This window comes from Lygodium microphyllum, chromosome 6 (genome assembly GCF_053477565.2).
Source record: "Lygodium microphyllum isolate KBCC chromosome 6, Lygodium_microphyllum_v1.1.10, whole genome shotgun sequence".
In the NCBI taxonomy this organism is placed as follows: Eukaryota; Viridiplantae; Streptophyta; class Polypodiopsida; order Schizaeales; family Lygodiaceae; genus Lygodium; species Lygodium microphyllum.
Window position 1 is genome coordinate 38,800,047 of NC_141140.1, and position 144,179 is coordinate 38,944,225.

The 144,179-nt window shown below is 41.7% G+C and overlaps 1 protein-coding gene and 2 pseudogenes across 4 annotated transcripts; all 3 read left to right on the forward strand.

Annotated features, from left to right (window-relative positions):
- Positions 1-16,442: 16,442 nt before the first annotated feature.
- CLPP6 (CLP protease proteolytic subunit 6) lies at positions 16,443-104,811 on the forward strand. Of its 4 annotated transcripts, none has more exons than XR_015691083.1 (8): positions 16,447-16,828; positions 17,201-17,402; positions 17,548-17,613; positions 54,444-54,584; positions 83,802-83,855; positions 83,994-84,086; positions 102,874-103,021; positions 104,480-104,811. XR_015691083.1 is itself a non-coding variant. In XM_087679427.1 (7 exons), exons 1-7 carry the CDS (start codon positions 16,617-16,619, stop codon positions 102,919-102,921), a joined length of 816 nt encoding a protein of 271 aa, XP_087535553.1. In that variant the 5' UTR covers positions 16,447-16,616; the 3' UTR covers positions 102,922-103,322. The 4 variants fall into 4 exon arrangements, 2 of the variants coding, with proteins under 2 accessions (XP_087535554.1, XP_087535553.1); XR_015691084.1 differs by lacking the exon at positions 104,480-104,811 and adding an exon at positions 103,405-104,450; XM_087679427.1 differs by lacking the exon at positions 104,480-104,811 and having other exon boundaries at positions 102,874-103,322.
- Positions 104,812-127,199: 22,388 nt separating this feature from the next.
- Positions 127,200-127,517, forward strand: LOC148034481 (transcription initiation factor TFIID subunit 10 pseudogene; annotated as a pseudogene).
- A 9,529-nt stretch (positions 127,518-137,046) lies between these two features.
- LOC148034482 (transcription initiation factor TFIID subunit 10 pseudogene) lies at positions 137,047-137,364 on the forward strand (annotated as a pseudogene).
- Positions 137,365-144,179: the final 6,815 nt, after the last annotated feature.

The window sequence follows — 144,179 nt, forward strand, 5'->3', positions numbered from 1 at the left end:
TGAAATAGTGTAAGCACGTAAAAGATCTAAAATAGTACTGTTAGTAGCTTCTGTTTGACCGTTTATTTCAGGATGAAATGCAAATGAAAAATCAATCTTTGTTCCTAAGTTAGCAAACAAAGTAATCCAAAAATTATTACAGAATCTAGAATCACGATCAAAAATAATAACTTTTGGTAAACCATGATTAGTGAAAACAGTTTCCAAAAATAATTGAGCAGCTTAAGATACAGTTAAAGTTTTCTTGCATGGAATGAAATATGCTTATTTGCTAAACCTATCTACAACAGTCCAAATCATATCATGGTTAGCTTTAGGGTTAGGTAAACCAGTAATAAAATCCATTGAAATTTGTTCCCATGGTCGTGATGGAATAGATAATGGCATTAGTAAACCATATTGTTTACCATGGTGTCTTTTCACTCGTTGACAAACTAAACATTCAGATACAAAGTTAGATACATCAGTGTCCATATGTGGCCAATAAAAATCTTCAGTCAATGTACGTAAAGTAGATATAATACCTCTATGACCTTGATATGGAGGACAATGAATCTCATGCAAAACAAATGATCTAAATGGAACTGTCACACATAATCTTTTTTCATAAAACATGAATCCATTATTGTAAGACAGTGAATCAATAGGAATCCAATTATTTGCAACTAATTTATTCCAATCAGCATGAAAAGTAATATCCTGATGATTAGTATCTTTCATAGGGATAAGGAAATCAAATGCTATCACAGAAATATTATGAATTGTCGGTCTTCTACTCAAAGCGTCGGCTACAACATTCTCTTTTCATGGTTGATATTGGATAAGGAGATGAAAACTTTGAATGAAAGCTGCCCATTTAATATGTCTGTCAGATATTTGGGATTGACTAAGGAGATGTCTAATGCTTTGTTGGTCAGTTTTAATCATAAATCCAGAACCCATTAAATAATGTTTCCATTGTCGTAAGGCTTGTACTACAGCTAGCAATTCTTTATCGTAGGTAGAATATTTAAGTTCAGATGGTTTCAATTTACAGCTACAGTAGGCTATGGGATGATTATCTTGCATAAGGACGGCTCCTATTCCAGATCCACTAGCATCAGTAACTACTAAAAAGAATGGTCTATTAAAATCAGGTAGTTGTAATACAGGAGCGTGTGTTAATGCATGTTTCAATAAATTAAAAGATTTTTGTTGATTGTTAGACCAGTGATACACAATACCCTTCTTTAAAAGTTTAGTCAAAGGTAATGCAAGTAATGAAAAATTTCACACAAACTTTCTGTAAAAGCTAGCAAGACCTAGAAATGAGCGTAACTCATGCACATTTTTGGATATGGGCCAAGTTAAAATTGCTTCTATCTTTTTAGGGTCAATCTTAATACCTTCTGATGAAACAATATGTCCTAGATATTCAATTTCTATTTGAAAGAATTCACTCTTTTTTGGATTAGCATACAATTGATTATCTTTTAACAACTTGAAAACTAAAGGCAGATGTTCATAATGCTCATTCTCATTTTTACTGAATACCAATATATCATAAAAGAATACTATAACACAATGCTGATATTTCAGAAATATGCGATTCATCATGCGACTAAATGTAGCTGGTGCATTAGTTAGACCGAAAGGCATCACTAGAAATTCATAGTGTCCAAATTGTGTTCTAAATGCAGTTTTGAATATATCAGATTTATCCAATCTTACTTGATGATAACCAAATTTAAAATCTATCTTATTGAATACGACAGAACCTTGTAGTTTATCCATAAGATCATCTACCCTAGGAATCGGATATCTATTCTTAACAGTAATTTTATTTAGGGCACGATAATCAATGCACATGCGATAAGTATTATTCTTCTTCTTTACTAATAAAACAAGTACACCAAATGGAGAACTACTAGGTCTAATTAATCCGTTGTTAAGCAATTCTTCTATTTGATTTTGAATTTCTTTCTATTCAATTTGGTTATACCTATATGGTGCTTTACATGGTGGTTGTGTACCAGGAATTAAATCTATTTTGTGATCTTCAGGTCATGACGGTGGTAGTCCAGGTGATAAATCATCAGCAAAACAATCTTTAAATTGAGCAAGAAATTGTGTATGCCTAGGATGCATTTGTTTTTCTTTAGCTTGAAGTTCATTCACCCAAATTAAATAAGATTTGCTACTTTTATGTAATGCACGTTTAGCCTGAGTATGAGTAAGCAGTGGAAAATTATTAGAAGCGTGCATACCATGCAATGTGATTTGTTTTCCTTGAAAATAAATTTTAATTGAATGCGTAGAATAATCTATGTCAGGATTATAATAATGACGCCAAGGCATTCCTAAGATAATGTCACTAGACTGTAAATGTACAACTAGGAAATTTCTTCGTTCAGTATATTCATCAATTTTAATTTCTAAGTTATGCACTTCTTGTGTTCCATTATATCTTGTGCCTAGGAATGCAGCTTTAATGCGATAATGTGTAGAAACAGTTTGTAAATTCAATTCTTTCACTAATTTTGTAGAAATAAAATCATGTGTGCTACCATCATCATGTAAAATAGTCTTTTCTTTACCATGCACAAAACATTTCATTGCCAACAAAGAATGGGGAGTTGGCATACCTGGTAAAGTATCTGAAGTAGTACCATTGTCGTCGTCATCTTCCAAAAAATCAGGCTTTTCCTCACGTTCTTCTTCTTCCATTGCTCCAAGATAATTGATATGGACAGGTGGCTTTTTCGATTGACAATTGGTTGCTAGATGTCCAGGTTAATGGCATTTGTAACAAACTATGGGTTTGACTTTAGATACATTGTTGGTAATGGCAGGAAGTCTAAAAATATTGGGATTTGGCTGAGGATGGCATAGGGTTTGGATTGGTATTTGATGGCAAAGTAGGTGGTCGTGTCCAAGACTTATGAAATGAAGATGGAAGAAAACGACTTTGATTGAATCTTTGAAAATTTGAATTGAATTGTTTGGAACCATAGTTACCATTAGTTTGAAATTGTTGTGGTCGCTTGTCTCTTCCATGAATCTTGTCTTCAGTGTCATGAGCCAAGGAAATTGCATCTTCAAGGGTTGTTGGCTTGAACATATTGACTTCAGCATAATAATGTCCAAGGAACTTGCGTTTGTGAGTCGCTTCAGATACGTCTTCGAGCAGTCGGAGTTGCAGTGGGCATTCCAAAAACGTTCAATGTATTGGGAAATAGGTTCGCGATCTCTTTACTGTAGAAGATCCCATTGCTTAATGGCTTTTTCATGGAACTGAGGAGGAAGGAAATTCTACAAAAACTTCTTTTAGAAACTCTCCCAGGTAGCGGGACAATCAATGCTCTTGCAGACCACAGTCCAGCGTAAAGATGCTCGATCAACTAAATGGTTAGTGACACATTTAATTTTGTCTTTCTCAGCATATGTTTCTTCATGGAAGTAATCATCAAATTGACTGATAAATGCAAGTACAGTCTTTCCATCTCGAGATCCATTGAAAGTACGAAATTTGAAGTTTCTTTTACTTATCTTTGTTTCTTTGCGGATGGATTGGGCTTCAAGCGTCGCATCGATGGTACGTCGTATAAGATCTTCGGGTTGCGGTCCATCTTTGTCGGTGGTAGATCGTTGCAAATTGGCCAATTGAACTTGCAAAGCTTGTCGGGCTCTTCATTCTTCATCAAGCTGCATCATAATCAAATCCAACTTTTGCTCCATCGTTGGTTTGGGTAAATCACCTTCAGCCATAAGATCGTCCATGTTTTGTTCCGTCATCCTGTATAATCCAAAAGACCTCACACTCTCGAAATCTGATTAGCGGGATGAGCGTAGCTCAAAGGCGGGTATATAATGCTTGTAAATTTTTGTTTGGCTTTTGTAGTCTTTGTCTTTTGTGATTGGGTATTCGTTGTCTTCGTAAAAACTACGTATGACCTTCTGCGTTTGTTGAAACTGGTTCAACAAGTCTATAGGTGTGAACAGAGTCTACCAAAGAGCAATACCGTGATTCTGTGCTTCTGTGTATGAACAGCCTTTATGGGGTGGTTGAAGTAAGTCTGTAGTGACTTCTGTGACTTGCAGAACTTAGTAAACTTGGAAGACTTAGTGGATTAGAGAGCTTAAGGCTTCTGGATCAAGCGTGATTTTCGTGTAAGTGAAGACGTTCTCAACGAATTTGATGGCGATGAAAAGATACTGACGCCGCTGATGACGGAATTTTCGTGGGGCTAAGCTTTCTTAAAGCTTACTATTAAGCTTTTTAAACCTTTGATATAAAGCTTTTAAGCTTTCTAGCTATGGAAGAGGAGTTTTCTTATCTATTGACAGACGACTTGAAGAAGAAGATGTCCAAGTGGTCCTCTGCCTCCTCAGGCCGGTCCTTCGCGATCAGAGGATGTAGACAGGGATTCTTGACCGCCAGGAACACACCGGTATCGATCGTTCACGACGAAATTGACTGTAGATCTCGTTCATTCCAGGAGCTTCGCCTTCGCACAAGATGATAAGCGATTGGAAGCTCTCAATCTTAGCTTCGCTCTGATACCACTAATGCACAGATTGGATGCCGTAAGTGCACGTAGTGAGCGTCAGAAGGTCCCCAAGAACAAAAAAAAAACTCTACTTTTTCCACACAAATCAATGTAGAAAGCTTGCACGACATGAACAAGAGACCAATTGGGTGCAATCTCCCCCCATTCCTTGTGTCAGCGCTCCACAAAGCATGTATTTCATATATTATTCATCTTCAAGCTCAAATAATAGCCCAAATTACAAAATAGTACGCTTTAGCTTTTGAGTTTGCTTTTGTGCCAAATAGAGAATTAAAGCTAATGGGCACCCAAGAAGTCAGGCGTACCTAAATACAATGTCCAAATACAAATATCTAAATCGTGCGCCTATGCGCATACAAAAATAATAGATAGATATCAAGCGCCTTGATAAATAAGTGTGACAAAATATAGGCGCCATGCCTAAGACACGTGCCCATCAAAATATTGACGATAAATTTGAATACACGCTATCCTCCAATGCTTTCCACTACCATCGCTGCTATCTCTACACATCAACTGAAGCATTCACAATCGTTAGTAAAATAATACAATTAAACCGACAAAAATGAATACCTAGCAGTCTTCAGCTACATAAATAAATTGGTTAGAAATCAATCCTAACCTTAATTTATCACGAGTGCGCACTCTAAACTCATATCCACCATAAAACCTCACGGAATCCACCGTGGCACGGAATCCATCGTGGAATATGCCTCCTAGCATCAGTATGTGCAGGATGGTAAAAATAACCATTGGAGTCACAAAATCTAGTTCCACACAATCTATTTCAAATAGATGCGATGCAAAAGCCTTACTATGTCTAGCTATCATCTCCTCAAAGCAATTTCCTCTCTCTAGGCAAGAGAATTTGATTAAACCAATCTTCAACTCTTTTAATGATTCTGTAGTAAATTTGTGCCCAATCTCCTTTAGATCCCTTAAACTCAGTCAGTTAGACATCAAATCATTATATAAAACAATATTGATCTTATTGTGTATCACCAATAGTTACCCTCACATTTGGGCAAAGTGCAGAAAGATCTCTTGAAGAGTTATTTGTTGCTTGCATGCTCCATCTATGATCATAGTCAACAAGCCATGTACCATTTTCATACAAACTTCTAACTATCACATTAATCTCAGAGCCGTGGTGGTCAATAAGTGCAATACTTAAAATCTTAAGGTCTCCAATTTTCATAGTTATTTCTGCCATTGATCAAGCCCAATGATGATGCTAGGAGGCATATTCCATGGTGGATTCCGTGAGACCACGGTGGATTCCGTGAGGTTTTGCAGTGGATTTCGTAAAACTATATTTATTTGTCGGGGCTCATACACAAGGTGGATTCCTTGTATGAGAAGTTGACGGGGATGCTTGTCCTTTTCGGGCGTCATGTTAATTTAATATGCACGTGGGTGATTCCACAAAATACATATTTAAATTAATGGACGTTTATGAGTTTAGAGTGTACTCGTATTAAATTAAGGTTAGGGCAGAGTTCCAACCTATTTATTTATTTTGTAGCTGAAGACTACTAGGTATTCACTTTTGTCGATTTAATTTTATTATTTTCTAACAATTGTGAATGCTTCAGTTGATATGTAGAGCAAGCGGCGGTGGCGTTGGAAAGCACTGGGGGATAGCGTGTATTCAAATTATCTAGAAAAATTTATCATTTTTTATGGGAGCGCGTCTTATTATTAAATGCGTGGCTCTAATATTCATTTAGCTGCGCTTATTTATTGAAGCACTTGACAAATATTTATTATTTTGTATGCTCATGGGCGCATGTTTTAAATATTTCATTATTGAACATTGTATTTGGGCACAGCCCGACTTTTGGGTCACCAAACCGCTTTATTCTTTATTTGGACAAAAGCAAACACAAAAGCTAAAGCATGCTTATTGTAAAATTTGGGCTATTTTTGAGGTTTGAGATGAATAAATTTATAAATACATGCCTTGTGAAGCACTCACACAAGGCATGGGGGGGGATTGTACCCAATTTGACTTTTTGCCTCATGTCGTGCAAGTGCGAAGCTGAGATCAAGGGCTTCCAATTGCTTACCATCTCGTGTGAAGGCGGAGATCGTAGAACGAATGGGCTCTACAGTCAGTCTCATGATGAACTGTCAATACCAGTGTACTCTTGGCGATGAAGAACCCCCTGTTGTGTTGACAGATCGCGAAGGACCACTTCCAGACGGCGAAGGATCACTTCTCAAGCTCCTTTGCAAGTCATTTTATACTCAGAGAAACAGATAAGAAATTATCATTAAGTTATAGCTTACAAGCTTAATAAAGCTTAACAAAAGCTTAAGTTTCGACAATTTGATGACCTGCAATGGCAGCACGTACTAAACGGCGTTGACTGTAGCGAGTACATGCCACCGCCCTCTACGATTGACTAAAGAAAATTAATCTTTTTAAAGCTTAAGGTTATTAACCTTATTAAAGCTTCAAATTTTTCAATCCTAAATCTCCTACATAGCGGCTGTTCTTATTGTCATACTCTCAAACCGGTTTTACAACTCCAACAAGCCCCTATTCGTACTTGCACTCTGATAGAGACAGTTTACAGCAAGCAAAATGACACATGTAATATATTTTCCATTTGGAAGAAGGATTTAATCAATTTTCGTACTTGTAAAAATAAGAAAGATCGCAAAAAGTCTTTTTTTTTTAAAGAAGCAAGCCTTGTAAACCTAACTTTGAGCTATGCTCATCCCGCTAACAAGATTTCGAGTGTGTGAGGCTGTTTGAAGTTTTGCAAGATGTCCGATCAACATATGGAGATTTTATTGCCGAATGTAATTTACCGGAACCAACGATGGAGCAAAAATTGAATCTAATTATGATGCAACTTCAAGAGGAACGAAGAGCATGTCAAACTTTGCAAACTTAACTGGCCACTCTTCAACGATCTACTGTCGAACAAGATGGACTACAACCCGAATATGTTATACGACGTACAATCAATGCGATACTCGAAGCACAATCTATCAGGAAAAAAGCCAAGATAAGTAAAAGAAATTTCAAATTCCGTACTTTTGATGGGCTACGTGACGGAAAGACTGTTCTCGCTTTCATCAACCAGTTTGATGATTATTTCCATGAAAAATAGTATGCCGAAAAAGACAAATTCAAGTGTGTTACTAACCATTTAGTGGACAGAGCATTGCATGGTGGACAGTTTTCCGCAAAATTATTAATTGTCCTACTACTTGGGAGGCTTTTCAAAAGAATTTTTTGTAGATTTTTCTTCCATCTCAATTCCATGTAAAAGCAATCAAACAATGGGATCTTCTGCAACAAAGAGATTGTGAGCCTATTTCACGATATACCGAGTGTTTCTAGAACACCTTATTGCAACTTCGAATGCTTGAAGATGTACCTGAGGCGATCCACAAGCACAAGTTTATGTCTGGTTTGCTTAGTCACTTTTATGCGGAGGTGAACATGTTCAAGCCAACGACTCTCGAGGATACGATTTCTTTGGCCCATGATGGTGAAAACAAAATTCAAGGACGAGAGAAGCGACCACAACAATTCCCAACTAACGGTAACTTCAGTACAAAGCAATTCAATTCTAACTTTTGAAGATTCAATCAAAATCGCTTTGTTCCATCTTCTTTCCATAAATCTTGGACACAACCCCCTGCTTTACCATCAAACACAAATCCAAATCCTAAGTCATCTTTCCAGCCAAATCCCAACATCCCTAAACTTCGATCTATTACCAATAATGTTTCCAAAGCCAAACCCATGGTCTGCTACAAGTGCCACCAACTTGGACATCTAGCGGTGAATTGTCAATCCAAAAAGCCAACTGTTCACATCAACTACTTGGGAGTGATTGAAGATGAAGACCATGAGAAAATACCTGATTTCACAGAAGACAATGACGATATCGGTACTACTTCAAATACTTTACCAAGTATGCCAAATCCTCATTCTTTATTAATGATAAAATGTATTGTGCATAGTAAAGAAAAGATTATTTTACATGATGACGAGAGCACACATGATTTTATTTCTGCAAAATTGGTCAACAAATAGAATTTACATATTGTTTCAACTCATTATCGCATCAAGGATGCGTTCTTAGGTACTAGATACAATGGTACACAAGAAGTTCATGACTTAGAAATTAAAATTGACAATTATGTTGAGCATAGAAATTTCTTGGTTGTGCCTTTACAATCTAGTGATATTATTTTAGGAATGCCTTGGCGTCATAAATATAATCCCATATAGATTATTTCACACATTCAATGAAAATTTATTCTAATGGGAAACAAATCACATTACATGGTACGCACACTTTAGATAAATTTCCATTACTTAGTCACACACAAGCTAAACGTGCATTGAGAAAAGATAGCAAATCATATTTAGTATGGGTGAATGAAATTGAAGCTAAGGAAAATCAAATGCACCCTAAGTACGCACAATTTCTTTCACAATTTAAAGATTGTTTTGTTGTTGACTTACCACCTACACGTCTTGAAGATCATAAAATAGACTTAATTCTAGGTTCTCAACCACCATGTAAAGCACCTTATCAAAATAATCAAATTGAACAGAAAGAAATTCAAACCCAACTTGAAGAATTGTTAACCCGAGGACTCATTAGGCCCAGTAGTTCTCATTTTGGTGCACTTGTTCTATTAGTTAAAAAGAAAAACAACACCTATAGGGTGTGCATTGACTATCGTGCCTTAAATAAGATTACTGTCAAGAATAGATATCCGATCCCTAGGGTAGGTGACCTCATGGATAAACTACAAGGGGCCACAATATTTAGCAAGATAGATCTTAAATCTGGATATCATCAAGTACGACTGGATACACCCGATATTTTCAAAACTTCATTTAGGACTCAATTTGGACATTATGAATTCCTTGTTGTGCCTTTTGGTTTAACTAATGCACCAGCCACATTCAGTCGTATGATGAATCGCATATTTTTTAAGCATCATCATTGTGTAATTGTTTTTTTTGGTGACATATTGGTTTTTAGTAAGAATAAAAACGAGCATTATGAACATTTATCCTTGGTTTTCAAATTGTTAAAAGAGAATCAATTATATGCTAACCTTGAAAAGAGTGAAATTTTCCAAATCCAAATTGAATATTTAGGACATATTGTTTCATCTAACGGTATTAAAGTTGATCCTAAAAAGATCAAAGCAATTTTGAATTGGCCAATACCTAAAAATGTGCATGAACTACGTTCTTTCTTAGGTCTTGCTAGCTTTTACAGAAATTTTGTGAGAAATTTTTCATTGCTTGCATTGCCTTTGATAAAATTATTAAAGAAATGTATTGTGTATCATTGGTCTGATAATCAACAAAAGTTTTTTGATTTACTGAAACATGCCTTAACACATGCCCCTATATTGCAATTGCTAGTGGATCTGGAATAGGAACTGTCCTTATGCAAGATTCACATTCCGTACCCTACTTTAGCTGCAAACTTAAACCATTTGAACTCAAGTATTCTACCTATGATAAGGAATTGCTAGTTGTAGTACGAGCTTTACGTCAATGGAAACACTATTTAATGGGATCTGAATTCATGATCAAAACTGACCAACAAAGTTTCAAACATCTCCTTAGTCAGCCACAAATCTCTAACCGTCATATTAAATGGCCAACCAGCCTAGAAAAGAGAATATTGTTGCTGATGCCTTAAGTAGAAGACCAAGTATCTATAATATCTCTATATATCTTTTGATTCCCTTATCCCTATGAAAGATACCTATGATCAAGACCCCAATTTTCAAGCTGATTGGAATACATTAATTACAAATAACTGGATTCCAATAGATTCATTGTCTTATTTTGATGGATTTATGTTTTATGAGAAAAGGTTGTGTGTAACTATTCCATTTTGATCATTTGTGTTGCACGAAATTCATTGTCCCCCATATCAAGGCCATAGAGGTATTATTTCTACTTTGCGTACATTGGTTGAAGATTTTTACTAGCCACAGATAGAATTTGATGTTTCTAACTTTGTATCTGAGTGTTTAATTTGTCAAAGAGTTAAGTGACATCATGGTAAGCAATATGGTTTATTAATGCCTTTACCAATTCCTGAATGACCATGGGAACATATTTCAATGGATTTTATAACTGGTTTGCCTAACACCTAAGCTAATCATGATATGATTTGGACCATTGTAGATCGATTTAGCAAACAAGCATATTTCATTCCATACAAGAAACATTAACTGCATCTCAAGCTGCTCAATTGTTTTTGAAAATCGTTTTCACTAACCATGGTTTGCCGAAAGTTATTATTTTTGATCATGATTCTAGATTTTGCAATAATGTTTGGACTACTTTGTTTGCTAATTTAGGTACAAAGATTGATTTCTCATGTGCATTTCATCGTGAAACAAATGGGCAAACAGAAGCTACTAACAGTACAATTTTAGACCTTTTGCATGCATATACAATTTCAAAACCACAAATATGGGATACACACTTGCATTTACTTCAATTTACATACAATAATACACCACATATAGCTACACAGAAAGCACCTTTTGAAATCATTTATGGACATAGATTGCCTACACTTGTTACATCATTGTCAAACAAAGTTAAAGCTGCTGATGACACTGCCAATATGCATGCTACAATTTTTGCTCAAGTCAAAGACATGATTGCGAAAGCCCAACAATCATACACAAAACAAGCTAACAAGAAAAGAAAAGCTATGAGTCTCAAAATTGATGATTATGTTTGGTTACGCATTGAAAAGAGAAGATTATAGAGTGTTGAGAACACCCTGTTGTTAAGTTAGCCCCTAGATTTTATGGACCTTTCAAGATCATTCACAAAATCAGTGACAATGCATTTAAATTAGAACTACCCCAACATTGGAAAATCCACAATACTTTCCATATTAGTTTGTTATGACCTTTTAGAGGGCAATTACATGTTCACCATGTCTATGAAAACCCTCCTTTGTTAGAAGAAGAAATTGAAATCCTTGAACCTGAAACTATTCTAGACACTGACTTATGACCACTAGAACTAGATGTAGATATTCTAGATATTTGGTTAAGTTTAAAAATCATCATGTTAAAGAGGCCCAATGGATGCACACCTATGACCTAAGTGCTTACCTTTCACTGCTCACTCCACATTAAGCTAATAGCAATTGAGGTCAATTGCTATCCCACCCCGGGGGTATGATGCCAGGAGGCATATTCCACGGTGGATTCCGTGAGACTACGGTGGATTCCGTGAGTTTTTGCGGTGAATTCCATAAAACTATATTTATTTGCAGGGACTTGTACACAAGGTGGATTCCTTATGCGAGAAGTTGATGGGGATGTGTGTCCTTTTCAAGTGTCATGTTAATTTAATGTGCACGTGGGTGATTCCACAGCGAGTGATTTCGCAAAATACATATTTAAATTAATGGAAGTTTATGAGTTTAGAATGCACTCGTATTAAATTAAGGTTAGGACAGAGTTCCAACCTATTTATTTATTTTGTAACTGAAGACTGCTAGGTATTCACTTTTGTCGATTTAATTTTATTATTTTCTAACAATTGTGAATGCTTCATTTGATGTGTAGAGCAGGTAACGGTGGCGTTGGGAAACATTGGGCGATAGCTAGTATTCAAATTATCTAGAAAAAATTATCATGTTTTATGGACGCACGGCATGGCACTAATATTTATTTAGGTGCGCTTATTTATTGAAGTGCTTGAAAAATAAATATTATTTAGTATGCGCATGGGTGCACGGTTTAAATATTTTATTATTGGACATTGAATTTGGACACAGCCCGACTTTTGGGCTACCCAACCGCTTTATTCTTTATTTGGACAAAAGCAAACACAAAAGCTAATGCATGCTTATTGTAAAATTTGGGCTATTTTTGAGCTTTGAGATGAATAAATTTATAAATACATGCCTTGTGAAGTGCTCACACAAGGCATGGGGGAGATTGTACCCAATTTGTCTTTTTGCCTCATGTCCTGCAAGTCTATATTCTTGCTTTTCGAGCTTAAGTAGAGTTCTTTGTTCTTGGGGACCTCCTGGCACTCGCTACGTACGCATCCAACATCTGATTTGGGCACCAAATGATTATGGGTGTAATGACTTTTAGGAATCAATCCTAAAGTCTTCTCATCAATATAATGCATCTACCTCTCTTCCCTTTGTGTAATGATGTAATTTATTGCTTTTTCAACAATCAAATCAATTTTAACACCATCAAAAAAATCACTTTTTTAGCATCAAGAAATTTCAAAAGAGCACATGCATCATCCTCATAATCTACATGTATACCCTACAAGCCACAGTCTTCTTCCTTTTGCACCATAACATTTGTTGCTTCACCAAAAAATTGTTGTTTCCTCTTTATGATATCAATAATTTTATCATGAAATTATCTTTTTGCAATACCAAGCACTTTCCCAAGAGAACTCAACCTTGCTATCTAAGAAGTGCTCTTCAAGCACATTCTTCAAGTTGATTGCAATATTCGATAGTAGTTTGTATCCTGGTTATTTTCATTTTTTTCTTTCAATCTCACTTTTTCTCTTGAGATGCATCTTCCATCATGTGCTCGAGAGTAGACCTAGTAGAAGCCTTAGAGTGATCCACATTTCCTTGATTCACACTCTTAGAAATGCTTGCAATATCCTCATCCCTTTTTCTTTTCTCTTCCACAAACACATCTAAATTTTACACACTAACCAAATAAGCATACATTGAACTTTACACATTGGCCAAATAAGCTCATGCAAAGAGTTATCACACTAAATGCAAGGATGAATAAATTCCTCTGTGATCAAAGCCTTAGGGATTAGAACCCATCACTTTTCATCAAGCTTCACAATATTAAGCTTCAATTCATGCATCCCTTTGACTAGCTCACCCATAACATCATCCTTTGCAAGAGGTATAGCTATCAGCATAGGTTGTTTCATTGTAGGCCCTATTACCTTACTAAAGGATGTAGGCATAGCGCCAACGTGCAATCTGGCCCTTTGCCTCTTAACAAGAATAGAAAAAACATCTATTACATTCTGCCACTCAGTTTTTAGCCCCAATTTTATCATCTTGTCTTCCAAGTCCTCTTCTAAACTCATTTGCAAGGTACGATTTGCAACTTGCAAAAACAAGTCTATCATTTGAGCTTCTAGAGCCTATTGCTCAAAGTTGTTCAATTGCTCATACTTGCACTCAAACTCATGCAAGAACTATGTGGCTACAAGTCCTTTATTAGGCTTAGTAACCCACTCCATGAAAGTCCTCTGAGTAACCAAGCCTACATTCTCAATACAAAATTCTTACACTTTCTTAAATTTAGCCTAGTTTGCATTGTGAGTCATACAAAAAACTTGCTCCAAGTAATCTTTGCAATCCCAAAACACCCATCTTTTTGAAATATAGCTTTAGATAGGGTGAAACATGATGACCACCATCAAACAATTTTACTTGGCTTTCAACAACTAGCAAAGCTTTTGTAATCATAGATTTTTGCTTCATATGCATTAATAGTCTCACATCATCAGATGGTCCTATAAAGGAACTTAAAGCATCATCCATCCTACAACCCATTTTACAGTCTTCATGTCAAGTCACCAAATATGTCAAGGGAGATTAAGCTAAAGGCCCTAATCATAGGGATTCGAAGAAAAGAGTTACAAAGAATAGGGACAAGAAGGTTTAAGAAGAAAGAAGAGAAAATGTACTTGAGATACCAAAATCACCCCGAATCAAATTGTATTGAAGTCCTTGAAATAGATCTTGGTTAGTAGAGAGAAACCCCTGTATGCATGTATTTTAGACAACAACTCAAGCTTTGTTTATTGGGACAATAGTCCAATTTGAATCAATGGCTCATATAATACTTTGTTTACATCAACGATACTATCAATCAGAAATGATTCCAATTGATAGTGTGTATGAGAAATAGGTAAAACCCTTTGTTTGATTTGAACACTAACTTCAACCCTATTATTTGCTAATTTAAAGCAATAAATCTTCAACCTTATAATGCCCAAAATTCACCTAGAGATTCCTCTTTGCATGTATAAAGCATTTATCCAATGTATACAAGAGGATGATTCTTGTTTTGAGCCTTGTAATATGCAAGAGAAGTATGCTGAAATTTATTATAGTAGTAAACCATGTTTCAACTTTGTTTAGAGTAGGCGATAACCTCTTCAAAACCCTCCTTTCAATCACCTACACTAGTAAGCAAAGGAATCCCCAAATCTATCCACAAATATATTCTTCTTAGGTACATAAAAGACAAACATAAAAAGCTTACATATTTGGAATTAATGTGGACAATAGTAGTGTTGCCCCTATTTTACTCTATTTACAACTATGAACTGCTATTATTCAACCCACAAAAATCCTCCTATACATCAAAGGTATGCCTCACCCTTTTGTCTTAGAAGGTCCCTTGGTGTATCCCTCTTGTCTCCTCCCCTCAATATCCTTCCTTCTCTCCCCCTTCTTCCACACAAAGCAAGTAGCTCTAAATCAACCAATTTGAACTTTCAAACTAGTCCCCATCAAGCCTTTCCAAAGCCACTACAAAGTCTCTCCTTAACTCTTCTAATCTAGGTCACAAAGCAGACTTGGTTTACCTCAAGTTATAACATGACTTAGTACTTAGCCATCTCCATAACAAGCATAACACTTGATTTTTCAAACACAGATTACTTCTTGAAGTAGTTAAATTCCTCATAAAGCCATGTACATTGTATCCTATATGCATATCTCCTATATGCATATCATGAGTTCTCAAAGAAACAGTGCTTCTTATGATTTCAACTCTTGGATGTCTAGTTGTATGGCAATGTACACCAACATTTTTAGCCCAAAGAGCCTCATGTCATGGATGCACATTGAAGTCCAAACTATGTGTCATCCCCCTTGGCATAGAAGTAGTTGGAATCTAGGGAGAAGGCTCGCACATGTAGTGCTCAAGAATAGAAGTGAGTGACATGCACAATGCATCTTGTTAGTGTCTTGTGCAAGATTTGGTTTAGAAGCTACTTGATTTAGTTGGCTCTCAATGTTCTCTAGCTCTCCATTATGGCGATCTTGTAAAAAAGCCATCCATCTCTATGAAGCAAGTGAGATTAGAAAGTAAAAATACCTAGCAAAACCTATGGAGCTATTCTCGTGAGGGTTTTTTTGGAGAGTATTGTGAGTGATTTTGATCGATAACTTGAAACCCCTCTAGGTCACATGGAGTGGTTTTTAGTTTATGGTGAAAATCTCATGCTCATTTAGAACATGGCTTTAGTGTGTTTTCACTAGAAAACTGCATCTTATTTTAGGAAATGTCCCAAACTAAGACCTTAGTTTGACATTATCTGGGTGAAGGTCCCACCTTTTCGTGTATTTTTAAAATATAAAAGTTCTCCAAGCTACCCCTCGTGTGAACAAAAGAGGTTTCCTGGAAACCAAAAACTACTCGAAAAAATAGTTTTCAAGAAACACCCTCACAAGAACAGCTCGTTTGTCTACTAAAGATGTTATTTTGAGCGACTTCTCACAATGCATTCCAAAATTGCATGGCAAATGATCCATTATTACTTGGAAAGGAACACACCCTAGGTTGCTTCACCTTCCCATGAGTTTGTTTTGATTGGTTCTCTATGAAAGAAACAAGAACTACACAAACTTCGCAATCGTTTCATGTAAGGCACATATTCTGTAATAGCTATGGGAAATTGGGCAAAACCTATCACGTGAAGGGACTAATTTTCAGTGGGACGCACCATGACGAATGGCCCCTTGGAAAAAAAAAAGGGTTGCCATTTTATGGCAGATTATTAGTACCATCACAGCACTCTATATAGGTAGAGCTACAAATCCACCAGTCTATCCTTGAGAATTGAACCGGACTTCTTAGGCACAGAGGCCTTAACGGTTGCGGGGAATGACCCTTTGTTATTATTGTGATCCTTTTTAATCCCAAGTTCATCTTTTGGATATCGAGAGAGTTTTCATGGAAATGGACTTTTGAATGAATGTTCGCTGAAGCTTATTTCTTTCTCCTCCCATGGCGTCCTCGTCATTTGCAGTAGCTCCAATGAATAGCGTGTCTGTGTCCTCATCCTCCTCCTCTTGCGCGAGGACAGAGTCTTCATTGCAGTGTGAATTCCGTGGCCAAGCACTGCTCTCCAATGGCGTCTCTCTCAGGATGAATCGCAGCCCGTGCCTGCAATACAACAGGGCAAAGAGCCATGCACAGATGGTTGCTCCTCCTTGCAAGTGAGTATTCCGTTACAAGATATCCATCCAGAAATCTGTCTTTATAGTTGTGCGTAGCCTTAATGTAATGCTTCAAAGGGATCAGGTACCTGTTGCTCTTATCCAATGGCCTCTGTGAAAGTGATGCTTGTGCTGAGTCATCAGTTTCGGGCAATGTGCTCTAATACAGCCTTGCAACGTTCTACAGCAATTTACTTCCTTCAGTACCCAACAATAGTCTTGACGGCAGTCAAGTCATAGATGCTTTGCTCTAAACAATGCATTTCAAGAATTCTGCTTATACAGTCCGATGCCTATTGAAAGCCATAGTTGGTGTTGTTTAGTATACGCAGGGCTATAGCATGTGCTAATCAGATTTTATGGCTCACGCAGCATGGTCATTCGGGCAGCCAAGAAAGCTCCTCCGCCTTTAATGCCTTCGATAGTTACACCAGGAGGTGCCATGGATTTGTCATCAGTGTTGTTCAGAAATCGTATTGTTTTTATTGGGCAACCCATCAATTCTCAAGTAGCGCAGCGGGTCATATCACAGCTTACAACACTTGCTGCTGTTGATGAAAATGAGGATATTCAGGTAAACATGGATTAACTTGATATATGTAAATAGTATATCTAGATAGAACAGCCCAGAATGCTATGGTAATGTGTATCTAGATGTACACATTACCTTACAACAACCAGTGAAGACTGACAACATTGTGTTCTCCTTAAATTGCCAGATGTATATTAACTGTCCTGGTGGTAGTACCTACTCGGTTCTGGCTATATATGATTGCATGTCCTGGGTAATTCTCTACATCTCTTTTGACAAATTATGGTGTGTATGATTGCACGTTCTGGGTATTCTTGTTTGACAAATTATTGTGTGCATATTGATATGTGGAGTAGGTAGGAAAGAATCAAGAAAGGAAATTATAACATGTCTGGGATAAACAAGTAGTAACATGATGTTGAGACAGACTTAAGATTGAACAGTAAAATGCAGTCACAAGTGATGGAGGATGGGGACGGTGACGGGGACGACCAAAATTAGGGGATGTGGGATGGGGGACCGGGACAGCATTTAAAAATTCAAAATATAATTAAAAGATTAACAAATTTTTGCCTTAACTTTGAAATTCAGAATATGCATCATCAAAGAAATGTACAAAGGCGTGAGTTCAACAACTGCAGCGAAGCTTGGAATCGACTTCTTGCAATATGCAAAGAATTATTTCCAAGAATTAGTGGACTAGGCTACAATACTCAAAAGCCACCCAAAGAACATTAACTCTCAAAGTGCCTTGAAACAGTCTCAATAGATAAGGCCCTAGCATTTCGAGGGGCTTGAAACAGTCCCAATAGACAAGGCCACAACACTCGAACAGTTCTGAAATAATCTCAATAGACAAGGCCTTGCCAGCCTCAAAGTGGACCGTCACTATCCCCATCCCCGTCATGAGATTAGGCTGAGTGGTTTTCCCCTCAAACAGTTCTAAAACAGCCTCAATAGACAAAGCCTTGCCAGCCTTGAAAAGGATGATCTGTCTGTCACAAATGCCGTCCCGGATCTGTCACAAACAAGCAGCCTATCACATTTCACATCCCCGTTCTGTCACTTTGTGACAGATGTTAAAGTGATGTCACTTTTGTAAGGGACGCTCCCATCAGGGATCCGTTATGGGGATGGTGTCGCAACATCCCAAGGGTTTGTCCTGCCCGTTACTTGTGACTATGGTAAAATGATTTTGATTGAATAATGCCCCACTTCTCAAATGGAAGGGTAGCCATAATCGGGGTAACTAGACGCTTCCTATTCTCTCTATTGTCATGTCTTTGACATGTATCACATCTCTTGATATAGTCAAATGAATCCTAGAATATGGATAGCCACCAATATCCAGCTCTTAAAGCCTTCTGTGCCGTTAACTGCCCAGTAAAGTGCCCTCCACAAGTGGAGTCATGGCACTCTTTCAATATAAATGGAACCTTGTCAGGCATCACACATAGGCCATAGATATCATCAACACCCTGTCGATATAGTGTTCCTGCGATCAAGGAAAATTTCTATGCAGTTGGCCAGTTTTTGGTGGTGGTTGTATATAGCACACCTTCCACACTTGGCAAATCACTCTTTTGCAGATTCAGCACACTCGTCTCTTAGACACTCTCCGACATTGGTGCTGCCATCATCTTAGCCTAATTTGGTGCCCTCATTGATGCCTTGGGTTGCATGTAGGGACTGAGCAGTCCTCATCATTGTATTCAACATTCATCTTTAATGAGCGTAGTATTTCTTCCTTTATCTTCAGTATTTCTTCCTTCATCTTTCATGTAAGAGTGGTTGGACTAGATGAGAAAAGCTCCCCAATTGAAGATGCTACAGCTCTTGCCACCAAAATTGGAGCTACAAATGTACCCATCATTGGGGCTTGGCGAGTCGGGAAGGCTGACACAAAAACAAAAGTCCTCATCTTGAAGTTTGGAGACCTGGAAAAGAAGAGAGCCTTCCTCTCCAAGAGGATCGCTCTCAAAGGAGAAAAGATCTACCTAGATGAAGACCTCACCCCAGCCCAGTTAGCCCACAGGAGGGAAAATATGCCACGTGTTCTAGAGGCATGGAAAGCAGGTAAATGGGCTGTATACAGAGATGGAAGAGTCATCATTACAGAGAAAAGGACGGCATGACGGTGCACGGCCTATGAGACCCTGAAGTTCACACTGTGGAATTGCAATGGCTCCCTTAAGACAGATGCAGGTTATTTTGAGGATACTTTCAAAGGTATAGACATTGCTATGTATAGTGAGACACATCAATGTAAAGACAGCCGTTTACCTGATGTATATGGATATAGATGGGAAAGTGTATATCGCCCTCAGCCTAGACGGCCTGGAGGGACGAGGGGATCGGGAGGCGTGGCAATTCTATTTAGAGAAGAGCTCCGAGATACAGTCCAAGTGGTACATAGAGATGTAGAGGCAAGATACATGTGGATTAGGCTACGTACAAGCAGAACTTGAGACATGTATATTGCCATATGCTACTTTCCCCCTGCATACTCTAAGTTTGCCCCTAAAGAGACATCCCCGTATGCACCACTATATGAGGACATAATGGGATACATGAGAATTGGGGATGTTCTACTAGCAGGAGACTTTAATGCACGCACATGAAACAACCAATCTGCTTTCTTTGACACTAGTGATGAGATGTTCAGAGATATTGCATTAGATGAAGTGGGATTAGCTAGATCAGCCCAAGATAGAGAGAGAACAGAATATGGAACACACCTACTGGCACTGGGAAGTGCACATGGTTTGGCCATCCTTAACGGGCTACCACAGTGGCCAAGATCTAATGGCTTCACATGTTGGAATAACAAGAAAGGGTCAAGCACAGTGGACTATTTGATTGGATCACCCAACTTGCTACCTGACATAAAAAGTTTTGAAATCTCAGACAGACCAATTGGATTAGTAGCAGACCATGCTATTCTAGCTTTCACAATGTAATATGGGCATATACACGAAGCACAGTCACACATACCAAAATTACCACGCTATGATTTTGTGGAAGCGACCTCACACATATATAGCATTACTGTGCGAGATGCATTGAGGGAGCTAGACACACAGGCCTCTCTGGATGAGTTTACAGGACAGTTGGCCGAGATAATACACACTTCAGCAGCATATGCTTTCCCACACACTACACCGTCAGATAAACCTCCACGAGGTAATGCTCCACAGAATGGCTGGTATGATGATGAGTGCAGAGAGACACGAGCACGTTTTCAGCGAGAGATGGCACTTGGCATATGTATACATAAGCATGCTCGAACACTCTTCAGACGGTTGGTACGCAAAAAGAAGCGGGAATACCTAAGCAGACTAGAAACAGAAATGTATTCCATGTTCTTGGGGCAGGACAGCAAGAGAGCATGGAAAAAGATGCACGAGAACCAGCCACCCCTACAAATTACTAGACCGGATGATTGGCATGGATATGCTTGCACACTCTATGATATTCGTGGCCAAGAGCCTATGCCACTCTCCTCAACCTCAAGACCAGCAAATTGCAGATTTTTCACAGAAAAAAAAGTGAGGAATGCCATATGGAAACTGAAAAATGGAAGAGCCCAAGACCATGAGGGTTTAGTGGCTGAACACTTCACGCATGCCTGTGATATTCTAGCACCAATGCTGGCTCACATCTTTAATAGGGCAGTTTGTGAGGGATTTCCAACCTGTTGGTCAGACCATATTATTGTGCCGCTCTTTAAGAGTGGAGACCCTGCGCTACCTAGTAACTACCGAACTATCATGATTGGACACATGCTGGCCAAGATATATGGCTCTATTGTGGAACAAGCATTGAGTGAATGGGCCGAGATGCATGGCCTGAGGTCAAAAGGCCAAGCTGGCTTCAGGAGGGGATATACAACTCTAGACCATATCTTTACGTTGAGGGCAATCATCGAAGAAGGCAAGGCATTCAAGAAAAAGATCTATTGCTGTTTTGTGGACTTTCGCAAGGCCTTTGACACAGTGCCACGTGCTAGACTCATGAGAAGAATGCAAAACATTGATGTGCCTGTAGAGATACAGTGGAGTATCTATGCCCTGTATGAGACAGTGACAGGCAGAGTACGAACACCTGAGGGCATCTCAAATACAGTCAATAGCACCATTGGGGTGAAACAAGGCTGTCCACTTTCATCGACACTTTTTGGGCTGTATATAGATGAAATTTCAGAATATGTGGATAGGACTGGTGGGGCCGGAGCCAGCCTAGCAAGAGTGCTGATACCATTACTGCTTTATGCCGATGATATTGTACTTATATCTGACTCACCTGAGGGACTAAATAGACACTTGGATGCATTATCAGCTTTTTGCAAAGATAGAGATCTTAAGGTGAACCTTGGGAAAACTATAGTTATGGTATTTAACACTTCAGCTGCTTGGGTGACAAGAGCTGAGCACCAGTTTACTTTTGACGGAGAGCCAGTGGAGATGGTTAGGCAGTATGTTTATTTGGGGGTCACATTGAAAGGACCACAGCTCTCTTGGAGAGAGACATCAGAGGCTCGTCTGGCAAAAGCATATGCAGCCTTAGGTGCATTGGAGAGGCAATGTGCTCACATACAATTTCATGAGCCGCGCACCAAACTGTGGCTTTTTGACACCCTGGTTACACCCACACTCCTGTATGGGGCAGCTATTTGGGTCCGAGTCTCTTTCACACGAGGAGACAGCCTTTGGGGGACCAGGATGGACCAGAGAAGGAATACTATGACGGATGGGAGCATATGGAAAGACCACTGGTCATGATGATCTCATGCATGATACGAGCGAAGAGCTCGACCCCACATGAGATTATCAGAGCTGAGTTGGGAGCATCACCCATGGTGGCTGAGGCCTTGGTCCGGGCAGTGACTTTTATACATAGACTATGGGAGCTCCCCCAAGATAGATACCCACGGCTAGCCCTGGCCTCTTCTAGACAACTAGCAGCAAACGGTGACAGACACTGTTGGTATGCTCAGATGAGTACATGGATGAGTATACATGGGCTGCAGATTGACAGACTACCCCCCTTCGACTATAGCCTGGATTGCCCTACACTTGACCTAAGCCGATCAGAGCTAAACCATGTGATCAGAGCAGACATACTGAAGTTAGATACGGAGAAGACCTGGATCCGACCCCCCTCCCCCCATGGCACGAGGATGGCACACTACCAGACCCACTTCCTTCAGGTATCTGAGGATGGTTTCATCACCCGACCCAATTACATGGACACGTAGCTGCCTCATGGACTACGCACAGTTATTGGTTAGATCCGCATCTCATCCCACCACCTGAGGATTGAGACAGGCAGATGGGAGGGTATAGAGACAGAAGAACGCATATGCCCACTATGCGACAGAGAGCCAGAGACAGAGGAACACTACATCTGCCGATGCACTGTATATTATGACATACGAGGTAGATATCACTGTCTGTTTCGAGAGGGTTTTGGACCCCTGAGATGGATCATGCAGTTTGAGGATCAGAGATGCTTGGGATTTGTCCTCTTGGAGCTCCAGAGGCGTAGAGCAACAATTCTATGAAGTAGGAGGCCCCCACAGCTCGGCTCACATAAACAGAGAGCAGTCACTGACTTTTTCAATGATACACGACAGAGTATGGCAGATACCACTACTACTGCCACACAGCCTACAGGAGTACATCATCATTGGACCTCATCCTCTGTAGGTGTCCCTTTGGATAGAGCAGTGGCACTTAGCCGGTCTAGGCGCCCACGTCCACCCGGACCAAGGCCTAGACATCCACACCACAGGCAAATTAAAGCCATCATTGAGCGCCACAGGAGACAGATGCCGAGACGCCTCAGCCATGCAGAGATACACCTCCCTAGAGAACAGACATATCGTTGATGGAGAGTTTTCCTTTCTCTACTCTCACTTTCAGATCACTCACATGTTTCCCCTTTTATAGGACACTACTTCATTTCTTTTTCAGTCTTATAGGCATGTTTTTCATCTTTTTTCTCATTCCAAATGAGAAACACACCATCATTGTATGTACTGCTTTGGTCTCATAGGCCACATTGGCCTTTTAGAGACGTTAATATACTCTCTCTCTCTCTCTCTCTCTCTCTCTCTCTCTCTCTCTGTGTTCATGTTCCTTCTTCCGTTGCGCATGCACCTTGTGTTTGCTGCAAACGTAGGCATTTTAGGAGGTTTTCTGGCAGAGGCAACACTTCATGGTGCTGAATCATTAGTTATTTGGTGTAGGTGGCAGCTTTTATTCCCCAAGCGGTAGCATTTATTGTTACCGTGTCAGCCTTTGCAATCTATTTTCCTCTTTTGGAGGCAGTGGCACCTCTCTGGCTTGTAGGTGACAGTCTTTTCTTGTGCAGGCAGCACATCTACAACTCCTATAGCTGATTGCTTTCTGACCTCTGCATTGTTTCCATCTAAACGCAATTTTTTTGGGTGATTGCAGATTTGGAAGATGCCTTACCATCAATTTCAAGGCTTTGATGACTCAGATGAGGAGCTTTTGTCTCACCACTCTTCTGTGCAGAAACGTGATCATGGGGAGTTTCGACGAGAGGAGTCTCCTAGAACTCATCCCTCTTCTTATCTTTCATAGCGGGTCCCATTTGAAGTAAAGGCTTCATTTGATGTAAAGATATCTTCTTTGATTCTCTCTATTCAGTTTTCTGTTCTCCCTTCTTTGCCCAAAGAAGACAAACTCGATGGTTTCAACTATTCATTGTGGTCATGCAAGGTGAAGTGCATACTTGACACCTTTGATCTTCGGGAGCTCATTTCTTCACCTATTCCATGGCTCCAAGAGGATCCCATAGATGGGCCCTCCATGGACTGTGCGGCCTTATGGGATCGGCTCAACTTTAGAGTCAAATTCTTTCTCTTCATGAGTTTGCAAGACTCTGTTCTTGTGCATGTTCGTAGGTTGAGGACTGCAACGAAAGCGTGGAGTAAGCTTGTATCTTTGTATCAACACAAGATGTTTGCCCACAAGATTTCTGTTGAGAAGAAGTTGCGGATGCTTAGTTTTGATGACTCTCCTTCTATGAAGGAGCACATTATGAATATGGAGGATATGAGAGATAAGCTTGCCTCTCTTGGATGGAAGATCTCTTCTAAGGATATGGCTATGATCCTCTTGACTCACTTGTCATCTCCTCGGTTTGATGTCTTCTAGACCAGCCTTATCACCTCGAGAACATGCGAGAAACTCTTATGGGAGGAGCTTTCACCACTTGTCTTTGTATATGTCTTTGCCGAGGAGGATACATCTCTTGCTTCTTCTGCATAGGAGAAATCTTGGCTCATGGATAGTGGGGCTTCCTCTCACATGACCTATAGATGGGATTGGCTTTAGGACATTCATTCTAGAGGGGGCATCATTACCATTGGTGACAACTCTACTATTCCTGTTCGAGGAGTGGGGACTATTCCTTTATTGCCTGACTGGCAGTCTTCTTCCGCTAGGGTTCTTTATGTACCAGATTTGGGGTTTAACTTATTGTCTTGACACAGCTAGGTACCTGAGTTGTCTTTACTCATGATGCAATTACCGTGGAGGATACTTCTACAGGTGCAGCTCTTTGGACAGGTACACAGGAGGGTGGGATGTATACTCTCACATCCTCTGCTGCGAGATCTTTTCACAAGCTTGGGTTGCTTTGGCATGCTCGCTATGGTCATTTGAACCTTGATGCGATTCGGCGGACTTCTCGGAAGAAGATGGTGAAGGGACTTCTTGATTCTCCTCTTCTTCACACTTTGTGTCCTAGTTGCTTGCATAGTTGTCAGGTACGAAAGGTAGGTATGATAAAATACAGTGCTAATTGGTACCTTATGGTTTTATAAGGTACGGTATGATATCAGTACGAAAAAAAAAATAACATGATTTAAAAAAAACCATAAATCATTAAATGATAGAATACATGTTTAAAGTAGAAATAGTCATCTCATTACAAAATAAGATGAATACATGAGGGTGACCATTGCGGTCGTATGGGCTGTGCAAAACATGCGATACAATTACAATCTAGTGCATCATAGTGGCATCATGCATGTGGATACAATGATAGTAGATACGAAAAAGAGAGAGACCTATGAATCTATGATGAGGCATCACTATCATCATCATTAGAACTGTTTGAGTGCTCATCAAGAGAGTCAGAAGAAGATTGCTCGGCATCAGATGATGAGACACATTCATACTCATCCTCATTGATGAGGTTACCATCATCATTAAATGACGGCTTCCTAGATGGTGGCTGTGTAGGCAAGGGGGGGATGCCATCATGAGCCATAGGATGTGAGCTACTAGAGCCCCGCCTTACGTATGTTTGCAAGCCACTCTAACCACCCCTCCTTGATGTTGGAGGGCACCAAATGACCATGCCTGATAGATGACAGAGAGACAGATCCACAAAAACGATGAAAGCACGAGTATCATTCTCCTCCCAACCACGCCTAGATAAGTGCTGGCCCTCTACCCGGATTCCTTTGCCAGCCGTCAACTTCCTGAAGTCCTACTATTCCTGGACTCCCTTACTCTCTAGGCTCCCCTTAACCCCGTTCGGGCGCCCAAGAGCCCGGACAGTCATTCTCGTGCATGTTCCCCTAGATTTACCTTAATGTGACATTAAATGTCACTTTTAATGTCACATTCTATATTTATGACCTTAATGTGACATTAAATATCACTTTTAATGTCACATTAATGTCACATTTCCTTCCCCTTAAGAATCGGTTTCGTCCTCGAAAACGATATTTGGAAGGTCTAACTGTAAATCGGGAAACCTTTTCTTTAAAGTACTTACTCGCTCCCATGTTGAGCTTTCTTCTGAACAATCTTTCCACTTAACCAAACATTCTTGATAAATAGTATTCCTTGTTCGCCTATTACGAACATTTAATATTTTTTCTGGTTCATGTGGATTAGATTGGTCATAGAATAACTCCTCAATATCATCATTTAAGATTAGATTATCCAAATCACCCAGCTTCTTCCTTAATTTGCTTACATGAAAAACTGGATGTATTTTACTACCAGCAGGTAGTTGGAGCTTGTAAGCCAATTCTCCCACCCTTTTAAGTATTATGAAAGGACCACAATACCTTGGTGAAAGCTTTGGACAATGTCCCTTTTTCATAGTTTAGGTTTGTTCAGGCACCTTAAGATAGACCAATTCTCCTTCTTTAAAGGAGATGTCTCTTCGGTGAGGATCTGCATATGCTCTAGCTCGATTTTGAGCTTTTTTAATATTTTCTTGAGCAAATTTTAACATACTATTCATATCCTCCAAAAAGTCTTTAGCTGCCTGAACCTTTTCCTTATGCAGTCCTACTGCAAAAGGAGCTTTGGGCTGAAACCCATACATTAACATAAATGGACTATATCCAGTGGAAGAGTGCTTGGCACTGTTATATGCAAACTCTGCTATCGGCAAATACTCTTCCCAATTAGTTTGCCTTTTACTTACATATGCCCTAAGCATATCTTCAAGAATTTGGTTAACTCTTTCAGTTTGCCCATCTATTTGCGGGTGATCCACCGTACTCATGCTAAGTTTAGTATCCAATTTCCTAAATACCGCACGCCAAAAATGGCTATCAAATTTTCTATCCCGATCAGAAACTATATTTGCCGGAAGGCCATACAATCGGTATATGTTCTCTACGAACAATCTAGCCAATTCTGGTGTTTTAACATCAATTGAAGTTGGAATAAACCTAGCCATTTTGGTTAACCTATCCACAATTACCCACACAGAGTCGTGCCCCCTTTGTGTTCTAGGTAAAGCAACAATAAAGTCCATGGAGATACTCTCCCATTTTCCCGAAGGAATTTCTAATGGATGGAGAAGTCCTCCCATTTTTAATTTTTCAGCTTTATTAACCTGGCATTTATTACATTTGACCACATAGTCAAGGACGTCCTTATTCATTCCAGGCTAATAGAACTGCCTTTTAATAAGACTATAAGTCTTATTAACTCTTGGATGTCCCGCACTAGGGGTATCATGACACTCAAAGAGTATCTGGCGCCTTATTTCTATATCTTTCGGGACACATACCCTACCCTTGTAGAGTAAATAATCATTATCAATGGTAAAATTCTTCCACTTGAATCCAGTTTGAGCAACCCCTGATGCTCCATTTCCTTGTTGAACATCCTCAGATATTCCTTCCTCAGTAGAAGCACTTTCATTTGGATCCCCATTTTTTATTGCTTCCCATATGTTGGAATATGCCGGATCAACCTGGCATTTCCCTTTTAAAGATTCAAGCAAGTTGGAAGTGAACTGGGTAAAACTCAATTCATTAATGATGGGCATTCTGCTGAGTGCATCAGCTACTATATTATACTTTCCTTTTCTATATCTGATCTCATAGTCGAACTCTTGGAGGAGTTCGGCCCATCTGGCTTTACGCCCGTGTAAATCTGGTTGATCATTAAGCCACTTAATGCTTTCATGATCCGATAAAATCAAAAGTTTGGCATCATACAAATAGTGCCTCCATTTCTTCATTGCATGTACTATTGCATACAGCTCCCTCTCATAAACAGAATAATTCTGTTTTGCACGATCTAATTTCTTGCTTTCAAAAGCAACTGGTCGACCTTCTTGTAATAAGACCGCGCCTATTGCCTTATCACTGGCATCAGCTTCAACCACAAATGGTTTATTGAGATCCACTATTAATAATACTGGAGCTGTAGCAATAGCTACCTTAAGTTTTTGAAAACTTTCATTTTGATCTGTTCCCCAATTAAAACTTTTCCCTTTCCCTTTAAGTTGGTTTGTCATTGGAACAGCTATTTTAGCATAATCTCGAATGAATCTACGATAAAATCCAGATAAACCTAGGAAGATCTGCAGCTCTTCCAGGTTCCTTGGAGGTGGCCATTCAATAATTGCCCTTACTTTTTCTGGATCCATGTTGATTCCCTCTTTCGAGATTATATGCCCTAGATATTTGACCTCTTGTGCAAAGAATTCACATTTAGTTTTCTTCGCATAAAGGGAATGTGTTCTTAACAGTTGGAATACTAATTGTAAGTGTTCCAAATGTTTTTCTCTTGATTTACTAAAGATTAAGATATCATCCAAGAAGACTACTACAAAATGTCCTAGATAGGGCCGTAAAACACTATTCATCAGCTTCATAAAGGTAGCTGGTGCATTAGTGAGGCCAAAAGGCATCACCAAAAAATCATAATGCCCATATCTAGTACGAAATGCCGTCTTGGAAACATCTTGTGCCTTAATTCTTACTTGGTGATAACCTGATCTTAAATCTATCTTTGTGAAGAATTTTGCCCCTTGTAATTGATCAAAAAGATCTTCCATTCTGGGCATAGGAAATTTATTCTTCGCCGTTATTTTATTAAGTGCTCTATAGTCAACACAAAGTCGCATAGAACCATCTTTTTTCTTTACCAATAAAATTGGTGAAGCCCAAGGTGAATTACTAGGTTGAATAAACCCTTTATCCAGATAATCCTTAATTTGTTTTTCAACTTCTTGATGCTGTGTTTCACTTAACCTATACGGTGGTTTTGAGATTGAGTGTGCATCCTTATTTATGTCAATTGGGTGATTTATATCACCCCTATTTGGTGGAAGGCCACTTGGTAAATCAGAAGAAAACACATCTTTAAAATCATCTAACAAACTATTCAATTTCTTATTAACATTCAACTCACAAACATAAGAAAAATGTTGCTTTATATTACAGAAAGTAAAAGTATTCTGTACAGGAAGAGACCATAGGATATATACCTCACAAACTTCCTTCTTTATCAGCTTCTGAACTTCAGTAGAACACAGCAAAGGATTATCAGATACTTCATGTTCACCTTGAATGACAAAAGTCTTACCATCCCTTTCAAATTCCAGTGTATTATGGTGATAGCTACGTTTTAAGGATGGTTCCAATCCCCATAGCCACTCCCTCCCCAGAGCAATATCAGCTCTTTCCATGTTCATTATTTGGAAATCAAGCTTATCTTTATATCCTTGAATCTCAATTTCCAAATTGGATACCATTGTATCCCATATTTTATTGTCTTGGCCTTGCATCATACGAACAACATATTGATGCTCACTGTTTTGTTGGGGAAGTTTCAATTTTTTGACAAGTGCATAATTTATAAAATTATGTGTGTCATCAATCATGACTCTAACCCGTTTTCCAGCTATCAATCCATGTACTCTAAGTAAATCATGTGGCCCAAAAGTAGGCTGCCACATAGAAGTTGACATACAACACTTACGTTGTACATCCATGTGCAAGACCTCTAAAGATTTATACTTTTCATGGCCCTTTAATTCTAAGGTCTGCACTACATGGATTTGTTTTTCTTTTCCCTTGCCCTTGTCCTTTCCTTTGTCTTCCCCCTTTTTCTTTTGAGGGCAATTCCAAGCAGCATGGTTAGGGGATAGGCAATTAAAACACAATTTTTCTTTTTTGGCCTTATCAAAGTCATCAGGACTTAACTTTGGCCTCATGTATGGTTTCTTTTCAAAAGGTTGTTTTTTACCCTTGAAAAATGGCATTTTCCTTTTAAATTTGCCCACAAATTTTGAGGTTTCCAATTCCTTAGACTTGGGCTCCGTATCAGTGAGACAAGTGAGTGTACCTGGACGCGTACTATCTTCATAAATTAATGCAAATTTAATTGCCTCTTCGAGCGTCTTAGGTAAGCTCCGTTTTACTTCCTTTTTACAGGCTTTATCCAGTCCCCTAATGAATCCTCTTGTTTTTTGGAATTCATCTATTCCTTCCAGTTTGAGGATTATCTCACGATATTCCTCCAGATATGTCAGCAGGGGTCTTCCCTTTTGTCTGACATAATCCCAATCTTCCCAATTTCTTTCCATTTCATTTTCAGGAAGAAATTCTTTCAAAAAGATGGATTCAAATTGAGCCCAAGTTTCAGGTATTTTATTCGCCTCCTTTAAAGTTCGCTACCACTTATATGCTTTGGGCCCCAAAGTTAAACTAGCCTCCAGTGCTTGGAGATGTGGTGGGGTATTTTTTAATTTATGTAAATCTTCCCATTTTTGGAGGAAATTAAAGATTGTGTCTTTATTTCTATCTTTTTCCTCCCCGTAAAATTGAGGTGGTTTCATATCCTTTAAAACGAGATTATCCCTCAATTTATAGTAAGTTTGGGGTTCCCTAGGATCTCGCATAGTTACATCTAAATCTTTCGATGAAGATGGGACATCTGAGATTTCTATCTTATTTTTATCTCTTTCCAACAATAAAGTTAATTGAGATTTTATTTCAGTGAGTGTTTGGGTTAAAAATTCCATTTGAACCCCTTGAGTTTGCACACGAGCAGTAAGATCATCGAATTGCTCTCGCGTGGTAAAAAATTCTTCCCATTGTTCTTCTTGCATGTCTGGTTCATGGGGATCTACCATAGGTTGATCCCCAGAACTAGAACTTTCCATTACCCTTTCTTTCCCTTTTTCTGCCATTAATACACTGGAATTGGAAAGCAAAAATAAGAAATTTGCATACAAGTAAAGTACTTCCCTGATTTTTAATGGCAGATAGTGGCTGTTGATTCGGAAAGAAACTCGAAGAGTAAGAAACAGATTGTATCTTCCCGGATTAAAACAGTGAAGTAATCATGCTGGAAATCCAGTTTCCTGACTTCAATCGTATATGACATTCTTCTGTCCCTCACACAGCAGTCGCAGTCATATTCGTCAACAGCAATCGTGACAGAATCACGTTTTTTCATGACCCACGTCTAGTCTGGTTCCACGCGATCCTGGTCCTTGCGACCCACGCTTCTCTTTTTCTTTTTCTGCCTGTAACGTAGGATGTCACATTAATGTGACGTGGCGCTTCTCCCCTTTTGTTTTCCTTCACGGCCCGTCCCGTCGCGTTTTCACGGCGCCTGGTTCCAGATACTCACACGATGTGACGTGGCGCTTCTTCCTTTCGTTTTTCTTCACGGCCCGTCGCCTGGTGCTCACGCGACTTCACAAAAGACTGACGGCCTGACTAGCGACTGACAACCTGACGGATTTCTGACAGTTTGACGAACGATTAACGATCTGAGACATTGAACCATAGGCTCTGATACCAATGATAGATGACAGAGAGACAGATCCACAAAAACGATGAAAGCACGAGTATCATTCTCCTCCCAACCACGCCTAGATAAGTGCTGGCCCTCTACCCGGATTCCTTTGCCAGCCGTCAACTTCCTGAAGTCCTACTATTCCTGGACTCCCTTACTCTCTAGGCTCCCCTTAACCCCGTTCGGGTGCCCAAGAGCCCGGACGGTCATTCTCGTGCATGTTCCCCTAGATTTACCTTAATGTGACATTAAATGTCACTTTTAATGTCACATTCCATATTTATGACCTTAATGTGACATTAAATATCACTTTTAATGTCACATTAATGTCACAACGCCCCTGTTGCCACCTACTCAATTTCCTCCTCTACAAGCACGCTGGTTGTGAGTGTAACGAATATCTGCTGCTATATTGAGAAATAACAAATGATGTATGCTCCAAGAAGAGATGTCGTGAATCCCATATGCACAGTGAGAAGAGTGGAACAACCCAACTTCTATAAAGCAGTGTACTTGACTATGGAATGAATACAATATCATGATGCTTTGTACTTTCACTTAGTGTCTTGTCAGTGTCAGTTCATTACACAAGATTGTCTTTATGAGTCCAAGCTAATCTATCTTGGAACCTAATTCACTTGTGCAACAGTTGGTCTCTCTTTGCCTATGTCAACATGAGTCTTCTCTTCATCTTTCATTCTCCATAGCTCCTGCCATGCTCTAGATCTGTGTTTTTTAACATGGTATCAGAGCTCAACTGAGCATGACATAGCTCCATACTGTGCTCTCCTAGTCTCTCTTCACCTTTGGTCATCTCTGTTTAGTTCACAACCGGCTCATGACTCCATTTCTAGCTTCACCTTCAGCTTGACATTGTGTCTGCCATAGCCAACTTGCACCCACCTCTGGTTGAGCTCTTGGATCTCCTCAACTAGAGCCTATCTCAACTTGCTCTCTTCAAGAGAGTTGTTCCCCAACTTTAGGTGCTCCTCTTTGTCATGTCAAATGTCAACATTGTGCGCCCCAGCACCCGACATTGCAAAGATTGCAGGTCGTTGCTAGAATCACGACAACAGACTGTCGTACAGTTGAATCTCCTTATGTGTGTTGCTGGATGCCTTGTAACCATAGGGCTTTGGAAGCTTGGGTCATAAGCTTCTTTCTCATCCAACGATTCGCCATATAAGTGTGTCTATGAGCTGCCCCAAGTGGAAAACTAGTCGCCTACCTAATTAACCCTAAATCCACCATAGCCACTTCAACTACAAGCTCATTCTCATCTCACTCCCTCACTGTTTGCAGTACACTAAGGCTATTGCCACTCTAATTGCATTGAATTTGAAAGTTTCAACAAGACTTGGGATAATTTGAAGATTTTTTTGAAGTCTTGAAGACCTCAAGCAGTAGCATCAACACCAAGGCTTCTTTGTTTGCCTCATTCTTCCTCCATTTGGCAAGGCAAATATTGTCACTCTGATCTAAGTGTTTATTCAGTGATTTTACAAGCAAGGAGGGGACTCAAGTTGAAGGAAAAGACAAGCATCAAATAATCACCATCAAGAACGAAGAAGATTCAAGCTTAAAGACCAGACATAGTCTCTCTTGATACTACAGAGTGTGTCTTCACATTACCTTGCACTTGTGTCTCTTGATACATTGAAATACAACTCTTTTGCTGAATAATTGAAGCTTATCAATATGGCAGAGCTTGAGCAAATAGCAAAGTTTAATGGAGAAGGTTTCCTTGCTTGGAAGGAAAAGACCATGTATCACCTCATGAGGAAAGACCTCTGGATCTCTTTGAAAATGATGAAGGTGATGCAAATGACAAGGAAGAAGATTCAAAAAGCGGGATCCTTGCAATAACTTCATCAAAAACCAAAGAATGGAAGAATATGAATAACAAGGCACCGGGCATCATGGGGACTAAGGGATGATGTGCTACATCATATCTCTGGCATTAGAGATGCTAGAACAGCTTGGGAGGAACTTGACAGGATGTTTGGTACCCAAGCAAAGAGAAATTACTCATGTAGTTTTATAAATTGGATATAAAAGATAGTGTTTCCATGACCATACACATTAACAAGTTAAGAGCCTAAAAACCCAGCTTGTAACTCTTAAGAATAATATTGATGAAGATGAAGCAATAGCCGTACTGCTTGCAAGTGTAAATAAGGATCCATATGAGAATCTTGTGTCCACCCTAAGTAATGTTCCAAGTCTCTCACTTAAAGATATCGAGTACTCTCTTCTTGATGAAGAGAACAAATAGAAGAACAAGAATGCAAAAGCTGGTGTTCCATCTAGGAAAAATCTCTTATACACCAAAGGAGTTGCTAGACCCAAAGGAAGATGTTGAGGATTCAACACAGATAACAAAAATCGGATGACATGTCATTATTGTAGTAAGACTGGCCATATATCTAGTGAATGTTTCCACAAGAAAAGAGCACAACAGTTGCAAAATGATCACCACCAAAACCAATTCACGAATGAAGAAGCAGAAGAAGATGCTTCTGCTACTATCAATAACAACTTTGATAGATTATTTTAAAGAAATTATCTTTCCCTTAGTGGATTTGCTTTGTAAAACGAAACCCTTACCAAAGATGTAAAGTTTCAAGCTTTAACTTGACTAGGTTGTCTATGAGCTAGTTTCCCAGGCCATGTTATCATGTAGGGGGGGCAAAGGCCAGCAAGTGTAGGAACTCATCATTTGAGGGGATAGTGTTGAGAAATAACAAATGATGTATGCTCTAGGAAGAGATGTCCTAAATCACATATGCACAGTGAGGAGAGTGGAACAACTTAACTTCTATAAAGCATTGTACTTGACTATGAAATGAATACAATATCATGATGCTTTGTACTTTCACTTAGTGTCTTGTCAGTGTCAGTTCATTACACAAGATTGTCTTTATGAGTCCAAGGTAATTTATCTTGGAACCTAATTTATGAGTCCAAGCTAATTTATCTTCTATAAAGCATTGTACTTGACTATGAAATGAATACAATATCATGATGCTTTGTACTTTCACTTAGTGTCTTGTCAGTGTTAGTTCATTACACAAGATTGTCTTTATGAGTCCAAGCTAATTTATCTTGGAACCTAATTCACTTGTACAACAGTTGGTCTCTCTTTGCCTATGTCAACATGAGTCTTCTCTTCATCTTTCATTCTCTATAGCTCCTGCCATGCTCTAGATCCGTGTTTTTTAACAATAAGCTCTCTATAGAGCTTTGCAAAAATCATCTCCTCCTCGTCCACCTCGTGATGTACACTCGGAAGAGTGTCGTCCGCAAACTTGAATATATCAACATTCATCTACACAATGCACATAAGATTGTAAATGCTAATGTCTAAATTGTAAAGTATAAACTTCAAAGTTCAAAGTTTAAAACAATAAAATTTAAATTTTATGCTTAAGTGTTAAACTTACTTGCTTCGGACTACCCATGCTCATCATAGCTCTCATCATGCGTAAGTTAGTGCAGCAATAGATTAGTTGCTCTAATTGTCGTGTGCTGAGCTGATTACGAATCTTCCTGTGAATGAGAGAATAGGCATTGCTTTCTCTCACATGCACCTGAAGAGTAATCCTAGGCAAGGAACCTCATGGCTAAGGACTGAAGGGTCTCCAATGCGTATCCAAAGTTTTGCCACTAAAATAAAGGCTTCACAAGTGACTCTCTCCTCCAATAAGTGGGAGAAGCAAAAGTCATATGCCCTCAGTGATTTGCATAGCATCCTCGCTTCTCCAGCATTGTATTGTGGTCATCCATAGAGACCACGCGAGTCAAATAAGCAAGCTAGTCTAAATGGAGCTCTCTATCATCCATGACTATCGGCGACTTGCAAGTCGAATGTACCAATGTGGCAAAACCATGGATGGGCTTATACATCCATGCCCATCTCCTCTTTGTTATCTCTAAAACATGTGCATGTTGTGTCCTCGTGATCACTATACAAGCACGTGTCTCCAACAATGTTGCTCTAAAGAAGTGAAGGAGGAGGCCCATGGTGGACCCCTTGCAATCACTCATATGTAACACCCTATAAAAGGGAGTTACGACAATGACAACGACAATAGTGAATGGTAGCAGGCTGGTCACTAAAATGCAGTAGTTTGGAAACTGGAAACTAGTAAACGCAGCAGTGTACCGCCGATCAGAGGCTGGAAATTGTGCATAGTCTACTGTAAACAGTAGGTTGAAACAATGTCTGATGTGGCTGGCGATGACTGGATGATCAGATTGTAGCAGATGATGATGTCGCCAACAGCTGATGTCAGCATGGATGATGGCGCCGGCAGCAGAAGCAAACACAGATGGAGTAGTAGCAGTCTCCAGGGCTGGACAGCGTGGGAGGAGGCTGATGGCTGAAATTTGCACGTGGAGTGAGAAACTTGCACGGACAGAATGAGGCTGAATGGGGGCAGCCTGTCTATTTATAGATGTGGAAGGGCGCCCCAAAAATTAGGGTTTCCATTGAACTCTCTCGAACCGCTCCCCGTTTTAGGGTTTTTACTCTAAAAGAGCATTTTTAGTGTGGTTTGGGGCTGTTTAAGAGGCTAATCAGCAAGTAATGCATATTTTAGCTCAACACAGTATGAGCATTGCACTTGATTAGTGGGACTTGGCTAGCTTAAAGGTACAATTTTGGGCCTTTAAGTGGGAGGTTGTTGGGTATAAAGTCCCATTAATCTCCGTGTGTATAAACTTACGGGTGTGAATACACCCTTCTTTGTACCCCAACATATAAATACACTTTGATTATTTGTGTATCGTAACACTTGTACACTCATCTTGGGATTCTTGCATTCTCACTCTCAGCTCTGCTCCTGCTCCATTCCTGTCTCGCACTCCATTGCACTTTGTCACAATAACTCCTCCCACTTAAGGGTCTTTGTCTTCCCTAAAGCAATCGAGTGTAATAGAATGCACTGAATCGAGGCGGTAATTGAGAAAGAAGAGTATCACCATGTCCATTGAGGTAACTGCCTTCTTTGTGTTTTGGACATGCATTTGGAATAGTTGAAGCTTATTGACATGCTCCCAAATAGAAGAAGACTTGTTAGGACACAAAGTGCTCATTTGAACCTCTAGAGATACCCTCTTCATGATGGTCACCCGATTATATATTTGATCTAGCTCTAGCCATATCTTTCGAGCCACGGTCAAGTGCTCGATGTGAGCACTGATGGCTGGAGTGCAAGAGAGAGAGGAAAGAACAGATGTGGGCATTCAATTTGTCCTAATGTGCTTGTACCTTCATCAACTCGGCTTTCTCATTTGCCAAAAGCTTGGAGACATCACAAGTTGTTGGACGGTCTATATCCTTGGTCACGAGCTTTGCTAAATCATAAGACTCCAAGATGGCAAGCATCATTACGTGCCGGATGTGGTAATTCTCCCCATCATTCTTTTGATTGAAGGAAGAGCAGGTAACATAGGGACCTTACGGTCCATAATAGCCTAAACCTTTGCATCAATTTTGGTCGACATTGTAAATGGAATGACCTGCACCAAAACAAGGGCAGCCCTCTTTGACTTCACACATGGTGCTGGTGCTTGCTAGGGCTTCCTCCGCTTGTTCTCAAAGAGTTTCACCCACCGGAGGTGATGAAAACTCAAAATCTGCAGTGAAAGGCTGAAAACCCGGCCTGTCCTCCTTCACTTATAGCAAAGACTTGCAAAAAACAGCAACTTTGCTCCTTCTTTGTGCTGTACCTATACATTGAGCCTTTGTAGATTGTAAATGCAAACTTTTGTCGCGAAGAATCCTCCCGATCAGATCTGCCCACGATCAATGGTGCCCTCCTAGGCTTCTTTGATACCATGTTAGAGTGTAGCGAATGTAGAAGTGTATGGACAAGATTAAAAGACAATGAGCATGAGAGAAGAGGGAGACAGAAAGAGATACAAAACACAAAAATCTATAGTCAATGAATATCGAAATGAAGAGATTAGATGTACAAGGGCTGTCGATGTATCTCCTCAAGCCGGATTGCTCTCACCAACACTTGGAAGACAGCAAGTGAGATCGCTTACTTGATAAAGTGCCCGTACACTGTGATTGCTGAAAATGCCCACTAATAGGAAAAATGCATAATGCCATTAGAGAGAACTAATTACACCAATTGTATCCTGAGAATGGTAGTCTAGGGGATGACTAATCTCTAACAGAGGTCTCCAATCAAAATCTTAGGTTTCTTTGAGTACCTACCTCTAATACCATGCAAAGAAATACTTCTCTATAGATAACAAACACAATTGTATGGCAAAGCACAAACTAATATCGAGCACTATTAGGATTAGGGTTACTTAAAGGCAGTGAACATTGAAGAATGTAATGAATGAATGGTCAATATATGTACGATGCTGAATGGAGCAAGCACACTATGCAAAGGTGAAATATTGACCCTCGAACTCTTGGTCTCTCAAGGATTGAGGTAGAGAGTGTGTGGCACTTTTAGGGATCCCAAAATGTAGCAAACAGCCTCTGTATATGTTTGGCAGCAACAACACAGCTCAAGTGTAGCCGGATCAGTGAGACAGACAGGTAGACTGGGGCTTGAACAGCAAAACACAGCGCGATTTGATGATGTGGAGCTGGGTGCAGGCAACAGATTGCAAAGTGCAGCTGTTGCTGACATGTGGCAGGTTGTATGGCAGTTTGCAGCAGCAAACACAGGTAGAAACTACCATGTAGCAGCCTGGTGACAGTTGGCAGGTCCCTAACAGCAGCAATAGATGATGGGCAGGCAGTAAATGTAGGCTGAATCAGGTTGCCAACTGACGTGGAGGGCTGGACAGTAAGTGCCAACAAAAAACAATAGTAGACAACAACTTGAACTGAGATATTCTCCATGCGGGGTGTGGATAATAGAGTTTAGGCACAAGGGATATGCAAAAATGAGATTAGGGCTGAGTGATGAGCAGCTTGTTGAGCTAAAAATTTACGACCCATCGATTAACTCTTTTAAAACAGCCCCAAAACAGTAAATTATTAAAAAATTTCATTAAGCAAGGAGCTAGTACAAAGAGAGTTTCTATGGAATGCAAAACCCTATTTTGGGAGGATCCTTCCACATTTATATATTGATAAATTGCCCACCATTCAGCCCCATCCTTGTCTTGCAAGTTTTGGCCATCAGGCCTCTTCCTTTAGTTGTCTAGCCCCAAACAATTGCTGCTACGTGGTCTAATTATTGCTGATGATCAGTTGTCATCATCTTTAGTAGGTCGTTTTTGTGTTTTCGACACTTTTCTTTACCAACCTCTGCTCCAACTGGTGGTGGTTGCACTCGAGATCTGTCTTTGGTGGATGATACACATCGACACCTCCCCTAGCCCGCTCCCATGAGAGCCAATGGCTGTCTTTACCCTTGAGCATTTTACATTCTTTCCTTCATTTACAACATTGATTCATTCACTTTAGAGTTCTCTTTCCACTTTCGCATCCAATACACTAGGAGTTGGATCCTCCATCTTTGCTCCTAGCATTTTCTCTTTCTCCACCCCATATTCTACCTATTGTCCACCCTTGAGTGGCTGAGTTAGCTTGTTTGTTTTTTGATGTGTTGGATCTAACCATCCATTTCCGTTCTCCCCACAGGGCAGTGTTACTTGAAAGATCGCAAACCATATCTATTCTTCCAAAGAAAAAAGTTCAATGTGATTCCATCTGCCTTTGCAAGACTTGGTAGGCCATTGGGCAGCTAATGAGCACTCTTTGTCCGATGCCCTATTCTCTCTGGGGTGACTACTTGGACTTCCTTGATAAGATAACCATTACCTTTGTAGTCTTGGTACGCCACTGGGCAATCGACATGCATCCTTTGCTCGATGTCTTGGCTGCTTTGGGGTGGGATGCCGTGCGGTAAAGGTGGGCTGCAACTTTTCTTATAGTCCTTTTTTGGATCTAGTTTTGGACTCGAGAGGGGGTATTTAGCTAAAAATTCACTATCCATTGATTAGCTCTTTTAAAACAACCTCAAAATAGTAAAATACCAAAAGTTTCATTAAACGGGGAGCAATTTTAGAGAGTTTGTGTCCCACATGCAAAATCCTAATTTGGGAAGATCCTTTCACATCTACAAACGGGGAACAGTTCTAGAGAGTTTGTGTCCCACATGCTAAATCCTAATTTGGAAAGATCCTTCCACATCTACAAATAGACATGTTTCCTACCAGATAGTGACTAGCCCCATCCTTATCTCGCAGGTTTTGGCCAACAGCCTTCTTCCACAAGCTGTCTAGCCCCAAGTGACTGCTGCTATATAGTCTACGTTGTCACCCAACCTTCCATTGTTGCCATTGATGAGTTGTCATAATGTTTAGCAAGTCATTTCTATGTTTTTTGGCACTTTTCTTTATCAACCTTTGCTTCAATTGGTGGTTATTGCACTTGAGATCTATCTTCGATGGATAATTCACATCAATACCTCTCTTATCTTGCTCCGATAAGAGCCATGGACAACTTTGCCCTTAAGCATCTTATACAGGCATTCCTTCATTATAGCATTGATTCATTTACTTCAGAGTTCTCTTTCTTCTTTGCGTTTTGTGTTGTGTTTCCTTAGTGCAAACCCTAGTATATGTTCACGCAACTTGTCTATTTATAGATTGATAGGTCCTCCCAAATTAAGGTTTGGCTTGTGGGACACAAACAGTCTTTAGGATTACGTTTCTTTTTAATAAAAGTATGGTAATTTTGAGTTTTAGTGCAGTTGTTAAGGGCCAACTAAGTTTAGAATGCTTTTTTAGCTCGGGACAATTTAGCCTACCAAATGCTGAAAATTATAGCTAGCATTTGAATCCAATTTTGTGGAACATTCGCCTATACAGTTGTCTTGCATAGTTCCCATGCAATTCCATGTCTTTTGTCTCACCAATAGAGGGATTTCTCACGATGAATTTGTGAGAACGTTAGTTTCTTTGTGCTAAAGTTGCCCAGAAAGTGCATTAGGTTTGAGATCTCAGAGGAGAAGAAACAATCTCAAGTCATAGTGTTGTATAACCTATTTTATTGACACTTGGTTTAAAAACAATAGCATACGCTGCTGTAAACAGAGTTACAAGGTTGCCCAATGGATTCCCTATGCCAAAAGGAGAAGATTGGCTGTTGTTTACACTCGATCCATGTTGTCAGCTCATATTCCATGGTTGAAACTTGCACTTACTATAGCAAAGAAGAGAAGTACAGTCGTCTCTAAACTTTGGCCTCTCAAAATTAGAGAGGAGGAGCCCTAAATAACCAAGATAAGCTTTTTAAATGAGTAATCATCTATTAAAGTCCATTTTAATTAAAAATCTTCGTGAAGTTTAATGAAATCATGAAGTTCATTTCTTTTTGGTGACATATAGCATGAAGGATGAATGTCAGAGGCTATATGGTCAATGTAGGAAGGATGTGGGTTAGACCTTGCTATAAAGAGTACCTATGTAGGCTTGAATCAAAGAGATATTGCAAGATCTATGTATATGATGATGATGGGCAAGACTTGCATATATCTAGGTATGTACTATGGCATTAGTGCAAAATTGTAACATATATGGACCATACATAATTGACATTGGCAGCTAGGAAATGGGCTTTTTACTTGAAGGATAGTGCATCACATGGGTGGGCTTTTGTAAATCAACAAGGACATAAGGTGCTGACATAACAATCCTACATGGCTTGTATTGGCTTGCATGCGATAGATAGACAGTTAGGAAGATGAGGGATATGGTGTAGCAATTCGAATAGTGTGTATGGTAGGGGGAAGAATGTGTTGTGGGTAGGATGTATATTGCTTTATGTGGGTGCAAACCTATACACCAGCATGGATTTGCCACTTGAATCATGTTAGGTTGAATTGGCTTCATGGGCAATGCAGACGCACAGGATCTGATGGTGAGATGGTGGACTTGGCACTAAGTAGCCAATGCTATATGGACGAGGTAGTAAGCGTTTTTTAAGCACTGATCATGATGATGAGTCAGCCATGTGGTACTGGAGCATCGTTGTAGTGAGAGTGGTTAATATGGTGCCAAACTGGGTGGTAGCCCTTATGTATTGGTGAAGAGATTCATGGCAGGCTGTATGCATTGGAGATCATGGGGGAAGTTTCATTCTCAGATTTGATGTTGTGATTCTATAGTTTGGACTTCGATAGAGATGGCAGACTAGTGTGACATGATTAAAGGGCAGCTGGTATGTGGTTTACCGTTTCTCACAATGATTACAAGAAGGTGTGTGGAGATGAAGGGAAGTGATCATGGCGGCTTATGCTAGTTGGGTATGATGAACCCCAAAACTCTTTGACCATGTAATAACTAACAACTAAAAAGCATTTGGTGTTTTAGGATGGAGGTCTTAAGACTTATTTTTGCTTTCGAAAATTTTTTAATCTTTATGCTTTTAAGCCTTAGACTTTTTGAATTTTGGTTTTAAGATTTTGCTTTTGGTGTTTGAGTTAGGCTTTTTGCCTTTAAATTTTGAGAGCCCAAGATGTATCTATATAAGGATGAACCAGTGTGTTGAGCTAAAAAGGTGCATTACAAACTTAAAATCTTCATTAGTTCTTTAAAACAATCCCAAAACACAAAATTACCAAACTTTCTGGGAGAATTACCAAAGTTCTATGTCTTATAAGCCAACACCCAAACTCCAGAGGATTCACATCTATAAATAGAAGGCTGCCCTTCCACTCAGTCCACCTTGTCTTGTAGATTGTTGGCCTTGATCACTGCTGTCTACACCCTTCTTTAGGTGGATACCTCAGTTCATGGTACTGCTAGGCGGCTGCATCAGCCCTCCATCACAGCTGTGTTTGTTTCAATCCATCACCATAGCCAAGTTTGAGCTGTTGCCGGCTAGGTGACTAGTGGGAGGGCTGCTTTTTGTTGTCCTGTACTGCTATACAATTGCCAATGTCATTTGTCAATTGCTGCGTGGTCCATTGTGTTACCAAAGAGAAAAAGCTTTGAATACGTTTCGTTGATGGTTCTCCTTCTATGAAGGAGCATATCAACAAGATGGAGGAGTTGTGGGATATGCTTGCAGCCCTTGGCAGGATGATATCATTCAAGGACATAGTAATGATTCTCATCACTTGTCACTCATCTTCCATCCTGAAAGTTTGATGTCCTCTATACTAGCTTACTTATCTCTAGAGCTTGGGACACCATTCAGTGGGAGAGATTAGCTCTTCTTGTTTTGGAGCACAAAGAGTGACTCGAGGAGATTGGAGCCAATGGATCTGGTTGTACTAAAGATTTTACTACAGGTTCAAGAGGGGAAAACAAGAAGGACAAGAAGAAGACGAAGAACAAGAAGAAGAAGCAAGTTAAGCACTTGGAGGCTTCTTTGGGCTTTGACACAGATTTGGAGGGGAAGCCTAAATGCCCACATTGTGGGAAGGGCACCCATCTCAAAGAAGTGTTGCAAGAAATATCCTCATCTTCTTTTGGAAGCAAAGGATGAAGCTGTATGATTTGAGCCTTTCTCTACCTCTGCCCCAGCTATCACTTTTGAGTTTGTCTTCCTTCACATCCATGAGATGGAGAAGGCTTCTATTTTAGTTGTCTTGTCTTCAAAGAGGCCTTGGCTTATTGACAACGATTCTTTGAAGCATACTATTTATCGAGGAGATTTGCTATAAGATTTCCGTCCATTTAAGGTTATTGTCATTGTTGATGACATTTCTTCGATGCTTATTAGTGGTGTTGGTACTTTAACTCGTGAAAAGATCTGCGAAGTTGTCTTTAGTGGGTATGTAAGATAACTCTATTTCTCCAGCTGACACCTGTTCACAAACATAATGATAATGAACTTCTATATGCTTTGTGCGGGCATGGAACATTGGGTTCCACGCAATGGCCAAAGCACTCTGGCTATCAATGTAGATAAGTGTCGGAGCCGTCTGGTGCAAATGAAGATATGCAAGTAACTTGCAGAGCCAAACACACTCCACTGTGACTATGAATGCTGCTCTGTACGTAGCTTCACAAGTGGAGGTAGCAACTGTAGTTTGTTTCTTGTTGAAATAGGAAACAAGAGATGTACCCAAGAAGAAGCAGTTGCCACAATGAGAGACACGAGAATTCAAACATCTAGTGCAATCACTGTCAGAATATCCATGCAAAGAGAGTGAAGAATCAACCTTGTAGAAAAGGACAAGTTCCTGGGTGCCTTTAAGATGTCGAAAGATACGCTTCATGGCCTACCAATGAAGTATTGAAGCGATATGCATATATCTACTCAACTGGGACACAACAAACTCAAGATCGGGCCTCGTATGGCATAGATAAATCAATCATCCAATAGCTTGCTGATATAAAGTCATATCAAAGGATCTGCTACCATCATCAAAAGTGAATTTGAAACGAGGCTCCAAGGGAGTAGACATGGGCTTACAATTCTCAAATTGAAAATGTTGAAGAAGCTGTCCAATATACTTGGATTGTGTCATAATGATGCCCCCCTTAATGGTGGCAAATTGGATACCCAAATAATAGTGAAGTAGACCAAGACATGTCATGGCAAATGTTTGCTGTAAATCAGCCTTAAATATCGCAATTTGACCAGCATTGGTCCTAGTGACAAGCATGTCATCAACATAGCACAAGAATAATAAATTCAGATCCCTAATGTCGAATGTTAAGGATAGCCTCGGTGGGGCTATTTTGTAATGTAAGATGCAATAGATGAGAATGTATGCGGGTGTACTACTCTTGTGGAGCTTGCTTTCAACCATACAAAGCCTTCTTGAGACGATAGACTTTGTGCTTAGGGCCTCTAACTGCAAATCTTGGAGGCTGAGAGTGAGTAAGGGCGAGGCCAGACACCTTCTTCTTGTTCTCTGATGCCATGTGCTTATGACATTCAGTGATGTTGTGCCTTGTCTTCGGGCAATAATTACACCTCTTAGCTTTGTTGATTGGACCCTTGGAAGGATTGGAAGAGGATTGGGGACCTGCATGGAAAATTGAAATGTGTCTTCAATGTAGGAGTGGAGGAAGAAGAATGGGCAGCATGAAAGTTTACTGTTTTTGGATCAGCAACCTTGTTTTTAAGCTTGGATTTGGTTTTTCCACAATGATGGGTGAAAAAGGCGTGTTCGATTGCTATGGTAGCATTGCGGTTGAGACAACTTTGCTTCTTTTGTAACAAAAGAGACACAAGTTGGTTGAAGCTATAGGTAACTTGGTTACCCATAGTTACCGACCGCGAGGTGGTAGCAAAACCTTGATATGATCTTGGTAGACCATTAAGAGTGATGGAAACAAGCTTGTTATTAGGAACTTATTTATTAATATTTAATAATTGCTCAATAAGATCTTTGATGTGAGATAGGCATCCATATTACCTCCTCTTTCCATGTGAACGTCTTCTAGCTGCTTACGTAGGTAAGCAATGCACACTTCATTGTGCAGTTGATATAATGATACAAGCTTATCCTATATTTCCTTGGATGTCTGGATGTCTTGCATGATCGGATGTGTGGAATAATGGCTCTCTTCATGGATGAAGCGATTAGGGCATGGGCTTGGGCGTCACAGCCATCCCATTGAATCTGATTTTGAGTGGGAGGCGTTGTTAAAGAAGAAGATGATTCAGCTTCATGAGTGCCACCTCGTCATGTGGAAGCGAGAGGTGGTGCCGGTGTTGGAGAAGCCAGCCTTTGCTCGCTGCTGTTGGCTGTATGCCATAGATTCTTTGCAAAAAGAACATGTCGCATCATGTAAGCCCACATGGGGTAATTGGTGTTGTCGAGCTTGTTGTCGGTGCCAAGCATGCCCAAAAAATCATTATAATTGTTGGCCATGAGTGATGATCAGCAATAATATAATATTTTCCAAGAGAGAGAAAATAGATGCCCGAATAATAATAAGTTACTGATAAAACAATTGTTGTCTGCCTCAATGAAGTCGAAGAATATGGAGTACTAAGTTCTCTTGCCTTTTTTCTGTCGAGGAGAGGGAAAAAAATAATAATTATTTTCAGAAATAAATATTACCCGATCAAGGTGGTGATCAGCAATATGCTGAAATCAGAGATTAATTTATGGAAATGGTCCAATAATGTGGACAACAGCTGAATATACTGAAAAGTCGCCCAATAATATATGAAAATGGTTAAATTTGTCTTTAATGTCGGAAAAGAACAGGACCAAAAGCCAAATAATATAATTTTGGAGCACGTTGAGGGCCAAGAAAATAAATTGAGGCAAAAGCCCCAAATTTTGGTTGGCTCGGTGGTGCAATTAGGCAAAAGCCCCAAATTTTACCCGAAAAATGAAGAGAAATTGAGGAAATTGGGTAAAATTTTAACCCAATAAATGCCAAATGCCGTGCCTCAAGATCAATTGAGCCTTGATATTGATGAATTTTGTTGAATTTCAAAAAAGCCCCATATTTTGTGAAGAAATTGGGGTGAAATTGGGCTCAAATGACGAAAAGCTCCAAATTTTATCGAAAAATTGAAGATAAATTCGATAATTTTTGTGGAATTCCTACGTGAAAGATGTTGAATGTTGCGCCTGGTAATAAATTGAGGCTCAATGTTGATGAACAATGCCAAAATTTGAAAAAGGCCTAAATTTTGGTTGCAAGATTGGAGTGGAATTCGGTCAATTTGATGAAAATCCCCAAATTTGATGAAAATTGATGGCTAATTTCTTCAATTCGATGAAGAATTTGGTACAATTGATGACAATTTTCAAAATTCTAATGAAGTCTAGACCGATTTTGTGATTTTGATGAGAAAGCCCAAATTGACTCAAATTTGTGCGTGGGTAGGGCAAATGGCAAAAACGAGGGCTTGTAGATTGGAAAGATGAGAATTAATAAACAATGGGTCCTTTTTTAATTGAATCGGGCTTGTCGAAATAAAGGCGACAGCGCAACGGTCAATCTATTTATGTGTGCAATTGGTTGATTTGTGACGTGGTGAAAGTGGATGTAGTGGCAAAGTCGCAATAGGTCCATGTCGGTTGGAATGCGTTGACTTGTCGGCGTCCAAGTGCGTTGGATGGCATGTGACAAGCTTTGACAATGGGCAGACGTGGCCTGTCATTTGGACTAGGTGTGATTAGGGAGGCGGCTTGCAGGCGATGACCATCAGGGCATATGCAACTATCAAGTGTTGGCATTATAGACAGGGCAAAGGGGTGTCCGCAGGGAGTTGTGATTGATGTGATGATTGACAATCTTGCCTGGAGACAGAGGATGTGTATGGTAGGTCGATGAGCCTAGACAACACTGTTGATTGGCAAGAGGCACTTGAGTGTGTGCTGGCTGGCTGGCGATTGGTCCATAGGGGCAGCAAATGCCAGGCAGTTAGTCATGGCACGATGATTGGTGTGGACGAGCAATGACGATGGTGGCACGGAGTGGAATCGCCAAGAAGGCTTGAGCTAGCACGATGGCAATGGCTCATAGGACAGCCAGCCGAACGGGAGGAGCTCAATGGCAATGGCTTGTGGCGAATGATCGCGGGTGATGGCAAGGGTGATGCAACTAACCCTTTGACCCTTATTTAATGCTAAATGGTGTAAAAGGTGTTCACACCTAAACACACTTTTACACACAATAATGTGTTTTCACACATGAGGATAAATAAATCTAGCATGGAACAGGTGGATGACAAAGAGAAGGAAGAGATGAGCTAGAGATGGAGGAACTTGGAAGGAGTAGGAAGAGATAGAGGAGGAGGACATAGAAAAAGTGAGTCGTAATAGAAAAATAGCCCGCATATTCTTTTACCAAAAGAAACTATTAAAAAAACTATTTTTGTTTTGCGAAATGAAATAAAGTATGAAACGATGGATGAGGTGATTGGACATGCAAAGGGGTGGAAAAAATGCTAATTGTAATAGAAAAATAGTCCCCATGCTCTTTTTAATAAAGGAAAACCTTTTTGTTTTGCAACCCTATTTTGTGGAACAAAATGAAACGTTCCACACGTTTCGAGATTTTGTGTTTCGTCAAGATGAAATATGTTTTTGGGTTACTATAGTATTCTCCATTCATTGTGCAAGATCCATTGAGGCAATCTTCCATTGCCACACTCATTTGCGTTTGTGTACTACCTATCCCACATGTTTCATCCCCTTCTACACTATCTCCTTTGGTGGTTCCCTTCTATTCCCCATCTCTTTTTAGAGGGAATGATATCAGTAATGTGGCTATGGATTCCCTAGTGTCTTGTGCTCTAGAGGGGAATTCCCAGGACTGAGGAGTTTCTTCATCAATGGTCTACATCAATAGACTTTGTCACTCTTGCTGCCACCCTCGGATCCATTCTCTCTTCTTTGGCCTTCAACGACACTAGGATGTGAGAGGGGTGTTAGGAACCATTTGTGTCTTGCACAATCATCTCTTGCCTGTGAGCCTTAGTCTGAGTTAGATGGGGATATTAAGTGCTCTAACATTATGTCTGTCTATTATTTCATGTGTTTTGATGGAGGACCATGCATTTCAGTGCGTTTTTTTTTTCAGCGAGTTTTAATGTGTTCAAGCCGGTTGTTTCAATTATCCAGCTCAGTGTGCTTTTTTTTCAGTGTGACCAGAGGCTGCATTCTCATTGGGCCAACCTGCTTTGCTAGATCCAGGTTGGCCAGTTTTTTGCTATTCATTTACATCAGTCAGCCAGTTTTAGTCATGATCATTACTTTATAGCTGCTCTTGGTCATTGGCACACACATTCTCTTGCAGATTTCAGCACTCTTTGACTTCTGGTGGCATTCCTCTATCATCCAGTACTTGCTTCCCTCATCAGCATGATTGGGTGCCCTCACTAACGCTTTGGGCTGCATGCAGGGTTTGATCAGTCCCATTGTATTCAGCATTCTCTTGGAGTTCGGTGCAAATTTTCTTCTTCCATTCTCTTGTTTCATTGGAGTCTTTCTCTTCCCTTCTCTCTTAGTGTTCGTGTTCTTCCGTTGTGCACTCTTATACAACACACTCTCAAGCTTATCCCTACTGCAGTCCATTTCAAGACATGGGAGTTTGAGATCTTGAATTCGCTCTTGGATAGCGTGTTTATTGTGTTGAGCATTCTTTATTTTCTTTGAGTTACTCTTCACCTAGAGTTCCACTATTGTCACTTTGTGTTTTGCCGTATACTAGTGTTTATCTTTGGTGCTCGAGTATTTCTTTACAGAGTGGCCATTGTAAATCACTATCCATTGCTTGCTCAAGTATGCCTTAGGGACTAGAGTGAATTGAGGTGAGGAGCAACTCTGTATAGTCCATTGTTTTAGGAATTAGATAAATAAAAGGGTGTTTTGTGGATAGTTTCTTTAAGTTGTTTATTCAAGTCTTGTATCAAGATTCTTTGCAAAGGATCTTTGGTTCAATACCATTAATTTTGCACATGCCACATCATCCTTCCTCCATCAAATTGGTATCTCTAGTTCTGCATTGCTACACAAGTGATTGGCTTGAAGATGCAGATTTATTTCATAGTTCCAACACATATTGGTTGGATGCTCTCTTTCTAGGGTACATTTGAGAAAAACACAGTTTCTCACATAGTCATAGTTAACAACCATTTTTGAACTTGATAATTGCAAGGAAGGTAACTTCTTTCTATCCCAAGTCCATTCAATGTCACTATATAGTTATAAGTAATGGTAATTCCTCCCCGTTTATGTCCGTGTCCCCATCCCATTTTGCGTCACTTGTGACTATGCTTCTTTAGCTTATCCATGTTGTCTTTTGACTTGTCTCCAGCACTCCATAGCCCGGATCTGAGGCATAGAGGCTTGCATGGCCTTCCTTTGCCTTTTGCGGTGAGCCTTTGTCACAATGACGTGAAATTTTATTGCTTTGCTTAGCATTTGATTAGAAGTTAATCCAATGTGCTAATGTGACTTGCACGTGAGGTGTGAGTTAGTTATTTAATTGAGTGGGACCCAAGAGCTTGAGATATTAGTTGGTGCTAAATGTAAAAGCTGTAATAAGTTATACGTCACATGTACTAGATGGTACCCGACGTCAAATTTGGGCCTAGACCAATTTATTTACTGGTAATGTTAGTGGTGATATTAGAGACCATGTATTAATTAATTAAGTAATACCGGTCTAATGGCTAATAATTGCTTAGGGATACTTGGAAGATAAATTGGCCTAGTCAATTTAATTATTGACTGGTGAAATGAGTTTTTTAAATACTAGAATAATTATTAAATTAATTTTCAGAAGTAACCTTTTGAAAAATAGTTTAATAAGCTGGATAATGTTGGAAAATGGGATCAAAAGGGTGCCACTTGGCAAAACTTGTCCATGTAAGTGAGAAAACGTTTTTGAGGGCTAGTGGAAGTCTATTCTAGCCATTGTGAGAGAGAAGGAGCTTGTTAGAAAGTAAGGAGAGGTTGTTGATATGATTTGTAGCCACCAAGGATTAGTCCTATAGCATGTGACAGCAGTTTGGAGCCCTCCTGGAGTAGGTGATAACAACCCAAGGTTCTTCTAGTATAGACGAGAGTATAGAGGAGGGGCAACAATCTTTCTGGTGGTCCTAAGATGTAGGTGATAGCTTCCATGGTTGTGTTTGAGCTAGGCAAGAATAGCTTTTCAGCGTTTCTTGTAATGAAACTCTAAATTTTGGCTCTCTACAGCATTCTCTCTTATCCCCCTAGCTATCTCTCAAGTTATCTCAACATTTTTCAGCAATTTGAGCCATTATAGAAAGAGATTTCAGTCAATTTTTGTTGTAAACCCTAATTTACAGCAGAAGTTAGGGTTTGATAGCTATCTCAAGATGCATGCTCAAAATTGAGAGCCTAGGAGTTGAATTCCAACAGTTGGCTAGCCAGCCAATATCAGATTTGGGGCTGAATTTGTCTTTTAAAGAGCAGGGACAAGGCCAATCCCTAAGTGAACCAATGGGCAAATGGGTTTGGAGGCTTGTTGGTGAGTTTTTAATAGTAAGAGAAACTTGAATTAGTGGAGGAGATCAAGGGATCTAAGTTGTATTTCTTCTATTTGCAATATAAGACAGAGAAATATTGCAAGGGGTCCTAATTTTGGGGTAAACAGGATGTCCAATGTTGAAGATTAAATTTGCAAAGTGTGCATTTTTAGTTGATATGAATTTTATGCTTGTTGTAATAGTGTCTAGTTAGGTCATTTATCACTCTATGTGAGGAGAAAGGCTGATTTCATGGTTCCATTGCTAGGATACCATTAATTGCCTTGCATTGGTGAGCCCAATGCATCTGATTGATGTTCAGAAGGTTTATTCTAGTGCTGAAATTGTATTAAGTTGAGCATTACAAGAAGAATGTCTTTGGGTAGTGAGATGGGATGAAGTAGGGATGATGCCTCTTAGTCTGACAATTCACAAAGTGTTGGGAAAAATGCAATGCCTGATCTTGGACAAGCTTACAACATGGACATCAAGCTAATAATGTTGGTTTAGACCTAAATGTGGGTTCTTTTAGGCCTACGGAGGATGATGATCATCAAGAGGAAGAGGAATTTGATGATTAGTGTTGGGGACATCAGTTGAAATATTTATGCAATTGGCAAATGATCCTTAGTTCATACTCTTTTTTAATCCCTAAAGGAGAGCAGCAAAGACAAGAAGAGGAAGCTGATTTCAAGAGCTTTGAGGCAGTAAGATGTACCGAAGTAAGAGCCAAATACAACGTCATGATGTTTCAAACGTGCGTAGTGAGCATAAGAAAATGGTGCAAGTGGGGCAAGTGATGCATATGCAAGACCAACTTAAAAGTGCAAATCCAATGTTCTTTGGATAGCAAGGCATGCATGCAATTTATGGGGCAACCATGTTACTTTAATAGTGGCACTAGTTTCCATGTTATGGTGGGTCAAGGACCACATACGGAGATGTATAACACAACTCCTTATCATATGCAACAACCAATGCGTGGTGTACAAGGCTCAATGTGTCTAGTTATGGTTGGTAATATGCATAATCCCATATATAACAATGTATATCAGTTTTGGGATTCGTTTGCATTACTTTTTACATTAGTTACGAATCAGTTTGGGATCACATTTGAAGTAGTTTGTAATCAGTTTTTAGATTAGCAATTGATCAATTTACGATTAGTTTATACTTAATTTTCAATGGTCTATAGTTGGTTCCATGGACATCAACATGTTAGTAAATGCCATTGACAATTTCAGCCATGATTTATACTAAATTGATACTTTTCTATGGTTGATAGTTAGAACAGTTGAGAAATATGAGTTATCGATGCATCAAATGGGTTTCTAGCAGCTGTTTTGGACTAATTTTCAGTTTTATGTTTTGTATATACTGGCTGGAAATTTTCAGCAGGTTTGGGGTAAATGGCACGGTTGGACAATAGTGGCCAATATTGTGACTATGATGTCTTATGAAAATTCCAGCATAGTATGCTTTTCCTTTGGCACAATGTAGTGCAATTGAGAATGATCATAGAGATTTGAAGCGGGCGGTCTTTCACAAGGATGTGAAATTTTATTGCTTTGTTGAGCATTTGATTAAAAGTTAATCAAATGTGCTAATGTGACTTGCACATATAAGGTGTAAGTTAATTATTTAATAGTGTGAAACTCCAAGACCTCAAGATATCAGTTGGTGCCAAAGGCCAAAGTTGTACCCCAAGACCTTAAGATATCAGTTGGTGCCAAAGGCTAAAGTTGTAATAAGTTATACTTGACAAACACCAAATGGTACCCAGTCTCAGATTTGGGCCTAGACCAATTTATTGGCTTGTAATGTTAGTAGTAACATTAAAGACTTGGCATTAATTAATTAATTAATGTTGATCTAAAGGCTAATAATTACTTAGGAATACTTGGTAGACAAACTGGTATAGTAATTTAATTATTGGCTTGTGAAATCAAAATTTTGAGCACTAGAATAATTATTAAATTAATTTTCTAAAGTAAACTTTTAAAAAATAATTTAATAAGCTGGATAATGTTGAAAAATGAGATTAGAAGGGTGCCACTCTGCAAAACTTGTCCATGCAAGTGTGAAAAACGTTTTATTAGGGCTAGTGGAAGTCTCTAGCCATCGTGAGAGAGGAGGTTCTTAAAGAGCAAGGAGAGGTTGGTGATGTGATTTGCAGCCACCAAGGATTAGTCCTATAGCATGTGACAGCAGTTTGGAGCCCTCCACGAGCAAGTGATAGCAACCCAAGGTCCTTTTAGTGTAGATGATGGCATATAGGAGGAGGCATTAATCTTTTTGGTGGTCCTAAGCTGTAATTGACAGCTTCCATGGCTGTTTAAGCAGGGAAGTAGCTTTTCAGTGTTTGTTGTGATGAAACTTTGGAATTTCTCTCTCTATAGCATTCATTCTCATCTCCGATCTATCTCTCAAGTTATCTCAGCATTTTCCAACAGTTTGAGTCATAATTTACAGCATAAATTAGGATTTGATAGCCACCTTGGGATGCATGATTAGAAGTGAGAGTCTAGGACTTGAATTCCAACAGTTGAAATTGAGGAATTTTATGGAGATTCAAGAGGCTAACCTGCCAATATCAGATTTGGGGCTGAATTTGTCTTTCAAGGAGCAGGGTGAAGGCCAATCTCCAAGCAAAAGGCATAGTGGTTAGTTTTGATAGCAAGAGGCACTTAGATTAGTAGAGGAGATTAGCGGATCTTAGTTATACTCCGTCCATTTTTAATATTAGAGAAAGAAATACCACAAGGGGTGTTAGTTTTGGGGGCCAACAAGGTGTCCAATGTCCAAGATTAAAGTGGTAAAGTGTGCATTTTCAGTTTATGTGAATTTTGTGTTTGGTATAATTAGTGCTTAATTAGGTTATTTACCACCCTATGTGAGGAGGAAGGCTAGTTTCAGCCTGCCCTTTTGGTCTAGCTACATTGTAGTTGGCCTCTTACTCTCCTCTTCCCTCCTTGGGCATTTGTTGTATCTTGCTTGTGCATTTGTCTTCATTATTCATTCAATTTATCTTAGCGTTCATTCATTAGTTGTGTTGTTTGCACCTGTTTGTGCATTATGTTAGTCCTCTTTTCTCTACTTTGGATTTGTGGTCACATGCACAATGTGTTCCACTTGGAGCTGTAAGATAAGCAGCCTAATCAGGTTTGTTTCTTCATAGAGTCAATAATTCACCCTTGGAAGATGTAGGACGGAAGTGTAAATCCTCAAAGCAATTGGATGTCTTCATGGAGTCGTGAGTGGGTGTTAGAAGCAGGGACTTATAGGGAAGCTCCACTTATGGGATGACCTAGAGTTTGCAGGATATCAAAGTCCGCTAGCCACTTTTGGGCTTTGATACCATTTATAGTTAGTATCTTTCTCTTTGAGCACTTGGTCAATGATAACACTTTTGAGTCAGTCTAGGGTTTCTGTCCATGTGCTTATGTATTGAGAAGCATTCTCTTGTGCTTTTATTTCGTACAGTGTATGTTCCACTATTGCTCACATTCATGTGTATGTCATAGCCTCACTCTTTCTCAGTTTTACATTCTGATTTTCAGCCATGGTGTTTTCCAATGTTTCCATGTTACAGATGTACTTGTTGCTCAATCATGTGTGACTAGCTAGTATTACTGTTCAAGTGTCACTTTCACACAATTGAGCAAATATGAGAAATAGCTGGATTGCTTACAAAAAGATTTGGAACTTCATTACCACAATCTTCCATTTGGTTGTTTGGCAAGGGTTCAATCAAGTGAAAGTCATGTTCAAACAGCTAGTATGAGTAATTAGCTGTTCTTGATATGGTAGATGTTTTACTAAACCCTTTTGTCACAACTTTCTTGGCTGTTCTAGAGAAGGAAAAATTTAACTTGGCCATTTGAAGGCTGTTGTGCTACAACTACCTTAGCACATATTGATAGATATATTTCGATAACGATGTAACTATCATGAACAGGGTATGGCTTGTTTGTTTTGTGAATGGTAGATGCTATTTCCACTCTTATCTTTTGTCATTTTGACCATACTTTGGATCCAAGCAAAGAACTGTATTTTTGCATGCAGATCAAGCCGGATGTACGTACTGTATGCTTTGGCATTGCTGCGAGCCAGGGTGCACTTTTGTTAGCAGGTGGTAAAAAGGGAAAGCGCTTTGCTATGCCCAATGCTCGTATCATGATTCATCAGCCACAAGGAGGATGTGGGGTATTGCCATTACTTTTTCTCATGCATGATGTTGTTTCTTCTGGTATGCCTACTGGTGACATCTCAGTCACTTAAGTAGATGCTGCTCATAGTTCACAAGTCAATTGAGGCCTCTTACAGATTCAGGCTGCAAGTTTTCGTATTTGACATGCTATATGGTTTGGAGCCTGTGTATTATGCCTGTTGTGATCAAGTTTCACACTTTTAACATCTTCCAGAGATGGTCTAAGCAGTGAACTGTGGCCAGAGACAGTGCCTCTTTTGTAGGAAGTGTTTGTTATTTTATGCATTAAATATATCAAATGTGAAGTGCATGCCTGTATGTAAACATGCTTTGGTCAGGTTGCATTAAATATATCAAATGTGAAGTGCATGCCTGTATGTAAATATCAAATGTGAAGTGCATGCCTGTATGTAAATATCAAATGTGAAGTGCATGCCTGTATGTAAACATGCTTTGCTCAGGTTGCACACAGATGAACAGAATGCATGATTTTGATTTCAACAAATATAGAATTGCAAGTAGACAAGGCCTGGAAGATCTGAGCGTATGCATCTTCTAGGGAATATTTGAAGCATGAGAATCTGTTTAGCAGGTTCATTGGATGTGAGCAGTAGAAGTGATGACTATGAGGACAAGGTGTCAAACTGCCGTGTGCAGATGAACTGAGATGGCAGGGATGATGTCAGGCTGCTGCTGTGCATTCGAGAATAGAGTTGAAGAGAAAGAAAGAAATAAAGATGTATTAACGTCTACAAAAGGCCAAATCGGCCTGTGAGACAAAAATAGATACATCTGAAGTTCAAGGAAACTGTCATGTTTCTCAGGAAGAATAAAAAAAACCATAAGCTAAAAGGAAGCATCTAGCTAGGAAACATCAGCGTGGAACTGATATGGGGATTAATGCCATCCCAAGATAACTCTCATGGGTTTATCCAACATGGATAGGCTGAAGTGTCGAGGTAGAGATGCTCTATGATGTGATAGTATTGTTTGTATCCTCTGATGGTGCCTTGAATGGGCATGTGGATACCGGCCATGGGTGGCATGCTGTACATCTGTCAGTGGCTTTGTCGAAGGTGACTTCTTGTGGTGGAACCACTAGTTAGTTTGGGGTACTCTTTGAGGGGTCCTGTGTATTGCAGCTCTGAAAAAGTTGGTGGTGCTGTGATGTCGTGCATCCGCAAGACACCCCCTTGGGACTGTGAGAAGTGATCTCTATGTGGGCGCAACTCCAAAAGCAAGAGTCCAAGGCTATGTTGATTTGTGGAGTCCATCACCTTGGATGGTGTTCAGAATCTGTCTCGAAATAGACAGTGGAAGTGCCCTTTTGACCTCTTAGTACATTGGACACTTGTATATGTAGTCCCCCTTAGTCGGCTCAAGCAGCAAAGTTGGCAGATCCAACTCTCTAGGGGAAGGGAGTTTTCTCCATAGTGATCGATCTCTATTTGTAACTGGTTCAAGGATGTGTGGAGTTGATTAATGGCACACCTACTCCATGGGATAGGTGTGTGTCCATGTATCTTGGTTGGATCACAAAGTCGTTGGATGATATATGTAGAAGATGATTCCGGTAGAAAGCCATCTTCATCCCTAGATCCTAGGTAGGCATCTACCAAGTCTTGGCTATAGGAAACTGAATAATGTCCAAATTGATGCTTGTGTTGAGCTCCTTTCGGCTGAGTTCTAAGAAAGCACAATCCAAGCTATATTGTAGAGGCGGAAGGTGACTTGTATATAGCCCATGTAGTTGCAACCATGTGCCTATTTTTGCATACTAGCACTCAGTGTCACCATGCAATGCTAGTTGTCTAGATAACTCTAGATTTGCCTCGAGATGTTCCAAAGTATGTGCAATCCAAGCTATATTGTAGAGGCAAAAGGTGACTTGTATATAGCACATGTAGTTGCAACCATGTGTCTATTTTTGCATACCAGCATTTAGTGTCACCATGCAATGCTAGTTGTCTAGATGACTCTAGATTTACCTCGAGATGTTCCAGAGTATGTGCATAAAAGTCACTCTTTGGAAAAGAGCCTTAGCCAGAATAGGTGGTGCTCTTATCTCTGCTCTAACTATCTCATGCATGACGGAGGACTTACTCTTGATCATCTAGGAGATCATCACTAGGTGCCTCTCCATTTATAAAAAAATGCCCTAACATAGAAACTCAAATACAATCGTACAACAAAGCACAAATTGATAACAAAACATAGTTAGGGTTCGGATAACTTAGAGACAATGAGCATAGTAAATCATGAAATAAATGAATCTTACTAGAATACGATGCTCAATGCAGCAAACGCACTATGCATTGATGAATATTGAACCTCGAACTCTCATGTCTCAAGGATCGGGGTAGAGGTAATGAGGTGGAGAGGGTGTGTTGTACTCTAATTGATTTTAAAACGTAGCAAGGGAGTTTTTGAAGTGAAGCTTGATCAGTGTTGGATGAACAGAGATGGAGCAGAAAATTGCAAACACAAATCTGAATGATGATGTGGCAGCCTAGCAGAGGTTCGAAACTGCAAAATGCAGGTCTAGATGTGGCAACTAGGCTGGCCGATAGCAGCAACGGCAAAACTCATGTGTGGTTGATGTTGCTTGTAGTGGGCGACAGCTGGGCAGCACTAAACACAGGATTTTTGGCAAGAAACAGTGTAGGCTGTAGCTGCTAGGATGACCAACAAGGTGACAATTGTTGGAAACAGTCCAAATTAGCAGTGGAAGGTTGGGCAGCAGGCGCATGGTGATGAGAGACAGCTCCGGTTGAGATATCCTTTGCGAATGGGGTGTGGACAACGAAGCTACAACACGTGCAATCGGCAAAAATGAGATTTGGCTGAATAGAGGGTAGCTTGTCTATTTATAGAAAGGTTAGCGCCTCCCAAATTCGGGTTTACATGTGGGACACAAACTCTCTAGGATCCCATTTCTTTTAATAGAGTAAGTAAGTTTTGGGGCTGTTTTAAAGGAGCTAATGCAATTTTAGCTCAATACCCCCTCTTAGGCCCAAAATTGATACTAGGAGGGAGCCCTAGCCCTTGTTATTTTTATTTTACCCCAAGGTGTCCTACCCCAAGTAGCTAGAGTATCAAACAAAGGGTGTACGTTAGCTGCCCAACAACCTACCAAGACTATAGAGGTGATGGTAATTCTATCAAGGGATTCGAAATATTCACCCTAGAGAGGATAGAGCATTGGACAAAGGGTGCACGAGGCTACTTAGTAGCCTATTGAATCTTGCAAAGGCGGATGGAAATATAGAGGCCTTTCGGCAAATGAAAGACCTTATCCTTCAGATCATTAGAAGGAAATCCGAGTGGTTGCTCCAGTAGACTTTCTCCTCTAGATAAATGTTCAAAAAGGCACACTTTTGACACTCATTTGGTAGATTGGCCAACTGTGGTGAGTGGCTGGTATGACCAATTAATGGAATGATGCCAACAATGCAGTAGGGGCACAAATGTCTCTTCATGGTCAATACCTTGCTACTATCGAAACCCTTTGCACGACAACACAAGCCATGTGCTTCTTTAAAGTCCCATTAGCTTTTAGCTTGGTCCTATAAATTCACTTGGTCTAGATGACTTTATTATGACTTGGATGATTCATCCAGGTCCAAGTCTCATTTTAATCAATACTCTCTAGCTTCTTTTCCATGGCCTCTCGCCATGGGTGGTGCTCAAGAGCCTCCTGCCAACTTTCTGGCTTGGAATGTGCTATGTAGTGTGTTGTAAATAGAGACGTAAATGAAGATAGAAAGGCAAGTGGGATAGATCTTTGAGGGCCCCTCGGAGTGGAATTCTATGGAAGGATTCTCGAACCCCGCATGGTTTGCTAGTACTAGCGAGGCATCAGGTCTCATGGAGAGGCCCTGGGGTTGAAGTATTTGTGGGAATGTTAGGAGTGGGTAGTAGATTTGGCTTAGAAGGCACTATCCTTGATGTGAAGTGCTTGATGCGTAGTGAAGCTGCAATGGTCAACGATGGCAATGGCAGAGAGAGAGAGAGAAAAACGTGAGTAGCAGTAGAGAGTAGAGGGTGAGAGATACACAATGTGTGGGTACAATAGAGAGTACCTCTTTTAGGTTTTTTGAGATAGATATATGAAAGTACAAGTGCTAAGGATGCATTTACACCCGTGCATATATAAAAGGCATTGTGGCCCTTTATTCCCAACAACCTCTCACCTAAGGATAGTGTGCTTTAAGGTTGAAGAAAAGAATAAGCTAACTCTAAGTATGTACAAAGATGAAATATACATACTATCCAACTCCCATCATCTGTTGGTAATGAGCAAACCCTTGTGTTGGAAGACCCTTCGTGAGAAGATTTGCAGGATTATCATTTGTATGTACCTTAACAAGCTCAATGCTTTTGCTGTAAAGTATATCCTTGATAAAGTGATACTTCACCTGTATGTTCTTCATCTTTGGATGAAAGACGGGGTCCTGTCCTAGCATAATAGCACTCTGACTATCACAATGGAGAACAGGGGTTGTGGTAATGCCAAGCTCACCCACCAGACGTGAAACCCATAAAGCCTCCTTGCATGCCTCAGTGGCAGCCACATACTCTGCCTTTGAAGTAGACAATGCAACACACTTCTGTAGCATGGAGATCCAGGAAACTACTCCCCCTGTGAAGATGAATACTTACCTTGAAGTAGAATTTTTGCAGTCAACATGCCCAGTATAATCTACATTCGTAAAGCCAATGATAGATGCCTTTTGAAACCAGCCTTCCTTCTTGGAATGGGTGGTGATAACCTGATTTAAGAGTTAATTACAACAATAAATAAATGCATATAAAATGAAATACACACTTTACCATAACATTCTTGGACAGTAGACACCCTGTTGGCTCTAAAATTGGCGCCCCTTGCGGTATTTTTTTAGCTTTCATTCAATTGGAAGGAGTACAACTCGAGATTCTTCAATCTCCTCTTACTAACCAATTACTCTTGCTATCATAAATGACCAGCAAGCCTTTTGGGTCATTTGCCCCTTGATTCATCGAGGACTTCTTTTCCAATTTGACCCTTGGTTGGCTAAATGCTGCCCCAAATCAATTCGGGATGGGCTGGCCCCTGAAATCCCTTGATAATCTTCAATTATCAGCTGCTGATTTCAGTCCCTTGAGCTTTCAATCCCTGGCATGGATCCCAAGGTGGCTGCTAAACCCTAATTTCTTTTGTAAATTAGGGTTTATTGCAGAAATTACAGATCAGCCCACAAAAAATGGCTGAGATCTCCTCCGAATGGCTAAGAATTGCTGAGAATGACTGAGCATAGGTTGAAGGAGATGAGAGAATGCTGTAGAGAGAGAAAATTCTGAGATTTGTCGCGAAGAACTGATAAAAAATCAGTTGCTGCTTTGCTGTACCAGCCCCAAATGGATGTACCAACAACAATAGGAGCATCAGAGACTGTGATCTTCAGGAGAAAGTGCATTAGCAGCAATTGTTAGCTTTCCAAGGTCAAGAATATGCAATCTCTATCACCAAAATGGTCTCCAATGGTTGGGAAATGGCTCCAAAAGTTGGCAGCAACAATCCAATACCTCTTTTCAACAGCTCCAAAATGAAAAAACGAGATTTTCCTCTCCCTTTAGCCCTATTTATCTTTTTCTCCACTTGCATGGGAAAGTTTTGCCAAGTGGGAGCTTTCTTAATCCATTTTCAGCAATTTTCAGCCATTTAATTAATTTTCGAATTAATTATTTCCGAAAATTAATTCAGCCCTTAATCCATGCCCAGAAAATTGACCTTGCCCATCCAAAAATTAATTGGCTAGGCCATTTGCAACCCAAAGTGGTCCCATGCATTAATTGACCCTTGGACAAGCATTAATCCATTAATTAATGCGTAGTCCCTAGTGTCACCACTGACACTTAATGGCCAATTAATGGTCCTAGGGGCAAACTGACACCAAAATTCACCTAGAATCTAACATGTGTAACTTGTTGTAACTTTTGCCTTTAACACCCATCTTTTTCACAGGGTCCTTGGGCCTTTAATTGTAAAAAAAAGTAGCTTGCACCTCACATGTGCAACACATGTGCATCTTTTAATTGCATATTTGATTAATCCTTTAATCAAATGTCAATTAAATATAAGCAAAGCATCAAATTTTCACGTCCTCGTGACACCTTTTGCTTTCCAATGCAAATGTACAAATCCTTTGTGCCCTTAAGATATCCCATGATACGTTTCATTGCTTTCCAATGCTTTCTACTAGGATGTGCCATGTACATGCTAACCTCTCCCACCATAAAGGCTATGTTAGGACGTGTAGCACCCATAGCATACATCAAGCTACCTACAACTGAAGCATACAGAATCTTGGCCATTTCAGCCTTTTCATCATTAAACGTTGTCGTACCGCTACGCGCACATCGTGTAAAAAAATCTAGAGTGTGGCTTTCTTATCGATTTAGAGAGCCAATGCCATTTTAGACATTAGTGTTAGTGTCCATGGTTCAAAAATATTAGATTTTTGGATAAGTTTTAGCCAATTTTTGATATTTTAGATATTATCTCTTGTAAAAATCTATAAAACTGTAGATAACTTCTAGATTAGCATAACATATAAAAGAAAGTATGTAGCTTTCAACTATTTTGAGAGGATTTTTTGTAAAAAGAAAGATTAGCGAAATCACGCGACGCACGATCACTGTTTTCAGCTTCACGATCACTGTTTTCAGCTCCCTTCACCTTGCTGTCTCTTACCCTTGTGGTGGACTCTCGACACCAAACGCTCCAACTTCGTGATAGGGAAAGTTTATGCTATCATCAGAGGTGAATTCCGAAAGATATTTGGGCTGATATCTTCAGCCATGTTTAGAGAATTAGCTACAACATTGTTCTTTTAATTCATTTCTTACTCTACAGAAGACATCTTGTCAAAATATGCAAGTATTATGTGCCCCTATGGTAGGGCAATGTTTGTAGATCATTCATAGATGCTTTGAGTTGAATTAAGAGGAGCTTTTTCTCTTATTTCTTGGCTGTGGTAACTTATCCTTACCAGTAACTCAATTTGAAGCTCTCTTGAAGTAAGTCTCTTTGCCCTACAAGCCTTGTAATTGACTCATAAGCTTTTGTTTCTAGCAGCCTATATAATGTAATCATGCAAAGTTGATTCATGCTATGGCATCATGTATGAATGATGGGGTGTAGAGTTGTTTATAATACATGACAACATATTATACTCGTTTTTTTTTAATTGCTCTTACAGTCAAGAAAACAAGCTTGATTTGAGTTAGAACTTATGAGATAATACTCTTGTGATCTTTGCTAAGAACATGCAGTTGGAAGCTCTATCAACATCTTCAAGAACTTAGCTTGAAACCTTCAACCCTTTTTTTATCTCGACCATCTTCGGAGTCTAAGCTCTTGAAACCCCAAACATTCTTTTCTCTCAAACTCCTGTGATTGACCGTGAAGTACCTCTTGAACCTTTAAACATTCAATGTAATCTACTTATCTCCCGAAGACACATCTCCATCTATCTTGTCTAGTTTTCTTGCCAAATACCTGTGGTGACCTTCAACCCTACGCATTGCGACATTGGTGAACCCGACGTGAAGGTCGGTGTAAGAGAACTCCAAGATGGGGGATTCTTTAGGAGATGCTCTACAACAATTGGTGCGTATACTGTAGCAGACTCAGCAACAACAAATCGAAATGTTACAACAACAAGAACAAAGGCAAGACGAAGAGAAGATTGATTCCATAGCTATCAAGGCCCTAGAGGAAGCTGGGCGGGAATTAAAACAATTTAATGGCCAAAATGTCTTTATTTTCATTCGCTTGTATGTTGAGAAAATGCTCTTCTTTGGTGTACCGCAACATGCATGGAGTCGCTATTTTGCTAGACTAGCCAAGCATGGTCTTCAAGAAAGAATCCATGGTCTTTTTCAGCGAGATGCGGATTGGGCTGCATTCAAAAAAGCCCTTCGCGAAGAATTCTTCTTAGAAGACTTTGGCCTAATGATGAAGAAAAGTTTCACTGATTGGGTTGAGAAACCCAACAAAGGTTTAGTTGCAACAGCTTTATACTACGAGTTTGAAAGTAAATTTGGACAACTTGATGCTGAAGACCAAAAAAGTATGGAAGGTTAGAAAATTGAATTATTCCTTAAGGCTGCAAATCCCATTCTGCAAGAGAAGCTTGTTGATTGCTTAGAAGATGCTACCTCTGAATCAGGAGTTAAGACTGCATGGACAGATGTTATTGATGCAGTTAACATGATTGCTCGAAGAGAGCGGATGCGACTAAGATTGGGCTCTACTTCAACTTCAACAACTCCATTGATGGAGCTTGTTTCACCTTCAAAATCCTCTATTCCTTTGACTAATCAACCAACTCTTTCTTCTTCTGTTCCTTTTAAAAATGATGTCATGGATGAACTCATTAAAAGCATGCGTGACCTTCATCTGAATCTTACAGAAATTAGTTCCAAGGTGGAGAAGCTAGATGTCAAAGTTGATGAACGAGAACGATCATAAACTCAAAGACCCATGAGAGAAGGCTATAAGAGACGCTGTATTTGGTGTGATAGCCAACAACATGACAGGAGGGAGTGTTTTGCCTTCCTTGAGGTTGAAGCACAGAAGCTCGTCTTTTGGAAAGACAAAAAAATTCATGCAGCTGAAACTGGTCTTCCACTGGAGCCAAATTTTGGCAATGGTGGAATGAAGAAAAGATTAGAAGATTTAGCTGTAAAGAATGCCTACGCAACAATTGATGCAGCTACCTATGGGTTGTAAATTGAACCAACTAAATCTAATTTGAAAGCATGTAAAGCTAATGTGCAATCTAAAGTATGGATGCAGGCACTAGATCGAATGGAGTGTGGTAAAGCAGCCAAAGAAGATTTGGCTAATGTCAGTCAATGCATTCAAGGAATAACTGGTTGGAAAGAACTGGTAGATTTTTTTTTCCGCCTTTGCACATTTGGCTGATATCAAACCAGGGCCTTCCTCTTTTGGCCCTTCAAAACGGGTAACTAGAAGAACACCTAAACAACCAAAGCTTGCTGAAAATATAACCCCAGATCAAGAGATGGAAGATGCACCACAAACAAAGAAGACCGAAGGAAAGAAGAAAGGCAAGCAGTTAGGCTACAAACTGCAGTTTGACATAGAATCTGCAACCGATCTCAAACGAGTCCTAGAAGAACGAATTTTGGAAAGAAAAATTGAATTCACCTTAGGCGTAATTCTTGGAATTGCCAAACGTGAATTCCATGATATAATTATTAATGTAATCAAAAGGAAAAGACTATGTTGGTGATGAAGGTGAAGAAATAGTGCATGCTTTTTTGCAAGTTCTTCGAGTTTTTGTGCAGGATGAAGAGAAGCTAACTTCTCAAGGAATTCATCTTGAAGTAGTTAAAGAATTAATTGCAGCAATTAAAGTTGAAGATAAAGAAAGCATGAATGCAAAAATTAAAGAAGTGAAAGCTGAAAATGTAATGGTCGACTGGTCCAAACTAGTTGGGCAGCCCATGTCTCAAAAAGAAGGCCGTCTATAGCACATGCATGAGGAGGAAGAGGCTCGGTTCATTCCAAGCAGTCACTACTTCCGTACGCATTGGGCAAGAGCAACAATGGAGACAGTCGTCAAAATTGGAGAAAAAGAAACACCATGTATTGCACTCTTAGACCATGGCTCGGAGATAAATGTCATGGCAAGGAGTCTTGAAAGTGGCGGATGGCCCATAGATGTTGATCCAGGTTGGCGAATGAGAGCTGCAAACAACTCTTCTGGAGAGTTATATGTTGCATGTCCTAATGTGCAGGTAACTATTGGAGACATAAAAGATAATTTTCACTTTTTTGTTTAAGACTCTTGTAGTTAACCTATCATTCTTGGGCAATCTTACATTTCTGAAGTCCGCTTGGAAACAAAAGCTCTTGATGATGGTTCTTCCTATGCTCGAATCCGAAGCAAGGATAATGAACGAGCTGTCCAATTTCTTACTGTGTGTGTTAACCATCATCAAAACAGAGATCGACTACGTGATTATCCTGTGCCTCCTAATGCCCGAGAATTCAAGGGTTTTCGGGTTGCATTGCTATAAAAGGAGGCTATGGTAGTGCGTCATGTAAAAAGATTGAACCTCCTTATGCTACAGAAACTGTCTCTCTAGCAAATCTGTATTTATATACAGCCAATAGTATGGGTTGTTATAAGTCTTTTCTAGCCATGACTAAAGCTGAAAGAAAATATTGATGTCATGTAAAAAGGGTGCTGAAAACTTATGACATGATAGTTGAAAATGAAGATATTTCGGGCATTTTTTTAAGATTGATTACTACTGACACATTTCTGAAATATATGCAGCTGCTCATATAGAAAATCAGGTTGAAAATCAGTCCATAGAAGTATGTACATTGGATTTTTATCAAACAATTCAAGAATTTATTGAGTAGGAAGACATTGGTTTACTTAACAAGACTGAAGCGCAAGTGGAGACAAAATACAAGACAGTGGATAAGAAAGTCAAGCCTGTGGCAGTTCCATTGCCTCCTGAAAGTGAAGGGCTGGCTGATAGGGCAGCAAATCAGCCAAGTCTTCATGATCCTTCCAACATTGGTCACAAGTTCACATTTGAAAGTATAAAAAAACTCAAAATAGGTGAAAATTCTTTCCTTTCGCTGGTTGAAAAACACTCGTTTATGCAAATGCTAATGAAACATGGAAAAGCTTTTGCATTTCAACCAAGTGAAATAGGCTGTGTGGATCCAAATATTGTGGCTCCTATGGTCATTTTTACGGTCCCACATGTGCCTTGGAACCTCAAGCCTATTCCTGTTCCAAGGGCGCATTTGCCCAAATTACTGGAACTTTTAAATGAAAAGATCAGAATGAAGATTTTAGAACCTTCTTCAGCACCTTACTCAAATCGATGGTTTACCATACCCAAGAAAATGGATCTTTACGATTCATCCAAGATCTACAGCCTGTTAATCGTGTCACAATCCGAAATGTTGGTTCGGGTCCAATTGTTGACGAGTTTGCTGAAGATTTTGCAGGTAGAGCAATCTATTTTATGGGCGACCTATATTCAAAATATGACAAATTTCAGCTTTCATTAGAAAGCCGAGACATTACCACAATGAATACACCTCTTGGATTGGTCCGCATGTGCACTCTACCACAAGGTGCAATAAATTCCGTAGCCCATATGATGAATGTCATGCTGAAAGTCTTAAGGGACTTTATTCCACAACTTACTCTTCCATTTCTTGATGATGTACCTATCAAGGGATGTGAAGTCAATGAAAAGAATGAGGAGCTTGACGAAGATGGCTGCAGGACATTTGTAGTTAACTATATTCATGATTGTGATAGGATTTTGACAAGGCTAGAAGAGGTACATCTTTCTCTTTCTAGAGCTAAGTCGATTTTTGGAGTAGAAGAAGTGCTAGTGGTCGGATCTCTGTGTGGCCCCTACGGATGTAAACCTTCACCAATCGAGATAGATGCTATCAGTAGAATGCAAGAAAAATGCACAAATATCTCAGAGATGAGAAGATTTCTTGGCGCATGTGTATTCTATCTCTTATGGATACCACATTTTGCTCATGTAGCCGAAAATCTCTATCAATTATTAAGAAAAGGCCAAAGATTCTCTTGGAGGAAAGAGCATACTCTCACCGTACGCAAACTAAAGAAGTTGCTAATTTCAACCCCTACTCTCAAAAGGGTTGATTATTCAAATGATTAACCCATCATCCTTACTGTGGATACAAGTCCCACTGGGATAGGATGGGCTGTTGGCCAGGAAGACCTTGAAGGTAACATCTATGCAATTCGTTTTGGAGCAAAGGTTCTCAATGAACGTCAAAGAAGGTATGCACAAGTAAAAAGGGAATTGTGGGGAGGTGTAACAACATTAAGGTGTGATCGTGAATACTTTATAGGTGTTTCCGTAGTGGCAGAAACTGATTGTTTTCTACTCTTGGGCATGATTGCCCAACTGCTCTACATCCGACATTGCTATGCTAAGATGAATTGCATATATTAAATCTCTCAATCCCTAATTAAAGCATATTGCAAGAAAGGCGAATCCAGTTGCTCACATGCTATCACATGCAAGATATGACAATGAAGAAGAGCTTATGGAAGAAGATGAAGCTGAAGAATCTATACTTGCTGAATTTCATTCCATGGTTGCTGAAAGTACCTTTTCAGTTTTTGCATATACAAACCCAAAGCTGAATCTTACAAGTGAAGCTGATCTTTTTAATGGTATAGCATTACATACAGTAAGAACAAGAAAATGTACTGTTGTAAATCAGCATAAAGCAACAAAGATCAAAGATTTATCTATGGAAGAAGGGTGGTCAACTAGAAGCTAGTATGCTCATTGCATTGCTCAAGTTCTAGTTCATTTCCTTGAAGAAGATTATGAAGAAGATTGGCCAATATTTGAGCACAATGAAGGAGGAGTCTTGGATTGATGAAGAGTTCAAGCATATTAAGAGGAAAGCTTATGGCTTTTTTCTTAAAGAAGGGTATCTATGAAAGCAGGCAAAGAAGAAGAAAGGAGCGCTTGTTTGTGTTTTAGGTAACAAAAGATTGCAACAACATGTAATGAAGGAATTTCATGAAAGCTTGTGTGTTGGCCATAGAGGCATATGGGAAACCTTTATTAAAGTCAAAGAAAAATATTGGTGGCAAAACATGTATCGGGACATAGCACATTTTGTTAAAACATGTTATGTGTGTCAGATGTATTTTATGGTCAAGCATCGAGATGGGTTACAACCAACTTATCCTTTGTCTATACATTATAGATGGGTTATTGATATTATAACTATGCCTATAGGAATATGAAATATGCGATATTTTGTGCTTGCAAGAGAGGATCTAACCAATCAAGTTGAAGGCAAAGCCTTAACAACCAAGACCACTCAAGCTGTTTGTCGTTTTTTGCTTGAAGAAGTGTTTTGTAGATATGGTTGTGTGGGTAAAGTAACTGCAGATAGAGGAGAGTTGGATGTTGATAAGGCACGCAACTTCTTTGCTCAATTGGGTATTAAGTTGGCTTTAACATCAGTCTACAACCCTAAAGGCAATTGTAACATGCCGTGCTTCTCCCCCATAGGAACTCCCCTTAATTTCAAAAAATAAAAAATAAAAAATAATTTTTTAAATGGTTAGTTCAAAATTTTTTATTTCTCTTCCTCTCCCTATCCCTGCCGACCGCACGTTGGGTGCCACCCCCCCCCCCCCCCCCCCCCCCCCCCCCCCAAATAAGGGGAGGCTTCTCCCCTCCCCCGACTACAGACGGAGACTGTATCCCCCCCCCAAATAAGGGGAGGCTTCTCCCCTCCCCCTCCCCCGACTACAGATGGAGACTGCGTCCCCCCCCCCCCCCCCCCCCCCCCCCCCCAAATAAGGGGAGGCTTCTCCCCTCCCCCGACTACAGACGGAGACTGCGTCCCCCCCCCCCTTTCCTGCGTCATCACCTCCTTCAGCAGCAACAACAGCCTCGAGAGTCGACTCTTTTCTCCCCCTCCTCACTTGTGCGGCAACTGCACCTCCCCCCTCCTGGGCCTTCTGATTGAAGTTCTCCCCCCTCTGACCTGCTGAAACGGGCCCCCTGGACCTACGACTCAAGCCTCCCCCCTGTTTGCCAACCAGCTACTGTGAGAATAGAGAAGGAGTGGGAGAAATAAGAGAAGAAGAGGGAGAGGAGTGAGGAGAGAGGAGTGGGAGAGAGAAGGGAAGAAGAGGGAGAGAAGAAGGAGAGGGAGAGAGAAGAGAAGGAGAGGGAGAGGAGGAGAGAGAGAAGAGAGGAAGGAGAGGGAAGGAGAGGGAGAGAGAAGAGAAGAAGAGGGAGAGAAGGAGAAGGAGTGGGAGAGAGGAGAAGAAGAGGGAGAGAAGGAGAAGGAGAGAAGGATAGAGAGAAGTAGAAGAAGAAGAAGAAGAGGAGAAGAAGAGAAGGAGAAAGAGAGAGAGCAGGAGAATAAGAGAAAAGAAGAAGAAGAGGGAGAGAAAGGAGGAGAAGAAGAGGAGGGAGAGAGAGAGTAGGAGGATAAGAGAAAAGAAGAAGAGGGAGAGAAAGAGGAGAGAGAAAGAAGGAGAAGAGGAAGTGAAGGAGAAGTAGAAGAGGTGGAAGGAGGGAATAGAGAAGTAGAAAAAGAAGAAGAAGAGGAAGGAGAGAGAGAAAGAAGGAGAAGAGAAGAGGAAGAAGAGAGGGAGAGAGAGAGGAGGAGAAAGAGAAAGGAAGAGAGTTGGAGATAAGTTACCCCCTCATCGACAAAGGATCCCCTTTTCCGCGACCTTTCCCTCCCAAACTGATCATCTTGAAGGCCGCTAAGGCCTGGACTTCCCAAACCTCGAGTAGAAATGGCGCCCAAGAAGAAAATCGCGGGAAGCGTAGGTGCCAAAGCTACTATTGGTACCAGTAATGCGGGAGAGGCGAGCAGAGCGACCAACGCAATAAACGTCCCTATGAATACGAATAAAACCCAGGTTCTTTAAGTGTTATAACTAATTATGCATTATTTCTCGTGGGAGAGATGAAAGGGTTAGCTATGTGCATGGAACAAGAACGAGTCTTAGGGTTTTTGTTACTCTAAGCGCTAGGTTGCATGCGTGAAATGGTAGATAATGGAATTCGCACGGGCAAGGAACCACTGTCATGGCCAGAGGGAGAACCTCTAGTGTTTCCAACAGGGAGCTGGCCAATGAAGAAGATTCATCCATGGATGCTGACATTGAGAGGGCAACGGTTCACGCCGCTCTGCACAAGAAGGGTCCGAATCGCCAATTCTTGGTGATTCAAACTCCATCAGATTATGAAGGTAAAAGCTTCAAAACCCTAATTGATTGTGGCAGTATACATTCCTTCATTTCACCGATTTGTGCAAAAAGGCTAGGGATAGCCACAATAGATGCACCTACTGTACTTGTGAAATTGGCAAATGGTCGTGAGGTCTCTTGTACTAGGCAAACTGCTAAGGTGAAATTCCTACTGGGTGGGAAGCCAACTTCGGTGAGATTCAGGGTAATGAACCTAGGTGTCCACGAATGTTTACTCGGAATGGATAGCAAGTGCAAATGCATAGCCAACTTGGTAGTGCCAATCCATGGGAACATGGATAGCAAGGTAACTATGCCTATGCAAGCATGGGACAGCAAGGATACTTTGGTGGTGGTACCATTTTTCATACTTTGGTTGGACAGACACCGCATATGGGAATGTATGGCTCAAATCCCTATGGTATGCAACAGCCAATGCATGGCTCACAACACCCAATGTATTCAGGTAATGCAAGTGGAATGCCTAATTCTATGTATGGCAGCATAGGAATGATGCTTGGGGCACAAAGTAGGCCATATGCACATGTATCTTCACCCTCAGGGATTGTTGGAGCACAAGGATTTGGTGCTGGTCATGTAGAAGCATCTGATAGTGCAAGTTATCATGTAAATACAGCAAATGCATCCTTTTTGCAATAGCCTATTTATGATAACTTGACTCCCATAGGTCCGCCAAAGGACTGTGATGAAGGTGGCAAAAGTGTGAATTTGAGCCTTTCAGTGGTGCACAAGATAGGCTGAAAGCACTTGTTTTTATTCAACAATTTGATGCAGCCTACTTTGGAGGCAACTTTATAGAGGCATCTAAGATACGAAAGGTAGCCACATTTTTGAAGGGAAATGCATTGCAGTGGTGGTCTACACCTCTTATTCAAGGGAAGTCACCTACCACTTAGGTCCAGTTCAAGAAAATGTTTGCTTCAACAAATTGTTGTCAAGTACCTTTGAAGTAGACATTATGACAGCTTGGAATCAATTGAATTCCAAATATTGCAAGAACTTGGATTAGTATAATAAGAAGATTTGGGATGCATTGTTGCTAGAAACTTCTTGTCCCATAGGTGCATTGTTGCTAGAAACTTCTTGTCCCATAGGTGTAGAAGGATATTTGTGGTTTGCCAAGGGGTATTTGAGATTTTTGTACTAAGTCCATTGTTTCCAGCATGTCTCAACGTATAGAAATTGCTAGTACAGCCAACACAGCGCTGGATGGAAAGGATGTGGGATTCCAAAATAGTGATCCCAAGCCACATGCCACTAGGGCCAAGGCCGAGAAAAAAGGTAAATCTGAAAATAAAGCTGAAAATTAGGGCAGATCTGAAAATAGGGCTGGAAAGAGGAATCGATCGTAGAGAGAGATTGGAAAAATGATGCACGACGTAAGGAGCGGATGGTTGCAAATAAATGCTTTATTTGTGAATAGGAAGGGCACATGACATGTAGCTGTCCTAATAAACAGCAAGCTGAAAAGGATGATAATAAGGGAGAGAGTGGCAAAACCATTGCTGGTTAAGTGTTTGATGCAGTGGCAGATCAACCGAATGATGATAGCACCGAACTTTGTAGGACATAGGGCAAAATTAGAGATCATTATGCATTGATTTTTCTTCATCCAAGGGCATGATCAACTTTCATCTCTCTTGATATGGCAGCCTGTTTAGGTATCAAAGAGCATGAGATGGGGCCCATGGGTGAGATTGGTATGGCATGCAAGGGATATGGAGAGCAAGTTAGTCCTATGATTGGAAAATTTTGTTTGCACATTTAGAGTTATGTGGACAACGAAGAGTTCTTTATCGCTCCATCGGAAGGGTGTGATGTTTTGCTTGGTATGCCTTGGTGCCATCATGTGCATACAATAATTGATGCTCATGATAAGATTGTGATCCTCTTCCATGGAGGCAAAGTTCATACTTTGGAAATAAAATTGAAAGGGGAATCTATCCGTGTTGTATTTGCTTGTGCTATTTCCAAAGTAATGAAAAATCATATTTCAGGTTACTTGGTTTTTACTAAGGATAAGAGTGATAATGGAAATGTTGGGAATGTGACTAGTTTGGATAAAGATCATATGCCATTTTCGCAAATCTATGCTGATTGCTTTTCTTAATCACTTCTAGGACACTTGCCACCTGAGAGGCTTGCGGATCATGGCATAGATTTGATCCCTGGCAGTAGCTCACCTGTAAGCCACCTTACAGGGTTAGTGCAACCCAACACGAGGAGATTATGAGTTAGGTCAATGAGTTGTTAGAGAAAGGGATGATTCAACTCAGTTCATCTCGGTTTTGTTCTCCTGTGCTTTTAGTGCAGGAGGATGGGTCATGGCGTATGTGCATTGACTATCGTGCTTTGAATGAAATCACGATAACGAATAGATTGCTGATCCCTAGGATCAATGATATCCTGGATAGATTGTAGGGGGTAGCCATCTGAGCTTCCGTGCAAACCTACAGGTAATGATGGGATATTGGCTATCATATGCAGGTTTAGTAACCAAGCCCACTTTATTCCTGTGAGGAAAAAGATCAAGGCTGATCATATGGCATGCCTTTTTATGCAGCATGTGCTTAAGTATCATGGTGTGTTAGAGTCGATCATTAGTGATTGTGACCTGCAGATGACAAGTTTGTTTTGGAAAGTATTGTTTGAGAACATGGGCACAACATTGAAATTCTCTTCATCCTTTCATCGACAAACTGATGGTCAGTGTGAATAGGCTAATTACATGGTGTTAAATCTTTTTAAGTGCTATGTATTAGACCACAAAGTGCGGTGGGAACAATATTTGCCATTGGTTGAGTTTGCATATAACAACACGGTGCATAGTTCCACTTGTAAGGCTCCTTTTGAAGTGATAGAGGATGGTAGGAAAGTACCCCCTATTTTGCACATGAAAGATAAGATCTTTGGGGCTGATCACTGTGTGGAAAGCATGGATGCAGCTTATTAGAAGGTTAAGTATGTGCTTCAAAGATCTCAAGATAAGCAAAATAGGGCAGTTGATCGTCATAGGCGTGCTTTGCACTTTGCAGAGGGCGATTATGTATTGCTGCATTTTGAAAAGAGATGGCTGAAAAAGATAAAGGGAAAAGACCGATTTTATTCAAAGTTGTCTATGAGATACTATGGACCATTTTAAGTGTCGGAGAGGATCATTGATGCATGCTATATGCTGAAATTGCCTCCACACTGGCAGATACATAATGCCTTTCATTTGAGCTTGCTTAGGCCTTTTCATGGTGATGTGCTAGAGGATGTATGTGCTGAAATTCAGCCTAAGGTTAAAGAGCTTGATGCAGATTTTGACACACATAGATTAGAAGATTAGAGGTAAGCTTTCCAAAACGTACTTGGTGAAGTTTCATAATTATTCACCAATGGATGCCAAATGGATGGAGGAGGATGACTTGGCATACCATTCTCAATTGTTGTAGCTTTACCTTGATGCTCTCCAATTAGAGCCGACTTTAGTTCGGGCTCAATCAGGTTCAGCAGAGCAGGGGTCTAGAGTATTATCTGATGCTTGTGAGAAAGCTAGCACCTCCACTCCTAAGTGATGGACAACTTTAGATATAGTCGATCTTGGATGTATTCAACATACATTCAAGATAATGTAGCTGATAGTATGTTTGCTAGGAGATCACTATTCAATGTACTAGTCACTATATTTAGTATGCGGATGGGTATGGTTTTCACTGCAGCTTTGAAACACTACATTTGCATTGATTAATGATCATCAAGGACTGATTAACGAATGCTGGTTTTCAGTGTATGATCATCAATATTCAGTGGTATTCAACTGGTTTTGTGAACAACAGCATATATATGATGCCATTGATGTTTTAGCCATGGTTTATGCTTGGTTTATGCTATGCTATGGTTTGGCTTTGCATGAGAAATAGACATGTCACATGATAATCTGACAATGTTTTTGAGATTCTTTGTGAGTCTTATGTTATGTTATGTTGGATGGTAATTTTCAACATGTGTTGGGCATATGAAATGGTTGAGTAGCAACGTGTAATGTTGTGTTAACTACGATGCCTTGTGGAAATTCCAGTTTATTATTTTACTTTTGATTCATTTGGCAGGGCAATCGAGGATGATTACAACCATTTTAAGGGGGAGTGTTGCCATGAGAACATGTATTTTTGAAACCTTAGTTAACATGCGGATAAATTTTTAATCACATGGTTAAGTAAATGTTGCACATGTGAAGTGTATTGGATTAGAGTAAATTTACGAGGTCGGGACCTGAGGAAAACATGGGATGTAAAATACAAAAGTTGCTACTAGTTATGTTACACAACTACTTGGTGGTATCTGGTGCCAATTATTGGCCTAGGTCATTAATTTGGCTATAAGTGTTAGTTGGTGACACTAGAGAAGTGGTGTTTAATGGTACCTAATGCCAATCTGATGGTCAAAGATGGCCAATTAGGTTATTTTTTTGGACAACGAAATAATTATTAGATTAGTTTTCCGTATTTAAAGATTGAAAATATTTAACTATTTATAATATGCAAAAACCATTTGGGAAGGGTGCCATTTGGTGAACTTGCCCATGAAGGTTGGTGGGAGGTTAAAGAAGATGAAAAACGTGACCAACGAAAGGTACGGTATGATAAAATACGGTACGAAATGGTATCTTAAGATTTTATAACGTACGATACGATATTAGTATGAAAAAAAACAACTTGATTATTTTGGACTAAAGATAATAGAATAGATATTTCAAGTCTGAATAGCAATGCTATTAGACTATATAAGATGAGTACTTGAGGGTAATATGCCAAAACCTAATGCTGCATGCGCAACATGTACTATTGCTACCTACAACTTATAACTACATAGATGGGAGTGGATACATCATACATGCATTATCATATAAATAAGAGAAGTGTGGGCTTGAGAGAGAGAAGGTTGAGAGAAATTGTTTGAATCTCAAATAACCTAATCTCATGGGAGAATCATATTAATATAAGGAGCATTTAGCTCGTCCCAAAGTGCAGCTCGAATGGGAAAGATGTATCCATTAAGTTGGTACCTTATGGTACTAATATGTAAGGTGCGGTACCTAAAGTATGGTATAGTATCAAACCTTTTGTACGTGGTACTAGTGTAACTATGGTTGAGAGTGAGAGAGAGAGAGAGAGAGAGAGAGAGAGAGAGAGAGAGAGAGAGAGAGAGAGAGAGAGAGAGAGAGAGAGAGAGAGGAAGACGGACATCCAGTGCGGAAGCAAAATAGTCGTTGAGTTGTCAGTTGCTGCTGGAAAGGTATGCTGTATCGATCCACAGACACACAGAGAGAGAGAGAGAGAGAGAGAGAGAGAGAGAGAGAGAGAGAGAAAAAGAGAGAGAGAGATCGATGATGGAGCCCCCGTCCCCGTCGCCTGAGCGCCCGTCGCTGGCCTGTGCCCCCGTCGTCCGTGCCCTCGTCGCCTGAGCCTCTCGGCCCCCGTCGCCTGGGCCCCCGTCGTTCTGGTCTGCGTCCCCGTCCGCCGTGCCTTCGTCGCCTGAGCTCCTCAGCCCGCGTCGCCTGGGTCCCCGTCGTCCGTCAGAGGCTCCGTCGTCTGCGCCTCCATCGCCTGAGCTCCCGCCCTCGGCCCGTGTTCCGTCAGTTGCTGTCGACAGCTGCTCGTCTGAGACCACGGCTGTTCTGTCCGCCCCCTGCCCTACGCCTGCTGCCCGCGGGTGCCTGCCCTCTGCATCTTGCGGTGCCGTGACAGGGAAAGGAAACCCTAATCTGGCAGCGCGTGACAGCAACCCTGCTCGCCTCCGAGATCTGATCTGCTCTTGTACAGAGAGAGAGAGTGAGAGAGGGAGAGAGAGAGAGAAGAGAGAGAGAGAGAGCGAGCCCTCCGGGACTTGCACAGAGCGAAAAAGAGAGAGAGTGAGAGAGCGAGCGAAAGCGAGAAGACAGCAGTATGGCTGGCCTGGATATGGATTTTCTCGACCGGACGGTGGCAGCCCTTGGCCCTGATTCCGATACAGAGGAGCCGGAGGATATGGTGCCATGCACGGAGGAGCCGCCTCCGGGTTCTAAATTGCCGCCTGCAGGCAAACGCTCCAAGCACACTTCAGACGAGCGAGTGGGTCCTCAGGACCGTTCCTATGCGCAGATTGCCTCCGAGCCTGTGGATTCGCAGGAAATTGATTGGGAACATCTGCTGGACTTTGCCAATACTCTGCTTGGCGATTATGTCCAGCATAACAATGATACTTTCTCTGCTGCGACTGCGGATGATGTGCTGGAAGCCACGGTGGACCCAAAATCAGTCTTGCGGTCCTTCTCGGTGTTCTACGACCGTGCAGTTATACTTTTTTTCACCGGCAGGATCCCAATGCTCTCACATATTCGCCAATGGATGCACCATTTACTGCAAGGGGAATGTGTTGAGGAGATATTCCTTGGACCTCACGGTTTTTATGAGGTGCTGTTGAAATCGGAATCGCATCGAGCTGAGCTCCTGTCCAAGTTGCCACTATTCTTTGATCGCCGCTTAGTCCATGTGGTACCATGGCGCCCTATGGCTGACTTCCAGCGTTTGCTTCAACGAGAATGCCCGGTGTGGGTGGAAGTGGAAAACTGTCCAGCGGTATACTGGCCATTGTTGAAGGACGCGATGGCGGTTGTGGGCACAGTGCTGGTTCCCCCGAGCCTCAGGGCCATGAACCGCAACCGTTTATGCATGCTATGGGATACGGCCAGGAAAAGGCTTGCGTGGCTTCGCCTCAATTGTTCAGGCATGCATCCTTTGCATTTTCGCCTGAAATGGGGCAATTTTGCCGGACACTGCTTTTCATGTGGTAAACTAGGGCATTTTGTGGCCGAATGCCCGGAACGGCAACCGTCTTCTGAGGAGGCGCAGGTTGTGCAGCCCAAGGATGACATGGTGCTCGATGCCCCGGCACAGGAGACCCTTCAGCCACCTACTGTCGTGGATAAAGGCAAACAACAGGTCCGGGGTTTGGATTCTCCTAACACTGACTGGATTGAGGCACGACAAAAAAAAGGTAAACAGTTGGACGCAGGCCTGGCTGATGCTGGGCCTAATGCCTCTTCTGGATTCTGTGCGCACGTACACGCGCAGGAAAGACATGGTCACCCCGCAGCAGGATGCGCGTACTATGGCCCCGTCCGCCCCCCGTTATCCGTCTTCAAGGAAAGGCTATTCAGCAGGCCCCAAGGGCCCACCTGCTAAGCTGGCATTTGATGCAAAAGGTAATGTGATTACACCTTGGGATAGGCGTTATCCCCGCCCTACTCCCAAGGCAGTGGATTTCCCTTCTACCTCTAAAGTAGGTCGCCCGAATTCGTTTGCAGTATTGGCTGATTTTCTGGATGAGGGTGTCCTGGATGCCCTCGCGGAAAAGGTGCAATCGAGGCAACAGGCGCCTCGTTCCTGACTTCCTTTTTTGAAAATATATGAAGATTGCCACGTGGAATGTGCGAGGCATTTGCTCTCGCCATAAGCAACATACCATGTCCCTAGAGAGGCGTTTGGCCCATCTTATTCAAGTATTTAGCTTGAAATCTTATCAGCAAGCCAAGCTGCAAAACTTGACTGACACATTGCAAGATAGTGCCTGCCAGTCTCATAAGTTCTTTCGCGCCTTGCATGCTTCTCCGGCCCGCGAAAATATGACGCGACTCCAGGATTCGGAAGGTCGTATGGTCACTGATCCACAGACCATTATCGATATGTGCAGAAATTATTTTATGGATCTTTTTGGTTCCTCTTCCTTGCCGTCCAGCCAGGTTATGCATGCCCGCTCGGTCTTCTACCATCTGGTCCACCAGCAGGTCCCATTTGATATGCAAGCTACTTTGGAGGCGGATATTTGCGAAGAGGAGGTTATGGATGTCTTGTTGCACCTGCCTAAGGATAAAAGTCCTGGTTGGGATGGTCTCACTAATGAATTTTTTGAGCACTCGGCCACGCAGGTGGTAAAGCCTTTGGTGGTCATGTTTCAGCAGGTTTGGGAAACAGGGGTCATGCCTTCTTCATGGAAAGAAGGCCTTATCAAACTGATTCCCAAGGTCCCTTCGCCGTCAAAGCTGCAACACTGGAGACCAATTTCATTGATGGGCGCGATGTATAAAATCTTTTCCAAAGTACTGGCAAATAGGCTTCACAAGCACCTTCCAGCTATTGTGCACCCTCTCCAGTATGGGTTCATTAAGGGCCGCAATATTTTGCATAATATCTTAAATGTGCAAATGGCTATTGACTATGCGCGGCACTCCAATCAGCAAGTGGTCTTGATTCAATTGGACCTGGAAAAGGCGTTTGATTGTGTGGACTGGTCTTTCCTTGCCGATCTTATGTCTGCTATGGGCTTTGGTATCCGGATGTCTCGATTGATTTACACCATCAGTACTGAGGCTTCTTCAAGAGTTATGCTTAATGGTGGGGTTACAGAGCCATTTGTCCTTGCACGCTCGGTCAGACAGGGTTGCCCTTTGAGCCCTCTCTTCTTTGCCCTCGCGACTCACCCGGTCCTTTCAATGCTATCCTCCATGGCGGCTTCTGCCCAGCTGGCAGGGTTATCTCTTCCTTTGGGGCAGCACTTCATTAGCCAATCTTTGGCTGACGACTCCTTTATGATTTTGCAGGCGGACAGGGACAACATTCGCAAGGCATTAGATGTTTGGACGCTCTTTGGTCAAGCCTCTGGTCTTCGCATCAATGCCTTTAAGTCGGCCATTCTCAGTTGCACGGAGCCGGATTTACAGTCGTTAGGCTGGCAGGGCCAGGTGGTTTCCCGTGGCTCCATTGTCAAGCATCTTGGATACCCATTGGGGGTGGATGTACGGCCAAAGGACCTGTTGGAGTGGATTTCACAAAAACTGGCCGCGAAGTTTATGTATTGGAAGTCGCAAGCCTGGCCGTTCCATGTCCGCCTCAAAGTGGCTCAGACAATTATGCTACCAATGCTGACGTATTTCCTGCCATTACTGCCATGGACGCCCACTACTTTGAAGGCTCTCACCCATCCCATTCGTTTCATGCTATGGAAGAAAGATTCACTACAGGCAGGCATTTCTTGGATTTCATGGTCACATGCATGTACCCCTAAGCGCATGGGTGGTGGAGCTATTTTGGATGCAGAAACTCATATGCTGGCTCTTCGTTGGTCTCTTTTTCGTGCCATGTGTGCGGATCATCACCCGTGGACCATCATCGCCCGTTATTTTCTTGAGGATAGCGGCCTCCGCCAGGGCAATACACGGCTTCGGGCCTCATGGTGGCATGTCCTTAATGCTGACTCTCGATTTTCCAGTCCCTCTTCCTCTTTGTTACAGCACTTGGTCGGATCTTGGAAAGTGGTGCTCCAAAAGACTCGTTGGCATCCAGTAGGGGATCGCTTGCAGACTAATTCTTTCCAGCTGGAATTGTTGGCAGTATCCAGATTACTTTCATGGGAAGATAAACATCAGCTCAGACCAAGATTTAATCGCATGGCCCGTTTGGGTGTGACTTCGATTGCGGATGCTACCCTTGCTACTCGCAATGTCCTCGCATCGTTTCGGACCGCTAGGAGACTTTTCAGGATCCCGCGCGGATACCGTGATTTATGGGAGAAGCTTTCGTCGGAACTTCAGGGTAGGCAACCCTTTCCTGCCCTGACTATGGATCACCCTTGGCAGGATTGGGACCTTGCAGGCCGGTTGACTCTGGAAAAGGCCTCTACTAATCAGGTGTATCATCTTCTTATTAAAGATCACCAATGGCTGGGTGAGAAAGCTAATACTGTTTGGGGCCTGCGGAAATCCTTGTCATGGTGGCAGGCAACGCTGATGGAGGGGTGGCAGAATAGGGCACCTTTCAAATGCAAGGTCTTCCTGTGGCGGGTAATGATTGGTGGTCTTCCTCTTGCCTCGGCCCTTTCCAAGTGTCGAATCTCGAATGGCAATTGTTTCTTTTGTACCACTACGGAGGAATCGGCCAGACATCGTTTTCTTTCTTGCCCGCTCGCGAAGAATATCTGGTTTCTCTTGTCCCAAATCTGGCGCACAGTGGTGGGGCCCTCACTGACTCCTTTTGATTGGGTTTTTGTGCGCCCAAAGTATCCCACGCCGCCACAGTTACATATGAAGATCTTATTTCCCTTTTTCAGATACTGGGGATGCTGGCACATTTGGACCACCCGAAATGCTTTTCTCTTTGATTCGGCCTCGAATGTACCGCGACATATTGCAAGGCTTAAAGGGCTCTTGCATTGGCAGCTAGATCTCATCAGGCACTCTGACTTGCTCCCTCGGGAGGATTTGCATTCCTGGCATTTGGCAATTGCCTCTGGGTCCTTGCCATGATTGATGGCTTTGTGTCATCATGTATCTTGTAATCAAGTAATCTTGTATTTTTTTCGTAATTAATACAATTACCTTTTATGAAGAGAGAGAGAGAGAGAGAGAGAGAGAGAGAGAGAGAGAGAGAGAGGCTTGGGGAAGAAATAAGAAAAAAGAAGAAAAAAAAAGAAAGGAGAAAGAAAAAAAGAAAGTTGTAGACTTGAAGGAGAGTGGTCAAAAAGTGCCTATTTCTTCGTACTAAATCGTATGGATACGTACCATAAGGATTAGTCCGTACTACGTACGGAGAACCTTGATTAAGTTGTTGTGAATCGTGGGTAGCTGTTGGAGCTGATTGGGACTGTTTTTCCCCCATTTTCCAGCAAGAAAGAGCAGGTTGGCTGCAGGTGACAGCTCCTAGGGATCCCCAAACTGTAGGGGATAGTATCTAGGTTGTTGGCGGTAGCATTTATTGTAGGTGATAGCAAGAGAGCGTTCCCAACAATAGGGAGAACATCTACAGGTTGTTGAGACAAGGCAACTGTAGTAAATGATTGATTTTCTTCAGTTCTTCATGAAGAAATCTTGAATTTTCTCTCTCCTCAGCATTCTCCCTCATCTTCGAGCCTTTTTACAGCCTTGCTCCGAAGATTACAGCATTGAGATCACTAGAGGAACTAGAATCATGAGGTGTTTGTGAAGATGGATAGATGGGTTGAGATGGTGGTAGTGGTAGTGGATAAGGAGGAGGAGGGGGTAAAGGTGGATAGGTAGAAATAGGGGGGTTGATGTTCAATGTGTACTGATTGCTACGGAGGTAGTGAAACGGACATAGGTCCATATGATACTATAGGTGTAGGTGGAGGTACTGGGATATGATAGCCTTGTCCAAATGTCGGTTAGGATACTACAGAATGATCGGATAGTCCACTAGGTAATGCCATAGAGGCAAACTGCGATACTAAGGGTCCACACTCCAATATGTCTGGGATAAATGCCCAGAGGGATAACTCGAAAGTGTGTGTGTGTGTGGGAGGTTGAGCCTGCATCACAGGTACACCACCTGAAAATGGGTATGTAGAGGTCCTAAAGATTGTCTAAATGTGCTAAATCCCCTAGTGTGGTGTGTAGTAGATAATGTAGTGCACTTAATGAAAGCGGAAAGGAAGGTGCAGCGGAAGATGAGGGAGGGATGGATGGGAGCCCAAATGGATATGTGATGGATGTTGTTATGGAAAACATGGTAGGTCCCTTTTGTCCATTGCACTAGATGAAGATGCATCTACTGCATATTGACCATGAGAAATAAAATCATTTGAAGGAAAAGGAAGGGTAGGAATACTTAGAAGTTTTTCTTTTAGCCTCTTACCTAGTTTTGAGTTCATGAGGAAATACCTATCTTTCTCATTTATCACAAACAAAAGCTTGTTTTGAAGAGTCTTTTTCTTGACGAGCATCTCTTGATCCAATAGAAAATATGGAATTAGTTGGCATAGAATCTGAAATAATAGGGTATGTACCTGGCATTGGAGAAAAGTACTGTGGAAGTGATGTGTAGTCTGAGCCAGGTTGCACTTGTAGATGGCTGGTTTGTAGTGGAAATTTCGAAGGTCCTGCAGGATCATTAGTTTTTTGCACCAAATCTAAAGAAGAAAACTCAGGCTTACCTCGAACCTCCTAGTGAGCCCCATGCGTAAGGATGAGATTATACTTAGTGGCAAAAATTTGATATGAAATGTGGACTCCATGGTAGTTCGATGGTTGTCTCGCCCATGTCAAATCGAGTAGTAGCAAGCTGGGAGGCCCACTCCCAATCGTTTATGTCCATGTTTGGTTGTGGAGATTGGAGGGGTGTTATGAATGTGTTTCAAGCCATCTAACCCTTATGTTGTTCTTGCTTTGGCGAATGAGCTTTCCAATGCCAAGGTTTCTCAAAGAGTACCTAACACTTATATCATGTGAAGAAATGCTCTAATTTCAAAAAGCATGAAAACAATCGTACGACAAAGCAGAGATTGATAAACACAGAACATAGGTAGGGTTAGGGGTAGGGTAACTCGGAGAGATAGTGAGCACAATGAATAGTAAAGTGAATGAATATTGAATATATAGTGCTCATGCAACAAACACACTATGCAGTGAATATTGAACCTCGAACGCTCGTATCTTTGGTATCAATTGAGAGGCTAGGAGCTATAGAGTGTGTCATACTCTAAAGATATCTCGAATCACAGCAAAGGTAGGCTTCGAATATCGAACGCTAGTAAACGTAGCCAAGGAAGGTTGGATCTGATGTAGACGACATTGCAGGAGAGAGAAAATCTGCATAACAGTTGTTAGGTGCAAATGCACTAGACAATGGTGAGAGAATGTCAAGGTGGTAGCCAAAAAACCAAAACATAACATTTAGAAGAGAGAGATGATGATGGCGATAGCAACTGGCTGATGGCCATAGCTACCAACTTTTGGCAAAGTCAGGCTAATGCATTTTTAGCTCAAGTGCATGCTTGTTGTGGGAAAGGAAGCCTAAACAACACCTACAACTACTCCAAAATTATGCCAAGTAGTCACAAACAGGCACTTCAAAACAGCCCGATAGTTTGGTTTGGATGTGTCGTATTGAACAAGACGGTTCAGACTAGTCCTTCCATTTGTTAGATGTGGACCACTAGGTGCACAATTAATGTGAACTAGCACTAGCTACTTCTTGGGTAGGATCGAATGGTAAAATAAATTAATTTTCAGAAATGAAAAATTGAAAATCAGCTAATTAAAACAGAAAATTACTTTTGGAAAGCTGCAAAGTGGCAAAACAAGCTTCCAGTTATTAAACCTTTCCATGCAAATTGGAGAGGGCTGTTTGGGGATTGGTTGAGGCTCTTTCCAGCATTTAGAGGTTGAGGGAGGAAGGAGCCCCCATTGGATGAGCTTTGAGAGAGGCGATGGTTGATTGTGCAGTGCGACAGGATAGAGGTGGTAGGTTTCCTTCTCTGCATCAGTGAGAGATGGCAGTAGAAGAAAAGAGCTTAGCAGTAGCACCTAGTAGTGATGGGTTTTTGACCCCCCTTCTGATGTTGTTGGCACCATTAGAATTGCCGTCAGAGTTACTGATCAAAAGACACTCCTTTCAACTTGTCTACCACTGAGGCCTCAGCAGTTCTCAGCCATTTTTAGCTTGGGGTGAAGAGCAATTTCAGGAATTGCTCTGAAACCCTAATTTACAGCATGTATCAGGGTTTCCACTGCCACCTTGGGATCCATGCCCAATTGTTGAAGACCTAGAACTCGGAGTAGAAGCTCAAGGCACGATATTTGCAGCTGAACCAAGGAATAGCCCATTCTCAAATTATTGTGGCCTACATGCAGGAGATTGTGACCCAATCTTTGGCCGGATTGTTGTACTCTCAAGGGGGAAATTGTGCCCAAGCAGTACTGGTCATTTATGCCAGCCCATTTTATTGAATTTGAAGAGGGATCAGCATGTATCTCTTTGAACTTCAAATTAGAGCAGTACAATCAAAGAAATACCGGAAGGGCTGGTAGTTGTTGGGGCCAATCGGGTGTAGGCTGTCCAAGCTTAAGTGGTAAAGTGTATATTTCCAGATTTGTGTATTTAACGCTTGCTGTAAATTGAGTTAGATCAGGTTTATATCACACTCGCCGAGAAGGAAGGCTGGTTTCATGTTCCATGTAATTTGGAGCTGTGTTCCATCTACCTCGTGGGTCTTTCATAAATATAACACAGTTTATGTAGATAACAAATTCTTTGTGTTTTTAACCGGTTGTTGGAGTAAATATAACAAAATTTATTCACGCAAAATTTACAGAACATTTCATGAATACTCGGAAACATTAATGATACTGAAGCTGCCTGGCACCTTGTTTGCTTGCATAGGTTTGCTATGGTGAATAACTGAGCCCTCTGTTTGTCAAAGTATAATTTTGTTGTGAGTGCTTGTGTGTACAGTTTCAAAAAATCTTATTGGTGCCAGTGTTTTCCACATGCTCTTAACTATTCTAAAAGAACAAAAGGTTAAGCAAATTTTATATTATGTATGTAACAGGGTACCATGGATGATGTAAGACGGCAAGTGAATGAAGTCATGACATCTAGAGATGTAGGTTATTCATCTATTTTCCCTTTCGTTCGATAACTTGTGCAAAAAAAGTTGAGCCATCAGGTTATAGAAGCTATGAGCAGCACTTGAAGTTTTATATTATATGAAGGATGATGCATGGAATTATTGTGACTGCAGAAAATCGACAAAATGTATGCCGCTTTCACTGGCCAGCCTTTGGAGCTTGTACAAAAGTTCACTGATCGTGATCGGTTCTTTTCTGCAGCTGAGGTAAGCCATTCTTAGAATCTAGTCACAACACTTGAAAAGACAATTTGTAGTTTCTGGCTAATGTTTCATGAATAGTCACAATGCCCCTTGCTAGATGGTTATGAATTGTCATTTTAATATTCTTGAATGGCAAAATACCTTTTTGATATTTATAGGTCTGAGAAAATTTGATGTGTATATGTAGTCATTGTATTCTTTTGCCTCCTATTTATTTTTTTAAGGTCTAGATCACATGAATACAATGCCTCTCATTGAAGTTCCTCCCAGTGCCCAGAAGGGAGTGTATGATGGATGATCAAAGCTCTGCCAGGGTGGCATACACTGAAGGGCTCCTGGCTGAAGACCTCTTTACTGCAAGCCTTCCAAATAGGCCACTCATGAGGCTCCTAATGAGCTTCTAGACCATCAACAATGATGTTGAGGGCCTGCGGGTCTAGCACCTACCAGTTGGGCAGGGCATCTAGAGTTACCATCACACAAGAACTAGCCTCAGTGGTGAATATCATGTCCTGCATCTCACAGCCTTATAAATCAGATGCCGTCCCTGGCTGATTGACTGCAGCGAGGCTGGGCTCTACATGCCGGAAGTCCTTTTCCACCCCAATTAGGTTTCCTCACATGACCATAGATAGTGCTTTGGAGTCTCCATGCATTGTTGGGGACAGTGCTGAGTGACCCTATCTCGTTGTATGTATGCTAACCAACTACCAATTGCAAGACCCCAATGAGTCAACAATGACAAGCGCATGACCCTCCACAGTTGGTAGCTATTCGAGAGGTGCTTCTAGTAAGTGTGTTTGGAAGGTTTGGTGATTCTTTGCTTTACTCAAATGCCAAATCTGGATAGGGACCAATTGACATCATCTTGCATCAGAATGTGTCTATTGATCCGTGCCCTTGATGACCCTATTCTGAGTTCCTGTGTGAAAGTTATGGTTGAAACAAATTGCAACTAGGCATATAAAAAACAAATACAAGAAAAGCAAACAGTAAGAGTTTGGAAGACAAAAAGAATGAAAAGCAACAGTGAAAAGCAGGTCTGAATTGTTGTGAATGGTTATAAATAGAGATCTAAGCCATTCTTACAAGCTTGGGTAAATAAGAAAGTGATTTACTGTCATGATTAACAAGGCTGAAGTAAAAGACAAGCGATTCTATCTCTTTAAGGGTGCCTTTAGCCTAGAAAGGCTTGCTTGCAAGAGGTTATTTTTGGAACAGATTTAAAGATATCTTTACCTATTGCTATAGACGAGGATTGAGAGTGTTTGCGTGGATATAATTGAAAAGATCTCACATGTATGATCAAAGGACAGCCGAAGTGGTTTTGGGTTGTTTTATGTACATTTGGGCTATTTTGGTAAGAGTATTCTTTTGTACTTCCAAGTTTTTCTTTGTACTTGCTGTTGTAATTTCTTTTGGGCTAAAAGAGTGGTACTGAGCTACGTCTCAGACAAAGTTTTACCTAAGCTATTGTCTTAGGCTCGGTGTATTCAGCTTGAAGGGATTTATTGCAGTTGTACAAAAGAGTAATCCAGTTGCTTGTTGGGTTTATTTGTTTCTTGTGTTCTACAATATATTCAAGAGTTATTGTTCTAGTGTCTAGTTCTTTCACGTGTTTTCTCTTTCCCTTGATCGCTAGTGAATTTAGACCTAGATGTTTCCAACCCTTGACATTTGGTGAACGTGATGTGAAAGGCCTACGTCAGAGACTACAAGATGGGAGAACTAGTTGAAGACGAAATTGTTGTTATGATAGGTATTTTTTTGGGAGGTAAAATTTCTCATTAAAATTTTAAAAATAATAAATAATTCTTGATAAATTAAAAATTTAATAATGAAGTAGACTAAATTTAAAAACTTAATAATAACATTCATAATAAATAAATATAAATTTAATCAATTAAAATAAATAAGTAAAATCAATAATAAATTTAATATTGATAACAATAAAGATAATTGAGAAATTTGATAATAGATTAAGAAATTTTAATATAAATCATTATAATGGGAAAAAAATCAAAATAAGTTAAAATAAATGTACAAAGAATTTTAATGTTAAATAATAGTATAATTTGATGAGACAAATATCAAAGATTTCACAAGAACTCATGAATTTATTAAACATGAAGAGGCTGTAACCAAGGCTCTACAAGAATTGATTGTAGAGATAAAGAAGTTTGATGATGGAAGTATTTTCAGGTTTCTTCGCTTTTATGCGGAGAAACTAGAGTTGGCCAGTGTATTGGTAGATGATATGCTGAGATAGTATGCAAGGGTTGTTTCTTATCAAATTAGGAGCCGCAGTGTCACAACTGTGACAACTATTACCTTTTTGTTGATTTCTTTATTACATATTTTATTTGGTTTTTCTTTTTGGAAGGATCCCTCTTGAAATCTAAACGCCTGAGTTGCATGGCCAGTTTGTGAAACGGATAGGAATGTCTAGTGAGTCAAGACTAGACAGTTAAGGTCCAGTATAAGTCTGGAAGAGACTGATGGCACTGTAGATTGACAAGCTTGGAAGAGACTTGTGAAAGTGTATATGGACAAGTGTGTTGAAGAACTAGCTTGGAAGAGACTAGTTCAAAGTGAAGATGGACAAATCTTCAAGAGATTAGTCTATGTGGGGTCATCAGTGGAAATTCGCTTTCAGTTGAGCTACATTACAGATTTGGATGTAGCCATAGTCTGCAAAGATGGTCAGAAGACTAGTGGGGATGCAATGGAAGCAACTCCTAAAATTTAGGGAGTTATTATTTTTGGACCTCAGAATCTGTTCGCGTCATTATCTTTGTTTTTGCATGAGGATCAATCCTCTGGTCTGTGCCGAGGTCAAATTTTGAACTGAGGATGGAGAATTTTAGACTGAAAGGTTTAAACAGGAAAATTGTTACATGTATGCTATGTGTCACAATTCGGGCATAAATTCCCAAAAGAGAGAGAGAGAGAGAGAGGGTAGCACAAAAACGAGTTTCAATGCGTGGGGGGCTCATTTCTTGTGAAAGGGAGATGGATTGCTGCAGATGGAGTGCTCTTGAGAGCTGGTCTACCTTGTCTTTCTCTCCCTAACAGTACGGTTATGCTGCAGAATCAAGGGCTTTTCTTCCGATTCAGGTACAGCTGTGTGGAATATGCTGTTTTTGCATGAGGCAAGAGCCTCCTTTCTCCAGGAACAGGAGCAGTTGTTTGCAGTTCCCAGCAGGGACAGGTGAGGGTGGTAACCTCACCAAGCAAGTGTCTGAAACAGCACTAAACCAGAACTGATTCTAGACTGTTCAGAGGCTATTTCAGAGCCCAATTGATGCCAGAATCAAGGGGCATTTGGCCCAGATGATGTAGGACAATGCAGGGAACAATATGAGCTGAAAACAGGTGTCAGAACAGGTCTGAACCAGTAATTAGAGTGGGCTGAATAGTACAGGGAATAGTAAGAGTTGTAAACAGGTCTCAGAACAGGTCTGAACCAGTGATTACAGCAGACTGAAATGGTCAATTCTGCACTCCAACCAGAAGTTTCAGACTTGGGCAGAGTTTCCCCTCCTGGTCAACTTGATTTGGGTCAGTAATTGTATTGTTATGCTGTCAAATTTCACCCAGAATAGGTGAAAGACAGCCCATTGTACTTTCTCTTTTTAAAAATAAAGAAATACCGCAAGGGGCGCCTAACTTAGGGGCCAATAGGGTGTCTGTGTGGCAATAGGAGCATTCTAGCTTCTTGTATTTCTTCTTGATTCTGTGTCTTTAAGTTCAGGTAAAGTGGGCGAGTGTTAAATTGGGTGAAAGCATTTATTTATTTTGGTTGTACACTACCGCCCTTCCCAGTGAACAGGCCGGTTATACGCAGAGAGTCCATCTACAAAGATTATGGAAATACATGGGTTGTTTTCAAGTGAGGCTAAAAATAGAGTAACTAAGCATACTTTTCTAGAGTGGGTTTATAAACTTACAAAGGGCCTCTTCACTCCAAAGCTCACAGAGTTTGAGATGAAGTTTGATTAATTTGACAGTGTAGAGTGTTTATCTTTGCTTATAGAGAGAGTTTTATTGTTCTTATGGGTTGCAGACCCTTTGCTACAGGTAGAGCAGTTGATTTTACATTGAATGAAATCCTTGGTATAGAAAAAAGAGAGTTTCATGAAATTATAGATACTATAAAAAAGAAAAAGTTAATTTGTGGTTGTGCCAACTCAGGCTATGATACAAAGTGAACAAGAAACATGTTTATAGGGCATATAGTAGGTTTAAAAAGATGATGTAGATGCGGAGGTTGCTTGTAAAGAAGTAAAAGAGCTTATTGTAGACAGAGCTAAAGTGGATATTGTTGTAGAGAAGAGTGTGATATTTAGTAAAAATACAAGAGATGTATGGCCTATGTAGTATATAGAGGATGAAGTGGCTTCAGGAGTGACACCCAGGAGTCATTATTGCAGGAACCATTGAGCTTGTGCTATCACAAAGACTATAGTGAAGGTTGGAGAGCTAACAACTTCATGTGTTGCATTGATAGACCATGGCTCAAAGATAAATGTCGACCACAGATGGAGGATGTGGGCAGCCAACGACTTCGTAGGAGATTTGTATATTGCCTATCCAAATGTGAAGATTACCATAGGAGATGTATGGGATGATCACAATTTCTTTGTGTAGCATTTCTCATCATATCCAATGATCTTAGAGTAGCTATTTATTAGTGCAGCTTGGATGGAGACTAAAGTTTTGGATGATGGTTTTGCCTATGCAAGAATCAAGAGCTGAGAGAATAGAGCAGTGCAATTTATGACATCTAGTGTCAATTATGTAAGAAATAGGGATACATTGAGGGATTATCCATTACCCCTATGCTAGAGAGTTTTGGGAGTCGAGTTTTTGGTTTTGTCTTAATGGTCTGAAAGAGAAAACTTGGGAGGCTCCTCCAATAGACTTCCTTGTCTAAATAACCATTCTGAATGACACTCTTGACATACATTTGGTGGATTTGCCAACTTGGTGAGTGGTTAGTGCTACCAGTAGATGAAATGATATCAACTGTGCAATCGATACGAAGGTTTCTTCATAGTCAATTCCTTGTTTCTATGTTGAAACCCTTGTATCACATGGTGAGCCTTGTACGTATTCAAGGTTCCATCAATTTTTATTTTTATTCTAAAAATCCACTTACTCCCAATGACCTTGTGCCCAAATGATCCACCGAAGTTCAGGTTCCATTCCAGTCAATGTTCTTAGACTCCTTTTCCATGGCCTCTCACCATTGGGAATGCTTTAAAGCCTCTTGCCAATTGTTTGGCTCAAAGTGTGGTGTGTAGTTTGGTGTAAAGATAGATGCAAATGTAGGAGTAGGCGCGAATCTACAGATATTTTGGGTCCATATGGGATGGAATTTGGTGGAAAGATCCCCAAATCCTACATGGTTTGTTGGTACTCGGCAAGGTAACAGTCCTTAGGAGGGGGCCTAGGAGCTGAAGTCTTTGGAAGTGTGTCTGAAGCAGGTAGTAGACTAGACTCAAATGAAATTATCTCTAGTAATGTAGGCCAAGGAATCAGCTTGAAAGTTGATGCAAGGGCTGCACAATATACCTCTCGTCAAAGAACATCTCTTCTAGTAATGATACATTTTGTTTTAGGATCAAACAACTAGAACAGTTATAGCCTTAAAAGAGTAGCCCACAAAAATCAATAGGTTAGCTCAGGGCACGAGCTTTCCTGTCTTATCATTAGGAGTATGAATGTACGTATGACTCCCAAAGACTCTAAGGTGGGAGGTGATAGATTGACTACCAAAGGATGCCTTGAAGGGATGTTCAGCTAAAAATACATTACAATCTGATTAGCTTTTTTAAACAGCCCCGAAACATGTAATTACCAAAAATTTCATTAAAAAAGAAATGTGTTTCAAAAGAGTTTTGTGTTCCATAAGCAGAACCCTAATTTAAATAGATAGGCTGCCCACCATTCAGCACGTCCTATCTTTGCAGATTCAGCCGTTAGCTTTCCCTTCTCCATTAGGCGCCCTCTCTAGTGAGGTGGTTCACAGCTGACACCCATCATCTTGACAACCTGAGTAGCCAGCGTTTCACTCTAGTTTGCTGCTGCCTACTCCTCCAGCTGTTGCTGTGGACATCAGTCAGCTGTCGTCCTCCTCTAGAAGCTTCTGTACAGTTTGCGTTTGCTGCCTTAGCTATTAACGCCATCCCTGTACCTACTACAGCTTGTGTTTTACTATCCAGCAAACCGCACTGCAACAGCTTACACCCCCTATAACTGTTGCCTCGCTGTCTACAGCTCCAACGATAAGTTTCTAGCCTCTGATCGGTGATACATTGTTGCATTTACTAGATTTCAGCCTCTAGACTGCTGTGTTTTGGTTTCCAGCCTGCTGCCCTTCCACATTCAATATTCTTTCAACTTCAATTGGTGGTTGCAGCACTCTGGATCTCTCTCTGATGGATGTCACTCTCGGACTACTCCCTTAGCCCACTCTCATAAGAGCCACTAGTTGCATAGCTCTGCCCTTGAGTATCTTGTACTTTCTTTCTATCATTTACAGCATTGATTCATTCATTTCAGAGTGTTCTTTCTTCTTTGTTTGTGCTCGTGTTTTTGTATTTTGTCTCTTTGCATTATTGTTCGAGTTACTGTGTTTTGGTTGTGTCCATACATTTAATGTTTTCTCTGTGCAAACCCTATCTTCACATGATATTAGGGCACGTGCTCTTATAAAGAGTCATTGGAGGCTATCATGGAGGCTTGGTTTGTGCGAGATACATAAAGAATATGTAAACAATTCATGATGGCTCAAATGACTCCATCTTCGGATCCTTTGATGCTTTCTCAGGCTACTCTTCAATGGTGGCTCTATTGAGGCATTATGGTTTTGATTTGGAGGACGGTACTCCATCTACTAACCTTTTTTTAAAGGGATTATTCAGAATGGCCCAGCTCTTCTTCGTCTCATATACCATGAGAAGGTATATCTCAATTGGAGCACTCTGTTGACGAGAGTGATCACCTCTTAGTTAAGGAAAGACTATCCACTTTGGAAACATCCGAAAGGTGAAATTCTTCCCAACCAAGCCCATTCATAGATTCCTACAATCCACTTTTTTGTGAGTCTGATTTTTTGTATATGCTCCTTAAGTTATGTAGGAATTGACTATAAGTCACCATGGAGACCCTAATTGGTACCGCTATGGATTTGAAGAAAACTCTATATTTAGGGATGTCCCACAAGGTAATCCTTCATTCTCTGTTTCATTTGAGAATGGGTTTGGTGCTTCCCATTCACTTCTAAATTTCCAGCCCTTCCTCCCACTTTTACTTCACATTTAGATTTCTCTTCTTTTCGTGCAAACCCTTCAGATCTACAATAGGTTATCTAGTCTTAGTGCACATTGTCTTTGATGCACATCTAGATTTTAGGCCATCACTAGACACTCACACGTATACCACTTTACACCCTAGTACTGTTAGCAGTCATGTTTGTCATGCCTTATTATCTCCTGCTTGTGAGCACTCAATTTATTGTCTTTCAGTGCATTTTCTCCTCGAGTCAAGATTTTGTGTGCATTTTCTGGACAGTTATTTCTTCCCACAATCTGCATACACTTGTGGGATATTGCCATTGTCAGCTGGGATTTTTCTAGGGTCACCCCTTTTTTTAGCATTTTATTTGTCATTGACCAACATTTATTGCTGGTTGGCCAGCATTTATGGTGTCCCTTGATGCAAGTTGGCCATATTCCCTCCCATCACTCATTCATCTTCCTCCTTGGGTAGATGCACTCTTTGAGTTTGTCATCTTCCTCCATCTTTGGTGTTACTATAATCATCGGCCTGATTTGGTGCCCTCATTGACATTGTGGGCTGCATGTAGGGATTGATCAATCTCCCTCCGTTTTCTTGTTTGTATCTGCATTCTTTCTTGTTCAGTGAAGATTTCATTCTTCTTTTTTCAGTCTCTCTCTCTGTTCCTTTGTCTTTGTTTCGGCGCCTTTCCGTTGCGCACTCCACATGGTATCAGAGAATTGTATTATTGTTGGAGAGAGACACAGAGTGCCTGATTCTAGCACAAGAGGCCATCCACATTTGTGTTTTGTTGAAAATGCAGCTTTGTTCTCAAAGGCGACAACTTCTTTTTGCTAGCGACAGTATTTCTCCCCCAAGCCGATCCTCTACATTGACTTCCTTGTGATCTTGTAGCTGTTTCCTCTGGTTTTGGGGTTGTCTACCGCCAAAATGCAAATTTCTTATGGGTATCTTGCAGGATTTTGAAGATATCTTACCTCAGAATAGTACAAATGACGAGCTTTCTCAACACCCCTTTGAACGCGAGGTTATCACGTGGATTGTGAAAAACGGAGGTCACCTAGCTCGGAAACCCTCTCCTCCCCGTTCTCTCCATGTCTCACAAAAGGCCAGTTTTGTTGGCCTTCATATGCTAGTTACAGTACCCTCTATATGGGTGTCCATACTCCCTTCTTTACCCAAAGAGGACCGACTTGATGGTTCAAACTACTTGCTTTGGTTGAGTAAGGTGGAGTGTATCCTTGATACCTTCCATCTTTGGGAGTTTGTTTCCTACCCTATTCCCCATCCAGTGGACGATCCTACTGTTGAATCATCGATGGATCGTGCGGCCTTATGGGATCGGCTCAACTCTAGAGTCTGATCTTTCCTCCTTGTGAGCTTATAGGATTTTGTCCTACTGCATGTGCGCAAGTTATGAAAAGGGGCAGAAGTGTGGACAAAGCTTGCTTCTTTGTACCGTTAGAAGACATTTGCGCATCGGATTACTCTCGGGAAGAAATTACGGATGCTCATTGCTGATGATTCTCCTTCCATGAAGGATTATTTTAATAGATTGGAGGATATTAGGGATGAGCTTGTGTCCCTCGCAAGATGATTTTTTTCGAGGATGTGGCTATGATTCTTTTGACTTAGCTGCCATCTCTACTGTTTGATGCCTTCTACACCAGCCCCTCTTGGATCTTTTTGGCTAAAAAGAATAGATATTTGTACATTTTGCTAGAAACTTGGCCATGTAGATGACAGTGGTTGCTCAAAAGCCAAGGATCTTAGATCCACACCCACAATCACCCCATCCATAGTTAAGGATCTTCTCCCCACACCAAAACTTAATCTAATCCTCATTCCTAAACCAATCTTAGCCCATTGTAGGAGTGGTTGTGCCACTCCAAGGAGGTTGAGAGGGGGTCTTCCCCAGGGAGGTAACATAGTTTCTCCTCTCCACGGTATTCGTGTTCATTAGTGGCTGGTAACCAATGCAGTGGATCTTGGATCTCCCCCTCAATCAATTACTCATAGCATTTCTGATTGGTTCGGTTACACCTACGATCATCCCATCCATAGTTAAGGATCTTCTATTCTCACCAGAACTAAAATCCAATCCTTATTCCTAAACCAACCTTAGCCCCTTTTTGCAGTGGTTGTGCCACTCAAAGGAGGTTGAGAGGATGTCTTCCTTAGGGAGGTAGCGCAGTTTCTCCATCCCTTGTTATCTGTGTTCATCAATGGCTGACCACCAACGGAGTGGATATTGGATCTCCCCCTCAGTCAGTGCCTCATACATGTCTGATTGGTTCAGTTACTACCCTCCCCTGGGCTAGTCTCTTAGCAGTCCTAGGTTATCCTTAAGCACCTTAGGCTAGTCAGACTATATTTCTTTTAGACTTAGCATTATTCTTTACCTCAAGTCTTCCACTTCCCACTTAGATACACTTATTTAATTGTGCTGCATGGCACTCTCTGAACATCTAAAGCATCTCAATATGAAACAGTATTTCTTTCTTAATCTTTCATGCTAGGTTTTGTATTTCAGTTTAGAACTAACATTGCAGGTCCTACTTGGGTTGAAGGTTTGTTTCTCTGGTTCTTGCCTTGGTGAACATTGTGTCCATCAATATGGAGACAGAGATGGTATCTTCTCTTCCAAGCTCAGGTTTTGGGAATTTTTTTCTTATTGGCGTCCGTCTTTCTTTCCTTTTAGTTGAGGTATTTTTAAATTCATTCCTATACTAGTAGTTTTCATAACAGGTGCATGCCTACAATACTTGGTCAGAATTGGAGCCCTCTTCCGAGATGAGTATGGGCACGTCCAGACTCCCTTCGTTGCTGACTTTCCCCGCTCTTTTAGTTGGGGAGGGTCAAGTCTTGCTCGATCCATTCAATCTATTTGCATGGTGGACAGCTATCCTGGTGTTTTTCGACTAGCGTGGAGCTATCTCCCAATGTTATCTGATACCATCTAAAGAAATATTGGGACATAGAAGATAAACACATGTGTATGACAAGACACAAAGTAATAATGGTAGAACTCAGAGGCGAAGAGTAACTCAGAGACAATGATGACCAAAGAGTGAATAATGAGCAGTAAACACACTAAGTAGAGTGAATACAAAAGCTCGAACTCTGGTCTCTCTAAAGGACGTGGGCAGAGATGAGTTGGAGAGTGGGTTGTACTTTGAACGGCTCCTGAATCACAGCAAGCAGCCTCTAAACAGTGACCAGCTGTTGTAAGCAGCAGTGCAGGCTGCACTATCCCAAACACTCAGAGCTGAGACTGAAGATGACTTATCTGATGAAGATGGAAGCACGTGGACAACAATTGTTAGCTCTTGGAGACAGAGGATGAGTGGGGCAGCGACTGCAACCAGCAAATGCAGGGTTGAAACACCTGGTGACCGGTTAGGAGACACATTTCCATTGCCCCATTGTCCGTGTGATTGGATCTTGATTGTCCACCTTGCCGCCTTCGATCATGCAAAACTCCCTTGCTTCCTCCATTTGAAAATAAGTCAAATATTGATTTTGTGGAGTATAAGCTATGCCCTTAATACTAATAGGATGACTGAGGGGCAGTGCTGAAGGAGGCAAAGGAGATAAGAGACAGAGTATTTTTTTTTTCCAAGTAAAATGTGTTTGATTATATTACTCAAAAAACTGATTACAACTGAGTGCTCATGCTCAATAGACTAGCTCGAGCTGATGCAAAGTCACAAATACATCATGTATACAAGCCTCTCAAGGTGGTCTAGGGGGGATGGGGGCAAGAAGCCATTTTGGGGGGGAGGGGGGAGGGGGGAGGGGGGTGTGTATCGCCAATTTGGGTTGCTTGCCTGCATCACGAAAAACAGATCTTGGCCGCCCGAAGTGCGCATGAAGTGACATCGGAGCTCGTGGCGAGCCCTGGACTCGTTAGCACTTGATCCCATCGGCCGTGGAGGGAGTGGATGACGGAGCTCTAGAGCTCTGCTAAGGTGGCCTGTGTTGAAAGGCTCTCTCCACCGAAAGCCTCCTGACACCGCGCCTTCCAGATATACCATCCAGTAAGACTCCCTATGATCTCCCATACCTCTGAGCGGTCTGTAGTGGGCTCCAGTATCTCGAGGATGGGTAGAGTCTCCAAATCGACCACTGCGTACGACCTTGCCTCGATAATGAATGTCGTGTCTTGCATCCCAGCCTCATACTGAAAGTGACGGCCCTGGCTGACTGCCTGCCTATAGTAAGCTCCCCATGAGATACATCCAAGGCTAGGTGCCATACGGCGAAGGATGTGCCACGCTCCTCTCCACACGAGCTGTGCCTCCTCACATAACCACATGCAATGCTTTGGGGTTTCTAGAGAATGCTCTGTGCAGCGCTTACGACCTCCCTCTTGCATCCGGGTAAGCCAACTTTCCACGGCCAAGCCTCCATGTGCCACCAGCCATAAGAAATACGACACCCTCCTCGGCCTCTGGCTATTCCATAGGCAGCGCCAGAAGGCTCGTCAGAAAGGCTCCGTGATGCTGTGCTCCGCCTAGTGCTTGCTACATGACGGCGCCCAATCCATATCCTCCTGCATCAGTACGTGTTTGTCAATCCTGGCAATGTGCTCTGGGAACTTGGTTGGCTTCTTGGTGACCGCAAAAGCCGGCCATAGCCACTCTCTTGGATCCCACTCCAGCTCATCAAGTGGTTTGCTCTACCAGATCCAAAGGCGCCACTCCCTGAGTTCGTTCCAGAAAACATAGGGGTTCAGTCGCCATGTCTTCCCCTGAAGGCCCACCACGCGAAGCCTCCTTCACCAAAGGGCGGCAATCCCCTCATCCTGTTGCCCTCTGTCAAGGGCTAGACGTCCGCCCTCCTGAACGGCGAAGAAAGTCCCTTGTGCCGCCCACTCTACCTGCCACCTGTAGGGAGATGCATGTTGGTGAAAACCTAGCTGCCCATACCTCCCCGGGCTCTATTGGCTCTCGTATCGGGGGAGCAAGCCACTTCGGAGGTATTGCTGCGTCTATCTCCCTTCTCCCCACCTCCACTTCTCTCTGGCAGCCTAATACTTGCTGCAGCACCTCCTCGTCCGCCATCCTGTACACCTCCCGCCATGTCCTGATGGTACGAGCCGGGCCGGCCTCCCAGCCAACCCACTGGATGTAGGGGCACTCACCTATCTATGCCACTTTCCGATCTTTGACCTGGGGGTTCGAGATCACTGGCTGACGGTCTATCTGCTCCTAGCAGCTTGGGGGGCTCTGGATTAGGGCCTTACGGAGGCCCTGTCACATGCGGAGTAAGCTGCGTAGGAAAGGTGATTTGGGGGGGTGGGTGATTTGAGTTGATGTGAAGCCTCGGATTCTCCGCTCACTGCCAAGCCTCGGTCTACAGTCCTGAAGGCCCTCCTGCAGTAAGACGTTCCAGGTCTGCCCGCTTGGTATGAGACCGTAAACAACTAGCTTGCCCAAGAGGGCCATACTTTGATACTTTGGGTCTATGATCCCAAGCCCTCCCTCTGACCGATGTCGTATGATGGTCGCCCACGCCACCTTGGCCCTAGAATCCTTAGAAGCATTCGACCCTGACCAAAGGAAGTTCCGCACTAGGCGGCAAAGCTGCACTATGCAAGGTAAGGAGAAGCACCAACACGAGGCGATGTACCAGGCCGTCGCTAGGAGGACCTGGTTAACCACCAGGGCTCGGTCGGCTAGTGAGAGGCGAGCCGTGCTCCAATAGGTCAGTTTCCTTTGAATAGAATCAAGGACAGGAAGAAATTGCTGGGGTAGGAGTGATGTCGAGTCCCACCTGTAACCCTAGGTACTTGTTGGTCTCCCATCTGAATCTTAGGTGGACGCTCCACTCCGTGCTAGAGTCCGGGTACTAACCAACTTTCGCCAGTTGATTTTCGCTCCCGCTGCAAAACAGAACACATCAAGAGCCAGCCTCTCTCTCCAGTATCAACTCATCGTCCTCTATGTAGATGGTTGTATCATCTGCATACTCTGAGTCAAACAACTAAGTCTCCTGTCTCACTGGAAGTTGGAGGCTGTGTAATCCGCTCACATGTGACCTGAGAAAGTGAGACATCACCTTTGCAAAGAGTAGAAACAGGTATGGGGCCAGGGGGCAGCCCTGTCGAGCCGATCTCTCCAGCTGAAACTCCTCCCCTCACCTTCCGCCTATAAGAACCCTGCTGGTGGCCGATCTGTAAAGGGCAGAGACTTCGCGAATCGAACTTGGTGGAATCCCAACCTCACCATGGTGCCCTCTAGGAAATCCCAGTCTACCCTATCATAAGCTTTCTCGAAATCCAAGAGTAATACGGCCAGTCTTTGCCTACTGTGCTGAGCCCACTTTGTCGCCTCAAAGAAGGTAAATACATTGTCAGGGATGCTCCTATCCTAGACAAAGTGTGTCTGTGTGTCATGGATGATATCTGGAAGCACGGGGCGTAGTCGCCTACCAATCATCTTTGCCAGTGCCTTATAGGCCACTGACAATAAGATGATCGGTCTTCATTGGGAAAGCTCCAGTCGGTCTCCCCCTTTGGGGAGAAGATTGAGAAGGCTTGCGAAGAGACTCCATGGCATTTCTCCTGAAGTGAAAATCTCTTGGAAGGCCATCAATAGGGGGTCCTTCACCACTTTCGAGTAGGTAGCGAAGAAGGCCTTAGAGAGGCCATCCTCCCTCGGGCATTTCTGCCCATCCTGTGTATGGAAAGCCTCCTCTAGTTCCTTCTCTGTGAAGGGGGCTAGGAGGGAGCGTCCCATCTCCTCTGTAACGAGGGACGGATTATGATCCCATACCTGCTGTCTACATCTCTGTCCTCTAGTTGAAGCTGTCTCCTGCTGGAAAAGGCGTGTGTAATAGTCGGTGGCAATCTCCATCACCTCATTTGGGCTAGAATGAGTCCTCCCATACTGATCCCGAAGGCTGCGTATTTGCTCTCTTGTGGTGCGAGGCTGGTGCAGTTGGAAGAACTCCTTGCACATTGTGTCTCCCTTCCGCGCCCAGAAGGCTGCTGAGGTTTGGAAAGAGAACTCCGAGCTCCTGTCCTCTAGGCCAACAATGACTGCTCGCGCGTGCACCTCTTGTGCGTGGAGGGTAGGATCGTGGGCTGCGTATTTGCTCTCTTGTGGTGCGAGGCTGGTGCACCTGGAAGAACTCCTTGCACATTGTGTCTCCCTTCCGCGCCCAGAAGGCTGCTGAGGTTTGGAAAGAGAACTCCGAGCTCCTGTCCTCTAGGCCAACAATGGCTGCTCGTGCGTGCACCTCTTGTGCGTGGAGGGCAGGATCCTCTGGTGTCTCTTGTAATAATCTCTGCGTGGCTGCAAGGTCCCGTGGGAGTGTTCTCTCCTCCTCCTAGCTCTATTGCCTGGCCTGTATGGCTGTCTCTTGGTAGATTCTGCTCCACTCGGCTAGGACCTCTGCAACCTCCTCTGCTCTCCGGTCCCTCCTGCCCCACTCTTTGGTCCAAATCTGTGCTATCTGTCTCGTCACCTGGTCCCTCCTATAGATTGAGTCAGGGATCCGATAGGATCGTGTGTCTAGGGCAAATGTTGGGGGGTTAAGTGTTAGGAGAACCGGGCAATGATTGGACAACGTGGTACTTGCCAACTGCCCAATCTGGCCCCCATGCGAGCCTCCCCACTCTCCCACATAAAACCTGTCCAACCGCTCCACAAGACTCTAGCTAGCTGCTTGTATTCCCAAGAGAAGTCCAATCACCTCTCCCTCCTGTGGAAGGTAGGGTCTCTCCAAGCATCACGTGCTCCGACTGCCAGCAAAAAGACCTCCCATGCCTCTTGCTCCTCCCCCAACCATGCCCTGGTAGTTTTTGCCTCTGCCCTGCTGGTCCTCCAAAGCCTCTAGGTTGTTAAAGTCTCCTCCAACGATCTAGGAGTCCACCTTTGGGAGTCCATCTGCGATCTCCACCCAAAACTTGCTGCATGTCCTAACCTCCATAGGGGCATAGACATTGAGAACTCTAGTGCACGAGTCCCCAATATCCAATATGATCCATAGAACCCTCCCTGCTACTATCGTCCCGTGGTCTCGTATACAGGCGGTGAGACTCGGGCCAATAGAGATGCATACGCCTCCACTCCTATCGTGGGCACCTATTGTGTGCTCCCAGTAAGTGTACGAGCTGCCCCGAAGTACGTTCCCTACCTGTTGGGCCTGGGTGGGGGTGAGCTTGTGTTCTTGTAGAAGCAAGATGTCGATCCGTTTGGCAAGGGCAGGTTGCAACTCCTGCTGAACAATCAACTTCCTAGAACCACGTGCCCCACTGTAGTGGAGACTATTCACATTCCAGGATGCAAGGTGTAAGCTCATGGGAAAATCTGTGACTGACCGAATAGACATCTGTTCAATGTGGATGCTGCTAATGAGGAGGAGAAATTGTGAGGCATGGAAGTACGCTTTGCCGCCGGTCTGGACAGTGAACTCCAGTCCCCCATAGTGGCCCTCGGCCAGACCATAGGGGTGATAGATACTCCAGGTACTATCAATGCATCGATCAACCATGCTGAGAGTCGTGACTTTGTACACTGGTAGAAACGGGCCGCCTGTGACAGGGGCCACTCCATCACGTCCCTTGGAGCTCTCCACTGTGGAGGGGCTCGAAAGATAATGCTCAAGTGTGGGACCTCGGCACCAGCCCACCAGTTAATGTCCATCATGCAACCAGGCCATTGCTGTGCAAACAATGCTAATCCTTCATCTCCCATCCATTGGGAGATGTGATCCGCCACATGACTCTTCAACTCCTCCTCTATCTGTGTAGTCATCCACTCCCTTCAGTAAGAGGACTGAAGAAAAAAGGCGTAGTTTGGTCCATCCGGTGGTGCTAGTAGATGGACCTTGCCCCTCCTTGACTTATGAACCATGAAGATCCTCACCTGAAGAGGTAGTGGGAACTCTCCGTGCTCCGCAACTCTCAGGTAGGACCATGGGCTATTGTGGAAGAACTCCTGTGGCAGCAGCTGTGCCCGTCTCGGGAAGGTGTGACGGGCGGCAGGGGCAGATGAGCTGGTGGCTGTATGGGAGGGGAAATACTGTTGGTGCGAGGAGGTAGGTGTGTGTGGCTCATTACCTCTTGTGGCAGGAGCGGGGATGGGTCCGGGGGGGATCACCTGAATTGGGTGCGGATCAGGGGGGTGCTCGGTAGGGGAGGTGGTTGGGGGGAAGAGGATCGAGGGATGGTGGGGTTGACGGAGATGCATGGAGGGTGTGGAGGGGGGCCGATGACCTTGGAAAGGGGGGGCCGTGGGCCAAGGGGGGCATGGGATGTGGAGGGGAGGGGGGTGAGGGGGCTGTGGGAACTCAGGCGAGGGAGTCTGTGACACGAGTGGAGGATGTGGGGGGGTGTGGTCTATTAGATATGCTCAATGTCCCACTCTCATAAGGTGCCACCAATGATCCATGGTGCTCAAAGTTGTAAGATCCCCATCATGAGGAGAAGCCAAATGTGAGCCTGGACATTGGTTGAGTCTTGACTTGTATATCAGATGTGGTCTATGTGACTGGATGGCAAAAAGGTGACCATTGTCGGTCTAATCTTTGGGTTGGACTGAGTAGTTAAGATGGTAGCAACTCGAGGCACATTGCATCGAGTTGCGGGGTAAGGGAGTTAAAAGGGGCCCCTATTTTGGGGTCCGGGGACCGTGGAAGCGGCCCCTGGCTAGGGGGTCCTAGGGGGGCTAGTGGCCCCCTTGGCAGGGGTCCGGGGGCAGCGCCCCCGGCTTGATGGTAAAGGGAATATTCCTTGGCCGACTAGTAGAGGCTCATATGGTAGGTCGGTCATGTTGATCTAACCGCCTTCACGGGCTATAAAAGCTAAACCCCTTCACAGCCATCCATCATCTATCTTTTACCCAGTCAGAGTTGTTCCAGCTAGCCGTAAGCTCTTCACCTATCTTTTATCTAGATCTCCATCTAAGCTTCAATGTGGAAGCGCATGAGTGGACAGAGCCATCTTTGTATCAGTTGTTTGGAGCAAAAGAAATTTTCTAATTCTCCTCTTATGTGTTGTGTACTCTCTATCTCTATCTCTTTCTCAGATTCTGTTCGCTGCGCCGTGTAATTTTTACACGGTCCTGCCGGGTGGGACGGACAGAGGGGGGCTGTGGAGTGCTCTGTCGAGGGGGCGTCACTCGCTCGCCTGCTTCCTGTTGTCGAGGCTGGGTCTGAGGAGCTGGCTGTGTCCCCCCTGCTGTCTCCCTCTTTGTCGTCTCTGGATCCGTGTGAAGCCGTCAGTGTCCACCTGCAGGCTTGTCAGCGGAGCCGCCTTGGCTCCGAAACGCGTACAAACTGTTGCTTGATGCCCAAAGTCGTGGCAGCGCAGGCACTGCCTTGGTTGCCCAGTCACAATGACCTGCTGCCTATAGGAGTGCTCGGTTGCCTCAATCTCTAGGAATTGTGGGATATTCTTGACCTCTTTCACTACCACCCGTACCTTTGGGACTCGTGCTGCTGTCACTACATCTGCGAAAGATACGGGAAGGACAGTGCCGAAGAGCCATCCAAAGTCTTCCACCAACTGGCGATACTCTATCGCCAAGCCGGGGAAAAGAAGGGTGACCGGGTGCTGAAGGGACCTGTTGTGGAGTGCAAACGTCTCCACAGTAAAGCCACTGTACCAAGGGACCATGTATATGACTCCCTTCGTGGACTCATATGGTGAACTGACGAGTAACTTGCGAGCTGCGTCCGCCGAGCTGAGCCGGACCATGAAGATCCCTTGGCCCATTAGGACCGCCTCCACGATCCGAGGTTGCGGACGGAGGAAGCGTGCCCCGGGGGGGGGGGGGGCAGTGAAGTGTCGGGGCTGGGGGGTCAGTCACACCTGGGTGAACAAGCAGACGGAAACGGCCAGGCGGAAGGGAAAAGGCGGGGCGGGGCGGGGGGACAATTGTGTTTGGGCAGACAGGCGGTGTAAAAACGGCCAGGCGAGGGGGAAGCGGTCAGGCGGGGGGAAATGGCCTGCGATTGGGGGGGGGGGGGGGGTGGCGGCGATCAGACTGAGTGGGAGGGATTGATCAGACGGAGTGAGGGGCGCTATCGATCTAGGGGGTGGGCGCGATCAGACGGAACGGGGGGGGGGGGGGGGGAGCTTGCGACGTGACGGTATCTCTGCCTCATATAGTAGATGAAGGCCCTAATTGACCGATTATAAGAGACGGAGTATAAGTATGCCCCTAATACTAATAGGATGACTGGGTGGAATGCTGAAGCAGGAAAGGGAGATAAGGGAAGGAGTAGGCTCCTTTTTTTCTTCTCTCTTGAGAGAGGTGCTTTTATGGCTGGCAGTCTTGACATGTATCTGGTGTTGAAATTTGACTTTCTTCTGATGACTGTTATTAATTTGTGCACAGATAGACGTTCAAGATGGCAAGTTTGATTTATCCACTAATTTTGTTTTTAAACTGTTCTTTTCATTTTCTTGTCATGTTGTTAATTTTTAATTGATTTTTTTTTTTTTTTTTTTTTTGGGGGGGGGATTGTGCAGGCTATGGAGTTTGGCTTGATTGATGGTCTCCTGGAGACAGAATACTGATGCTACAAACCTTTTCGTTTTTTGAAAGTAAAGGGAAAGCTTTGGAAGGTTCTTACAAAAATCTAATATATACGTTGGCCTTCAGACGCCCTGTTCAAAGGTGAATTGGGTTTGCTTGTACATTAATGCTGCTCACTTTAAAAAAAGCGCACAGTTAATACTTTATCCCTCTTTGTAAGAAGAGAAATCTTGATGGTCAAGGGCTTATTTAGGCAGAGCCGGCTGAAATGAAATACAAAGCAGGTTTGGGGGCCAGTGTTATGCTGGGTGCTATGCCACCCTTTCTTTTCAAAAAATGGTTCAGGTCTACTAGTGCCACTAGCGCCCATCTTCTCTCTGCAAAAACAAATCACTAGCATTTTATCTTTCGCTAAGTCAGATGAAGGATTAAGTTAATAAGGTCATAAGTTTTTGAGGTCACCTTACAGTAACGAGGATTTCAGATGTCTGCGATACATGCAAAGACCTTTAACTTTTTGGCAGGGACTGTGAAAAAGCCTTTGCATGTTGAGGGTTAGAAAGAAGCCACAAGAAGTAGTCAGAAGTATTGATGTCAGCAAGGCTTCCAGAGTAAGTATGAAGAGGTCTGGTGCTGATTTTATTATCAGTTCTGGAGAAAAAGTTTAAATTAGTTCCAATACAGCAAGACCCCCTCTAGATACGAATGGTATGGAAAATAAGATTTTCCCAGCAAGATGAGTCAAGAGGGTGGATTCATTACCAGGATCTGCAAAATTCTCCATTGATTAGCTGGAGAAAGATAAAATTTAGCTCATCCAGTTGTAGGGCTTCTGGAACCTGAGGATTATGAAGATTGGAAATCTTCAGTTGGGCTACACAAGCTAGACATGGTATCCTTATTTTTTTCCATAACTTTGTCTTTCTGATATCAAGGGCTCTACTTTTGTTTTGTTGATTGTAACAAAAGGCAGATGAACTTCCACATTCTTCCTTCTGTTGTGAGGTAAAAGAGGTGCAATATTACAAAAATGGGGGTGGAGTATGTGGAAGGTGAAGCCAGAGATGAGCAGGAAATCATCCATGGGTGATTCAATCCAGGAGCAAGATGTGGTCTGGAGTCTTTGAAAGGATTGGCCTGAATATGTCAGCTTGTCACTGGGGGGGGTAAGGCGTTCAAGATGTGCGTGCAGTCCAAGCTTATAAGAGGCATGTGTTGCCATTTGGGTACAGGTTCCATTCATGCAAATCTTAAATGAAGTTGTTGCTCAAGTGTTAGCCAGATAAGTGCTGAAGGAACTGGAGAACAATCTTACACACCAGGTCATATGGTGCATGATAAGGACATGCTTCTTAAACACACCAAGACAGCTTGGTTATCTGCAGGTTTTTTTGTGTTCCTTTAATAGGGGGTGGGGGCAGGGAGTTGATTTAACTGGATTGTCCATATCCTTTTGCTGTTGGCAACTATCTACCTCTTGCTCATGGTTGATCATCTGCCCCATACTGTTTTCAAAGGATACAGTTGTAGAGAAGTCAATAGGACATTTATTGGGTCCTGTCAGATGGTGTAACATGATGTTTTGGATTTTATTGGCAGGCATTTTTGAGCCATGATATTCGAATTGTTGCAAGAAAGATTTGGGATAGTTCAGCATTTTCCATCAATGCTAGTTGCAGAATTAGAGTGAAGGTCTGTGAAAAGACCAGCCTAGGCATACTACTGTTACATGACCTCAGCTCCAATTTGTATTTAATGAGTGGTACAGGTAGGGTGAACCTTACATTTTACACACGCGTGCACACACACACACACACACACACACACACACACACACACACACACACACATGGGTGGATCCCATCTCCTATCTCATTTTTGGAATGCCAGAGGGATTGATTTCTAAATGAAACAACTGCTTTTAAACCTTAGAGATGTTTAAAAGTTGGTTAAAGCAGATATATATTGCTGTGTGTAACCAGGGTTTTAGTGATGGGCTAGCCAATAACTTGGTTTATGTGAAGCAACCAGTACACGTAAGGTCTTACTCAACATGCAAATTCATTCAATGGAACCCTATTTATTTGATGAAAATCTGGTTTATTCCACATGTACGTGAAATAGACATCTTACTTGGATGCTCTGCGATGAAGTAATTATGGATATTGAAAGTTTGGATCGTATGAATTGTTTGGTTATTTGATCACTGAATGATCATTATGTGAGTTACAACAGATTATTGCAAAAGTATGAACTTGTTCTCTCCTTTGTCTATACACACAAACATACACAGTTTTATGCAAATGCTACTACTAGCTGCAGTAACACTAGTAGTTGGTATTAGATGTTATATTGTCACTCTATGTAAGCGCACGGACTACGCTCTACAAGATTTTGTTACCTGTAGTAAAAATGGAAGAATCTCATATATATAGCCACACATCGTAATCGGAATCTCCAACGACTGATATATGGTGTGGCATGTCATATTTGTTATTATTCTATCATTATATGCAGGTGCTACTACTTGTTGCTGCAATAAGACTACAGGTTTGACATAAGATGTTATACTATATTTTATGCAGGCACACATACTATGTACTGTAAATTTGTAGTGGTTTGACTCAACCGTCAGGTCGCGCTGCTGTCCCCCCGCCCTGACTACCCACGCCCGTTCGATTGCGCCATCCGACTGATCGCCCGCTGTCCGATCGCTCGCCCCGCCCCGACTGTTCGGCCTCCCGCCCCGACTGATCGTGGCCGTCCCAGCACTGTTCGCGCCTCCCAGCTCTGTTCGTGCGCCCCGCCCCCAACGTTGTGCAATGGCCTCCTGTCTGCCGTTTCCCCCTCCTGCCTGGCTGTCCCCCTGGTTGGCCGTTTCGCCCCCCCCTCAACATCGACAGCCACCTGCCCCCCCCCCCCCCCTCCAGTTGCTCCCTCCCCCTGCAGCAACTCCCCATTCAGCAGCATAGCAGCCCGATAGGTAGGTTCTCCCAGAAGGGATGTGCAATGGAAACCTTTGGTCAGATGCCGGTGCACTCACTGAGTGCCCCCCAATCGAACACCTTGCGCGTAGTCCTCTCTGAGGAGCAGCTTGTAGCCGTCCGAGCTAAGGAGCTCGAGCTAATGGAAAGAACAATTTATGGTCAGGTAGTAGGACATTCCCTAGCCAGGGCCCAGCTTCGGCATTGGCTCCACTCCACGCTGAGCATCAGCACGGCGCAGATCATGGAGGTGGTCCTGTTGGGCCAAGGGATCTTCATGGTCCCGCCTCAGTTCGGCAGACGCAGCTCGCGACCTACTCGCCAGTTCACCATATGCATCCACGAAGGGGGTCATATACATGGTCCCTTGGTACAGTGGCTTCACTGTGGAGGCGTTTGCAGTCCACAACAGGTTTCTTCGGCACCCAGTCACCCTTCTCTTCCACGGCTTGGCGATTGAGTACCCCCACTTGGTGGAAAACTTTGGGAGGCTTTTCGGCATTGTCCTTTCCGCGTCCTTTGCGGATGCAGTGACAGCGGCAGGGGTCCCAAGGGTACGGGTGGCAATGAAGGAGGTCAAGAATATCCTAGAGTTCCTAGAAATTGAGGTAGGCGAGCATTCCTTTAGGCAGCAGGTCATTGTGAGTGGGTAACCAAGGCAATGCTTGCGTTGCTACGACTTTGGGCATCAGGCAACAGTTTGTACACGGTTTGGAGCCAAGGCGGCTCCTCCCACAGGTGCGTAGGTGGACGCTGACGGTTTCACAAGGGTGCGGAGGTGACAGAGAGGGAGACGGCAAGGGGGGGCGTAGCCAACCCCTCAGGCCCAGCCTCGTCAGCAGGGTGATGGCGGACGAGCGGCCCCATTTCGGCAGATCACTCCACAGCCCCTCCTAGTCACCTCACTCGACAGGACCAATACCCCCCATTTTCTCCACATGCGTCACAGACTGCCTCGCCTGAGCCCCCACAGGCCCCTCCCCCCTCCCCCCTCCCCCCCAACGCCCACCATGCATCTCTAGCCATTCCACCATAGCTCGATCCACTCCACCCCCATCACCCCCACTACCGAGCACCCCCCCTGATCTGCACCCAGGTCAGGTGAGCCCCCCCAAACCTACTCCCCCTCCTCCCATAGGAGGTGATGAGCCACACACACCTACCTCCTCTACACACCAGCCGTCCCCCCCCACATCCACACAGCCACTAGCTCATCTGCCCCTGCCACTTGCCATACTTTCTCGAGACAGGCACATCTGCTGCCACAAGAGTTTTTTCCGCAATGGCCCATGGTCTTACCTGCAAGTTGCAGAGCGTGGAGAGTTCCCACTACCTCTAGAGGTGGGGATCTTCGTGGTTCGTAAGTCAAGGAGGGGCAAGGTCCACCTACTAGCACCACCGGATGGACCAAACTACGCTTTCTTTTTTCAGTCATCTTTCTCAGAGGAGTGGATGACTATACAGATTGAGGAGGAATTGAAGAGTCAGGTGGCGGATCACATCTCCCAGTGGATGGGAGATGAAGAACTAGCACTGTTCGCACAACAGTGGCCTGGTTGCATGATGGACATTAACTGGTGGGCTGGTGCCGACGTCCCGCATTTGAGCATTATCTTTCGAGCCCCCCCACAATGGAGAGCGTTGAGGGACGTGATGGAGTGGCCCTCGGCACAGGGGCCCGCTTCTACCAGTGTACAGAGTCACGTTTTTCAGCATGGCTGATAGATGCATTGATAGTACCACCTGGAGCATCTATCACCCCTATGGTCCGGCCGAGGGCCACCATGGGGGACTGGAGCTCACCATCCAGAGCGGCGGCAAAATGTACCTGCATGCTTCACAGTCTCTCTTCCTCATCTGCAGCTTCCACACCGAACAGATGCTTGTTTGGTCAGTCACAGGTTTCCCCATGAGCCTACATCTTGCATCCTGGAATGTAAACAATCTCCACTAGAGTGGGGCGCGTGGCTCGAGGAAGCTGATTGTCGGGGAGGAGCTGCAGCTTGCCCTCGCCGGACGGATAGACATCTTGCTACTACAGGAGCACAAGCTCACCCTCGCTCAGGCTTAGCGGGTTGGGAAGATACTTCCGGGTAGCTCGCATACTTATTGGGAGTAAGCCATAAGTGGCCATGGTAGGAGCAGAGGCGTATGCACCTCTATTGGTTCGAGTCTCACCACCTGTGTACGAGACCACGGGATGATAGTTGCAGGAAGGGCTCTATGGATCAGACTGGATATTGGGGACTCGTGTATTGGAGTCCTCAATGTCTATGCCCCTATGGAGGTTAGGACACGTAGCAGGTTCTGGGTGGAGATTGGACTCCTAGAGGTGGATTCTTGGATTGTTGGAGGAGATTTCAACAATCTAGAGGCTTTGGAGGACCAGCAAGGCAGAGGAACAAACTACCAGGGCATGGCTGGGGAGGAGTAGAAGGCATGGGAGGTCTTTTTGCTTGCAGTCGGAGCACGAGATGCGTGGAAAGACCCTGCTTTCCACTGGAGGGAGAGGTTGGACTTTTCCTGGGGTTACGGACGGCTAGGTGGAGACTTGCTGGAGCGGTTGGACAGGTTTTATGTGGGAGAGTAGGGAGGTTCTCGTGGAGGCCAGATTGAGCAGTTGGCAGGCACCACATTATCCGATCACTGCCCGGTTCTCCTGGCACTTGATCCCCCAGCATCCGCCCTAGATACACGATTTTGTCAGATCCTTGACTCGATCTATAGGAGGGAGGAGGTGTCGAGACAGATAGAGCAGATCTGGACCAGAGAGTGGGTCAGGAGGGACAGAATAGCAGAGGAGGTTGCAGAGGTCCTAGCCGAGTCGAGCAGAATTTGCCAAGAGGCAGCCCTACAGGCCAAGCAGTAGTGCTGGGAGGAGAGAGCGCTTCGGCGGGACCTAGCAGCTACACGGAGATTGTTGCAGGAGGCACCAGGGGACCCCATCCTCCACGCACAAGCGGTTACACTTTGTGACTTTTGGGGCTAATACTAACGATAATGCTATCATTGAGGATCTCTCTTTTGACTGGCGTATTACTTGGTGCACGGGTACTTCTTATTACATAATATCCACATTACACAGTTACATTCTCATTACATAATATCCACCATACACAATCCTTTGTACAAAGCTAGCTCTTTTTATGCCTTCTGTGTCCCAACCTACTCATTAACTATTGAAACATCAAGTGGTATTCCCTCCAACCAATTTAACACCTTTTCAGAATGTCATTGTCTTTGAGGTAGCATTTCATGCTCGACTACCCATGTTAATGGAAGCCTAACTGGCCTATCATAACTCTACACATCTCTCTCATGGGAGCCTTCGAACCCTTCACCCATTTTATAACCACTTTCCCGAACTTTATGATTATTGTAATTGCTTTCCATTTTGTGCTTGTCTCTTGCACTCTTAGTCATTGGTAATTTTCACTTTGTTCATCTTGCCTTATTCATAGCTATGGAATCAAGCAAGATGACATTTGCTTGCAGTGGTGATTGGGATGGCTATATAGTTTTACAACAAACTTGTCCACACATTACTTTCAAATTTATAAGTGGATACTTCTTCAGTTTTATGGAGGTATCTCAAAGGCTATTTACATTCTTTTGTATTTTCTTGTTGTAACGCATATTCATGACGATAATGAAATTGATGACTATCTTCTTTAGATTCTTAGTAGTTTGTTGGTTTGAGCTAATTGAGAGCTATTGTCGAAGTAGTAAATTTCTTGGTATCCAGAATTGTTGGCCTTAGGTTGTTGGAATTCTCTTTATTCCCCTTTCATCTTTATACAAGGGTTGCCAATATGTATCGTCTCACAAGAGTTTCATCGAGTTGCTCATTGAGATGGATCAATCAAGCTTTGCTTGTAATCCAAATTTGAAGAACATTGCTATTTCAACTGGATATTAGAAGTTGGCTCAAATTATATTGCATATCACTTTAATGTTAAACTTGCGATTGCGAATCTCAAAATCCTCATGGATAACATAGTCAATTTTACAAAGAAAGATATGACAAACTTATGCATTGACTAGTTTGGTGTTTGTTCTTTTGCTAAACAGAGAGATCTCTCTTTCTCACTCTTTTAAGGTAAACATCTTGATTGGGTGTCTTAATTGGTTGTGTATTGATTTCATCCATTTTTCTTCTACTATGTTTAGTATGAAGGTTGCTTATGCCTTGCATGAGGCCCTCAATGCCTACTATGGATACAAACCTACTAGATCCCCTTGGGAGTTTGATTGCACTTTTCTCCATGTTACAACCACTTGAAGGGAGGGCTTTTGTATCTTCACACGATCCTTTTGATGTTTAGATTTGGATATGTTATTGTCTATAGATATGCTTTTGTATGAAGAAAGCCTTATTTTTCATTTAAGTTTGATTATTGTACTAATTGAGACCTTCATGTGGTATTTGTAATGGAGTTTTTAATATTCTCATTAGTGCTATATACTGTTAGATAGACTTTTGAAGGTGCCCTTATTGGCCCTTTCCTACTTGGTTACTTGAGCCATCCTCTTGGTTGCTTGTGTTTCATTTTTTAGGTCCCCTTGAGCACATGCACTTGTTTGTAATATATATTTTGAGTAAAAATTAGCCATATGTATGAGTCAAATTTAGGATTTGATGGCCATCCACCATCTAGAAAGCCTTGAATGTCACACAAAGAGCATATAAAAATCACGTCCAAAGAGTAGCAATGGTCAAAGTTAATCATCCTCAAGATAAAATTGTTGGGGAAATATCAATGGTAACCTGAGTAAAAATATGCATCCTAAAGAAGTGGTGATATTGATATTGATTATTATTATTATAGAAGTATATCAAGTCAAAGCTCAATCTATCCTTTTATTGTGTTTAAAATATTATTGGATAGTGTTTTTAGAGAGAAGTGTTTTTTCAATATTGTAGAGTGTACTTTTTGAACATTGTAGAGTACTTTTTGAACATTGTAGAGTGTTTCTAGTATGCATAATGCTTTTTCAATACTTAAAAGTACTAAAAAGCACTTTTGATTCAATAGATGATGATAATAGGATGAATCAAGATAAGAGCTAAGGACTAGTTCAAAACTCAATCAACATAGTCACACATAAAATAGGCAAAGAACGCAAACTAGATTAGCATCTAATAATACTAATCGAATACATGAAGGTAGGAGGCTACAATTACATAGATGAATCAATAGAAGGATGAGCTCTATTACTAAATGTAAATTATTACATTAAGGCATTGAGATGTTCTTTACAACTATGTATTAGTCTACTATGAGCAGGTCTTGGATATCTCTTTGTATTGGCTTTTAAATGTAGGTGACTGTTAGGTAGAAATATTGCATTCTAACACTGTTGGGCATGTTTAAAAAAGAACAACTTTTGGGGTCTCTAGCACCTAGTGAAAAGATTTGATGGATTAGTAGATCATATAATTGATTGTAAGTTTGCCTAGTGGATGTATCCAAAATTCCTGACAAATTAGGTTAAAACAATTGTTCAAAATTGGTTGCAAGAAAGGTTGTTGATTTGTGGGTTTTCCCTCATGAAAATAGGAAAGTCAAATCTTTACCCATTGATTAAGGTATTCATGGCTAAATGAGAGAAAGATAATGACTAAATGTGCAAGGTGACTTATTATGACAATATTCTACCATCCCTTAATGCATTTGCATTCCATGATAAGGCACTATTTCTTTGACTTCTTTAACAAATGTATGGATCATAATGTGAAAAAATCCTATTTGAAGAGGCATTGAGAGATTATAAATTGAGAGTCTTAAATACACTTGTAATGTTCCAAGCTATGCCACAATCTAGCATCCATTAGGTGTTATAGCTTGTGCCAATATTCACCACCAATTAGCATTGATCGATGTGCTCGATATGATTGATGCCTAACTCTACTTGATTTTCATCTAACAATCTTTGTAAATGTGTAAATATCCTTTTACGATTCAGGTTAGTATTATGTTAGTAGCGTTGGCATTATGTTACTACTATTTTTGCACATGGCGAGTGGTGACTAATAGGGGACAATAGGACCTTTGAACAATAGGCACCATGGCACGAGGGGAAAATATGATTAGAGTGGAGTACATAATATCCTTTATGGGGATTGTTGGGCAAGAGCATGGTTGGGAGGTCACACCAATCTTTTCTTCCTAGACTTCAAGACACTGAGTGCTTGGGCGATGGCATGCTCAAGTCCTTGGGCGATGGCCTACTCAAGTCCAACAACTTGTATCACTGTAGACCCATATGCAATGATTAAGGGATGGCAAGATATAATGTCTGAGTTAAATTGCTCTTGTCCATCCATTACACCTTTGAGTTGGATCACATTTGTCCATCCATTGTAGTACTTGGGACATGTAAACATATTTAAGTTTCTCCTTTTCTATGGAGTAATTTAAGATGACTAGATGCCACTCTTTTCTTGATCTATGTACTACAATGTGGTCTAGATGAATAGAACAAGGCTATATCTCACATCCTTGAAGCTTGAAATATAGCAGGCTAAACTTTTTATTTTTCTATAATAATACAATTTACTATTTTCATAAAAGAACACACAAACACAATGCTAAGAGCACGAAAAAAAACCCAATAACTAGGCCTTTTATCAGGAAGCCTAACCCTTTATAGAATTATTCTAATTCCAAGGCCTTTATAGAGACACAACATATGCTAAAGCTTCAAGCTGGAATTTCCTTTGGAGAGCATTGTGGTTGTTTCCCTTCTAAAGTTTGCTCCTAAAATTATGGCTCTCTTTTCATTTCCTAGCTTTTCTTCTTCTTTATGACATATGTATCTTAAGCTTCTTTTCTCTCTGAACTCTTCCTTCGACTTCTTCTTTTTCTAAGCCCTCTTTTTGTGCTAGTTTTCAATCTTCTTTTCCTTCCTTTTATTCTTAAAAAAATAGGTAAACTTTAAAAACAAGTGATTGTTTTCTGAGCACATGGTGGTTATTTGTGGTATTATTAAAAGAGAGAGAACTAATTTATAATCACAGTCTTGATTTTGAGTTAAATATAAAATATGCTACACCTCAAGCATTGTTTAAACTTTTTTGCTTAGTTTCTCTTGCATGAATAGTATTAGGGGTTTAAATCCTTGCAATGCACAACTTTGTTCGAATTCTCTGTACATAATGCAATTGGATTCATCTAGTGAGACGTACATAGCAAAAGCACTATGCATTTTCTTCTTGATTGGACATAGCTTTGACATAGCTTTGATCTACACGTCCTTGCTCTAGCTTGAGGTGTTGATCCACTTTGCTCAACAAAATGTGAGTTATCTCTAAAAGTTTACCTACTTTATACGCCTTAAGACTGCTCATGAGAGCCTTGTAGCACAATCAAAATGATTGGGTTGTGTTGACAACTTCAAGAGTTTCATGTGTGAGTTGTGCCATTGCTGAGCACAACTCTAAGGGCCCATGGATTTCTTTCTATGTTGCCTAGTGTTGCTTTTAGGGAAAGATGGGATCTTATTGTCTCATGTTAATGAGTTAACTACATGCAAGTTCATCTAGTTATTTGGTTTGTTGTGGTGTACATGGGGGTCGTGACAATAGATCTTGTTAATATTATTTATCCTTCAATAATTTATTAACCAACTTGATTCCTCAATTTAGGACAAGTGTCCTGAGTAGAAATGGTCCATATGATAGCTCAACCGTAGCCCTAATAGTAGGTAATAGATCATTATGCTAAGGTGTTGATGGTTAAGAGGTTAAGAGATAGTCTACATTAGGGCACAAGGGTATATGGACCAAAGGGGATATGCAATCGAAGTGAATGGATTTATCAAAAGTTGGTCTAAAACATTTCCATGGATCTACTTAAAGATACTGGTGTGATGCTAAAAGAGGCTATTCTCTTGAATGGTTGGGAGGTTAATGGAGCTTTTCCTAACTTCTAAGTATCTTGAAGGCAAGGCATCTATGTGTGCATCACATTGGTATCAAAGCAAGGTTGTAGCAAAAGGTCAAGGAGTGTGTGAGATCATTTTACAGTAGGCTACACCAGCCTCATAATCACGTGAATATCACAACATGAACTGCATATCGATGTCCTCCTATGGCTTATGACAAGGTGATGACCAAGGCATAGACCTTGGCATACTTGGCAATGAGGCTACGAAGGATTTTTTGGTGTCAAATGGTTGCCAGGCAATGTGGAAGCATTTGCTTGAGATAAAATTTCACTGAAGTCACCTATCCCAATATTGTTTACACCCAAGCACACTTAACTCCAAGGTAATTGACCATCAAGTTAAGCCTTGGAGTTGCTTCAAATAACAAATAAATTTTTCAAAAGCCTATTTGAAAGGAGATAAAGAGCTTTTCAAGGACCTTTCAACTACCCCTAGCATACAATGGCTTTGGAGTTCTACCACATTGCGCTTGTAGTTTTGTGAATTATTCCATTGTGACTATTAATAGTAAGTAGTAATTTTTCTCTCATTTCAAGCATCACACCATATACTCACCTTTGCATTCATAGCATGATGAGCTTGTAAACATGCATGAGGATGAAATTATGAATGATTTAGATGCATTTGAACTAATGAACAAGGCATAATTCGGTGCTTTAATGGCTCGCATATGATGGTACTACAAATTTTTTTGCTGCCCCCAATGAAAATGTGGCACATATCTCAAAGCTTTTAAATCAATTGGTACAACAACAAGCTTCGAGTATCCCAGTTATACTTCTTGAAGATGGGGTTGCTCCTAGAGCTCCTTCGTCAATAGGGCTAACTCAAGGTGCCATGGCCTTTGGTTCTCTTGGTATATATGAGGTCAATAATATGTTAAAGAATATGAAGCCACCTTTGTTTTAAGGATGCAAAGGATAGGAAGGAGATTATAACAAGGATGCAATTAAAACTTTTTTACAATAGTGGAGTGACTTACATTAGTTACATTGTACATGAGATTTTGTTAGAGCCCTTGAGGCAAGTCTCACACTTGAGGCCAAAGTCTACAAGTGGTGCATGAGTCTTGATGCTACTACTCATTCTATGACGTGGCCCAAGTTTGAGGAAATGTCCCAAAAGGAATTTCTTTTCGAGAACAAAAAGGATCAAAATTGTAAAGGGGATGCAATGGCGGTGGAGAAGGAGAAGAGGAAGATGTGGGAGAGAAGAGCACACACAATGTAGGTGCTGTCCAATTGAATTGACAACCTTATTGCACTATCATATTATATATGAATAAAGAATGGGTGGTCACTATGCACATGGGAAGGCCCAAAGGCCTTTTACCCCAAAAATCTCCCACTAAAAGGCCAATGTGGTTGGGGAGTGAAAACAAAGAAAATTAAAAAAAAGACAAGGTGAGAAATCATGATATCTCACCCAAACGCCCAATTGGAAAGCGAGTTGTGCAAGAAGTGTCAGGAACCTCTGCAGAAGAAGAGTCAAGCATCCCCAAGTCCATGACATCTAAGAGATAAGCGATCCCGCAGCTCCATACAATGGAGCAATCGAACAATGCTTCTCATGAAGCAAGCACAACACATCAGTGCATGGCTTTGAAGCATCACAGTCATGCATAACATCAACGTGGCACATACAAGACAATGGAGAGCAGTCAAACTCTCCAGAGTCAATCACTGAAAGAGAGCCAACATCTTGGACACTCGTCCAACGGGGTCTCAAGACTACATGTGGCGTCAGCAAATTAGAAGACTGACATATGGATGGCTGTCCAACCTGCAAAACTACAAGAAAATGGCTCTCATGAGCCTGCAAGGGATCTAGAAATTGACCACCAACATCCTAACCCTGACTGCTATGTATAGCTACATCACATGGACCAATAAGTGCCTCATTTTCAGAATAAACAACTTGCTGAAATGGCATTGTAGCTGCTGTAAAATCAATCATAAAGCATATTGAATGGTCATCAAGAGGCTTGAGAGGTGTTTCATCTCATAGAAGAGAGCATGATGACTGCGTATGACCTGCTAGGCATCCAAATCCCATAATCTGTAGGCCTTAAAGTCACCATCTCCATAACCAAGGAGGATACATCTACGTTACATAGGCTCATGTGGCATACGTAAAGATGCCTGGCAACCAAACATCCTCAAGTAATCATAGGAGGGCTGCATGCCACTCCATGCCTCATGGGGTGTAATACGATCCAAGGTCAAGCAAGGCGTCCTGTTAACCAAATAGATTGCCATCATAAGGGCCTCAGCCCAAAAGCCATAAGACAATCCATCAGTGGTAAGTATAGGAGTAACCTTTTCTTGTAAGGTCAGGCACATGCCATGAGCAATTCTATAATACCGTGGGCACAAGAAATCAATGCCATACTGCTGATAAGAGGCCCGAAAGCTGGGAGAGAGAGCATGACTCTCATAATCCATTTTCAAGCACCTAGACCTGCTACCAGTAGAATCCATAAACTTGTCAAGCATAACTACAACATCCTCAATCTGCACCAAGGGAAAAGCCCAAACACAGTGGGTAGCATGATCAACAAAGGTCACAAAGTACGACGCGCCACCAAGTGACTGGGAAGGCATAGGTCCATATATTGCACAATGAACAAGATCTAGAGGAGCTTGCCTCGTATGATCGCCTTAAGCCAAGGGGGCTTTGCAAGGACCAAGTGTACAATCAGGGCAAGCAACAAGATCTGTAAGTGACATAGGAGGCAACAATGAGTCTGAACGAGACAAGATCTCCATCTCTCTGTGGTGCATATGGCCTAGGCGATAATGCCATAACAATGCATGTGGTATCCATATAACTACAACCATAGAATCTCCCACATGAGAGACATGCCTTGGGTAACGAGAACCAAATTTAGAACCTTTGGCCAAAACCAAGCAACCATGACAGATCTTCCATGACCTATCCTAAAGAGAAACAGAGTAACCTGCATTATGCAATTGACTGACAGAAATCAAGCTCTTACTGAGCATGGGTACATGTAAAAAATCCCTAAGCATAAGAGAAGTCCCATTAGGCAAAGCTAGGTATATGTCCCCTATACCAAGAATAGCATAAGTCTGCTCAAGGCCTAAAGAAATGTATCCATCAAACTCCCTGTAAGTAGAGAACCATGCTCTATGTGGAGTAACATGACAAGATGCCATAGAATCCAATAGCCAATCTGAGGCATAGGTCGTATCAGTGAGCAAGAAAGTTGTAGGGAAACTAGATGACAGGAGTACATGCTCACGGAAGTTTCAGGATAGGGGTTGATACCAAGCTTTGCTTTAGTTTATCAAAGCTAGATTGTTCACCAGGTGACCATACAATTGATGTTTGCTTCTTCAGTAGATCCGTTAGCGGTGCTGCAATCAAAGCATAGTTTTTGATAAAGACCCTGTACCATCCTGTCAATCCAAGAAAACTACGTATTTCTTTGATAGTTGTTGGTGTTGGCAACTCCAGAACGTCTCTGACCTTGGCCGGGTCTAGTGAAATTCCTTCTGCTGATACAATGAATCCCAGATATTCAATCTGTCGCTTGAAGAATGCACACTTCTTCTTTTTGGCATAAAGCTTGTGTGCCCTCATTGTCTCAAGGACAATGCGAAGCTGGGGTTCATGATCTTCTTCCTGTTTGGAGTAGACTAAGGTATCGTCAAAGAAGAAGAGTACAAAGTCATCAAGATATGGCCTAAAGATATCCTGCATTAGCCTGTTGAAGGTAGCAGGTGCATTTGTCAGCCCCAATGACATGACTAGGAACTCAAAGTGTCCATATCTTGTGCTGAATGCCGTCTTTGGGATATCCTCTTCCTTGATCCTTATCTGATAATATCCAGACCTGAGATCAATCTTGGAGAAGATCTTCACACCTTGAAGATGGTCAAGAAGTTCATCTATTCTTGGAATAGGATATTTGTTCTTAATGGTTGATTGATTTAACCCTCTGTAATCAATACATAGTCGAAGCATTCCATCCTTCGGAACATCACTGGATCTCCCCATGGCAAATTGCTAGGACGGATGTAGCCTTGGTCTAACAGTTGCTTGAGTTGCTCCTTCAACTTAATTGCTTTCGGGATGGACATTCTATATGGCCTCTTTGCAATTGGTGCAGCTCCTGGCACTAGCTTGATTTCATGATCAACTTCCCTTTGAGGCGGAAGTTTTATCAACTCTTCAGGAAATATGTCTGTGTACTCCTTTAGCCATGAAGGTTCTTCACTAGACTCCTGATTCTGATCTAGCTTATTTAGCTTAATCAAATAGACATGTAGCCCCTTTCTAAATCCTTTTATTATTCGAGATGCTTTGGCCAGTTGAATTTTTGGCTTCCCAGCCTCTCCTTGAGTTGTGACGAGTTCCCTTTCAGAGTTTTGAAAGGAAACTTGGCCCTTTCCACATTGAATGTGGACATCATTAGGTTTAAGCCAATCCATTCCGAGCAAACACTCATGGATATCTAGGTTCATAACCTTGAATCTGACCGAAGTCGACTTTCCTCCCAGTAGGAATTCCACCTTAGCAGTTTGCCTGGTACAAGTGACCTCACGACCATTTGCTAATTGCACAAGCAAGGTGGGTGCATCTTTTGTGGCTATTCCTAATCTTCTTGCACAGACTGGTGAGATAAAGGAATGTGTACTGCCACAATCAATCAAGGTTTTGAAGCCTTTACCTTGATAATCCAATGGAGTCTGAATCACCAAAAATTGGCGATTCGGGCCTTTCTTGTGAAGGGTGGCATGAACTGTTGCCCTCTCAAAGTCAGCTTCCACGGTTGGGTCTTCTTCATCGCACATCTCCCTGTTGGCAACACTGGTAGTTCTTCCTCTGGCCTTGCCTTTTGAAATGACCAGACTCGTTGCAATGGAAACAACGGAGATTGCGGCCATTACCTTGGGTAGGAATGAAATTATTGACATTGTTGGTCCTAGCTTTCTTCCTTTGTCCCTGACTTTGTCCCTGCGTTCTCTTGGCCTGGGACCTATACACTCCCTTGTTCTGATTCTTGTAAGACCAAGTCTTGTTACTTCTTGGCATGGTTTGCACTTCCTGTATTATGGGCGCAGCTTGAATGAGTGCGTCCTGAAGATCTGTTGGGCGCATTGATTCGAGGCGGGTGTTTATAGGTGGGTTTAATCCGGCACAAAACTTCGACACCTGTTGTGTCATATCCATTTGTGGCGCATACTTCAAAAGAGAGATGAACTTTGAGTAGTATGCATCAAGAGATCAACCAAGCTGTTTCAGCTCATAGAACTCGTTCATCTTCTACGTGCGGTAGACAGGTGGTAAGTATCTTCCTCGCACAGCTCTTTTCAGCTTCTCCCAAGTAACAGACCCTTTCGAGATCCCTTGGTCTCTGCACCATTACTTCCACCAAAGTCTTGCTTCGCCGGTAAGCTTAAGCTTGGCGAGCATTGCTTGGTTGGTGGGTGCAGTACCTTCCGCTTTAAAATAATCTTTCATGGACTCGATCCAGATCTCGGCATCAGTTTGGATAGTCCTTCCCTTGCTTTCAAATTCTGGTGGCTTGATTTGCTTGAGAAGAAACTTCTTCTCCTGAATCACGGCCGTACTTGGTGTAGGGGTCGGACTAGGGATCTGCACTTGAGGTTGTGCCTGGGCATTGAAATTATTTACGTTAAAACTTGCTAAGTGTTTCTCACATTACATTTCATGCCCAATTCAGCTTTTACCCAAGTGACTTAATCACTTGGGAAGATGGAACAAGCTGATACATTAATTTGGGGAGAATAAGATTGTGTTACATTGAGCTATGGGAACTGAGTAATAGTATGGATTCGGGTCATGGATTTTCAGGAATCGATAGGTCATAGGAAGATTAGGGTATCCTTTCCTTTGATGCCCGTTCTTCTCGTAATATCCCAACACCTTGATTCTGTCGGTAGGGATTACTCGAGTTACTTCCTCGTATACGTATGTGTTCTGTTTGACCTTTTGACCGCCGACATGTAGGGTTGCATTTGTGTGAGCTTCAACAAAGATGAACAGCTTCACTATCTTTAAGTCCTCCAACCACTTGATTCTCTTTAAGTTGGTTCGAAGGTACACAAATCGGTGGGCAGCTATGTAATAGATTCTTGAATCACCTGTCCATCTCCGTTCCACGTATAGGGGCGAAGGATTGTAGATGCGGTCTAGGATACTCATCATATCGATCCTCCATTGATAATCCGAAGTACGCATCACGGTCATAAACATAACCTGCAACACCAAGAATCTGTTCCATGCTTCACGACTCTGCAAGTCAGCATCAATAAGTAAGTCAGGAAATGTTCTTAACAACAAATTTGCTCTACTTCTCCTCATTAAGTTTTCTTGAAAACATTAGTTTCTCGTTGGTTTGCTCTGATACCAACTGTAACGTGTCCACCTGTTCACTTATAGGACACGTCTTAGCAGTCCATCGGGAAGAGAGTCTAGAAAGCGCCGCCCGGCACTCCCATAGAATGTCACGGGTTTTGCGATCTAGGTCTTCCTGAGTGTGCCACGAAGCGGAAGCATTCCAGCCATTCCCACTTAGGACCGACCTAAATCAGGGTTTTCCTAGTGGTCAAATTCCTAGAACGGTAGCTAGCGTCGAACCCCAGGCAAACTACTTTACGCAGAAACATCAGGGTTGAAGCGAATTCATGCTGCACTTGGTTCAAGGAGAATGGAAAACGAGAGGGATGCAAACCTTGACCTCTCTGCCCATAAGGCATAGTCCCATTCCGTTCCCCTAAAACATCATAAATCGGGATTCTAGTATCCTAGACTCTAGGTCAATGTTCCTTGCTGTTCATTTCCTTCGAGAAAAGTTCCCGGCCAACCAGGACCACCCATCCGTAGGACGGACCCATGGCCACATCCACCACACTTTCCTCAGGGTTGCTTTATTTGTCTAATTATCTACCACATTTAGTTTGACACGCAAAAATAGCTTCCTTAATTAGCCAATTATTCACCAGTTCCTTTGCGTAATCTTAGCACTGACATAGAAAAACAAGGTTAAACAAGTTCCTTTTCAATAATTGATCTTATTTATCTTTGGAATACATCATATAATCCAGCCCGACGGCTATTCCATAATCTAGCCCGAAGGCTAATCCATAATCCGCTCGAAGGCAATCCATAATCCGCCCGAAGGCAATCCAGCAATCCTCAGGGATTACTAATCAAAGTTTTCACCCGTAGACTACTATGCGGGCCTCGAGATCCAATCTCGAGTCACGTCGGCCTCTTGTGTAGGACTCGGAGGCAAGGGATTTACGGCCAGAGCCCCCCTTGCACCCAAGCATCCTCCTGCTCTAAGTAGAACCCACGGAGAGACCTCTCGCACTAGGTTCGGTCCACGTACCCGATGTGGCTAACAACCCCCTTGGATAGGGTTAGGCAGACAGTCGGGGGTAACTGATGCTGCCTCTCCCTCTAGGCCTTCAACCTGAAGCATTAATTATCTTTCCATCTTTAGTTCCTTGAGCAAAGAAGTACAAACAGTGCTCCTAACTTATAAAAACACAATCAATCGAGTGGTCGTTTATTTGGCCAACTGCTAAGGTGTGAATCCTCTTCTCCGAATGCGTCTAGCATCTGATCTGGGGTCAATTGCGACTTGGCAAGATCCCCAAGGGTTTTGTTGCTTGTTTACCCTTTTATCCTTGGGTTAGGGTTTATACTCTATTAACCCAAATTAACCAACACCTTAGGTTCCTTAAGTTAAGACAATAAATCCTGGGCAACTTCGTTGCCCCATCTTGATTGATCCTTTGCTTGCTAGGCAATACATAACTTTCCCTAACTTGGAAAATCAGCCCAAGAAGGGTGATGTAGCAGGATGACTACTCATCCTCTTGCAAGATAGACTTGCGCTAGAACATGACAATATTGTTCTAAGGAGTGGCAACTCTACTTTGTGATTTAACACAAAACCATGCGACATTGCAACTTATTGCACAAGTGTCGCACCTAACTCATGGGATCATTTCTCCCATCAAATGACATTTCTTGGTTAAGAAATATGTTTGGTCAAGATGTAGGGTTTGGGAGTCTTCTTGACCCAACCCAATCCCTAACCTTACTAGGCCAATAACGTTTGGCCCTAGGGTTTCTAAACTCACAGAAGTCTAGTATTTGACCAAATGATCCTTAGGGTAAAACCCTAGATTGTTCTTACATAGGCGTCCAACTAACCCTAACATTATTTGAATGTGGATAGGATCTTTGGGATCAAAAGTCTTGACTTGGCATTCCAAGTGCGATACTAGGCAGAATTTTTAACGTGACTAAACCCTAGCTAGCACTTTGAAGTGTTCGTCGTACCAACTAGTTATGCTTTTACGAATCCCTTGAGGGTTATGCCATTACAAGCGATTGACCTAAAACGATCTAATTGTCTCGCGACGCGAATGATCTTCGCTTAGAGGAGATGCAAATAACTAAATTCAAGATACAACATTCCATGCAAGTATGCGAATCATAGACTTTATCTTCTATGTGCAACTATAATGTTTGCAATGACCATTTCCTTTCCTTGCTAAAATCATGATGATCGACAATTTCACGGCTAACTCATATAAAAACCTATGTTGAGTTTCAACAAGAATTATATCTATAACCCTTTTGTCCGATGCATTGAATTCGTGATTTAATATGAAATGCATCTTTTTCCAAAACAACTTCGATAAAGAAGTTCATGCATGACGAATGTCATAAGACTATTATTGACTTAATCCTTTCAGTGGCACTTAACCTTACTTAAAAATGCAAGCATCCTCGCATGCAACAGGTAAGTTCATGGTTTTCTTTTCATGCAATTGAATTCTTTGGACAATATTCTAACAGATGTTAACGATTATTTCTTACGAATCATATCCAGGAAATCATTGCCTAGATGCATTATGCGCTTGTTCTTTCATGCGAGGAAGACAAGGATGCATTTAAACAAATTTTCATCCTTTTAACCTATGCAATATGCAATTGGGATTGTCACTTTGGAAATGCAAGCAAAGAGCAATATGCAACTAAAACTTGTAAGACGAATGAGTAATTTGTATTCATAACTTCCTCATGAAATTTAAACGTGCCCAATGCATTCCTTTTATGCGGAATCAATCTTTTAAGAACTTGGGCATGAGGACTCATAGGGATGTCCACGCGTATGCTCGGGGTAGAAACTCCCACGTGTGCACCTCTTGCCATTTTCTTGGGAGCCATAAACGACGTAGATACTTTGTTCAACAACCTTCCCCGGAGGTTACCTTCGCGTATCGAACCCTCTGCCCGAGATCTTCTATTCTGCGCAGGACACGGCCCTAGTGGATATGGTTTTAGGAAAACCGAGATGGTGTAGGTGAAAAGGGGCTATGGAGGCTTTACTTTAGAAGCTTCCAAAAAAAAAGCTTCTATGCTTCTGTTTCCCAGATAAGGTCGTGGAGAGAGAAAGGAGTGATGATTGGGAGGAGGGTGAGGATGACGACTGTGATGGCGATGGTGACAAGGCGGCCAGCAGCACGGCGTGGCACAGCAAGTGATGGAGGTGACAGATCTTGGCGGCAGCACGTCACGACGGCAGCTTCCGTGACAGCATGGTGCTCCCTCTTGAGACAGGCAGCTGCAATCCCTCTCCTCCCTCCCCCCAAGCTTAAAGGGGAGGTTATATAGCCTTTAAGGGGGGGGATAGCCACCCCCGTGGCATACTTGCATGACTTCTCCCTCCCCCATGCACTCCATCTCTCATGGACTACTCACCCTCCCTTTCACACTCCTCTCCCCCGCCATGCATCAGTTGAGGGGGGAGGGGATATTAATAAAAGAAATTCGCCTAAATTTTTACAATTATCTTTTTTTTTCCCTTTTGGAGAGGTGTTTCCATGTGGCTTGTGGTCTTCAAGCCCTGGCCTCTTTACATGGAGCAGGAATTTAACATTATGCATTGAGGGAACACTTAGCTACCGACATTAATCGATGCGGGAGATTATTTTGCACTGCTTTTGCGCAAGATGTGTGGGGGTTTTTTAAGGTCGATTAATATTTCAGGCAGAAATATTACATCGTGAATACTTTATAGGTGCTTTCGTAGTAGTAGAAACTGATTATCTTCTACGCTTGGGCATGATTGCCAACTGCTCTACAAGTGAAATTTCTATGCTCCCAAATTAAAGCATATTGTAGGAAAGGCGAATCTAGTTGCTGGCATGTTGTCACGTGCAAAATATGACAATGAAGAAGAGCTAATAGAAGAAGATGAAGCTGAAGAATCTATACTTGCTGAATTTCATTCTATGGTTGCTAAAAGTACATTTTCAGGTGCTGTATACACAAACCCAAAGCTAAATCTTAATGGTATAGCATTAAGTACAGTAAGAACAGGAAAAGGTACTGCTGTAAATCAGCATACAGCAAGAAAGATCAAAGATAAAAGCCAACATAGTCATTGCATTGCTCAAGTTCTAGTTCATTTCCTTGAAGAAGATTATGAAGAAAATCGGCCAATATTTCAGCACAATGAAGAAGAAAGAGACTTGCACTGATGAAGAGTTCAAGCATATTAAGAGGAAAGCTTCTTGCTTCTTTCTTAAAAATGGGCATCTATGGATGCACACAAAGAAGAAGAAAGGAGCACCTATTCGAGTTTTATGTAATAAAAGGTTGTAACTACCGGTAATGAAGGAATTTCATGAAAGCTTGTGGGCTCTGGCCATAGAGGTATATGGGGAACCTTTATTAAAGTCAAAGAAAAATACTAGTGATAGAACATGTATCGAGATATAGAGCATTTTGTTGAAACCTGTTATGTGTGTTAGATGTATTCTATGGCCAAGCATCGAGATGGGTTACAATTGACTTATCCCTTGTCTATACATTATAGATGGGTTATTGACCTTGTAACCATGCCTACAGGAATATGGAATATGCGGTATTTAGTGCTTGCAATAGAAGATCTAACCAATCAAGTCGAAGGTAAAGCTTTAACAACCAAGACCACTGAAATTGTTTGTCGCTTTATGCTTGAAGAAGTATTTTGCAAATATGGCTATGTTGGCAAGATAACCGCAGATAGAGAAGAATTGGATGCCGATGAGGCACACAACTTCTTTGTTCAATTGGGCATCAAGCTGGCCTACAATCTTGAAGGCAAATGAAAAAGTGAGAGAGGATATCAACCTATTCTCAAAGCTCTAGCAAAGTCTTGTAGAGGAAATATCAAAGCATGGCCTAAAATGCTACCTTTTGCATTATGGGCTGACCGAACTAGTCACATTACAATGACGAGCTATATGCTAGTTGAACTTATGCATGGACAATAACCAATTATTCCAATTGAAGAATCTATTCGCACATGGAGTTTTCTACCTTGGGAGGAAGGCATTAGTAGAGAAGAGTTACTGGGTTTGTGCATATGGCAACTAGAAAGAAGGTCTAAAGATGTTCAAGCAGCTGTGAAGAAGTTAAAAATAACAAGACTAAAAAACAAAAGAAGATTTGATAGGCAACATCAACTTCAGCCAAGAGCTATCCAAAAAAATGATTGGGTGCTTGTTTATGATAGCAGGGTAGACAATCAATATAGTGGTTATAAAAAGATAGTAAAGCGTTGGTTTTGCCCGTATGTGGTAAAGGTCGTTCATGACAATGCCACATATTCATTGGCTAAATTGGATGAGACAAGCATGAAGATACCCGTAGCTGGAAAAAGAATCAAGCTCTTGAAATGAAGAGAAAGTTCAACATATGAGTTAGAAGACTTGGATATAATTCAAGAGCATAAAGACATAGAGGAAGAAGAACATGCAAAAGATAAAGACATTGACATGGCAGAAGATACTTCTTCTGACACTACAGATCCATAAGACTTTGGCACATGTGAGAGGATGTGTAGGTTACGATGTCGTATTGCTGCGCATTTGAGGTGTGTAAACCACCCAAAAGTTGTGCATGGGATTTGGTACTTTGTACATGCTTAATTGTTGTGATTACATTTATTTTCTGCGTATGAGTATAGTAGCAAGTATGAAGGGTTGATTTCAGTCTATGTTGAACAAGACATTACAACTATACAAACAGATGCAAGAGGAGGATATTTTCTCAAATCAGTAGACATTTAAGATCACATTTCAAGCATGTGATGCCCTCATTAAGGAGGAAGAGGGCTCTGGTTCTGACGATGGTTATGTTGATGTCATACATATGCATTGCAACATTAAGAAAGGTGAAACAAAACCTGCTGTGGAAATACATGGTAGCTTCATCAGTGGAGCCACAGAGATTATGGTCGAGTCTGTTGTATATGTTAATGAAGATGTGACCGAGAAGTCTGAAAAACCCTTGGCACAATATGAGGGCCTTCTTTTGAGGAGCTTGATGAGAACCTTCAACGGGCATTCCTGGATATCATAAAAGCCAAAGGGCTTACTGTAAAACTTGCAGTATGCTGGATTATCTAAGGTCAAAGGAGCAACGAGAGTACATGCGATGGTTACACAACATGGAAACTTTCTTCAGCTGATGTGTTTGCTATTTGGGCAACCACCAATTTTTGGGCGGATTTGGATAATTTGAATGCTATAGAAAACCCCTTGGGAGGTTTTTTTTTACTGCGAAAAGAGAAGCTTTTGAGCTATTTTAAAAAAAAGAGGCGTTTTGGGGGGAAAGCATAGGCAACTGCAGCAGAAACAGGGGAGGAGAGTGCGGGACGAACAGGGAGAAAAGGGGAGTATTACGTGGAATTGGGGAATAAGGGAGTACGGTGGCGGAAGCAGTCGATCTTTGGGGTGAACAGAACATCGAAAGGAGGAGCTAGAATAGCCTGGGGGACGTGTGCGATGCAAAAGGAGGAGAATGAGTCGACACGCAGGGGGATGAAAGCGTGGATTGGAAGGCGGAATCAGGGAGTGATCTAGAATAGCCTGGGGGACGTGTGCGACGAAAAAAGGGAAGGAATGAAGTGACCCAGAAATTGGAGGAAAAGACGTAGTAGAAGACGGCCGAAGGCGATTGCTGCTGAGAGGACGAGGACGCTGGTGCAAAGAAAGGTCAAGATGAAGAAGAGACATGAAGAAAGATGAAGGTGACGAAGGAGAGATTTGCGGCATCAACGAGCTTGGAGAAGCACACGAAAGGGGTCTTGCAGTTGAAGAGGCCACTGTAACGGCAAAGAAGAACGCCCAATCATCAGCAAATCAAAGGGAGAGAAGTAGCAGAGAAGAAAGCATCGACGAGGTTGGAAGGTGAAGTTAGGACATCGTCGAACTCTGAGGTGATATATGATGACGAGCTCAGACAACGTCGACGGTTAAAACAAAAACGATGGTAAGGAAGCATCAAAGGAGTGGGAGAGCCGAATAAAAGCTGAATGCAAAATGGAAGAGGCGGCTGCTGCGGCTGACGAAGACGTTCTGCTTGTGGATCTCCTTTCCTCGTTGGCTGACTATCTTCCTGTCATTCCGGACGAGCTCGCAGAGTATTACCTCAACAGAAGTGGCTTCCAGTGTCCTGATTCGAAAGTGACAAGGTTGATTTCTGTAGCAATGCAGAAATTTATCAGCGAAATTGTGAATGACGCATTTCAGTTATGCAAACTAAAGCAAGCTGGATCTGCCAAAGAAAAACGAGATAAACAATCAAAGGAGAAGCGCTTTGTTTTGACAACTGAAGACTTGGCGTTAGCTCTTCAATAGTATGGTGTCAATATTAAGCGGCAGGATTATTACACAGAAAATACTGTGGAAGGGCAAACAGACTGTAAGCAATCTGAATCTTTGAATATAGACCTGCTGAAACTATTGTTGTACCCAGAAGACTTTACTTTCAGTTCAAAAGCACCTTCTTTATTCTAAGCATTGGGATGTATATCTGAAGATCATACAGCTACAGCTTGATAAGTTTAAAGGTCTGTAGGCAAACTCCTCAGAGACATGAGCTAATGTTGTAAAAACTCTTCCAGCAGGGTCTTGATTGTCACAGTCAACACTTGTAGCTAAACTGTTAATGCCTAGTTTTATTGGGAAGCTATTCCATCATGCTTTTAAGGATCCAGATTTCAAATCAACTCTAATACATTCTTTGACGGTTGGAAAAGGACAACATATTCTTGATTCCTTACCATCACCCATAAGTCCCGATCTTTTCGAGGGAAAGTTGTAGAGGCTAGAACAATGATGAAAGATGAAGAGTTAATGGATTTGCTATTTTCTTTCCTGGATTCGAAGAGGTCGCTCGAGTTTCTTCTTCTTGAACCTTGTATTTGCTATTGGTAGAAATAAAAACAGAGTCTTGACATTATTTTTTTCATCTTGATTATTCACCTGTTCGATCTCTTATCCTGAAATTTATCAAGATCTTCTGAAGACGCGACTTTGTTTTCACAAATCCTTCGACATCTTTGGTGAACCCGACGTGAAAGCGTCGCAGAAATTTCAGGATGGGAGACACTTCAGCCTCTATTTCAGCTTCTTCTACAACTCCAGCTGTGTCTACTTCAGCTCCATCAATGACTGCTGCGTCAAGTACTTCGACGGAGGATCTAAAACAGATTTTGCAGAATATGTCCATGTATATGTAGCTCCAAAATCAGCAAACACAATTGTATATGCAGCAGCAACAACAATTGCATCAACAGCAGTTGTCTCAGCAAAGACAACTCTATTCAGAGCAGGGGAATGCAAACAGCGCGACTAAGGCTATTGAAGCAGTTGAGAGTGAGAAGAAGCTATTTGATGGGCGTAATGTTTCAGCATATTTGAAGACATATGAGATCAAGATGGGGTTTTTTGGAGTTCCTGCTGGACTTATGAGTAAGTATTTCCTTCGTCTTGTCACACCTACTTTGAGAACAAAAGTGACTGATATTTTTATTCAAAATACACATTGGCAAGATTTTAAGAAGGCCTTGAAAGAAGAATACTTCCTTGAGGACTTTGGTATGGCTACTCGGCGGTCATTCCGAGAGTGGGTCTACATGCCAAACAAGGGTCTTGCTGCTTTGGAGTTGATTCGAGAATTCGAAGAGAGGTATAGTCAGCTTGATGTCATTGAACAAAGAGCATTGGATGTTGAAAAAGTTGAGCTTTTCTTGCAAGCTGCAGATCCTGCTCTTCAAGAAGAATTGGGTGAGCTTCTTGAAGATCGCACAAAGCCTATGGGTCTTAAAACTGATTGGCAGGATGCTCAGGATGCAGTCTCGACATTGACCAAGAGGAGGATATGGAAGACTCGCCTACAGAATGGTTCCATGACACCTACACCATCATCAGCTCCTATGCCTACTTCTATCCCTGTTATTTCTTCTCCTCCTCAGCCAGTTTCTTGGCCTATGCCAGTGCCTACTGTTTCTACTCCACCTATTCCTCCTGTTCCACGAACGATGCCTACACCTTCTGCTCCAAAACCATCCGCTCCATCGGTGCCTACTTCTCTTGATGACATAATCAAAGGTATCACAGATTTGACACTTGAGTCAGTCAAAGCGGAGTTGGTGGGTAAGTTGAAGGAGCAGTTTGCTTCGACTGTGCCTACTACTTCTTCTAGTGCTCCTACTGCACCTAAGAGTGCTCCTAGTGCTCCTAGGAGAGATCGGAGATGTATTTGGTGTGATAGTATGGAGCATCAGCATTGCAGGGATTGTGACTCTTTCCAGGATGCAAGGAGGCAGAATTTGGTATATTGGGGGCAAGATGGTAAGATTTGGTTGACTGAGACAGGAGCTCCACTTGCTACCAACTTTGGTAAAGGTGGAATGAAGAAGTTAGTTGAGGATATGGCTGCGCGTACTTCTTATGTGACAGCTAGAGGTGATGCTTCTGCATATGGAGTACAGATTGAGAAGGGATCAGAGACTCAGTCGGCACTATGGACTTATGCTATGGAGACTGCAAACAAAGGGAAAATTCAGCAAACTATTTTGACTAGTGCAGGCTCTAGCATCAGATCAGAGACAGGTTGGGACTCGCCTGTTGACAGGTATTCTATTTATGCTTATTTGGCTAAATCTCATGGTGCAGATGTATTTGTTGAGGAGAAGCGTAAGAGGGATGAAGAAAATCCAAGTACAGCTAAGAAGACTAGAGGGGGTGAGTTTGTTACTCCACCTACTGCAGGACCGTCTTCAAGACCAGGGCCAGATCGACAGATGGAGGATGCTCAAAAGAGGGAAAAGAGGCAAGAGCCTAGAGAGAGAAAGCAGCCAGGATTCAGATTGATGTCCGATATTGAGACATCTACAGACATGAAGAAAATATTTAATGATAAGATACTTAGCAGTGAGGTGACTTTTACTATTTCTGAGATTTTGGGCATCTCAAAAAGAGAGTTTCAGGATCAGTTTCAGGAGGTCCTGAAGAGGAAAAGACATGCATTGGCTACCACTGATACATAGAGAGTTTTGATTGGAGAGTTGGATGAGGATGATGATGAGGTTATGGTTGATAATGCTTCTGTTTTGCCGCAGGTAGAGAAGAGGGTTCAGCCTAAGCATTATGTTGAAATTGATGAGCCTGTTTTGATACCGCGTAGTCACTTTTCGTGGAGCCATTGGGCTAGGGCAACTACAGAGACGATGGTAAAGATTGGAGAGAAACAGGCGCCTTATGTTGCATTGGTTGATCATGGTTCAGAGATTAATCTCATTGTTCGTGGAGTTTATGAGAGTAACAGATGGCCTATGGATGTAGAGCATGGGTGGCGTATGAGAGCCGCCAATAACACTGCAGGTGATTTATATGCTGCTTGCCCTAGTGTCAGGGTTTCTATTGGTGATGTAGAGGAGGATTTTCATTTCTTTGTGCAGGATTCATGCTCGTATCCCATAATTCTTGGACAGCCATTCATTACAGAGATGCGCATGGAAACAAAGGTCATGGATGATGGATCTGCTTATGCACGGATTCGCAGTAAGGATGGTATGAGAGCAGTTCAGTTTATGACTGTATGTGTGAATCATGTTAGAAACAGGGATACTCTCAGAGATGCACCCTTACCCACTGTGAGGGATTCGGGTTTTCATTAGGTACCGCCGTTTCGCGAGACGACGGTGGTACAGAGGAGAGGAGATTGGAGTTCTCGCCTCCTGGTAGTAGTGTTTTCTCCTCCGATTATGTTGGGATTTCAGCAAACAGTTCGATGAGCTATCAGAAGACTTCTAGATTGTCTAGAGCTGCCAGGCAGTATATATGCAGGAAGGAGAAAAATTTGAAAAATGCAGGAATTTTGGAGGATGATGAGCACATAGATGGTATGTATGACAGTGTGATTTGTACAGATACGATGACAGAGATGGGAGATATGCTGAAAACTGATATGCTGAATTGTCATGGTAATGTATTTGGTGCGCAGATCGGACGCAGATAGCTCACGTGGTGAATCCCGGAAGGTCCCAAAGAACAAAGTACTCTACTTTTTAGCACAAAAACCCATGTAAAAGCAAGCACGACATGAGACAAGAGACAAATTGGGTTCAATCTCCCCCATGCCTTGTGTGAGCGCTTCACAAAGCATGTATTTAATGTATATTTCCAATCTTTATGCTAAAAAATAGCCCAATTACAAAAATATGACAAGCTTTTAGCTTTTGAGTTTGCTTTCTACCAAAAATATGAAAATAAAGCTAATGGACGGTGCCCATAGTGTCTGGCACGCCCAATCTCAATGTCCAAATAGAAATAACATATCCAGGCGCATAAGCGCATACAAAATAATAATAAATAATCAATGTCTCTATAGACATAACAAAATATAGGCGTGGCGCCTATCAAAATATAGTCCAAAGGTCGAAAACCCGCTAGACTCCAATGCTTTCCTCCGCCACTGCTGCTATCTCTACACATCAACTGAAGCATTCACAATCGTTAGTAAAATAACACAATTAAAACGACAAAAGTGAATACCTAGCAGTCTTCAGCTACATAAATAAATCAACTGGTTAGAAATAAATCCTAACCTTAATTTATTACGAGTGCGCACTCTAAACTCATAAACGTTTATTAATTTAATATGCATTTTGCGGAATCACCCGCTATGGAATCACCCATGTACACACTAAATTAATGAAACGCCCGAAAAGGACAGGCGTCCCCATCAACTTCTCGCACAAAGAATCCTCTTTGCGTATGAGCCCCGGTCATCTAAGTTTATGGAATCCACCGTAAAACCTCACGGAATCCACCGTGGAATATGCCTCCTGGCATCAGTATTAGTGCAATCCCTGGACATGTTTCATGAAATTGCAGATTTTGTGTCACAAATTGAGTCAGAGGCTGAGGAAACTCAGCAAAGAGTGTTGAGTGCTGAAGAAATTCAGCAAACAGAGTTTCCAGTTGGTTATGATCAGCTTTCAGAGAGACAGAGGGCTGAAAATTTTCAGCCAACAGAGTTTACTGCTGAAATATTTCAGCATTCAGAGTTTGGGGCTGTTTCTATGCAGTCCATAGAGCAGAGGGCTGAGAATATTCAGCCATTGGAGTGCAGAATTGCTGATTTACAGCAAGGTTTATGTAATGCAGAAGAGCATAATGAAGCCAGGGTTGACACGAAATACAAAACTGTGGATAAGAAGGTGAAGCCGGTTGCTGTACCGCTTCCACCTGACAGTGATCAGCAAATAGAGAGGGCTGCTAAACAACAAATTTTGAGGAATCCGGAGCATATTGGTCATAAATTTTCAGCAGAGACACTTGCTGAATTGAAAATTGGAAATGGTGATTTCTTGTTACCCATAGAGAAGCAATGCTTTCAGGAGATGCTTGAGCGTCATGGAAGGGGATTTGCTTTTGTCCCACATGAGATTGGATGTGTGAATCCTGATATTGTTGCTCCTATGGTCATTTTTACTATTTCTCATATTCCATGGAATCTCCGACCTATTCCAGTGCCTAAAGCACACTTGCCAAAGCTGATTGATTTATTGAATGAGAAAATCAGGATGGGAATCCTTGAGCCTTCATCTGCACCATACTCAAACAGGTGGTTTATAGTTCCAAAGAAGAATGGTACTCTTCGATTTATTCAGGACATGCAGCCAGTGAATAGAGTTACTATCAGGAATGTTGGTATAGGTCCAGTTGTGGATGAGTTTGCAGAGGCATTTGCTGGACGTGCCATCTATTCTTTGGGTGATTTGTATTCAGGTTATGATCAGTTTCAGCTGGCTTTGGAAAGTAGGGACATAACCACCATGAGAACTCCTATTGGGCTTGTGAGGATGTGTACCTTGCCTCAAGGTGCCACTAATTCTGTTGCGCATATGATGAATGCCATGCATAAGGTCCTTCGTGATTACATACCTCAGCTTACTATGCCTTTTTTGGATGATGTGCCCATTAAGGGGTGTGCAGAAGAAGAGAAGAATGAGAGCCTAAATGAGCAGGGATGCAGATACTTTGTGGCTGATCATATTTTAGCATGTGAGAAGATTTTGGCCAGGTTAGAAGAAGTGAACTTGACACTTTCAGGGCAAAAATCTGTTTTTGGAGTGAATGAGGTTGTCATTGTTGGGCATATGTGTGGATATTATGGCAGGAAACCCTCACCTGATAAGGTGAATGCTATAGGCAAGATTGCAGAGTATTGTTCTACCACTTCTGAGGTACGGAGATTCATTGGTGCTTGTGTGTTTTATATGATTTGGATACCTCATTTTGCACACATTGCAGATTGTTTGTATCAGCTGCTTCGAAAGGGGCAGAAATTTTATTGGGATGAGAGTCACACTAAAGCCATGCGGAAATTGAAGAAGTTATTGCAGAATGCTCCTACTCTCAGGAAAGCGGATTATAATTGTGATAGGCCTATTGTATTGACAGTTGACACTAGTCCAATTGGCATAGGTTGGGCTGTGGGTCAAGATGATGCAGAAGGAAATAGGTATGCTATTCGGTTTGGGGCGAAAGTCCTAAACGAGAGACAGAGGAGATATCCGCAAATTAAGAGGGAGTTATTGGGGATTGTCACGGCTCTCAAATGTGACAAGGAGTACTTTATTGGAGCTTCAGTTGTGGTAGAAACAGATTGCTTGCCATTGATTGGTATGATTACGAGTTGCTCTACTCCGGATATAGCCATGTTGAGATGGATTGCATACATTAAGTCATTAAATCCGAAATTTAAACACATAGCAGGGAAGGATAATCCAGTGGCAGATATGTTGTCTAGAGCCAGGTATGATGATGAGGAGACTCTACTTGCAGAAGAGGATGATGCAGAAATTTCAGCCACTATGGTTGATCATGTTTGTCATGTCTATGATATTGTGGCTTTCACAGAAGAGCTTTATGTTGGAGATTGGTTGCAGATTGGCAGGTACCTTAGTACACTAAGCAAAAGAGATGAATGGACAGATGAAGAGTTCAAGAAGATCAGAAGGAAAGCCTATGGTTATTTTCTCAAGGACGGATTTCTTTGGAAGCATCCGAAGAAAAGAGGCGGATTACCTTTGCGGGTTGTCTGCGATAGAGAGTCACAGTTACAGGTGATGAGGGAGTTTCATGAGAGTCCTTGGGCTGGTCATAGAGGAGTATGGGCTACTTATGAGAAAATCAGGGAGAAATATTGGTGGAAAGGCATGTACAGAGATGTTTCTCACTTTGTTGAGACTTGCAGAGACTGCCAGATGTATTCAGTAGTGCGTCATAGAGATGAGCTTCATCCGACCTATCCGCTATGCATTCATTATAAGTGGGTAGTTGATTTGGTTACCATGCCTATAGGTCTATGGCAGACGAGATACATTGTTTTGGCTAGAGAGGATCTTACCAATCATGTTGAGGGCAGATCTTTGAGAACGAAGACCACTAGTGCAGTGTGTAAGTTCTTATTGGAGGAAATTTTCTGCAGGTATGGTTGTGTGGGTAAGATCACTGCAGATCGTGGTGAATTGGATGCAGATGAAGCTAGGGAGTTTTTCTCTCAGCTAGGAATCAAATTGGCTCTAACCACAGCATACAATCCAGAGGGAAATGGGAAGAGTGAAAGAGGGCATCCACCAATAGTGAAAGCATTAGCCAAAGCATGCAGAGGACGGATTGGAGAATGGCCGAGACTTCTACCATTTGCTTTGTGGGCTGATCGTACGACCCATAGTGTTACCACAGGATATATGCCTGCAGAGTTGATGTATGGTCAGAAACCTGTTATGCCGATTGAGACTTGTGCTTTGACTTGGTCAGTTTTACCTTGGCAGGAGGATTTGACGAGAGAGGAGCTCTTAGCTCTTCGGATTCGACAGTTGGAGAGGAGACCTGAGGATATTCAGCTAGCTATTGACAGGTTGAAAGTTGCTAGACTAAGGAACAAGGACAGGTTTGATAGCAGGCATCGCTTGCGGCCTAGAGCAATAGAAGAGGGAGATTGGGTATTGGTCTTTGATAGCAGCCTTGAAAATCAGCATACTGCACTTCGGAAGATGGTGAAAAGATGGTTTGGGCCATACATAGTTAGACATGTCTTTGATAATGCAACATATGAGTTGACAGAATTGGATGGAACAGTGCTTAGAGTGCCTATTGCTGGAAAAAGAATCAAGATTTTCAAGAAAAGAGATGATGAGGATTATGCATTGGAAGAATTTTCGAGAGAAGAGCAACGACAAGAAACTCCAATGGAAGAGACAGATGATATGGCTGGATATCTTGTTGATCTACCGGAAATGCATAACGAAGAGATTGATTTGTTTGTGGATCTTGATGATAATGATCATGGGTAGTTGGCCCATCCGGAGGATGCGCAGGATTAGAGGGGGTGGATGTCGTATTGCTGCGCATTTGAGGTGTGTAAACCACCCAAAAGTTGTGCATGGGATTTGGTACTTTGTACATACTTAATTGTTGTGATTACATTTATTTTCTGCGTATGAGTATAGTAGCAAGTATGAAGGGTTGATTTCAGTCTATGTTGAACAAGACATTACAACTATACAAACAGATGCAAGAGGAGGATATTTTCTCAAATCAGTAGACATTTAAGATCACATTTCAAGCATGTGATGCCCTCATTAAGGAGGAAGAGGGCTCTGGTTCTGACGATGGTTATGTTGATGTCATACATATGCATTGCAACATTAAGAAAGGTGAAACAAAACCTGCTGTGGAAATACATGGTAGCTTCATCAGTGGAGCCACAGAGATTATGGTCGAGTCTGTTGTATATGTTAATGAAGATGTGACCGAGAAGTCTGAAAAACCCTTGGCACAATATGAGGGCCTTCTTTTGAGGAGCTTGATGAGAACCTTCAACGGGCATTCCTGGATATCATAAAAGCCAAAGGGCTTACTGTAAAACTTGCAGTATGCTGGATTATCTAAGGTCAAAGGAGCAACGAGAGTACATGCGATGGTTACACAACATGGAAACTTTCTTCAGCTGATGTGTTTGCTATTTGGGCAACCACCAATTTTTGGGCGGATTTGGATAATTTGAATGCTATAGAAAACCCCTTGGGAGGTTTTTTTTTTACTGCGAAAAGAGAAGCTTTTGAGCTATTTTTAAAAAAAGAGGCGTTTTGAGGGGAAAGCGTAGGCAACTGCGGCAGAAACAGGGGAGGAGAGTGCGGGACGAACAGGGAGAAAAGGGGAGTATTACGTGGAATTGGGGAATAAGGGAGTACGGTGGCGGAAGCAGTCGATCTTTGGGGTGAACAGAACATCGAAAGGAGGAGCTAGAATAGCCTGGGGGACGTGTGCGATGCAAAAGGAGGAGAATGAGTCGACACGCAGGGGGATGAAAGCGTGGATTGGAAGGCGGAATCAGGGAGTGATCTAGAATAGCCTGGGGGACGTGTGCGACGAAAAAAGGGAAGGAATGAAGTGACCCAGAAATTGGAGGAAAAGACGTAGTAGAAGACGGCCGAAGGCGATTGCTGCTGAGAGGACGAGGACGCTGGTGCAAAGAAAGGTCAAGATGAAGAAGAGACATGAAGAAAGATGAAGGTGACGAAGGAGAGATTTGCGGCATCAACGAGCTTGGAGAAGCACACGAAAGGGGTCTTGCAGTTGAAGAGGCCACTGTAACGGCAAAGAAGAACGCCCAATCATCAGCAAATCAAAGGGAGAGAAGCAGCAGAGAAGAAAGCATCGACGAGGTTGGAAGGTGAAGTTAGGACATCGTCGAACTCTGAGGTGATATATGATGACGAGCTCAGACAACGTCGACGGTTAAAACAAAAACGATGGGAAGGAAGCATCAAAGGAGTGGGAGAGCCGAATAAAAGCTGAATGCAAAATGGAAGAGGCGGCTGCTGCGGCTGACGAAGACGTGCTGCTTGTGGATCTCCTTTCCTCGTTGGCTGACTATCTTCCTGTCATTCCGGACGAGCTCGCAGAGTATTACCTCAACAGAAGTGGCTTCCAGTGTCCTGATTCGAAAGTGACAAGGTTGATTTCTGTAGCAATGCAGAAATTTATCAGCGAAATTGTGAATGATGCATTTCAGTTATGCAAACTAAAGCAAGCTAGATCTGCCAAAGAAAAACGAGATAAACAATCAAAGGAGAAGCGCTTTGTTTTGACAACTGAAGACTTGGCGTTAGCTCTTCAATAGTATGGTGTCAATATTAAGCAGCAGGATTATTACGCAGAAAATACTGTGGAAGGGCAAACAGACTGTAAGCAATCTGAATCTTTGAATATAGACCTGCTGAAACTATTGTTGTACCCAGAAGACTTTACTTTCAGTTCAAAAGCACCTTCTTTATTCTAAGCATTGGGATGTATATCTGAAGATCATACAGCTACAGCTTGATAAGTTTAAAGGTCTGTAGGCAAACTCCTCAGAGACATGAGCTAATGTTGTAAAAACTCTTCCAGCAGGGTCTTGATTGTCACAGTCAACACTTGTAGCTAAACTGTTAATGCCTAGTTTTATTGGGAAGCTATTTCATCATGCTTTTAAGGATCCAGATTTCAAATCAACTCTAATACATTCTTTGACGGTTGGAAAAGGACAACATATTCTTGATTCCTTACCATCACCCATAAGTCCCGATCTTTTCGAGGGAAAGTTGTAGAGGCTAGAACAATGATGAAAGATGAAGAGTTAATGGATTTGCTATTTTCTTTCCTGGATTCGAAGAGGTCGCTCGAGTTTCTTCTTCTTGAACCTTGTATTTGCTATTGGTAGAAATAAAAACAGAGTCTTGACATTATTTTTTTCATCTTGATTATTCACCTGTTCGATCTCTTATCCTGAAATTTATCAAGATTTTCTGAAGACGCGACTTTGTTTTCACAAATCCTTCGACAACGAGGGGGTGGATGTCATGCCACTATGCACACATCGTGTCAAAAACTCTAGAGTGCGGCTTTCTTATAGATCTAGAGAGCCAATGCCACTTTAGGCATTAGTTTTAGTGTCCATTGTTCAAAAATATTAGATATTTGGATAAATTTTAGACAATTTTTGATATTTTAGATATTATCTCTTGTAAAAATCCATAAAACTATAGGCAACTTCTAGATTAGAATAACTTGTAAAATAAAGCATGTAGCTTTCAGCCAGTTTAAGAGGATTCTATGTAAAAAGAAACATTAGCGAAATCGTGCGATTGTTGTTTTCAGGCACTGAACGTCACTCTAAAGTGGGAGATGAAGAGGGAGTGATCTGGCAGAACTCTGGTCAGGTGTGTTGGTATTTTACCCTCCTTTTAGAGCCAATGGAAGCATCAGATTGGTGATCTAAGTAGCATAGAGGAATGTATTATTTTATACACGTTTTGTCTACAAGAGTTTTATCTTCTCATAATGCAGAAATAAACAGACAAGCTTTATCTCTATTAGTATTCTTCTACATTTTTTATTTCTTTCTGTGAGTATTCTTCTATGTTTTCTATTTCTTCGAACCCCTTCTCTTCCCTCTACTCCTCTTCCTGAATCTCCCTTCACCCTACTGTCTCTTACCCCCATGGTAGACTTTCGACACCAAACACATCGATACCGTGTTAGGGGAAATTTATGCTATCATGAGAGGTGAATTTCCAAAAGATATTTGGGCTGATTTGGGGCTAATATCTTCAGTCATATTCAGACAATTAGTTACAATAGTGTTCTTTTAATTCATTTCTTACTCTACATAAGACATCTTGTCAGAATATGCAAGTATTATGCACCCCTATGGCAAGGCAATGTTTGTAGATCGTTCATAGATGCTTTGAGTTGAATTAAGAGGAGATTTTTTCTCTTATTTCTTGGCTGTGGTAATATATCCTTATCATCAGGAACTCAATTTGAAGCTCTCTTGAAGAAAGTCTCTTTGCCCTACAAGCCTTGTAATTGACTCATAAGCTTTTGTCCCTAACAGTCTACATTGAATGTAATCATGAAAAGTTGATTCATGCTATGGCATCATATATGAATGATGGGATGCAGAGTTGTTTATGATACATGGTAGCATATTGTACTTGATTTTATAATTTGTGATTGCTCTTATAATCAAGAAAAAAAGCTTGATTTGAGTTAGAACTTATGAGATAATACTCTTGTGGCCTTTGCTAAGAACATGCAATTAGAAGCTCTATTAACATCTTTAAGAACTTGGCTTGAAACCTTCAACCCTTCTCTTATCTTTACCATCTCCAGAGTCTAAGATCTTGAACCCCCATACATTCTTATCCCTCAAACCCTTCTTATTGACCACGAAGTACCTATTGAACCTTTCAACATTCATTGTAATCTACTTATCTCTTGAAGATGCATCTCTATCTATCTTGTCCAGTTTTCTTGCCAAACCCCAGTGGTGACCTTCAACCCTACGCGCTGCGATATCGGATGTTATGCTTATTCTTTTAGATGCTAATTAGATTATTTAAGCTTGAACAACAAGCTATTAAGTGTAACTTTATGCCTATTGAGGCTTGATGCTATTTGGGTATGCCACTTATATACATTGATATCTAGCATTGATACTTAGACTTGGATATAATTATGGATGGATTTAATACTCTGGTTTGAGCTACATTAGATGCTTTGAAGCTTTGCTTTTATGTTTCACGTGGTTTAGTCATTGAGATTATCAGGTTGAGACTTACTTGGGTTTCATGCTCTTGGATGTACAACAGGACACTTATTTCATGTATATGCTCTCTTGTATGCTATTGGACAAAGTTACCTTCACTCGTAGATTGATTTGATTCCTTATGCTTTGGACACTGGCACTTACCTTTGTCACCAATTCGTCAATGATGTATATGCTTATTGGATGTATTGGTTTATTAACACTTTGAGTTTGTGACAATATTTGGTACCTGTGGTCTATGCTTAGTTACTATTAGTTGCATTCTTAATATCCTAGTTGCTACTTGGATATCCTTAGCAGTGGGAGCTTTCGTTCTTGTCTATTTACTCACAATTGGATTGACATATACTGCTATCTTTATTTTTTAGTATTGTTGTAATTACAATTTTTAGTATTCAGTACAAGACAAAGGCCTCATACTGACATTCAAAGCGACAAAAACGTTCATCAAAACAATTGCCCCTGTCATTGCTAAACACGTCGGTATTAGCATCTCCATGGAACCGTTGCTATTGGCATCGGTATTTTCATCGTTATTTCATCACTCTTAGCAACGAATTGCGACGCCTATTGTGGCACCAATAGTGATGCATGCAATAAATTTGCGAAGCTAATAGCAATTGTTGCAGAGATTTTTTTTTTCAAAATGAGCGTATAATGTACTTGAACCCATAAGGCTAATACATAAAATAAATACAAGATCGTTGAATGAAAACTCATGGAATCATGACAAGATACAAAGGATGGTAATAACATAGTACATAAAATATGCATGCATAAATCACAGGAAAAAAAAGGAAGAGGATGTGCGCTCCATGAATCCAAGCGTGAGCTATAGATCCTCACCATCCAAAAGCTTGTCACAACACAAAGGAGCATCGAACAAACTCTACAAAGTATACTATCATTATATTAGCTAGTTCTTCAAATGATCATATTATTTTTAATATTGAAAAGCTTGATAGCACAAATTTTTCCTATTGAAAAACACAGATAAGGTTGGTACTCATTTAAAAGAAGCAAGTTAAGCTTTTGAAAACTGAGAGTGTAAAGCCCAAAGGCATAAATCAAATACTTGGAATGAGTTAGATGAGTTCTGTAAATCCACTCTTATATTGTCATTTCTAAACATATTTATTTCAATGATATAGGACTTGAGCATAATTTTTGGCAGTTATGGAAAAATATATACAATCTTTATGACAACCAAAGTTCTACTTCATAGATGTGCTAGTTGAAATAGCTCATTGTAAAATACTCAAAAAATATTAAAGGAAATATACTAGTTGTCATTCCAAAAATGATTAAATTCACACCATTAGTGTTCTTGGGATTAAAAGAAAATTTAAAAATTTAATTATTTTTTTTCTAAATAATTTTAATTTTAAACATATTTTTAATTTTTTAAATGTTTAATATTTAAATATATTATATAAAAAAATATAATTTTAATTTCTTTTAAAGAAACATTTTCATAATTTTTTGAAAATTTTGATTTTTTTTGAAAATTTTCATAATTTTTTATTTTTTTAAAAATTTTTAAAAAGAATATTTTAACCTTTTAAATAGTTTCAAGAAATTTGGTTAGTTATATATATTTTTCTTTAATTTTTAATGCCACAAAAATCCTTTTTTAATACTATTCTAATTTTTTAAAAAATTTGTAAGATAATAAACTCAAACTTTTTATATAACACACCCACACACACGCACACACATATATAATGATTTTTATGAAAAGAAAGGAAAAACTAAGGGTTATACACTTGTGAGGGAGGAGAGAGCTTAGGAAGAAAAGGTGATGGCAGTTCCCTCCCTCCCCCCTCCTTCCCACACAAACACACACAACTTAGTAAGGAAGAAAAAATAAAGAACCCTTCCTAACTCAATAAAAAATAAAAGGATAAGTAAAAAAACTTGTCATAAACTAATTAGAAATCCATTTTCATTAAAAATATAGGATATATATATATATTAAAACAAAAATAGTATTCTTCTTCTATAAGCTCATAAAAAGACAAAACCTTCCTCTCTTCCCCCCTCCCCCCCCCTCCCCCCCCTGTCCCTCGCGTCCACCCCAAGATACTATATAAAGGAGGACCTATCTTCTCATTTTGGAGCACACAATGATAAAAAGTCATATCTTGTGAGTGAGTGAGGGAGCGATAATCTCGAGTTAGAGGTGAGGAAACACTGCATCCATTACAAGGGAATGGGGGTATAGCGACGATCGTTTCCAACGCAAAATAGTGGTATCACTATCGGTATCGCTATTTACATCGCCAATAGCAACGCCACTCTGAGAAAAAAAAGCAACAAAAACCCGAGCATGGCATTTTTCGGCAAAGATTTTGAGAGACAGCAAAAGAGATCATAGCTTTGGGATGGAGAGGGAGACGAAGAGAGAAAGAGAGAGAAGAAAAACTTCTCATCACCACCATCGTCGTACGTGAAGAAGAGGAATAAGGGCATGAAGGAGAAAGAGGGGACGTCACAAAGAGGAGATGAAGAATCCATCCTCGAGCCTTTGCGGTAAGTACATTGCCTCCTCTTGGTTTATTTTTGTGCTTTCTTCTTTTCCTTTGTTTTTCTTAAGAATGAGATGCATTGAGGGAGAAAGAGAGGAAAGGAGAGGGAGAAGAAGAGAGGAAGAGAGAGAGACATAGAGAGAGAATAAACATAAAAGGTAACAAAGAAAGAGAGAAAGAGAGAGAGAGAAAGGGAGGGAGAGAGGAAAATGAGTGAGAAAACAACGAGGGGGAGGAGAGACACAAACAGAGGGGCAATAAAGAAAGAGAAAGAGAGAAAGAAAGAGAGGGGGGAGAGAACACCAAATGGAGAGTGAAGGGAGAGTTGGATAAAAGGGTGAAGTAAACTGTAAGAAAAGTGTATATCAATCATACCTTACATTCCCAAACTAATTGAATATCATATACCAAAACATTAGACATGGCTGTAAAATTTATACAGGGAGGTGACGTCTCATCCCAAGGAGGAATGCACCTATTGCGGCCAGTTAGAAGAGTTCGTGGGCGTGCAATGGATGGAGTGCCTGAGCCAATCTGCTACTTGAAAGGCACGACTCAGTCTATACCCTCAATACAAGAGGAGATAGGTAGCCTTTTGGATCTTCCTCCAATATTGGATCCTAGATGAAGGCAATGATTGATGCATTGATGCCCATGGATGCTGAGGCATCTGATCCGCTAAGAGAAGAGTATTGTTTTGAGGAGAGTACGGGACCATGGAGACATGTCTAAAGTGTGGTGCTCACAGGTATCAACACAACTTGCAAGGGCACACCATCCCTTAAAAAGTTCTTAGACACTCTCCACTTATCCTGTGTGCAAGCTTTCTACATTGATTTGTGTGCAAAAAGTAGAGTTCTTTTGTTCTTGGGGACCTTCTGATGCTCACTACGCGCGCTTATGGCATCCGATCTATGCACCACATACCATGGAGCTTAAAGCCAATACTTGGGTCGAAAGCTTACTTGCCTAAGCTTATGGATTTGCCAAAAGAGAATATTATTATATTGAAAAACAATGGAAGTTTGAGATTTATCCAGGATATGTAGCTAGTTACAAGATGACCATTCGGAATGTTGGTGCAAGTCCTATGGTGGTTTATGAATTTGAAGAATCATTTACTGGTGGCAAAGCAATCTATTTTGAAAGAGATAGAGTTCAAGGAGGGTCATAGGTGAAGATAGCCATAGGTTGAAAAAGTAAAGAAAACCACACTAGATCATATAAGCATTAGCTTACGTCTTTAAATAGACTCGTGTGTACATTGGATAGATTGCATTGGGTCAAGTTTGACTTGGATCCTTATCCTTCCAACTCATCATCTTCATCTCTCCACACTCTAAAGACTAGTTCATACTACATTTGCATACAAAGAAGGCACCACTCTTACATATGCTCAAACAAATATTCCAAGACCTCCCCTTGGTGCCTTATTCCGCTACTTCAAGGTGGTCAAGTGGTTACATGATTGATGATTGATTGTCCCCCCCTCACTAGGTGCATTCTATGACCACTAGTAGTGGGTGGTCATGCTTTGTCTTTTTCTTCTTTTTCCTTATCTTCTTAATCCTCTTGTGTGGGTGCTCTTCCGTGTTGTTGCTTTGCTTGGTCATTTTATTTGGCTTTTGATTGGACTTTGGCTCCACTTTTGATCTTCCTTTTTGCTCTTTTGGTTGCCTTTCTTAGTCTTTGACATGGATTGCTAGGCTTCATGGTGTCTTCTTAATCTTCTTATTCTCCTTTGTCTTCTGGGACTCCTTTTCCTTCATATTCTTTACCTTTGTCTTGGTTTCTCCTTAGATTTTTTTCTTCTTGTGT

Coding starts and splice junctions, on each gene's coding strand:
- CLPP6 (XM_087679427.1), top strand. CDS start 16,617: ATGGCGTCCTCGTCATTTGCAGTAGCTCCAATGAATAGCGTGTCTGTG. Junction 17,403..17,547: donor ATGAAAATGAGGATATTCAG/GTAAACATGGAT, acceptor TTAAATTGCCAG/ATGTATATTAACTGTCCTGG. Junction 54,585..83,801: donor AGCCACAAGGAGGATGTGGG/GTATTGCCATTA, acceptor TGTATGTAACAG/GGTACCATGGATGATGTAAG.